Genomic DNA, 144,179 nt, shown 5'->3' with positions numbered 1-144,179 from the left:
CTGTTGGCTGTACTCTCCTGAGGGCAGACTGTTTCCTTTTGTTGGCTGTACTATCCCGAGGGCAGACTGTTTCCTTCTGTTGGCTGTACTATCCTGAGGGCAGACTGTTTCCTTCTGTTGGCTGTACTCTCCTGAGGGCAGACTGTTTCCTTTTGTTGGCTGTACTATCCTTAGGGCAGACTGTTTCCTTCTGTTGCTGTACTCTCCCGCTCTCCTTCTGACTATCCTGGGGCAGACTGTTTCCTTCTGTTGGCTGTACAGACTGTTTCCTCCTGAGAGGCAGACTGTTTCCTTTTGTTGGCTGTGCTCTCCTGAGGGCAGACTGTTTCCTTCTGTTGGCTGTACTCTCCTGAGGGCAGACTGTTTCCTTCTGTTGGCTGTACTCTCCTGAGGGCAGACTCCTTCTGTTGGCTGTACTATCCTGAGGGCAGACTGTTTCCTTCTGTTGGCTGTACAGACTGTTTCTCTGTTGGCTGTACTCTCCTGAGGGCAGACTGTTTCCTTCTGTTGGCTGTACTATCCTGAGGGCAGACTGTTTCCTTCTGTTGGCTGTGCTCTCCTGAGGGCAGACTGTTTCCTTCTGTTGGCTGTACTCTCCCGAGGGCAGACTGTTTCCTTCTGTTGGCTGTACTATCCTGAGGGCAGACTGTTTCCTTCTGTTGGCTGTACTCTCCTGAGGGCAGAATGTTTCCTTCTGTTGGCTGTACTCTCCTGAGGGCAGACTGTTCAGTGTGGAGCAGCCTCCAGCGCTGGTGTTTGTTATGGATCACTACTGCTCGCCTCTGTGCCCACTTCATTATCCAGACCCGCGCCAACACCCCCGAGCAGTCTGGCACCTTCTTGCTGGGGCCCTTCTATGACCCAGGTGAGGGGAGAGGGCACGACCGGGCCAGGGGGTTAGGGGTCAGGGTTAGGGTCAGGGCCAAACCCCTGTGCCGAAAGTGTGTTACAGGCAAAACTCCTTTCTTCAGTTTATTTAATGTACACATACTAATCACCTTGCCCATCCCTCTATATGTCATCATTTCCTGTGTAGTATCCCTGGTATCACATCCTGCCCCCTTCTCCCCCAGGATCCTGAAATGTCCACCCCATCTTGCTCCACCATGTGAGTAGAGCACACCTGTCCAGGCCAGATGGACTGTCTCTCTGGCTGTCTCTCGGGCCTGGCTTCCCTCCAGCTCTCCCTGGGTCAGGGCGTTCTTACCCTGCTCCACGGCCCCACAGACCCCCCCAGGGGACAGAGAGGAGACTACCAGGGCACAGACCTAGAGGAGAACCAGCCCACCCCCAACCACAACCAGAGAGACAGGGAGCAGACAAGCCTAGCACAGGGGAGAATGGCCATGCTGAACTGAGACCCAGGCTGGTTCTAGGTAACCCTCCTCTGAACGTGGCCCAGTGGACAGGTGGATTTGCCCTGTAGGTGAGGTACGCCTCCCCCTGCTGCGAGACGGGACTGGCAATGTGCGGCGCTGCCATCTGACCTCCAGCCAGCAGAGGGGTATGTGGGAGAGGAGTGGAGTGTTAAACAGGGCTGTAGAGAAGCCACTCTATGTCAAATAAGCTTTAAGATGTTCTGTAACCAAAAGGCTTCTGTTTTTATGGGCCACTTGAAGAATACTTTAGACTTCAATTCCTCACTTCAAAACACACTGTATCTGGAAATCCTACACTGGAAAACAGACAATGATTAGTTAAGTTGTGTTTTTTAAATTGTATTTAAATAAATTATGTGTTTTTTTTTACTTGAATTTTCCATGAATGTAGTTCCTTCAGTCCGAACCATGTTAAAATCAAATCACAACGTATTTCAAGTACATTTAACAGTCAAAACACACTTCACAGAAGGAAAAACAAGACAGTTGAAATATATCTCCTTCTCCATTGAGTTACTTCCTGATGTTAGCCACTCCTTCAATGATATACTCAAATGTTTATTTGTTGTTTAGATTACATCTTTCAGCTCGTAAAATAAGAACAGGACAAAAAAAAAATGTAACATCAACCACAACAAAAGCAGCAATTTTAACATTTATAAATGACTTTAGGGTTGTATAGAGCATCAACCACAAGAAAAAAAGCAGCAACTTTAACATTTATAAATGACTTTAAGGTTGTATAGAGCATCAACCACAACAACAAAAGCAGCAATTCTAACATTATGTAAATGACTTTCAGGTTGTATAGAGAGCATCAACAACAAAAGCAGCAAGTCTAACATTTTGTAAATTACTTTAGGGTTGCATAGAGCATCAAATGCATACAGACTTTTCTCATTCATCGTTGGTCATCCTCTTACTCTGGGTTTTGTGCTGAATAAACAGGAAAGGGAAAAATCTTTACAATGTGTGTTAGGGGTCATTAAGCTCTTGTTTACTTTACTCTGATCAGAAATAACAATTAAGATTGACTCTTACCTACTGCTCTCCTCCATACTAAATACTTGAATAGGACAGTGAGTATCAAGACTACAGATACAATGATGACTATAGCCATGAGCACATTGGCCAGGTTCTTCTTTGGCGCTAGAAAAAGACGTACATATGAACATATTACATGCTGTAGTATATCTTCAGCTGATTCAATTGTAAATTATATTGGGAAATGTACCTTACCCCAGGTTACTGTGATGTTCCCAGCTATACTGCTGTGGAGCACCAGGCAGCTGTAGCTCTGGGTGTCCTGGGCTTCCTGTGGGACAGTCAGGCTCTTCCTCAGCTGGTATGACCCGTCTCCGTTGGACAGCACCTCCCCACTGTTCACCCCGTCTACCATGGGAAGCCCCTCTGCCCCCAGCCACTCCACCTGCACCGCCCGAGGGTAGAACCCTGTCACATGACATGTGACCTCCACCTCGGAGTTGCCATGAGGCGGTCTTTCAAACAGACTCACCGCAGGGACTTAAGAGGAACATTTTTGATGAACACATTTGGTCTGCCTTTCCAATGCAAGTGACATCTTGACATTACAGACATGTGTTGTTTGTTAACTACAAAATGTCACATCTCGAAGAACATATACAGTGCCTTCGGAAAGTATTCAGACCCCTTGACTTTTTGCACATTTTGTTATGTTACAACCTTATTCTAAAATGTATTAAATTGTTTTTTCCCCTCATCAAACCTACGCACAATACCCCACAATGACAAAGCAAAAACAGATTTTCAGAAGTTTTTGCTAATAATAAAAGAAACTGAATCACATTTACATAAGTATTCAGACCCTTTACTCAGTAATTTGTTGAAGCACCTTTGGCAGCGATTACAGCCTTGAGTCTTCTTGGCTATGACGCCACAAGCTTGGCACACCTGTATATGGGGAGTTTCTCTTATTATTCTCTCCAGATCCGCTCAAGCTTTGTCAGGTTGGATGGGGACTGTTGCTGCACAGCTATTTTCAGGTCTCTCCAGAGATGTTCGATCTGGGCTCTGGCTGGGCCACTCAAGAACATTGAAAGACATGTCCCGAAGCCACTCCTGCATTGTCTTGGCTGTGTGCTTAGGGTCGTTGTCCTGTTGAAAGATGAACCGTTGCCCCAGTCTGAGAACCTGCTACAGAGCGCTCAATTTTGAGTCTCATAGCAAAGGGTCTGAATACTTATGTAAATAAGTTATTTCTGTTTTAGGTTTTTTTAACACATTTGCAGCAATTTCTAAAAACCTGTTTTCGCATTGTCATTGTGGGGTATTGTGTGTAGATTGCTGAGGATTTATTTTTTATTCATCCATTTTAGTATAAGGCTGTAACGTAAACAAAGTGTGGAAAAAGTCAAGGGGTATGAATACTTTCCGAAGGCACTGTATAGCTTGTGCTCTGGGGCAATGATTTTGTTTAATGGAAAGGAGAACATAGGTATGGTAAGTGCAATACCTCGTCGAGGTTTTACAAAATGTACCGGTTAATAAAGGTGTGTTGTTACCTTTGGGTTCTCGAACTGTAACGCTAAACTCTAACAGTTTCTTCAGCCAACGGATGCATCCAGATTCGTAATGAATGACCAGCCTAACAAGATCTTCTAAATCTGTTTCCCTTTTTCTTTTGTAAAAAACAGCATGGGAAACTGCAGCTGTCCATGTTCTGGTCGATACATCGAAGCTGACAAAGTCCTTGCCGTCATATGCATGGCTCATAAAGGCCTCTGTGGTTCCGTCTGACTTCCATCCACAGCGTCCGTGAGCTTGGTAAAAGTGATCTGTATGACACATAAAATGACCATAATAAATCAGCACCATTTACTTCAAATATAGACTGCTGGTTAAAAGTATCAGCTCACAAAGGTAGGCTAATGGCTGCAACTAAGAAAATATGTTTTTGGGTTATTGAACCTCTGTATAGCCATGCAATTCTCCTTAAGGCCTTCAGCTCTGTTGCACTGTCTCGGCACACATATTTTGTCTTACCATGTGAATGATTGTAATGTTCACTTGTTACTCTCACAGCAGTATCCATTACATATCGATTAAATTTCAGATTTCGATGAACCTCCTGCCAAAATTCAATTCCCTCAGGGTGGTTCAACCATTCTGGCACTACGGCCTCTTGTTCAGCACTGCTGTTGTAGTAATAGACAATGACATCATCTATCATTACCAACTGGATATTTTTCGGATACAAGGTCCCTTGGGTTGCGATGCAATGGCGATGAAGAGAATGAGGGGCTGGAAGACAACACTTCAAGTTATCGTTTCTGTAGCCTATTTCAATAGACAACGTCAAGACAATATTGTGTAGGGGTTGTGTTTGCTGGGTTTAGCCTATTGAAGCCTTTAAAAAATGTATACAAAGTAAAACTGCATTCAGTTTGTTATACTATGACACAACTTGGTGAGACAAGAATGCCAAAAACACAATTCAAATAATGAACTCACCTACGATGGAAAACTGCATGAATAAAATTAAAATTGTGGTTATCATATTTGCAATAACATGTTCTCGTTGGTGTATTCATGAACACAGAAGTGAAAGTGAAAGTGAAATAACATGTGTTCTTCTTCTTCTTCTGTGGATTTTAGGTGTATTACCGCCACCAACTGGACTGGAGTGTGGACCAGAGGGGAAGGTCTAAGTCCTACCCAATAATCTCGTCTCCCTAAGGAAACTCGTCTCCCTAAGGAAACGATATACATCATTAAATACTCCTGGCTCTTCAACCCCATTACCCCTCAGATCTAATAACAAATCGCTTCATTTCTCTCCCATATTTCTGGCACTGAAATGGAACATGTTCCACTGTCTCCATCTCCTCCTGACAATGATCACACCCCCCAGTCGGATGTTTCCCCACTACTTTCAATGTACTATTGAGCCTTATGTGTCCCTGTCTCAGCCTTGTGACTACACTTTCCTCCCTTCTCTCTCGGCCCGAGGACCTCCCTGACCCCACCTTTTCCTGGATCTTATACGTCTTCCCTTACTCTCCCTGTTCCACAACTCTTATACATCTTCCCTTACTCTCCCTGTTCCACAACTCTTATATGTCTTCCCTTACTCTCCCTGTTCCACAACTCTTATACTCTCCCTGTTCTTCCCCCTTACTCTCCCTGTTCCACAACTCTTATACACTTCTTTTCCTGTTCCACAACTCTTATACATCTTCCCTCTCTCCCTGTTCCACATCTTATACATCTTCCCTTACTCTCCCTGTTCCTTACAACTCTTATACGTCTTCCCTTTACTCTCCCTGTTCCACAACTCTTATAGATAACAACTCTTATACATCTTCCCTTACTCTCCCTGTTCCACAACTCTTATACGTCTTCCCTTACTCTCCCTGTTCCACAACTCTTATACGTCTTCCCTTACTCTCCCTGTTCCACAACTCTTATACATCTTCCCTTACTCTCCCTGTTCCACAACTCTTATACGTCTTCCCTGACCCCACCTTTTCCTGGATCTTATACGTCTTCCCTTACTCTCCCTGTTCCACAACTCTTATAGATCTTCCCTTACTCTCCCTGTTCCACAACTCGTCTTCCCTACTCTCCCTGTCTTCCCTTACTCTCCCTGTTCCACAACTCTTATACATCTTCCCTTTACTCTCCCTGTTCCCTGACAACTCTTATACACAACTCTTCCCTTACTCTCCCTGTTCCACAACTCTTATACACTCTCCCTGTTCCACAACTCTTATACTCTTCCCTTACTCTCCCTGTTCCACAACTCTTACATCTTCCCTTACTCTCTTTCCACAACTTTATACTCTCCCTGTTCCACAACTCTTTCCTTATCTCCCTGTTCCACAACTCTTCCCCCTTACTCTCCCTGTTCCACAACTCTCCCTTCCCTTACTCTCCCTGTTCCACAACTCTTATACATCTTCCCTTACTCTCCCTGTTCCACAACTCTTATACATCTTCCCTTACTCTCCCTGTTCCACAACTCTTATACGTCTTCCCTTACTCTCCCTGTTCCACAACTCTTATACGGCTTTCCTTTCTCTCCCTGTTCCACAACTCTTGTACGTCTTCCCTTACTCTCCCTGTTCCACAACTCTTATACATCTTCCCTTACTCTCCCTGTTCCACAACTCTTATACGTCTTCCCTTACTCTCCCTGTTCCACAACTCTTATACGTCTTCCCTTACTCTCCCTGTTCCACAACTCTTGTACGTCTTCCCTTACTCTCCCTGTTCCACAACTCTTATACGTCTTCCCTTACTCTAAGGATGTGGAGATGAACACACACAGCTAAATTAATATAGCTGCAAGCAGCAATGCCGGGGTTCAGCCGTTGACCCACTGTGCCACTATCATGACAAATTAGACACATCGCCCCATGCAATGAGAAACTACTCAAATTAAAACATGTCATTTAATTGTCACATGCTTTGTAAACAACAGGTGTAGACTTACAGTGAAATGTTTACTTACTGTACTGTTTAACACGCAGCGAAATATCACTGGTTATATCCATAATGAGCGCTCTAACTAACTCTATGGTTTGGAGAGACTAGGCTGCCAAGCCACATCCGGTTTTTTTGAACCTCGCTCTGTGCAACAGGGTTCTGGACTTCCTGACGGCCGCACCCAGGTGGTGAAGGTAGGAAACAACACCTCCACTTCACTGATTCACAACACAGGGGCCCCACAAAAATGCGTGCTCAGCCCCCTCCTGTACTCCCTGTTGACCCATGACCACGTGGTCCTGCATGCCTCTAACTCAATCATCAAGTTTGCAAACTACACAACAGTAGTAGGCCTGATTACCAACAATGACGAGACAGCCTACAGAGAAGAGGTGAGGGCCCTGGCAGAGTGGTGCCAGGAAAATAACATCTTCAACGTCAACAAAACGAAGGAGCTGGTCATGGACGCCCCTATCCACATCGACAGGACCAGTGGAGAGGGTGAAAAGCTTTATGTTCCACTGCGTACACATCACTGGCAATCTGAAATGGTCAACCCACACAGACAGTGTGGTGAGGAAGGCGCAACAGAGCCTCTTCAACCCCAGGAGGCAGAAGAAATTTGGCTAAGACCCTCACAAACTTTTACAGATGCACAATTGAGAGCATCCTGTCGGGCTGTATCACTGCCTGCGACTGCAAGGCTATCCAGAGGGTGGTGAGGTCTGCCCAATGCATCAAAGACATCAACCACCCAAGCCACAGCCTGTTCACCCAGCAACCATCCAGAAGGCGAGGTCAGTACAGGTACAAGCTGGGACAGAGAAACTGAAAACCAGCTTCTATCTCAAGGCCATCAGACTTAAATAGCCATCACTACCCGGCTACCACCTGGTTACTTAACCCTGCACCTTAGAGGCTGCAGCCCTATATACATAGACATGGAATCACTGGTCACTTTAATAATGGAACACTAGTCACTTTAATAATGGAACACTATTCACTACACATTTCATGTGTATATACTGTATTTTAGTCAAAAGTTATTTCTGATTTCAGGTAGGCCCTGAATGTGCCTGCATGGGTAGGGCTCGGGCTTAAAATTCATGCCCATGCATGGCATTAGGCCTTGCTCGCAGTTGGCATTCCAATGTCTCCCAAAGGTATTTGATGGGGTTGAGGTCAGGGCTCTGCAGTTCTTCCACACCGTTCTCGACAAACCATTTCTGTATGGACCTCGCTTTGTGCATGGGGGCATTGTCATGCTGAAGCAGGAAAGGGCCTTGTCCAAAGTGTTGCGACAAATTTGGAAACACAGAATCATATAGAATGTCAGTGTTTTCTGTAGCATTCCAGTGAAGATAAATCTTAAACTTATCCTCTGCTGGAGAGGATAAGTTAAGACTCATCTTCACTGGAACTAAGGAGCCAGCCCCACACCATTATATAGCCTTCATTTCTCAGAACAAGAATAGACTGACGAGTTTCAGAAGGAAGTTTTTTGTTTCTGGCCATTTTGAGCCTGTAATCAAACCCACAAATGCTGATGCTCGAGATACTCAACTCGTTGAAAGAAGGCCAGTTGTTTTGCTTCTTAAAATCAGCACAACAGTTTTCAGCTGCGCTAACATAATTGCCAAAGGGTTTTCTAGTGATCAATTAGCCTTTTAAAATGATACATTTTGATTATCTAACTGTGGCAGACCAGGGGGTTTGGTCACTACGTTTACCCAGATCAGACACGGACAGAGAAGGACTTGTTCAGTTTCAAGGGTGTTTATTTAAATAGTTCAAAAAAGAAAAGGAGAGGTATCCCCCATGAGACCCTCTCCGGGATACCATCTTCTGGGCTCCGGGTCTTGTTCTATCCTGTTTGGCACACAAACTCAAATTCCCTCGTTTTCACTCATGCGCCAACTACATGGAAGTCACCTGACTTCCCCCCCCCCAGTTCCCCCTGTGTGCTGCCCTTCTGGCAGCTTTATGGGCCTTGCACAGCTGGTGAGCAATCCACCCTTAATTACTCACCAGCTCCCAATCAGCCCCAATTAGTCATGGCTGGGGATCCCGTCGAGACCTGGCACGTCCAGCAGATGGAGCCATCGCCTCGTGATGAACACTCCATCTGCTACCAGGTCTCAACGAGTCTCCCCCTGGTGACCTGCTGTAAGCCACATAACACAATGTGCCATTGGAACACAGGAGTGATGGTTGCTGATAATGGGCCTCTGTGTGCCTTTGTTCTGTAGATATTCCATTAAAAATCAACTATTTTCAGCAACAATATTCATTTACAACATTAACAATGTCTACACTGTATTTCTGATCAATTTGATGTTATGGACAAAAAATGTGCTTTGACCCCAAACCTTTGAACGGTAGTGTAAACTCAACAAAAAATAAACTTCCTTTTTTCAGGACCATGTCTTTCAAAGGTAATTCATAAAAATCCAAATAACTTTACAGATCTTCATTGTAAAGGTTTTAAACACTGCTTCCCATGCTTGTTCAATTCATGAACATGCACCTGTGGAACGGTCGTTAAGACACTAACAGTTTACAGACGGTAGGCAATTAAGGTCACAGTTATGAAAACTTAGGAAACGAAAGAGGCTTTTCTACCGACTCTGAAAAACACTAAAAGAAAGATGCCCAGGGTCCCTGCTCATCTGCGTGAATGTGCCTTAGGCATGCTGCAAAGAGGGATGAGGACTGCAGGCTTGTAGTCCTGTAGGCAGGTCCTCACCATACATCACCGGCAACTAGGTCGTCTATGGGCACAAACCCACTGTCACTGGACCAGACAGGACTGGCAAAAAGTGCTCTTCACTGACAAGTCGCGGTTTTGTCTCACCAGGGGTGATGGTCGGATTCGCGTTTATCGTCGAAGGAATGAGTGTTACACTGATGCCTGTACTCTGGAGCGTGATCGATTTGGAGGTGGAGGATCCGTCATGGTCTGGGGCGGTGTGTCACAGCGTCATTGGACTGAGTTTACTGTCATTGCAGGCAATTTCAATGCTTTGCAGGGAAGACATCCTCCTCCCTCATGTGGTACCCTTCCTGCAGGTTCATCCTGACATGACCCTCCAACATGACAATGCCAACAGCCATACTGCTCATTCTGTGCATGATTTCCTGCAAGACAGGAATGACAGTGTTCTGCCATGGTGAGCGAGGAGCCCGGATCTCAATCCCATTGAGCATGTCTGGAATCTGTTGGATCGGAGGGTGAGGGCTAGGGCCATTCCCCCCCAGAAATGTCCGGGAAATTGCAGGTGACTTGGTGGAAAAGTGGGGTAACATCTCACAGCAAGAACTGGCAAATCTGGTGCAGTCCATGAGGAGGAGATGCACTGCAGTACTTAATGCAGCTGGTGGCCACACCAGATACTGACTTTTGATTTTTACCCTCCTTTGTTCAGGGACACGTTATTCCATTTCTGTTAGTCACATGTCTGTGGAACTTGTTCAGTTTATGTCTCAGTTGTTGAATCTTGTTACGTTCACACAAATATTTACACATGTTAAGTTTGCTGAAAATAAACGCAGTTGACAGTGAGAGGACGTTTATTTTTTGCTGAGTTTATACACATAAATATACATTTATTTATATATATACAGTGGCAAGAAAAATTGTGAACCCTTTGTAATTACCTGCTTTTCTGCATAAATTGGTCATAAAATTTGATCTGAACTTCATCTAAGTCACAACAATAGACAAACACAGTCTGCTTAAACTAATGACACACAAACAATTATATATTTTCATGTCTTTATTTAACACACCTTGTAAACATTCACAGTGTAGGGTAGTAAAAATATGTGATCCCTTGGATTTAATAACTGGTTGACCCTCCTTTGGCATCAATAATCTCAACCAAATGTTTTCTGTAGTGGCGGATCAGACCTTCATAATGGCCAGGGGGCATTTTGAACCATTCATCTTTACAAAACTGTTTCAGTTCAACAATATTCTTAGGATGTCTGGTATGAACCGCTCTCTAGGTCATTCCACAGCATTTTAAATCGGGTTGAGGTCAGGACTCTGACTGGGCCACTCCAGAAGGTGTAATTTCTTCTGTTGAAGCCATTCTGTTGATGTACTTCTGTGTTTTGGGTCGTTGTCCTGTTGCATCACCCAACTTCTGTTGAGCTTCAATTGGCAGACAGCCTTACATTCTCCTGCAAAATGTCTTGATAAACATGGGGGAATTCATTTTTCCGTCGATGATTGCAAGCTGAGGCAGCAAAGCAGCCCCAAACCATGATGCTCCCTCCACCATATTTTACAATTGGGATGAGGTTTTGATGTTGGTGTGCTGTGCCTTTTTTCCACACATAGTGTTGTGTTCCTTCCAAACAACTCAACTTTAGTTTCATCTGTCCACAGAATATTTTGACAGAAGCGCTTTGGAACATCCAGGTGCTCTTTTGCGAACTTCTGACGTGCAGAAATGTTTTTTTTGGACAGCAGTGGCTTCTTCCATGGTGTCCTCCCATGAACACCATTCTGGTTTCGTATTTTACATATCGTAGACTCGTCAACAAAGATGTCAGCATGTTCCAGAGATTTCTGTCTAGCTGACACTCTAGGATTATTCTTAATGGGCTAGGTGTCCCGCTTGCAGGACAATTTCCAGTGAAACTGGAGGGCGCATAATTCAAATAAATAATCATAGAAATTATGGATATTAAACATTTATGTATATACAAGTGTCTTATGTCGGTTAAAAGCTTAAATTCTTGTTAATCTAACTGTCCGATTTACAGTATGCTTTACAGCATGCCATGCGATCGTTTGAGGACGGCGCCCCACATCTGTAACGCTTGTCATCTGGGGAAGGAGAGGAGGACCAAGGTGCAGCGTGGTAAGTGTTCATATTTTAAATATTTTAATGAACACTGAAAACAAAACAGTAAACAACCAATGAACAGTCCTGTAAGGTGCAACACAACACTAAACAGAAAATAACCACCCACAAAACACAAAGGAAAACAGGCTACCTAAATATGGTTCTCAATCAGGGACAACGACAGACTCTCTGATTGAGAACCATATCAGGCCAAACACAGAAAAAGAAAATATAGAAAAACTAACATAGACTGCCCACCCCAACTCACGCCCTGACCATACTAAATAAAGACAAAACAAAGGAATAAAGGTCAGAACGTGACAAAATCAAAATATGTTTCTACCGGCACAGGTTTCAAAAATTCACAAATGGCGATTAAATATTCACAACTTTTTGAAAATCTTCCTCTGATTTGTCATCCAAAGGGTCCCATCTACAACATGTAGTGTCGTTTTGTAAGTGTCGTTCTTTATATCCCCAAAAGTCTGTTTAGTTGGCGCCATCGATTTGAGTAATCCACTCGTTCAACAGCAGAGAAAGAAATCCAAAAAGCTACCACTAAACTTTTTTTAAACAAGTCAAAATAGATTTCTGTTGAACGCCTCTGGGATATGTGGGACGCCTGGCCAAAAGCCAGTGAAAATGCAGAGCGCCAAATTCAAATAAGTTACTATAAAAATCAAACTTTCATGAAATCACACATGTAAGATGTGTGATTTCAAAAAGGCTTTTCGGCGAAAGCAAACAATGCTACTATCTGAGGGTAGCACCTCCGTAAACAAAGAGAGAAAGCATATTTCAACCCTGCAGGCGCGACACAAAACGCAGTAATAAAAATATAAATCATGCCTTACCTTTGACAAGCTTCTTTTGTTGGCACTCCAATATGTCCCATAAACATCACAAATGGTCCTTTTGTTCGATTAATTCTGTCGATATATATCCAAAATGTCAATTTATTTGGTGCGTTTGATCCAGAAAAACACTTGCAACGTGACTACAAAATATCTCAAAAGTTACCTGTAAACTTTGCCAAAACATTTCAAACTACTTGTAATCCAACTTTAGGTATTTTATATGTAAATAATAGATCAAATTGAAGACGGGATGATCTGTGTTCAAAACAGGAGAAAAACAAACTGCAGCTAGCTTTCTGGTTACGCGCCTCTATCTAACAGTACACTTGAAGTGACCCTCGTTTTGAACAGTGCTACTTATTCATTACACAAAGGAAAAACCTCAACCAATTTCTAAAGACTGGTGACATCCAGTGGAAGCGGTAGGAACTGCAAGAAGGTCCCTTAGATATCTGGATTCCCAATGAAAAGTGAGTGACCTAAAAAAAACAAAAATCTGAATGGAATGTTTGTCCTAAATAAAAGTTCTGTTATACTCACAGACATGAGTCAAACAGTTTTAGAAACTTCAGAGTGTTTTCTATCCAAAACCACTAAAAATATGCATATATTATCTTCGGGGAATGAGTAGCAGGCAGTTGAATTTGGGCATGCATTTCATCCGGATGTGAAAATACTGCCCCCTGTCACCAAGAAGTTAACCCTCAGATTCCCTGATATGTAATTAAACAATAATATTTCATATGAAAGAATTATGTTCAATAGGGAAACGATATTGGCAGGTGTGTGTGTCTATGTCCTCCTCATGCGCTCTCATACACGATATTCCAAGTCTGTGTCCCTGTGGTAAAACGTATTATTCTTCCTCATTTTGGAAGAAACAGGCCTGAAAACTTGAACAAAGAGTACTGACACCCAGTGGAAGCCAGAGGAATTGCATACTGGGAGCTAGATTACATTTTTTCACTATAAGTTCCATTGGAAGAGCATGGGCTCTCAAAATAAATTAATTCTGGTTGGTTTTTCTTTGGATTTTCTCCTACCATATCTGTTGTTACAGTCTCCTATATTATTCTAACATTTCTACAAACTTCAGAGTGTTTTCTATCCAATTTTCTTTCCAATGCTACCAATTATATGCATATCCTGGCTTCAAGGCCTGAGTAACAGGCAGTTTACTTTGGGCACATCAGTCATCTCTTTTGATCAAGGCATGGTTCACATCAGGGAATGCTTCTTGTGACTCAAATGTTTTTTATAGGGCAAGGCAGCTCGAACCAACATCTCCCATCTTATCTCATTGATTGGACTCCAAGTTAGCTGACTCCTGACTGCAATTAGCTTTTGGAAAAGTCCTTAGCCTAGGGGTTCAAATACTTTTTCCAACCTACACTGTGAATGTTTAAAATATGTATTCAATATAGACAAGAAAAATACAATAATTTGTGTGTTATTCAAATGAAATGAAATCAAATATTATTAGTCACATGGGCCGAATACAGTGAATTGCTTAATTATGAGCCCCTAACCAACAATGCAGTTTAAAAAAAAATAAGTATAAGAGATGAAAGTAACAAGTAATTAAAGAGCAGCAGTGAAATAACAACAGTGAGATAATGTACAGCGGGGTACCGATACAGAGTCAATGTGCAGGGGCACCGGTTATTTGAGGTAGTAGGTTCATTTTGGTAGAGTTATTAGATTAACTATGCATAGATGACAACCAAGAGTAGCAGTGGTGCAAAGAAGGGGTGAGAGGGGGCACTGAAAATTGCCTGGGTAGCCATTAGACTAGATGTTCAGGAGTCTTATGGCTTGGGGGTAGAAGCTGTTTAGAAGCCTCTTGGAACTAGACTTGGCACTACGGTACAGCTTGCCATGTGGTAGCAGAGAGAACAGTCTATAACTAAGGTGGCTGGAGTCTTTAACAGTTTTTAGGGCCTTCCTCTGACACCGCCTGATATAGAGATCCTGGGTGGCAGGAAGCTTGGCCCCAGTGATGTACTGGGCTGTTTGCATGACCCTCTGTAGTGCCTTACAGTCGGAGGCCCGAGCAGTTGCCATACCAGGCAGTGATGCAGCCAGTCAGGATGCTCTCGATGGTGCAGCTGTAGAACCTTTTGTGAATCTGAGGACCCATGCCAAATCTTTTCAGTCTCCTGGGGAATAGGTTTTGTTGTGCCTTCTTCACAACTGTCTTGGTGTGCTTGGACCATATTAGTTTGTTGGGGATGTGGACACCAAGGAACTTGAAGCTTTCAACCTGCTCTACTGCAGCCCCATCGATGAGAATGGGGGCGTGCTCGGTACTCTTTTTCCTGTAGTCCACAATCATCTCCTTTGTCTTGATCACATTGAGGGAGATGTTTTTGTCCTGGCACCACATAGCCAGGTCTCTGTCCTCTTCCCTATAGGCTGTCTCGTTGTTGTCGGTGATCAGGCCTACCACTGTTGTCATCGGTAAACTTAATGATGGTGTTGGAGTCGTGTCTGGCCATGCAGTCATGAGTGAACAGGGAGTACAAGAGGGAACTGAGCACGCACCCCCGAGGGGCCCCTGTGTTGAGGATCAGCGTGGCGGATGTGTTGTTACATATCCTTACCACCTGGGGGTCGGCCCGTCAGGAAGTCCAGGATCCAGTTGCACAGGGAAGTGTTTAGTCCCAGGGACCTTAGCTTTTTGATGAGATTTGAGGGCACTATGGTGTTGAACGCTGAGTTTTAGTCAGTGAATCGTATTCTCACATAGGTGGTCCTGTTGTCCAGGTGTGAAAGGGCAGTGTGGAGTGCAATAGCGATTGCATCATCTGTGGATCTGTTGGGGCAGTATGCAAATTGGAGTGGGTCTAGGGTTTCTGGGATGATGGTGTTGATGTGAGCCATGACCAGCCTTTCGAAGCACTTCATGACTACAGACGTGAATGCTACTGGTCAGTCATCATTTAGGCAGGTTACCTTAGTGTTTTTGGGCACAGGGACTATGGTGGTCTGCTTAAAACATGTTGGTATTACAGACTCGGACAGGGAGAGATTGAAAATGTCAGTGAAGACATTGATGAAGCCATTGACTGATGTGGTGTACTCCTCAATACCATCGGAGGAATCCCGGAACATATTCCAGTCTGTGCAAAACAGTCCTGTAGCTTAGCGTCTGCTTCCTTTGACCACTTTTTTATTGATCTAGTCACGGGTGCTTCCTGCTTTATTAGTTATTAGTTTAAGCATACTGTGTTCGTCTATTGTTGTGACTAAGATGAAGATCAGATCAAATATTATGACAAATTTATGCAGAAATCTAGGTAATTCCAAAGAGTTCACATACTTTTGCCACTGTATATATACAGTCCGGTTCTGTGAGCTTGTGTGGCCTATCAAATCAAATCAAATGTATTTATAAAGCCCTTCTTACATCAGCTGACATTTCAAAGTGCTGTACAGAAACCCAGCCTAAAACCCCAAACAGAAAGCAATGCAGGTGTAGAAGCACGGTACCACTTGGTTGCTGAGCTGTTGATTGCATGGCTGTGGGCTTGATATACACTTATACACTTGTCAGCAATGGGTGTGGCTGAAATAGCCAAATCCACTCATTTGAAGGCATGTCCACATACTTTTGTAAATATACAGTGTATCTTAAGATGAATGCACCTACTCTAAGTCTGGATAAGAGCACCTGCTAAATGACTAAATTGTAAAAGTTTTACATACAGATCTCATATTATGGTATTGAATTATTTATTTAAAAAAATACATATTGATGTCACAAATATAGAATTTGTGTTAAACATTTAATTATGTATTACATTTGACTGTGTAGAACCTACTAGTGCTACTTCTTTCTCTGAGAGTGAGGTGGATGTATGTAGCCTATAGCATTTTGCACAAAAAAAACATGATTACTTGTCTCTGAAATGAAACCATCAAATTATAGATTTGAAACAAATACATTTCTGTCATAGAGGCCCACAGTGGAGGTGTCTTAATACCCATAAAACTTAGAGGTCAAACAGGGAAATGGTTCCAATGTTTTTGCTACCATTCATTTTTAGAAACACTAAAAATAAGGGGTGTGTTTCGTGTAGACTTACCCTGGCGTGACATTGCCAAATCTCTCTCGGACAAGGTGACTTTAATCAATATATTCGGCTCTATTTTATTTTTATTTTTTATGTGTATATTTTTTTACCTTTATTTAACTAGGCAAGTCAGTTAAGAACAAATTCTTATTTTCAATGATGCCCTAGGAACAGTGGGTTAGCTGCCTGTTCAGGGGCAGAACGACAGATTTGTACCTTGTCAGCTCTTAGATTCGAAAATGCCAATTAGCATCGAAGTAGATATCATGCACTACAAATCCTTCCTAGCTCCTGCACGTCATCTCTAGCTGACACCTTTACTAACAGGTATTGTGTCAATTTAAAAGGTGTACAAGACAGTACACAGAACTGTCAATTTAAAGAAATGTTGCCAATTTATTAATTGCTACATTTAGCTAACATTAGATAAATTTTCCCTGATTCGGCAGTCACGTCATCATGGCATTTGTAGTTCTTCACAATAGCCACATTAACAGCTAGTTAGCATTTTTTTTGGGGGGGGGGGGTAAATAGAAGGTGAATATATTGATAAAAGTCACTTTGTCTTAGAGAGATTTACATGGTTATAAAAACATCACGCCAGGGTGAGTCTACACGAAACACTGCCCTTATTTTAAGGGTTTCTAAAATCCCCATGGGAAAAATGAATGGTAGAAAAATTATTGGAACTATTTCCCTGTTTAACCATTAAGTTTTCTGGGTATTATGACTCATACTGTGGTACTTTATTGAACAACCCCATGCCATGATTAGATACTGAAAAAAACATCCGAATCTCTTTCATCATTTCTTTAAAAAATTAAAGTTATTTTACCAACAGTTCTGAAAATGGATACATAGCATTTTGGAATTAAAATCTTTAACCTATTCTTTGCATATGTAAGGCTAATGTTTAAAATCATCTTCTCCTCATGAACCATATTTCAGAATCACTCCAGACTTTGTACATAACGGAAGATAGAGCGCTTGCTTTGTTATCCAACTGATGTTGTGTCCTTTCTGTCATCCTGTGAACCCCGTTCATTTAGATCCTGTTTTGTTTTCAGCTATTTATTTAATAGATTCTGTGGTGTGTGTGTGTGTGTGTGTGTGTTCACACACCCCACAGCCTGAATTGCTCCTGTGTGTGTTGGCCATGCTCAGTGTCTCCAGAGTGATGCTGAGGACCCCCTGCTCGGTGATAAACTGGTGTGTGTAGGAGTCCAAGGACAGGGTTAAGATATGGGTCCAGATGTTGGGGAGGAAATCTCTGCAGCCTGGTAGAGCCAGTACCACACACAGCAGAACATACAACCCCCTCATCTGAAACTCCTGACCCACTGGGTGGGGAGAAAAAGCCATTACACCTGAAAAATACAATTATTTCCAGTAGACTTTGGTCTTAGGTACCGGTAGACTTTCAAGGTTTGAAATCGTTTAATCTTTACACGAAAGGAAAACCAGTTTGCTACGTGTGTTACGTGCCCGTGTGTGTTGTGTTAGTTGTGAGAACAGGAGGATGTGTTTTTTGAACCTTGTGGCCACATAAATGTTTGTTTGTGGTGACAAAGATTTTCCATGTAGAGTAAAATAGGCCATTACCTTTTTGTATTTTTCTACCATGTTTATGGAGCATTGATCAGTGAAGTCCCTTAAATTCCACACACCAAAGGTCAAACCTCTCACTGAACTGTGTTCCGGAATCTCCGAAGCCTTCTAGCACGTTCTCTGTTGAGCATACTCACCACAGTTCGACTATCAGTTTCATGTCTCTAACCTCAACCACATATGCTGCTTGTCCTATCACAAGCCTTGTTTCAATAAAACGTTATTTTTTTTCTCTCTCTCTCTCCGCTTATCTAGCTAGTGTATGCTGGATGAATTTGATGGAATGTTTAGTACAGTGGAGCCTAATCGAACTTTGAAGAAAATTACATGGTGAAGAGTCACATTTGTACTGAAATAAGGATGCTTACCTGACATAGGCATGTCTTGATGACTAGATGAACTGGATTGTGGGTGCTACCCATCATAGGAGCTAATCTGATTTTTTTCTCACCTTTATTTAACCAGGTAGGCCAGGTGAAAACAAGTTCTCATTTACAACTGCAACCTGGCCAAGATAAAGCAAAGCAGTGCGACACAAACAACAACACAGAGTTACACATGGAATAGACAAACTCACAGTCAATAACAAAATAGAAAAAAAACATATACAGTGTGTGCAAATCAGGTAAGATTAGGGAAGTAAGGCAATGAAATAGGCCGTAGTGGCAAAGTACACTGGAGTGATAGATGTGCAGAAGATGAATGTATAAGTACAGATACTGGGGTGCAAAGGAGCAACACTTTTTTTAAAATAAATATATAAATAACAACATGGGAATGAGGTAGTTGGATGGGCTATTTACAGATGGGCTATGTACAGATGCAGTGATCTTTGAGCTGCTCTGACAGCTGATGCTTAAAGTTAGTGAGGGAGATATGAGTCTCCAGCTTCAGTGATTTTTGCAATTCGTTCCGGTCATTGGCAGCAGAGAACTGGAAGGAAAGGAGGCCAAAGGAGGAATAGGCCTTGGGGGTGACCAGTGAAATATACCTGCTGGAGCGCATGCTATGGGTGGGTGCTGCTATGGTGACCAGTCAGCTGATATAAGACAGGGCTTATAGATGACCTGGAGCCAGTGGGTTTGGCAATGAATATGAAGTGAGGGCCAGCCAACGAGAGCATACAGGTCATACAGTGGTGGGTAGTATATGGGTAGTGGTGGGTATGGGTATGGGGCTTTGGTGACTAAACGGATGGCACTGTGATAGACTGCATCTTTGCTGAGTAGAGTGTTGGAGACTATTTTGTAAATGCCATCGCCGAAGTCAAGGTTCAGTAGGATAGTCAGTTTTACGAGGGTATATTTGGCAGCATGAGTGAAGGATGCTTTGTTTTGCGAAATAGGAAGCTGATTCTAGATTACATTTTGGATTGGATGCTTAATGTGAACCTGGAAGGAGAGTTTACAGTCTAACCAGACACCTAGTTATTTGTAATTGTCAGAGGTGGGACCACGTCATTGTTTTACAAGTAAGTCTCAAGTCTTAGCACTCGATTCCCAATTCAAGTCTCAAGTCAAGACCGTGAAGTATCAAGTCAAGTCTCAACTTTGAGTTTTGAATCCTGAACAAGTCATAACGTGGTCTTCGCCAAATGTTATACCATTTCATATTTTTAACAAGAGCAATAGTTAGTATATAACATTTATGCAAATCATGAATGCTTTTAAAAATATATATTTATTACTTTCCAAATAAACGTTAAAAATCAAATCAAATCAAATTATTTATATAGCCCTTCGTACATCAGCTGATATCTCAAAGTGCTGTACAGAAACCCAGCCTAAAACCCCAAACAGCAAGCAATGCAGGTGTAGAAGCACGGTGGTTAGGAAAAACTCCCCAAAAAAGGCCAAAACCTAGGAAGAAACCTAGAGAGGAACCAGGCTATGTGGGGTGGCCAGTCCTCTTCTGGCTGTGCCGGGTAGAGATTATAACAGAACATGGACAAGATGTTCAAATGTTCATAAATGACCAGCATGGTCGAATAATAAGGCAGAACAGTTGAAACTGGAGCAGCAGCACGGCCAGGTGGACTGAGGACAGCAAGGAGTCATCATGTCAGGTAGTCCTGGGGCATGGTCCTAGGGCTCAGGTCTTCCGAGAGAGAGAAAGAAAGAGAATTAGAGAGAGCATATGTGGGGTGGACAGTCCTCTTCCGGCTGTGCCGGGTGGAGATTATAACAGAACATGGCCAAGATGTTCAAATGTTCATAAATGACCAGCATGGTCGAATAATAATAAGGCAGAACAGTTGAAACTGGAGCAGCAGCATGACCAGGTGGACTGGAGACAGCAAGGAGTCATCATGTCAGGTAGTCCTGGGGCATGGTCCTAGGGCTCAGGTCCTCCGAGAGAGAGAAAGAGAGAGAGGAGATAATTAGAGAACGCACACTTAGATTCACACAGGACACCAAATTGGACAGGAGAAGTACTCCAGATATAACAAACTGATCCCAGCCCCCCGACACATAAACTACTGCAGCATAAATACTGGAGGCTGAGACAGGAGGGGTCAGGAGACACTGTGGCCCCATCCGAGGACACCCCCGGGCAGGGCCAAACAGGAAGGATATAACCCCACCCACTTTGCCAAAGCACAGCCCCCACACCACTAGAGGGATATCTTCAACCACCAACTTACCATCCTGAGACAAAGCTGAGTATAGCCCACAAAGATCTCCGCCATGGCACAACACAAGGGGGGCGCCAACCCAGACAGGATGACCACATCAGTGAATCAACCCACTCAGGTGACGCACCCCTTCCAGGGACGGCATGAGAGAGCCCCAGTAAGCCAGTGACTCAGCCCCTGTAATAGGGTTAGAGGCAGAGAATCCCAGTGGAAAGAGGGGAACCGGCCAGGCAGAGACAGCAAGGGCGGTTCGTTGCTACAGAGCCTTTCCGTTCACCTTCCCACTCCTGGGCCAGACTACACTCAATCATATGACCCACTGAAGAGATGAGTCTTCAGTAAAGACTTAAAGGGTGAGACCGAGTTTGCGTCTCTGACATGGGTAGGCAGACCGTTCCATAAAAATGGAGCTCTATAGGAGAAAGCCCTGCCTCCAGCTGTTTGCTTAGAAATTCTAGGGACAATTAGGAGGCCTGCGTCTTATGACCGTAGCGTACGTGTAGGTATGTACGGCAGGACCAAATCAGAGAGATAGGTAGGAGCAAGCCCATGTAATGCTTTTTAGGTTAGCAGTAAAACCTTGAAATCAGCCCTTGCTATGACAGGAAGCCAGTGTAGGGAGGCTAGCACTGGAGTAATATGATCAAATTTTTTGGTTCAAGTCAGGATTCTAGCAGCCGTATTTAGCACTAACTGAAGTTTATTTAGTGCTTTATCCGGGTAGCCGGAAAGTAGAGCATTGCAGTAGTCTAACCTAGAAGTGACAAAAGCATGGATGAATTTTTCTGCATCATTTTTGGACATGAAGTTTCTGATTTTTTCAATGTTACGCAGATGGAAAAAAGCTGTCCTTGAAATGGTCTTGATATGTTCTTCAAAAGAGAGATCAGGGTCCAGAGTAATGCCGAGGTCATTCACAGTTTTATTTGAGACGACTGTACAACCATTAAGATTAATTGTCAGATTCAACAGAAGATCTCTTTGTTTCTTGGGACCTAGAACAAGCATCTTTGTTTTGTCCGAGTTTAAAAGTAGAAAGTTTGCAGCCATCCACTTCCTTATGTCTGAAACACATGCTTCTAGCAAGGGCAATTTTGGGGCTTCACCATGTTTCATTGAAATGTACAGCTGTGTGTCATCCGCATAGCAGTGAAAGTTAACATTATGTTTTCGAATAACATCCCCAAGAGGTAAAATATATAGTGAAAACAATAGTGGTCCTAAAACGGAACCTTGAGGAACACCGAAATTTACAGTTGATTTGTCAGAGGACAAACCATTCACAGAGACAAACTGATATCTTTCCGACAGATAAGATCTAAACCAGGCCAGAACTTGTCCGTGTAGACCAATTTGGGTTTCCAATCTCTCCAAAAGAGTGTGGTGATCGATGGTATCAAAAGCAGCACTAAGGTCTAGGAGCACGAGGACAGATGCAGAGCCTCGGTCCGATGCCATTAAAATGTCATTTACCACCTTCACAAGTGCCGTCTCAGTGCTATGATGGGGTCTAAAACCAGACTGAAGCATTTTGTATACATTGTTTGTCTTCAGGAAGGCAGTGAGTTGCTGCGCAACAGCCTTTTCTAAAGTTTTTGAGAGGAATGGAAGATTCGATATAGGCCGATAGTTTTTTATATTTTCTGGGTCAAGGTTTGGCTTTTTCAAGAGAGGCTTTATTACTGCCCCTTTTAGTGAGTTTGGTACACATCCTGTGGATAGAGAGCCGTTTATTATGTTCAACATAGGAGGGCCAAGCACAGGAAGCAGCTCTTTCAGTAGTTTAGTTGGAATAGGGTCCAGTATGCAGCTTGAAGGTTTAGAGGCCATGATTATTTTCATCATTGTGTCAAGAGATATAGTACTAAAACACTTGAGCGTCTCTCTTGATCCTAGGTCCTGGCAGAGTTGTGCAGACTCATGACAACTGAGCTTTGAAGGAATACGCAGATTTAAAGAGGAGTCTGTAATTTGCTTTCTAATAATCATATTTTTTTCCTCAAAAAAGTTCATGAATTTATCACTGCTAAAGTGAAAGTCATCCTCTCTTGGGGAATGCTGCTTTTTAGTTAGTTTTGCGACAGTATCAAAAAGGAATTTCGGATTGTTCTTATTTTCCTCAATTGAGTTAGAAAAATAGGATGATCGAGCAGCAGTAAGGGCTCTTCGGTACTGCACGGTACTGTCTTTCCAAACTAGTCGGAAGACTTCCAGTTTGGTGTGGCGCCATTTCCGTTCCAATTTTCTGGAAGCTTGCTTCAGAGCTCGGGTATTTTCTGTGTACCAGGGAGCTAGTTTCTTATGAGAAATGTTTTTAGTTTTTAGGGGTGCAACTGCATCTAGGGTATTGCGCAAGGTTAAATTGAGTTCCTCAGTTAGGTGGTTAACTGATTTTTGTCCTCTGGCATCATTGGGTAGACAGAGGGAATCTGGAAGGACATCAAGGAATCTTTGTGTTGTCTGTGAATTTATAGCACGACTTTTGATGTTCCTTGGTTGGGTTCTGAGCAGATTATTTGTTGCAATTGCAAACATAATAAAATGGTGGTCCGATAGTCCAGGATTATGAGGAAAAACATCCACAACATTTATTCCATGGGACAAAACTAGGTCCAGCGTATGACTGTGACAGTGAGTGGGTCCAGAGACATATTGGACAAAACCCACTGAGTCGATGATGGCTCCGAAAGCCTTTTGGAGTGGGTCTGTGGACTTTTCCATGTGAATATTAAAGTCACCAAAGATTAGAATATTATCTGCTATGACTACAAGGTCCGATAGGAATTCAGGGAACTCAGTGAGGAACGCTGTATATGGCCCAGGAGGCCTGTAAACAGTAGCTATAAAAAGTGATTGAGTAGGCTGCATAGATTTCATGACTAGAAGCTCAAAAGACGAAAACGTCATTTTTTTTTGTAAATTGAAATTTGCTATCGTAAATGTTAGCAACACCTCCACCTTTGCGGAATGCATGGGGGATATGGTCACTAGTGTATCCAGGAGGTGAGGCCTCATTTAACACAGTAAATTCATCAGGCTTAAGCCATGTTTCAGTCAGGCCAATCACATCAAGATTATGATCAGTGATTAGTTCATTGACTATAATTGCCTTTGAAGTAAGGGATCTAACATTAAGTAGCACAATTTTGAGATGTGAGGTATCATGATCTCTTTCAATAATGACAGGAATGGAGGTGGTCTTTATCCTAGTGAGATTGCTCACCCAAACACCGCCATGTTTAATTTTGCTCAACCTCGGTCGAGGCACAGACACGGTCTCAATGGTGATAGCTGAGCTGACTACACTGACTGTGCTAGTGGCAGACTCACTATGCTGGCAGGCTGGCTAACAGCCTGCTGCCTGGCCTGCACCCTATTTCATTGTGGAGCTAGAGGAGTTAGAGCCCTTTCTATGTTGGTAGATAAGATGAGAGCACCCCTCCAGCTTGGATGGAGTCCGTCACTCCTCAGCAGGTCAGGCTTGGTCCTGTTTGTGGGTGAGTCCCAGAAAGAGGGCCAATTATCTACAAATTCTAACTTTTGGGAGGGGCAGAAAACAGTTTTCAACCAGCGATTGAGTTGTGAGACTCTGCTGTAGAGCTCATCACTCCCCCTAACTGGGAGGGGGCCAGAGGCAATTACTCGATGCCGACACATCTTTCTAGCTGATTTACACGCAGAAGCTATGTTGCGCTTGATGATCTCTGACTGTTTCATCCTATTGGATAACAATATCTCTATACTCTCTACACTCGCCAGTTTTAGCTTTAGCCAGCACCATCTTCAGATTAGCCTTAACGTCGGTAGCCCTGCCCCCCGGTAAACAGTGTATGATCGCTGGATGATTCGTTTTAAGTCTAATACTGCGGGTAATGGAGTCGCCAATGACTAGAGTTTTCAATTTGTCAGAGCTAATGGTGGGAAGCTTCGGCGTCTCAGACCCCGTAACGGAAATATCCATGGAAATACATGGGTAGCCATGAGAAAGACCCCCCCCTCTCCCCTCTCTGTGACAGCGGGAGAGGCCTGGTAGGCTGGGTCGGGTCATGTGGGTGTGGATGAATTAAGCAGGAGAGTATCTGCTGGCCATCCAACATGGCAATTCACATAAAAATACATAACCTACAACAGCCTTTGCCATGTAGAATAGAGAATCGAGTACAGATCTATACATCTATGCATTTCTATCTGGAAAACTGTATCTGTATGCGGTGCCTCAGATGAAATAAGCCGCCGTTCTTCATTCATTATCAATGGAGAAAGCAGAGAGGGGTATGGTGGGATTTGAGTGAAGCATAAACACAATCAGGGGTTCAAGCACTCACCGTAATCAGCAGGATATGAAGAGTACACAACCATTCTAGGAGGCACTCTGCCACAAATGTGCTCATTTGATCTTTTCCATCTCCGAACAGCGTGGTGACGAGTCAATCTGCAAATCTGATCGAGGTAAGCAGTGAGGAGCGCACATAACAATACATGCTACAGACATCACAAGCCAAGGAAAAAATAAACCCATTGTCACGAACCTCGCCGAAGATGGTGCCTCTTCCTGTTTGGGCGGTGCTCGGCGGTCGCGTCGCCGGCCTATTTGCTGCCATCGATTCCCTTTCCGTTTGTTTTGGTTATTGGGTAATTGGGTACACCTGTTTTGTGTTAGTGTTTGTTTGTAGGCTATTTAAGGGCACTAGGCCCGCTGGGTATTTGTGCGGGCTTGTTTCTTGTTACTCTGTTGGATGGTGTTTTTTTCCCGTGTTTTTATTCTCCGGACTATTTTGGTCCTGTTGTTTCGGCTGGGAACTTATATGCGCCCTGTGTGTTGGCGTGACCGTTATTGTTGCGCCGGTGAATAAATTTGACAAACTACTGAACCCTGCTCTCTGCGCCTGATTCCACCCACCACTCCTAGTTTATCGTAACACCCATGAAACAAGCAAGTTACACAAACTTTGTGCAGCTTCAAATGTCGAACAAAGTTGGAAATTGTTGCGCCACCGTCTGTAATTTTCTTCCCGCATGTTTTGCAAGTTGCAATCAGTTTTTTGTTGATACAGCGTCGTCTTTATATCCGAAAATAATAATTTTGGGTATCATCTTTCCAAGGGCTCCATCTAAATTCACACGCTAACGTTCCTCTACACTGCCAGGCACAATTGTAATTGAACTGTAATCCGTTAAATGAAGAGTTGATGCGCTTCACACTTTTTTAATAGCATCATATTTAATATTTGGGCTTGGGGAGGCTTGGGGAGGCTTGGGGAGACTTGGGGAGGGTTGGGGAGGCTTGCGGAGGCTTGGGGAGGGTTGGGGAGGGTTGGGGAGGGTTGGGGAGGCTAGGGGAGGCTTGGGGAGGGTTGGGGAGGCTTGAGGAGGGTTGGGGAGGCTTGGGGAGGGTTGGAGAGGGTATCAAGTCAGGTTGAGTCATAAGGCTCACGTCCAAGTTAAGTCACGAGTTATTGGTGTTAAAGTCAAAGTCGAGTTGCAAGTCATCATATTTGTGACTCGAGTCTCGAGTCTGACTCGAGTCCAAGTCATGTGACTCGAGTCCACACCTCTGGTAATTGTCCACATTTTCTAAGTCAAAACCGTCCAGGGTACTGATGCTGGATGGGCGGGCAGGTGCGGGCAGCGATCGGTTGAAGAGCATGCATTTAGTTTTATTTGCATTTAAGGGCAGCTGGAGGCCACGGAAGGAGAGTTGTATGGCATTGAAGCTTGTCTGGAGGTTAGTTAACACAGTGTCCAAGGAGGGGCCAGAAGTATACAGAATGGTGTCGTCTGCGTAGAGGTGGATCAGAGAATCACCAGCAGCAAGAGCAACATAATTGATGTATACAGAAAAGAGAGTCGGCCCGAGAATTGAACCTTGTGTCACTCCCATAGAGACTGCCAGAGGTCTGGACAACAGGCCCTCCGATTTGACACACTGAACTCTGAGAAGTAGTTGGTGAACCAGGCGAGGCAGTCATTTGAGAAACCAAGGCTTTTGAGTCTGCTGATAAGAATATGGTGATTGACAGAGTCTTGGCCAGGTTGATGAATATGTCTGCACAGTACTGTATCGATGGCAGTTATGATATCGTTTAGGACCTTGAGCGTGGCTGAGGTGCACCCATGACCAGCTCGGAAACCAGATTGCATAGATGTAGAACCCTAATTAAAGTGAACTAATAATGTGTATAATCATCGCCATAGTCATAAAGTTATCAACGTTGTATATACAGTATATGTACTTCAGTAATCTTATAACTTGTGCGGTGATTCCTTATTTAAATTGTGTTAGATAAACAATTTTAGTGCCATGTGTTGGATTGCAACCATGGATTTCAGGAATATATATATGAACCTACAATGTTTTATATGAATACCATTAAATGTCATAAACAGTTGTTACTTATAATTTCTATAGTTACTATAATGTCTTGGTGTATATCAGATGAGGAAAGCCCTCATCTTCAACTTGATTATATAAGTTTTCCAAATAAATGTGCTTTGAACGTATTGCTGTACGTAGGTACAAGTCGACACAGTTATTTTTTCACCTTAGTTCATGACCTGTCTTGGTTCCTGTTCCTTCTACTTCCTGCTTGATGAGTCAGACACTATTGTCGTAAGTGTCAGACATGCTGTGTGCTAGGTGTCTGTAGAGGAAATCTACATGTGAGTTCTGCTGAGTCTGTAACCAGAGAAAAGTTCTTGAGGATATCACACCATTATTGAGTCTACATAAATATGTCATGGATGGGATGAGCACCACTGTCGCAGCTTGCATGAGATTCTGGTTGAAACGGAGTCTTTCTTAAGGGGTAAATGGAAGGCTGAAGGCATCCTCCTGTCCCCCTCCATTAATACACGGTGCATTGACTCTCCACAATAAGGCTGCATATACTACCAGCCATAGTGTTCAACTGAAGGCCTCCTCCCTCTTCACTCAATCCCCAACTCCCTCTCTTTTCTCCTAGGAATGAAAATGGTGGAGCGGCCTCTACGATGAAAAACAACCTCTCCACACCCTCTCCCACCTAGCAGATCCTTTCTTATGAGGGTTGGGGGTCAGTTGCTAACCAACGATAGACTCAGCATTGCACTTTAGCTCAGCATTGCACTTCAGGGCCTGACCCCCAGAGGAAGCAGAGCTCGACTCTATAACTTAAACCCGTATGTTTCCACAAGAGAAGGGAATTGGGACTGTGACTGAGAAGTGTGTGAGCTTGAGAGGGGGATGTCAGAGAAAAAAGGGGAAATTATTTACTATTGTTTATTTGCATGCATCAATATAAATATGAAAATGAGAGACATGGGTGTAGATGAGGTTAGAGAATTGGAGAGTTTAGGTGAATGACTCAACAGATGATTAATAATGATTCAGAAAAATGGAACCGGAGGAGATGGCTGCCGTTTTACGGTCTCCTAACCATTTGTGCTATTGTGTGTATTTTTTGCGTCATTTGTCACTTATTTTGTACATAATGTTTCTCCCACTGTCTCTTATGAGTCGGACGTTAAGGATTTAATTCAGACACCCATCAAGGCCCAAATCCCTGTAATTCACATGAGAAAGAGACAGAGATATCAGGGATGCAAGTTGGGGTGCCTTATAAGGATCCGACGGCGAGTGGTTAATCTGCCTCTACCATCAGCCCTTCTAGTCAACGTAAAATTATTGGATAACAAAATAGAATAGCTACAATCACGAATATCCTACCAATGGAACATAACAAAATGTAATATCTTGATGATTTACCGAGTCGTGGCTGAACGACGACATGAATTACATACAGCTGGCATGGTTTATGCTACATCGGCAAGATAGAACAGCCGCCTCCGGTATGACAAGGGGTGGCGATCTGTTTATATTTGTAAATAACAGCTGGTGCACCAAATCTAATATAAAGGAAGTCTTGAGGTTTTGCTCGCCTGAAGTAGATTATCTCATGATAAACTGTAGGCCACACTATTTACCAAGAGAATTTTCATCTATATTTTTCGTAGCTATCTATTTACCACCACAAATCGATGCTGGCACTAAGACCGCCCTCAAGGAGCTGTATAAGGCCATAAGCAAACAGGAAAATGCTCATCCAGAGGCGGAGCTTCCTAGTGGCCGGGTGTCACACCCTGATCTGTTTTACTTGTCTTTGTGCTTGTCTCCACTTCCAGGTGTTGCCCATTTTCCCATTATCCCCTGTGTATTTATACCTGTGTTCTTTGTTTGTCTGTTGTCAGTTCGTCTTGTCTTGTCAGGTCTTACCAGAGTTCTTTCCCGCTTTCCTGTTTCTCTCGTTCTGTTTCCTTGTTTTTCCCGGTTCTGTACCTGCCTGACTCTGACCTGATTACGAACCTCTGCCTGCCCTCGACCTGCCCTTTGCCTGCCCAGTGTTTCTAATAAATCTTCTGAGAACTGTACTATCCACCTCCCGTGTCTACATCTGGGTCATATCCTGAGTCGTAATACTGATGACTTTAATGCAGGGAAACTTAAACTTAAATGCCTAATTTCTAACAGCATGTTAAATGTGCAACCAGAGGAAAAAAACTCTAGACCACCTTTACTCAACACACACAGAGGTGTACAAAGCTCCCTCCCTCACCATCCATTTGGCAAATTTGACCATAATTATATCTTCCTGATTCCTGCTTACAAGCTAAATTAAAGCAGGAAGTACCAGAGTCTCAGTCAATTAAAAGGTGGTCAGATGAAGCAGATGCTAAACTACAGGACTGTTTTTCTAGCACAGACTGGAATATGTTCCGGGATTCTTGTGATGGCATTGAGGAGTACACCACATCAGTCACTGGCTTCATCAATAAGTGCATCAATGACGTCGTCACACAGTGACTGTACGCACATACCCCAACCAGAAGCCATGGATTACAGGTAACATCTGCACTTTCTAAAGGGTAGAGCTGCCGCTTTCAAGGAGCGGGATTTTAACTTATAAGAAATACCGCTATGCATTCCAACGAACCATCAAATAGTCAAAGCGTCAATATAGGACTAAGATCGAATCGTACCCACACCGGCTCCGATGCTTGTCAGATGTGGAAGGGCTTGCAAACTATTACAAACGACAAAGGGAAGCACAGCCGAGAGCTGCCCAGTGACACGAGCCTACCAGATGACTTAAATAACTTTTATTTATATTTATTATGAATACCCATTAGCTGCTGACAAGGCAGGAGCTACTCTTTGTTAAGTGTTGCAGTCATTTCAGTCGCTGTAGTAGCTGACATGTATAGTGTTGAGTTGTCCGCATAGATAGACACTCTGGCTTTCCTCAAAGCCAGTGGCATTTCATTAGTAAAGATTGAAAAAAGTAATGGGCCTAGCCAGCTGCCTTGGGAAATTTTTGATTCTACCTGGATTATGTTGGAGAGGCTTCCAATAAAGAACAACCTCTGTGTTTTATTAGAAAGGTAACTCTTTATCAACAATATAGCAGGGGGTGCTCGCTTCGAGGCAAGTAACACTGAAACACGCATGAGAGCATCAGCTGTTCCGGACGACTGTGTGATCACGCTATCCGCAGCCGATGTGAGTAAGATCTTTAAACAGGTATGGTGGAAAAATTACAAGATTATGTTATAATACTGTCATTGCATCAAATAGTTGTTTTATGCAACAGAATAGAGGGTTCTTATAACTCTATTGTGTCTGTGTGACCTGAAATATTAAAGTTGACTTGTTTTGAAGAAATGTAAAAGTCTCTCCTTTTGGTTACAATAATTCCACAACACAGGTCAACATTCACAAGGCCGCATTGCCAGATGGATTACCAGGACGTGTACTCCGAGCATGCGTTGACCAACTGGCAAGTGTCTTCACTGACATTTTCAACCTCTCCCTGTCTGAGTCTGTAATACCAACACGTTTCATGCAGACCACCATAGTCCCTGTGCCCAAGAATACTAAGGTAACCTGCCTGAATGACTACTGACCCGTAGCACTCACGTCTGTAGCCATGAAATGCCTTGAAAGGATGGTCATGACTCACGTCAACACCATTATCCCAGAAAACTCTAGACCCAGTCCAATTTGTGTACCGCCCCAACAGATCCACAGATGATGCCATTTCTATTGCACTCCACACTGCCCTTTCACACCTGGAGAAAAGGAACACCTATGTGAGAATGCTGTTCATTGACCACTGCTCAGCGTTCAACACCATAGTACCCACAAAGCTCATCACTAAGCTTAGGACCCTGGGACTAAACACCTCCCTCTGCATCTGGATCATGGACTTCCTAACTGGGCACCCCCAGGTGGTAAGGGTGTGTAACAACACATCCACTGATCCTCAACACTGGGGCCCCTCAGGGGTGCGTGCTCAGTCCCCTCCTGTATTCCCTGTTCAATCATGACTGCACAACCAGGCACGACTTCAGCACCATCATTAAGTTTGCAGATGACACAACAATTGTAGGCCTGATCACCGACAACAACGAGACAGCCTATGGGGAGGAGGTCATAGACCTGGCTGTGTGGTTCCAGGGACAACAACCTCTCCCTCAACATGATCAAGACAAAATAGATGATTGTGGATTACAGGAAAGGAGTACATAGCACGCCCCAATTCTCATCGACGGGGCTATAGTTCCTTGGCATCCACATCACCAACAAACTAACATGGTTCATACACCCCAAGACAGTCGTGAAGAGGGAACAACAAAGCCTCTTCCCCCTCAGGAGACTGAAAGGATTTGGTATGGGTCCTCAGATCTTCAAAAGGTTTTACAGCTGCACCATCGAGAGTATCCTGACTGGTTGCATCACTGCCTGGTATGGCAACTGCTCTGCCACCAACCGCAAGGCACTACAGAGGGTAGTGCCTACGGCCCAGTACATCACTGGGGCCAATCTTCTTGCCATCCAGAACCTCTATACCAGGCGATGTCAAAGGAAGGCCCTGAAAATTATCAAAGACTCCAGTCCCCCAAGTCATAGACTGTTCCCTCTGCTACCGCGCGGCAAGCGGTACTGGAGCACCAAGTCTAGGTCCAAAAGGCTTCTTATCAGCTTCTACCCCCAATCAATAAAACTCTTGAACAGCTAATCAAATGGCTACCCAGACTTTTTGCACTGTCCCCCCCTATTTTTACGCTGCTGCTACTCTCTTTTTATTATCTATGCATAGTCATTTTAACTCTAGCCTCGCTACTTTTATTTTACTGCTGCTTTTTAATTTGTTATTTTTATTTTTCACAAAAACATTTTTTGAGGTGACTCACGGATGAAGTAAGGTGAGGAGAGAGAGAGAGAGAGAGAGAGAGAGAGAGAGAGAGAGAGAGAGAGAGAGAGAGAGAGAGAGAGAGAGAGAGAGAGAGAGAGAGAGAGAGAGAGAGAGAGAGAGAGAATATTGTGAAACTCTTAACCATGCACAGTCCACCCTAGCTGCACCATATCCAATGTGCCTTTACAACCCAGGGAGAAGTAGTGTACTCTGATGCATATTCATTCTAAACTAAAGTAAAAACTTGGTATTGTTTTTTATCACCTGGACCAGTAAAGCAGTTTTTGAAAACCATCACAGATTTTAAGGTATGTTACAGACATATTACTTTGTTAACGCATTCAGGTTTTTTACATTTTGAATTACATTTACTATGTTTATTATTGTTGGCCCAAAATTGTTAGAAATAGACTTTGAACCATCCAATTCGATAGGATCCACATATCACAACATCCTATTTTATGGCGGTTTGCTTTAGCTTGCTAGAATAGATGCACAACAAGTAACATGTGACAACTTCTCAGGGTCTGTTCAACACTGCTCAACATTACAGAACGTTCAGAATGTATCATGTTTATTACTATGCTTATTATTATAGACTTCTGTTCAACACTGTTCAACGTTACAGAATGTTCAGAATGTATCATGTTTATTACTATGCTTATTATTATAGACTTCTGTTCAACACTGCTCAATGTTACAGAATGTTCAGAATGTATCATGTTTATTACTATGCTTATTATTATAGATTTCTGTTCAACACTGCTCAATGTTACAGAATGTTCAGAATGTATCATGTTTATTACTATGCTTATTATTATAGACTTCTGTTCAACACTGTTCAATGTTACAGAACGTTCAGAATGTATCATGTTTATTACTATGCTTATTATTATAGACTTCTGTTCAACACTGCTCAATGTTACAGAATGTTCAGAATGTATCATGTTTATTACTATGCTTATTATTATAGACTTCTGTTCAACACTGTTCAACATTACAGAATGTTCAGAATGTATCATGTTTATTACTATGCTTATTATTATAGACTTCTGTTCAACACTGCTCAATGTTACAGAATGTTCAGAATGTATCATGTTTATTACTATGCTTATTATTATAGACTTCTGTTCAACACTGCTCAACGTTACAGAATGTTCAGAATGTATCATGTTTATTACTATGCTTATTATTATAGACTTCTGTTCAACACTGCTCAATGTTACAGAATGTTCAGAATGTATCATGTTTATTACTATGCTTATTATTATAGACTTCTGTTCAACACTGCTCAATGTTACAGAATGTTCAGAATGTATCATGTTTATTACTATGCTTATTATTATAGACTTCTACATTTACTTCTGTTCAACAATGCTCAACATTACAGAACGTTCAGAATGTATCATGTTTATTGAACAGACATTCATCACAGGCTCTACAATTCTTTCTGGTAAAGCTTAAATTTAAGGGGTCCTTATTATAGTGTAATTACATGTGTAGTTACACTAACAATTATTATAGTTAACTGTAACAACTAATAGTTAGTGTAATAACAACATGTAACTGGAAGTAATTGCGGTCTGTAATTACAGAGGTGTAACAATGAATGCTTGTTACCACGCTTGTTACAAATGGGCAGGTTTCCACTAAATTCACCAACTTAGTGTTTCACTTCTTCTCAGCTGCATACAGTAACAACTGTCACAAAGGTTGTGATCTCTCATGGATGTGCTGGGTGTCTGAGAGATTATAGCCTATGGTCAATAGGCTGTAATTATTTAGCTTTGATGTTAACTGTTCAAACTATATCTCCACTCAGTGTTGTTGCTAGCACTTGTCCCCAAAATAGTGTTCCATCTGGGTTAACTTGGTTGAGCTGGTAAAAACAGATCAGTAAGTCAACCTCACTGACTGGGATCTAATATGGGTGGCATCCCAGATGTGGAAAAATACATTATTTCAAAGCATAGTACATGAGCAACTACAACAATGAGCTAATGAGGAGCGATTTCGCCTGGCATTCAAAATGTGCACACTCATCAGGACACTGTTGTACAGAGGCGCTAGCCAACAACACAGCTAGCTTACACCATCCCTTCAAACTGAAGCTGGAAAGACTGCAAACTAGCTGACATTTCTTTGTACATATCCATAAAATTTTGCCAGCTGATTCATGATTTCAACTGGCTGAGAAATGCTGCCTCCCTGCCTGTCTGTCTCATCCCAACACAGTTATTACTATGGGACAGCTGGAGACCGAATTTGAATATTGAAATAATGTCAGAGAGACAGACAGCAAGGTTTATACAAATCTCCACTGTTGCAAACTAAACGTTAGTATAAAATAAATGTGAGATAATGTCTTGATGCTTTTTATAGTGGAGATCAAGTTTAAAAATTGCTTGGCTGGGCTGATGAGACAGTGGATTGCGCAGTCAGATGGAGCAGAGTAAATATGCATGTTAATGTCATAGATTTAGCCGGTGGTTACTTGTGGAATGTACACCGGCTGGAATGTGGTTTTAACCAATCAGCATTCAGGATTAGACCCACCTGTTGTATAATTATAATGAATGTGTACTTATACAGTAAATTACCCATCCTGACAACCTGGCCCTCATTTTAAAGGTGCCATATGCAGAAATCGCTCCTCCATTTCCTGGTTGCTGAAATTTCAGTTTATGTGACAAAACAGGCAATGTATAAAGTAGAGAATAATCGTACCATCTAAACTGCTGTGAGATATCTCTGCAAATAACATTTACATTTACATTTAAGTCATTTAGCAGACGCTCTTATCCAGAGCGACTTACAAATTGGTGAATTCACCTTCTGACATCCAGTGGAACAGCCACTTTACAATAGTGCATCTAAATCATTAAGGGGGGGGGGGGGTGAGAAGCATTACTTATCCTATCCTAGGCATTCCTTGAAGAGGTGGGGTAACCAAAAATATTGTATTTTCTGTTTGAATCTTGTGTACAAAACCGAAAGTAAAAGACTAAAAAATATAACTTAAGAACGGGAAGTAAAGAAATAGGGAACATAGGACATATTTTCTGCTTCTGAGACTAGAATGACAGATTAATAACTCACATTAACTCAAACGTGAATTTGGTAGGGTCGCCCAAAAAGTTACATATTGTAGCTTTAAAGCTTCTGGAAGTTTCACTTTATTTCACAATAAGGTACAGAAATTAAGTAAAACTTACAGAAGCTTTAAAATGAGGGGCCAGGTTGTCAGGATGGGTAATGTACTGTATAAGTACACATTCATTACAAGTAAGTACCCCTCAAGATACACATGCTTTTAACTAGCTATGCAGATATTAAATGTACTCTGTGGTGTTTATCCTCTCACTTGGATTGAGTATCCAGAACCTTTAAAATGAGGACCAGGTTGTCAGGATGAGTTGTGTACTGTATACATATACGTATACATTAATTATAACTAAGTGTAACAACTAGTAATTACATTGTACTTAGGAACACATTTAATGTACTATGCTTTGAAATAGTGTGTATTTTCCTAATCTGGGATGACCAAATTAACTCAGATGGTACACTTTATTTTGGTTGCAAGTGCTAACAATAACGTTGAGTGGAAATATATTTGAAACAGTGCACATTCATGGGTAAGTAATTAGAGTCTATTGAGCATAATCGTGCAGATAGCCAGTGCAATCACGAGGTGTCTCTGTAACGGCTTTCGTCTGGTGGAAGAGAATCGGACCAAAATGCATCGTGGTATCTTTGAGACATGTTTAATGATGAATGAAAAAACAAACTATACAAAACAACAAATGGAACGTGAAAACCTATACAGCCTATCTGGTGACAACAAACACAGAGACAGGAACAATCACCCACGCAAATACTCAAAGAATATGGCTGCCTAAATATGGTTCCCAATCAGAGACAACGATAATCACCTGACTCTGATTGAGAACCGCCTCAGGCAGCCGTAGACTACACCCCCAAGACAAAACACACCACAAAAAACCCATGTCACACCCTGGCCTGACCAAATAAATGCAGACAAACACAATATACTTCAACCAGGGCGTGACAGTCTCAGACGTCGTGACTGTTGTTACTAAATCGGATGCAGCTGAGAAGAGACAAAAGACTAAGTTGATGAATTTAGTGGAAACCTGCCCATTTGTAACAAGCCTTTGTAATTACAGACAGCAATGACTACCAGTTACATCTTGTTATTACAGTGTAACTATTGGTTGCTACAGTTAACTGCAATACTTGTTACAGTGTAATTACACATGTAATCAGACTTTAATATGGACCCCTTAAAATGAAGCGTTACCTTATTTAAAAAAAATCTGCTGTGGTTGTTGAATATTCTACCACAGGCCAGGATGTGTCACAGCTGGCCCCGATCTGGAGACCCATGAGGTGGCACACAATTGGCCCAGCGTCGTCCGGGTTCGGGAAGGGTTTGATCGGGAGGTTCTTGTCCCATCATGCTCTAGCAACTCCTTGTGGTGGGCCGGGCGCATGCTGACTCATGTCGCCAGTTGTATGGTTTTTCCTCCAACACATTGGTGCTGCTGGCATCCGGGTTAAGCGGGCCGGTGTTAAGGAGCGCGGTTTGGCGGGTCATGTTTCAGAGGACGCATGACTCAACCTTCGCCTCTCCCGAGCCCGTTGGGGAGTTGCAGAGATGAGACAAGATCATATTTGGATTGCAATTGGATAACATGAAATTGGGTAGAAAAAGGGTGTGAAAAAAAACAAACATTTGAATATTCTACAGCTGGTATGATGGGCTAAAGTAACCTAAATCCATGTGTGTGTGTTTGTCCTGAGAAGATTTTTGCTAAACGTTATTCGAACCCAGGTTGTCAGACAAGTCTGAAATGTTTACCTGCATCTATAAATCAATTTGTGTCATCCTAAAACTCAGAAATTATGAAATAGCCTACCTGACTAACACCCTCCAGGTGACAGGTAGAGCTACCTCCTGACTTGCAAAATCACCCACTATTGACTATTGCATTCCATCCAATTTCACTAGTCTCATAGAAGTAAGAATTAGAACAATTGAATAGGATCTCTATGACTAGTTCAACCAGATGTTACACAGGATGGACACTGGACAGAGATTGACATTATTGCGTCAAGCTGCTGTGGTGATTTCATTGTTTATTGTTCACAAGAACTCCAAGCTCGGTAAATTCCCTTTTTTCTCAAAGGCCCTTTCGTTTCTCTATTTTCTTTCTCTCTGTATTGTTGTGAAGGGCCCATATTGTTGTGAAGGGCCCATATTGTTGTGAAGGGCCCATTTGTAAGCATTTCACTGATAGTCTACACCTGTTGTTTCAACGTGGTCTCAGAACATTTCATATTATTCTGTAAGTAAATCTGAGACATTCCATTTAGTGTGATATGTTACTTTTCTTATGGTATTTTAATTTGTGGATGTCCATCATCCATTTCTTAGAATATGTTACGATTTACAATTTATATGTTATGTTACAAATGACAATTTATACAATATTTTACGAATTAGTAATTAGCGCAATATGTTACGAATTTAAAAAATGTATGATTTGTTACTAATTTTAATTTGTTGTGGCTAACGTCAGCTTTGTGGCTAGGTGGCTAACACTAGCTAGGCTCGGGGTTAGGGGTTAAGGCTAGGGTTAGGAGTTAGGTTAAATGGTTAAATGGTTACGGTTAGGGCTATGTGGAAGGGTTAGCTAACACGCTAAGCAATCGCAAAGTAGCTAAAAAGTAGTAAGTAGTTGAAAAGCTGCTAATTAGCTAAAATCCTAAAGTTGTCTGTGATGAGATTTGAACATGCAACCTTTGGATTGCTTGATGTTCATGTTACACGCCTTCAAATCCACTCCAACCAACAACCCTACTATAATTTTTACCTATCTTATGCAACCATACCAAACATAACTTATCATACTAATTTGAGTGTCCCGGATTTACATGTAGTATATTACGTATAGTCTTTGGGACCACTCTGGCTGTTTATTTAGCATGTGACGAATACATTTGATTTGATTTGTATGAGGAAATGAGTATGTATGTTCCCTCTCCTAAGAAGACCAATGTTGTATTATTGCCAGGTTTTATCAATATTGATACAGTACAAATCAATATTCCAACAGTGCCTGTTTCCCAGTAGGAGAACAATAATATGACACCTGACTTCCCCATTCAGGTGCCAAAATGGTGAACTGCTGTGGATTGGTAACTGTCAAGAATAAACCAGGTACTGTTTGAAAGCAGAAATGATTGTTTACTTCCATGTCTGTGTGGATTTTCATTCTCCCAGGCATGAGCTCTCATCAGTATCTTGTTTATCCTCTCTCCATCCATCGCTCCCTCTCGCAGTGCCTCTGAAGAGTATTGCTGTGGAGGTTAGTGTCCAGGGGCATGTAGCCACTGTGAGCTCCACTCTGCAGTATGAGAACCAGGAGGAGAGCCCTCTGGAGGCCATCTTTGTTTTCCCTCTGCCAGGAGAGGCTGCTGTCTGCAGGTTCAGCGCCAAGATAGGACAGACTGAGGTGGTGGCTGAGGTTCAGGAGAAACAGAAGGTGAGGGGAGATGACAAGTCAACTATGAGACAAAAGCAACAATGCAGATCCACAAAAGTATAATTTGTTGCAGGATTCATAGCTACATAGTTACTACACAGGTTTAAGAAAACTTGGTGTAAAGTCTTACTGTGGGCAACTATACCCAATTGGTTAACCAAGCAGTCTATGATTTGCGGAGCTTCAAGAATCAGTATTATCCTTTTGACAGCTCTCATATCACTATTGTCTCTGGCTGATGATGCGTCCTTGTGTTCCTCTGTCCCCCTCTCAGGCGCGGGAGCAGTATGATGATTTGTTGAGCTCGGGCCAGCAGGCCTTCCTATTGGAGGAGAGTGATGAGAGCCCGGATGTGTTCAAGCTGAGTGTAGGTAGTCTGCCTCCAGGGGAGAAGGCCTCTGTCAGCCTGGACTATGTGACAGAGCTGGCTGTACAGGCTGACGATGGCCTAAGGCTCTGCCTTCCAGCTGTGCTCAACCCCCGCTATCAACCCCAGGGTAAGAACATGGACCCCTGTATGGAGAGACATAAACCACTAATACATCATAGTGCAGAATAAAACCTTGTGGGCAGCAGTGTGACTAGGAACCAGCAGCTGGCCCCATAGGGTGCTGGTCTTAAGTCCTGCTCTTGGAGACCCACAGGGAGTGGTGCAGGCTTTAGTTCAAACCAGCTTAAAAACATCTGATTGACGTGTTGTTGAGTTGAAAGGTGGAAGTGCTGGGCTAGAACAAAAACATGCTAATTTGTGGGTCGCTCTCTCCTCTCTATCCTTCTTTCTTCTCTCTCTCTCCCTCCCTGACCCCATCTCTCTCTAAGGGTCAGACAGGGGCAGTGGTGGCAGTGCCCTGGTGTCCTCGGTGCCTGCTGGTTCTGTGCCCTACAGTCTGTCCCTCAGTGCCCGTGTGTCGTCCCCTCATCCCGTCTGTAGAGTAGAGTCCAACTGTCCTCTGGACCAACTCAACTACCTCAACACAGAGAGAACACAAGCCACGGTACCTTGTGTTTGTGTGTGTGGGTGTGTGTGTTCATCTGCATGTTTAAGTGTGTTTATTTTATATACAGTCAAATCAAATTGTATTGGTCACATACACATGGTTAGCAGCTATTAATGCGAGTATAGCGAAATGCTTATGCTTTTAGTTCCGGCAGTGAAGTAATGATTTAACAAGTAATCTAACAATTACCCAACAATTACCTAATACACACAATCAAAAGGGGTGAATGAGAATATGTACAGTTGAAGTTGGAAGTTTACATACACCTTAGCCAAATACATTTAAACTCCGTTTTTCACAATTCCTGACATTTAATCCTAGTAAAAATTCTCTGTCTTAGGTCAGTTAAGGTCACCACTTTATTTTAAGAATGTGAAATTTCAGAATAATAGTAGAGTGATTTTGTCACGATCATCGTAGACCAAAGCGCAGCGTGATGGGAATACATCTTTTTAATGAAAGATGAAAAAACACGAAGTACACAAAAACAAACAGAATAACAAGAGAACGTGACCGCTATCAAAACTGAGTGCAAACATGCAACATCACATAGACAATAACCCACAAAATACCCAAAGAAGATGGCTGCCAAAATATGGTTCCAAATCAGAGACAACGATAAACAGATGCCTCTAATTGAGAACCAATCTTGGCAACCATAGACATACATAAACACCTGGTGAACAACCCCAGAAACCTATAAAACCCATAGACAGTACAAAAACACATATATCACCCATGTCACACCCTGACCTAACCAAAATATATAAAGAAAACACAGAATACTCAGGTCAGACATACATAAACACCTGGTGAACAACCCCAGAAACCTATAAAACCCATAGACAGTACAAAAACACATATATCACCCATGTCACACCCTGACCTAACCAAAATATGTAAAGAAAACACAGAATACTCAGGTCAGGGCATGACAGATTTATTTCAGCTTTTATTTCTTTCATCACATTCCAAGTGAGTCAGAAGTTTACATACACTCAATTATTATTTGGTAGCATTGCCTTTAAATTGTTTCACTTGGGTCAAACGTTTCGGGTAGCCTTCCACCAGCTTCCCACAATAAATTGGGGTGAATTTTGGCCCATTCCTCCTGACAGAGCTGGTGGAACTGAGTCAGGTTTGTTGGCCTTCTTGCTCGCACACGCTTTTTCAGTTCTGCCCACAAATTTTCTTCAGGATTGAGGTCGGGGCTTTGTGATGGCCACTCCAATACCTTAAGCCATTTTGCCACAACTTTGGAAGTATGCTTGGGGTCATTGTCCATTTGGAATACCCAGTTGCGATCAAGCTTTTCCTTCTTGACTGATGTCTTGATGTTGCTTCAATATATCCACATATTTTTCCTCCTCATGAAGCCATCTATTATGTGAAGTGCACCAGTCCCTCCTGCAGCAACGCACCCTCACAACATGATGCTGCCACCGCCGTGCTTCACGGTTGGGATGGTGTTCTTTGTCTTGCAAGCCTCCCCCTTTTACCTCCAAACATTATGACGAAACAGTTCTATTTTTGTTTGATCAGACTCTAGGACATTTCTCCAAAAAGTACGATCTTTGTCCCCATGTACAGTTGCAAACTGTAGTCTGGCTTTTTTATGTTGGTTTTGGAGCAGTGTCTTCTTCCTTGCTCAGCGGCCTTTCAGGTTATGTTTATATAGGTGTAACGAGTTTCTTCTAACTCCTCCTCTGACGAAGAGGTGGAACAAGGATCGGACCAAAATGCAGTTAGTTAGATACATCTTTAATGAAGATGAAACACGAACAATACAAAACAACAAACGTGGAAAACCGAAACAGCCCTATCTGGTGCAACAAACACAGAGACAGGAACAATCACCCATAAACACACAGTGAAACCCAGGCTACCTAAATATGGTTCCCAATCAGAGACTATGACTAACACCTGCCTCTGATTGAGAACCATATCAGGCCAGACATAGAAATAGACAAACAAGACATCCAACATAGAATGCCCACTCAGATCACACCCTGACCAACCAAAACATAGAAACATACAAATAAAGTATGGTCAGGGTGTGACAATAGGACTCGTTTTACTGTGGTGTCGTGTCTTTGGCTGTACCGGATTAACTGATATGACATGCTGTTCTATAAAATCCTTTCTCTGTAATTAACATTACCTGATTGAGCTAATCATGTAAATGTAATTAACTAGAAAGTCGGGGCACCACGAAAGAGTGTTTATAAAGCTGTCATCTTCAGAATAAACTCTTAAAACCTAGTAATATTTTACATCAAGAGCAGTCAATTTTAATCGTCACCTTATTTCTGCCTCATCTGAAAGTTGTAAATTCTTGGTTATCTTCACGAACCCTGGCTAACAAGTTGAATCAGCAATACAAAATTGGGTTTAATTATTTATTTACTAAATACCTAACTAATCACACAGAATTATATATACACAGAATGCAAATGATGTCATACAGAAAACGTCACTGGTGGACATAGCCGACATGACGGCTGGTTACACAAAGGAAAGGGGGTTGGGTTTGAGTGAAAGAGCGGGAAGACTGAGGAACAAAGGGAGAAGCTATACTACCGTAAATACAGTATCTTATGCATTCTAAATTGTCACCCATTTGGAAAAGGGAAATGCAATAAATATTTACTCTGAGCTGCGTAGGTTGTTTGTAGATGCCTACCGTGTTGCCCAACAGAGATCTTGCAGTCCTCAGAAGAATGTCTCTGGTGGTAAATGTGATCATTTGTAGTATCGTCGTTATGTGTTACACTGGATACGTCGTCCGTCCTTTCCTAGTCCACGTTTACAGCGGCCGCTGCTTACTCAACGGCTAGGAGGTATCACTTCTGTAGTGAATAAGAGTTCAAAGTTCTTACCATTCGCCACCAAAGCTCACGCTGAGGTTGGCTTAGTTCTGCAGTTATTATCTAAATCCTTCTGACATCGGACTAAATCCTAATGTACCGGACTGAATCCTAATGTACCCGGAACAGGAGGTTACATTTTCGTAAAGGGCTTATATAGTGGAGGGAGAGAAGGTTGTGTTTCAAAGTTTATAACCAATGTCTCTTCACAGGTGCGGGCCACTGATTGTGCAGAGCTCTAACCTTATGAAAACCCAAATCTCTCATTTGGCAACTAAAATTACATTAATCTTTTCACAAATAGTTTCATATTTAAACATTTAAATTGCACAACAATTCCATGTGAATCTGATAACTAGAATGTGTAGACTTTCCCAGATACAGTTTATGTCGTCCTGTCATCAGTCATAATGTCTCAGATGACAACCGAACTGACACCATATTCATTAAGGACCAACGCATATTTTCAACTGGTTCTATTACCAAAATATGGTTTCTCTCCCCTCACTTGTTGGATGTTCCCAGACTCTCAATGTTTAACAAAGGCTATTCAAGAGTCCTTCAGTAGAGTCAGAGAGAGAGGGAAGGGAGAAAGGTATTTATGGGGGGTCATAAACCTTACACACAGGCCAACGTCATGACAGTGGATATAGATACTTTTGTACCTGTTTCCTCCAGCATCTTCACAAGGTCCTTTGCTGCTGTTCTGGGATTGATTTGCACTTTTCGCACCAAAGTACGTTAATCTCTAGGAGACAGAATGCGTCTCCTTCCTAAGTGGTATGACGGCTGCATGGTCCCATGGTGTTTATACTTGCATATTATTGTTTGTACAGATACCTTACTGGTACCTTCAGGCGTTTTGGAAATTGCTCCCAAGGATGAATGAGACTTGTGGAGGTCTACAATTTTTCTGATTTCTTCTGATTTTCCCCTGATGCCAAGCAAAGAGACACTGAGTTTGAAGGGTGGCCTTGGAATGCATTGATGCATGTATGTAAACTTCTGACCCACTGGAATTGTGATACAGTGAAATAATCTGTCTGTAAACAATTGTTGGAAAAATTACTTGTGTCATGCACAGAGTAGATGTCCTAACGGACTTGCCAAAACTATAGTTTGTAAACAAGACATTTGTGAAGTTGTTGAAAAACAAGACTCCAACCTAAGTGTATGTAAACGTCCCACTTCAACTGTACATATAAATATTTGGATGAGCGATGGCCGAACAGGCATAGACAAGGTGCAGTAGATGGTATAAAATACAGTATATACATACATATGATATAAGTAATGTAAGATATGTACCAGTCCCAATCTACTTGGGACACACCTACTCATTCCAGCGTTGTTCTTTCTTTTTACTGTTTTCTTTCTTTTTACTAGAATAATAGTGAAGACATCAAAACTATGAAATAACACATGGAATCATGTAGTATCCAATTTTTTATTCAAACAAATCAAAATATATTTGAGAATCTTCAAAGTAGCCACCCTTTGCCTTGATGACAGCTTTGCACACTCTTGGCATTCTCTCAACCAGCTTCATGAGGTAGTCACCTGGAATGCATTTCAATTATCAAATGTGCCTTGTTAAAAGTTCATTTTTGGAAGTTCTTTCCTGCGTTTGAGCCAATCAGTGGTGTTGTGACAAGGTAGGGCTGGTATATAGAAGAAATCCATAGTAAAATACTAAGTTCATATTATGTCAAGAACAGCTCAAATAAGCAAAGAGAAACAATAGTCCATTACTTTAAGACATGAAGGTCAGTCAATCTGGAACATTTCAAGAACGTTGAAAGTGCAGTCGCAAAAACCATCAAGCGCTTTGATGAAACTGGCTCTCATGAGGACAGCCACAGGAAAGGAAGACCCAGAGTTACCTCTGCTGCAGACAATGAGTTCATTGGAGTTACCAGCCTCAGAAATTGCAGCCCAAATAAATAAAAGTAACAGACACATCTCAACATCACCTGTTCAGAAGAGACTGCGTGAATCAGGCCTTCATGGTCGAATTGCTGCAAATGAACCACTACTAAGGACACCAACAAGAAGAACAGACTTGCTTTGGCCAAGAAACACGAGCAATGGACATTAGACTGGTGGAAATCTGTCCTTTGGTCCGATGAGTCCAAATTTGAGATTTTTGGTTCCAACCGCTGTGTCTTTATGAGATTCAAAATAGGTGAACGGATGATCTCTACATGTCCGGTTCCCACTGTGAAGCATGGAAGAGATGTGATGGTGTGGGGATGCTTTGCTGGTGACATTGTCAGTGATTTATTTAGAATTTAAGGCACAATTAACTAGCAGGTCTACCACAGAATTCTGCAGCGATACGCCATCCCATCTGGTTTGCACTTAGTGGAACTATTATTTGTTTATCAAAAGGACAACACCTTCAGGCTGTGTAAGGGCAATTTGACCAAGAAAGAGAGTGATTGAGTGTTGCATCAGATGACCTGGCCTCCACAATCACCCGACCTCAACCCATTTTAGATGGTTTGGAATTAGTTGGACCGCAGAGTGAAGGAAAAGCAGCCAACAAGCGCTCAGCATCTGTGGGATCTCCTTCAAGACTGTTGGAAAAGCATTCCAGGTGAAGCTGGTTGAGAGAATGCCAAGAGTGTGCAAAGCTGTCATTAAAGCAAAGGGTGACAACTTTGAAGAAGGTATAATATAAAATATATTTTGAATTGTTTAACACTTTTTTGGGGTTAATACATGATTCCATATGTGTTATTTCATAGTTTTGATGTCTTCACTATTATTCTTGAATGTATAAATTAAGAAAAACCCCTTGAATGAGTAGGTGTGTCCAAACTTTTGACTGGAACTGTACGTACGTATGAATGTCTGTGTGTGCAGTATGTCTGTGTGTGTGCACTCTCACTAGCACCATGAACCATCAGAATCCTTCATAGTTGTTCAATTCCCCCTGACTGCTCTGTCTTCATGTGATTGTTGTTCTAACTGCAGGTCAGTCTGGCTGCAGGTCATCAGTTTGACCGGGACGTTGAGCTGTTGTTGTATTACCAAGACACCCATCAGCCTACTGCTATAGTAGAGGCAGCACAGACTTCTGCCAAGCCAGGTGGGGGTGGGTGGGTGTACTCTGTACTCTGTACACCCACCCATTTGTTGATGAGATATGAGATCAATGAGTAGTCTAGTCTACTACCTTAATCCATGTTTACATAGTGGGACATGGTGAGACAGAAGATACAGTAGATGCAGAGATGGAGAAAGAGGAGCTGTTGAACACTTCTCTCTCTCTGTCTGTCTCTCTTTATTGCTCCCAGGCTCTCTGATGGGCGACCCAGTGGTCATGCTGAGCCTGTACCCAGAGTTCCCCAACGATGTGATGTCATCGATGACCTCACTCGGGGAATTCCTTTTTGTTGTGGATCGCTCTGGCAGCATGTCATTCTCCATGCACAATGGGTCTGGGGTTCAGGACCGCATTGGCAGTGCCAGGATGTATACACACACACACACACACACACACACACACACACACACACACACACACACACACACACACACACACACACACACACACACACACACACACACACACACACACACACACACACACACACACACACACACCCCTGCACTAGTAAATTAACATCTCCATCTGCACAGGAGTCACCAAGAGGTAGTTTAGAGTGAAATCCAGTGCACAGTGGTTACGCTGTATTCTTCTGGTCTTTACGATTGTCCTATATGGTTTATTGAAGAGTAAAGAAACTTGTTGAATTTCTCTCTTGCAGGATACTCTGCTACTCTTGCTAAAAAGCCTGCCAATGGGCTGCTACTTCAACATCATCGGTTTTGGGTCCAGATATGAGTCCTTCTTTCCGTAAGTGTTTTCTCCTTCCAAACCCTCGTCTCAATCAGTTCAAGTCAGTGTCTGAGGAGTTCAGTTTTTTACACATTTAGCTGTGTCATTCTAGGGTTTTATCATGTATGTTGTACCATGTAGTCCAAATCCAAAGATAATCAGTGACAGTGTTTGACAGTTAATGTTTACATCTTTTATTTTATTTCAAATCAAATTTATTTATATAGCCCTTTGTACATCAGCTGATATCTCAAAGTGCTGTACAGAAACCCAGCCTAAAACCCCAAACAGCAAGCAATGCAGGTGTAGAAGCACGGTGGCTTGGAAAAACTCCCTAGAATGGCCAAAACCTAGGAAGAAACCTCGAGAGGAACCAGGCTATGCCGGGTAGAGATTATAACAGAACATGGCCAAGATGTTCAAATGTTCATAAATGACCAGCATGGTCAAATAATAATAATCACAGTAGTTGTCGAGGGTGCAGCAAGTAAGCACCTCAGGAGTAAATGTCAGTTGGCTTTTCATAGCCGATCATTAAGAGTATCTCTACCACTCCTGCTGTCTCTAGAGAGTTGAAAACAGTAGGACTGGGACAGGTAGCACGTCCGGTGAAAAGGTCAGGATTCCATAGCTGCAGGCAGAACAGTTTAAACTGGAGCAGTAAGTAGCACAGCCAGGTGGACTGTGGACAGCATGAAGTCATCAGGCCAGGTAGTCCTGAGGCATGGTCCTTGGGCTCAGGTCCTCCGAGAGAGAGAAAGAAAGAGACAATTAGAGAGAGCATACTGAAATTCACACAGGACACCGGATAAGACAGTAGAAGTACTCCAGATATAACAAACTGACCCTAGCCCCCCGGCACATAAACTACTGCAGCATAAATACTGGAGGCTGAGACCTCCAGTATTTGACCTTTATTTAACTAGGCAAGTCAGTTTAGAACATATTCTTATTTTCAATGACTGCCAAGGAACAGTGGGTTAAATGCCTTGTTCAGGGGCAGAACGATGAGCGAATCATTTGCAGCAGGTAGGGGTAGAGCCTTCACGGTGACTGTATTACCGCCACACCACCTGTCACAAGTCATGAAGGCAGTCAAATTCCACATGACCGTTTAGTCACGGTAGTTAGGCTTCTCCAAGCTCTGATGCTCATTAATAATCTAGCAAATGTTCTAACTGCCTGGTACTCAGCACTCTATTGTCCCTCTAATCACTCTGACATCAATGCAAATGTCATCAAACACTTCATGAGAGCCCATGAGCTCATGTTGTGCAACATTTCTGTAGGCTATGCAATTGCGTGAGAAAACAGAGTTTTGATGGCCTCTATAGGCTAGGCCTGCTATATTTATTCATCAACTTTCCTGATATTAAGCACATTGCTCATGAAAATGAACCATGGCAAAAGTGTCCTACATTCGCTGTTAATGTGCAGTCCTCCATTTGCTATTGAAGTACTATTTTCTCATGCCCCTGTTCTGAGACATGTGCATGATAATGGTCCATTCTAAGTCAAAATAAATATCACAAATGTATTAAATGTAAAGACAACATTCAATTAAGAACAGTCTGATGGGTGACAATGTTAGAATATCACATGATTATTATTATTTTTTCACCTTAATTTAACCAGGTAGTTCAACAAGTTCTCTTTTACAACTGCGACCTGGCCAAGATAAAGCAAAGCAGTGCGACAAATTACAACGCAGAGTTACACATGGAATAAACAAACGTACAGTCAATAACACAATAGAAAAATCTGTATACAGTGTGTGCAAATGAAGTAAGGAGGTAAGGCAATAAATAGGCCATAGTGGTGAAGTAATTACAATTTAGCATTAACACTGGTGTGATAGATGTGCAGATGATGATGTGCAAGTAGATTGATGTATTATCAGTGGTGATTTTATCATGTAAATCTTGGTGGGTCAAACAACAGCAACAAAAAATGTTGATTCATGCCAGCAAAGCCACAACACTAAACAATACATGTATTGACCTATAACGGTGACAAATGGTGCCCACAAAATGTTAGGGCCAACATAAAGCTGCCCCAAAAGCAGAGCTTTCTTTTCAGAACCAAATCAAATCAAATCAAATGTTATTTGTCACATACACATGGTTAGCAGATGTTAATGCGAGTGTAGCCTTGTGCTTCCAGTTCTGACAATGAAGTAATAACCAACAAGTAATCAACTAACAATTCCAAAACTAATTTCTTATACAAATAAAAATAAAAAAGATATGAATGAGTGATGGCTGACTTGCTTAAACAGTAGATGGTATCGGTTATATACATGTGAGATGAGTATGTAAACAAAGATGTTAAAAAGTGATGGAATAAGGATGCAGTATGATGATAGAGTATAGTATATACAATACATATGAGATGAATAATGTAGGGTATGTAAACATTATATTAGGTAGCATTGTTTAAAGTGGCTAGTGATATATTTACATCCTTTCCCATCAATTCCCATTATTAAAGTGGCTGGAGTTGAGTCAGTATTCTCCCAGTAGCCACTCAATGTCAGTGGTTGCTGTTTAACAGTCTGATGGCCTTGAGATAAAGCTGTTTTTCAGTCTCTCGGTCCCAGCTTTGATAAACAGACATGATGAACAGGCAGTGGCTCCAATGGGTGTTGTCCTTGATGATCATTGTGGCCTTCTGTAACATCGGGTGGTGTAGGTGTCCTGGAGGGCAGGTAGTTTGCCCCGGTGATAGGTGCAGACCTCACTACCCTCTGGAGAGCCTTACTGTTGTGGGCGGAGCAGTTGCCGTACCAGGCGGTGACCAGCCCGCCAATGCTTATTGTGCATCTGTAGAAGTTTGTGAGTGCTTTTGGTGACAAGCCTAAACTTTCTTCAGCCTCCAGGTATACATATCTCCCTGGCATATTCACATCATTTATGTAGCAGTGGACAATACATTTGTCTGTGATGTGTATGCCTTAACTTGTGCTCTGCTCCACTTGTTCCATCGATGGATAGGTTGTTCCCGCTGTTTCCTGAAGTCCACAATCATCTCCTTAGTTTTGGATGTTCTGTGAGGTTATTGTCCTGACACCACACTCCGTTGGCCCTCACCTTCCCTGTACCGTCTGGAATAACCATTCACTGTTTTTTCCACAAACTTGATGATTGATTTGGAGGCTCTTGAAGTCGTGGCAGGGAGTACATGAGAGGGCTCAGAACGCACCCTTGTGGGGCCCCAGTGTTGAGGATCAGCGGGGTGGAGATGTTGTTGCCTACCCTCACCACCTGGGGGCGGCCCGTCAGGAAGTCCAGTACCCAGTTGCACAGACCGCGGGCCAATGTCAACCCAGGGTCTCGAGCTTGTGTCAGTGGAAACACTGTTGAATGCCAAGCTGAAGTCGATGAACAGCATTCTCACATAGGTATTCCTCTTGTCCAGATGGGTTAGGAGTGTGCAGTGTGGTTGAGAGCACACCTATTTTGGCGGTAAGCAAATTGGAGTGGGTCTAGGGTGTCAGGTAGGGTGGAGGTGATATGGTCCTTGACTAGTCTCTCAAAGCACTTCCGGAAGTGAGTGACGACATGGGGCTCAGTTACCTTAGTTTCTTGGGAACAGGAACAATGGTGGCCATCTTGAAGCATGGGGAACAGCAGACTGGTATAGGGATTGATTGAATATGTCCGTAAACACACCAGGAACAGCTGGTCTGCGCATGCTCTGAGGGCGCTGCTGGGGATGCCGTCTGGGCCCGCAGCCTTGCGAGGGTTAACACGTTTAACGCCTGTTTTCCACCTCGGTGTGAAGGTGAGTCCGCATGTTTCCGCAGGCCGTGTATGTTTTGTCTATAATTTCTCATATGACAAAGTCCTGTCGTGATGATGGATATCATAGTAATATTGATGACATGCTATTTGTCTGAGCCGTAATTAACTGTAATTATTACTTGATTTTAAATTAATAAAGTAACAATTACCTCATTAGTAACCTTGGGCACCACAGGAAAAGTTTCTTTAACGAGTTACCGTTTTCCAAATTAAATCAAGAAAATCAGAATGTCGTTCTTCATATCCTGTCCCATTGTTGTCATTCATCAAAAAAAATCATTTTATATCTTTATAATCCTTAAATCTGCAGGAATACTAGTCTACATGATGACTCAGCAATACAGAGATTTGCTTAATTATTTATTTACTAACTAAATAATCACACAGAATTACATAAACTCACACACAGGATAGATTATACATTGATTACCAACTAAATGTAATAAAAGGTCCCTCGTGGACTAACCCGATATTTTGACAGTCTGAGTTTTTTCCCCAGTTACACAATGAAAGGGGGGAAATGCTGAAAGAGCCAATTGGATATCACAAAAATTGGAGAATAGGGGTATTTAATTTAAGGATAAACATTCTCACGTAATGCCATTGGCCATAAGTTACGATTTTGTCTCATTGCTGCAACTCCCCTATGGACTTGGCGAAATATGGACATTTTGCACCCTAACAAGCCAACTGCACCAATGTGTAGGGGAAATGCAATGTACATATTTACGCTTGTATGTCCCGGTAGTCGCTCACAATGAGAAAAAAGAAATCCCGCCGGCCATCAGCCTGTGGAAACTGGGCCAATTGTTCATCAGAAAGTCTCTGGATGTGTAAGTCTCAGTTGTTGTCCACCATTGTTGAATTTGGATCCAACTTGTTGTGTAATGTCCGTCCAATGAGCACCGTCTTTTTATCTTTTTTCTGGAAAAGTGTCCGATGTTGCAAAATATGATGGCATCATTTACCACATAAGGTGGAGGGAAATGTTCTTCCCTTCTCATCCTTGTTAGACTGGAACCTTCAAAAGGTACACACGCAGTGGTCCTCGGTCGAGTTTACTAGACTAAAGTACTTAAACAGCTGCAGACTGAATGTTCCGATGTAGTCTTTGTCTTAACTGAAAGTGACTCTTACCATCTTCTGGTCTGGTATAGTCTTACCATTCCTGACGTCTGGCTCAACACCGTCCGTATACTGGTCTCAATGTTTGATTATTCAGGGTACAGTTAGAACCATTTTACACACCAGTAGCAACCTGGCAGTGTACTGGCATCTTGAGATTTTGTTCTTCTCTGTTGAACGTTTCAGAGTTTCTAACCATCTCGTGTCGATCACGCTGGTCTAGTAATTCTTTAGGGGAAAAAGGGGAGTTCCCTCCTTTGGCATAATGTTTGTGCTCACGTGGGCGTGGTTACTGACTTGGCCAAAGTCTCTATGAAAAAACGTTCTCATTTAGAAGCCTAAAATCACATTTTTAGTTATATCGTCCTTAATGATATCCTTAATGATATCACATAACAACATCTGATTTTATATGATTATTGTTTAAGTCCCACCAACCATTTTGAACATTATTTACATTAGAAATATTGTTTCAAGAAATAGACTACATTTACTTCATACCGTGTTTCTTTAGACCTGTCAAAAATAAGTAATGGATATATTGTGATGGTGTAGACTATATTAAATGTATTTATTATACTTTTTCAAACGTAGATGCTCCAAAGGTCTGCATCAGTGGCTTGTTTAGGCAATGCTTGGAAGGCTATGCTTGGAAGGCTATGCTTGGAAGCCAGGAGATGCTACACATGCTTATACTAATAGCGGTCAATTGCTATGAGACCAGCAGTTATTTGGTGACAATTACTTGGCTGACAAAATGTCATGACTGCCACAGCTCTAGGTAGGGTAATATTAAAATGTCCATGTCCTATAATATGTTGTGGTGATGACCCTTTGACCTTGTGTGTGTATGTCTATCTGGACATCAGTAAGAGTGTGGAGTACAGCCAGAAGACCATGGATGAGGCTCTGCTGAAGGTGAAGGCAATGAGGGCTGACCTTGGAGGTACAGAGATCCTCCAGCCTTTAAAACATATCTACAGCCAGCCCTGCCTCCCTGACCAGCCCAGACAGGTAACTTACACACCTTACATAAACAAACACCCCATAGATAAATGTGTCTGCACTTTCTGTAACGATGGATCCATTGAGAAGCTCATGCATTACTTTACTGTGGGTTATACAGTGATATTAGGGCTGCTCTTTACTGTGGGTTATACAGTGATATTATGGCTGATCTTTACTGTGGGTTATACAGTGATATTAGGGCTGATCTTTACTGTGGGTTATACACTGACAGTTGGGATGATCTTCACTGTGGGTTATACACTGACAGTAAGGATGATCTTTACAGTGGGTTATACACTGACAGTTGGGATGATCTTTACTGTGGGTTATACACTGACAGTAAGGATGAACTTTACTGTGGGTTATACACTGACAGTTGGGCTGATCTTCACTGTGGGTTATACACTGACCGTTGGGATGATGTTCACTGTGGGTTATACACTGACAGTTGGGGTGATCTTTACTGTGGGTTATACACTGACAGTTGGGATGATCATCACTGTGGGTTATACACTGACAGTTGGGATGATCTTCACTGTGGGTTATACACTGACAGTTGGGATGATCTTTACTGAGGGTTGTACACTGACAGTTGGGATGATCTTTACTGTGGGTTATACACTGACAGTTGGGATGATCATCACTGTGGGTTATACACTGACAGTTGGGATGATCTTCACTGTGGGTTATACACTGACAGTTGGGATGATCTTTACTGAGGGTTGTACACTGACAGTTGGGATGATCTTTACTGTGGGTTATACACTGACAGTTGGGATGATCTTCACTGTGGGTTATACACTGACAGTTGGGATGATATTTACTGTGGGTTATACACTGACAGTTGGGATGATATTTACTGTGGGTTATACACTGACAGTTGGGATGATCTTTACTGTGGGTTATACACTGACATTAGCGATTATCCTTTTTCATCAGCTCTCCCGCTACAGTGAAAATCATTTCTACTGAACAAAAATATTGTAACGGCTTTCTTTATGTGAATGAGAGTCGGACCAAAATGCGGCGTGGCTATTGAGATTCATGTTTAATAAAACAAAGGAAACACAAATCAATACAAAAACAATAAACGTAACGTGAAAACCGAAACAGCCTAAACTGGTGCAAACCAACACAGGAACAATCACCCACAAAAACCCAACACCAAACAGGCTACCTAAATATGGTTCCCAATCAGAGACAATGACTCACACCTGCCTCTGATTGAGAACCATATCAGGCCAAACATAGAACTAGACAAACTAGACATGAAACATAGAATGCCCACTCATATCACACCCTGACCAAACAAATCATAGAAACATACAAAGCAAACTATGGTCAGGGTGTGACAAATATAAATGCTACATATAACAATTTCAAAGGTTTACAGTTCACAGTGGTGTAAAATACTTTAGTAAAAATACTTTCAAGTACTACTTAATTCGTTTTTTGGGGTAACTTTACTATTTATATTTTTGACTACTTTTACTTCACTATATTCCAAACACACACATTGTAATTTTTACTCCATACATTTTCACTGACAAACCAAAGTACTCATTACATGTTGAATGCTTAGCAGGACAGGAAAATTGTGAAATTCACGCAATTATCAACACACATGGACCTTTTGTAAATAATTTTGGTGTGTGTGCCCCTGTCTATCCATACATTTTAAAAACAAGAAAATGGGGGCCTCCCGGGTGGCGCAGTGGTTAAGGTTAAGGGTGGCTGTACTGCAGCACCAGCTGTGCCATCAGAGACTCTGGGTTCGCACCCAGGCTCTGTCGTGACCGGGAGGTCCGTGGGGCGACACACAATTGGCGTAGCGTCATCCGGGTTAGGGAGGGCTTGGTCTGTAGAGATTGTCCTTGTCTCATCGCACACCAGTGACTCCTGTGGCGAGACGGGCACAGTGCGCGCTAACCAAGGTTACCAGGAACACAGTGTTTCCTCCGGCACATTGGTGCGGCTGGCTTCTGGGTTGCATGTGCGCTGTGTTAAGAAGCAGTGCGGCTGGTTGGGTTGTGTATTGGAGGACGCATGACTTTCAACATTCGTCTCTCCCGAGCGATGAGACAAGATTGTAGCTACTACAACAATTGGATACCATGAAAAAGGGGTAAAAACTTTAAAAGAAAATATATGTAAAAAAAACAAGAAAATGGTAAATAAGTTATTTTAAATCTACTTTTAATACTTAAGTTTCTTTGAGCAATTACATGTACTTTTCATACTAAAGTATATTTAAAACCGAATACTTTTACTCAAGTAGTATTTTACAGGTTGACATTCACTTTTACTTTAATAGAAAGTTACTCATGTATCTATACTTTTACTCATGTATGACAATTGGGTACCTTTTCCACCACTGACAGTTCATAAAAGGAAATCAGTCAATTGAAATACATTGATAAGGCCCTACTCTTAGGTTTCACATGACTGGGTAGGGGCGCAGCCATTGGCCCGTCCATTTTGAGGCCAAGCCCAACCACTGGGGGATCCAGGCCCAGCCAATCAAATTGAGTTTCACCCCACTAAAGGGCATTATTACAGACAGAAATACCCCTCAGTTTCATCAGCTCTCCAGGTGGCTGGTCTCAGATGATCCTGACGAGGAAGAAGGCGGATGTGGAGGTCCTGGGCTTACGTGGTTACACTTGGTCTGCGGTTGTGAGGCCGGTTGGACGTTCTTCCAAATTCTCTAAAACAACATTGGAGGTGGTGTTTGGTAGAGATATTCAATTCTCTGACAACAGCTCTGGTGGACATTCCTGCAGTCAGCACGCCAATTGCGCGCTCCCTCAAGGACATTTATGGAATTGTGGTGTTTGTCCAAAGTGCATTTTAATGTGGTCTTTTGTTGACCCCAGCACCTGTATAGTGATCATGCTGTTTATTCAGCTTCTTGGTATGCCACACCTGTCAGGTGGATGGATTATCTTGGCAAAGGAGAAATGCTCACTAACCGGGGAAGTCAAGAAATGTGGCCACAATTTGAGACCAATAAGCTTTTTGTGCATATGGAACATTTCGGGGATCTTTTATTTCAGCTCATGAAACATGGGACCAACATGTTATATTTTTGTTCAGTATAAATGCCTCTGCCAAAGCCTGCCACCTTTTCCTCCAACGGAGACGTTTCTTTATAAATGCCTGCATGTAATTTTTATTGACTGTATTTAGTTTGGTTTATGCATACATGTGTTGATGACGTAATGTATATTATAAACTGGATGGTTCGAGAACCTGAATGATTGGCTGACAGCAGTGGTATCAGACTGTATATCACTGGTATGATAACATGTATTTGTAATAGCAATAAGGCACCCTTGTGATATATGGCCAATATACCACGGCTAAGGACTGTGTCCACACACTCCATGTGCGTCGTTAGTTGTGGTATATTTGCCATGAACCACACCACCTCGGGCCTTATTGTTTAAATAACTGTTACCAATAATGTAGTTGATGTCATGTATTATAGATGACACCAAAGGGACCATTGTACCACGTTTGACTAAGTTGTTTCCTAGTATCTAAACTCTGAGTGGTCCACAATGGAGTTTTTAAAAATATGTCCAAAATATATTGTGGTGAGACTGTCTTTTCTTTCCAATCACCTCACTCTTCGGTCTTTTAAATGCCTTAATGTGATTCATACAGTTTCCTCCTGAAACACCTTTAACTCCTCCCACCTTTCCATATGTAACACCTGGCATATGAACCCGGGTCTCCCAACCAATGTTTTCGACCATGAAGAAATTCCCTCTTGGGCCGAGGGTTTTGAAGTTCGCAGGTGGGGGTACATAATCACGTGACCATAACCTAATGTCCGCTACATTCACCCCCTCCCCCACAAGAGACCTTACCAGGAAGCTGCATCCCAATATGGTGACCAGAGTATGGGCAAGTGGGTGTGTCTAAAGGAAAGTAGTGGGTGTGTCTAAAGGAAAGTAGTGGGCGTGTGGAAAGGAACGGGTGTGTCAAACTCTACTAGAGGTTGGACGGTTTTTATTGAGCTGTGTTTTGTCTTTTGTTTCTTAACATACAAATATTGTACTTTGACCTACAATACCATGAGAGTTAGGACTTCTGTTTTGAATCCAGAGGATGAGTCTGAGTCCTATTTCCATGTTAGTTTTACACAAATAACTGTACATTCCCAGTTATAAAACTGAGGGTAGGTATATACTATACTTGAGTATAGCTGTGGGGCTTACACAAGTCCGAATTTCTGACAGCCTAATTTTCTAGACCTCAACAACATTTTTAGACAACACTGCAGAACAACTCCCATATGCACACATACGCCGCTGTGGGCTTACCAGACACACATTTTACATCATTTTCAAGACAATGCAGCAGAACAAATATCACAATAAAATAAATCAATGTAGGCTTCCCAAGTGGTGCAACGGTCTAAAGGCACTGCAGACACCCTGGTTCGAATCCAGGCTGTATCACAACCGGCCGTGATTGGGAGTCCCATAGGGCGGCTCACAATTGGCCCAGCGTGGTCCGGGTTTGGCCGGTGTAGGCCGTCATTGTAAATAATAATTTGTTCTTAACTGACTTGCCTAGTTAAGTAACTAAAAATACTGCAGAACACACACATGAGAATATATAGGCCTCCTGCCTGTGGTAATATGAAGCACATATTCACATTACAAACTTGTTCTATGCTGTGAAGGTAAAGGGAAAACAATGTCCTACCTTGAGTTTTTAAAACCTCTCACAATGACTCTCCCCATGTCAAGTCCATTCAACTCCTGAGAGTCAACTTCTTGCTCGAATCCATGAGTGTGTATGTGACTGTGATATTTAACCTTCTAAGGCTGTTCTGAAGACTCTGGCTGTAGTGTCTATTTGTTTTTTTATTTTGAGTGTTAACATAGGTGTCCTCTTTAGCCTTGTCTTCAAGGCTTTCTGCCACCAAATGTGCCTTGGTTCAGGCATGTTCAAAAACCTTCTTTCTGAGGGCTCTTGTTTTTATATGTCTGAAGCATAGGATGTTAATTTACTGTACCTGCCACACACTCTTTTTGTAGTTTAATCTCTTCAGTCATTTCTAGACCGATGCTCCTTACCTTTTTGCATGTTGTACAGCCCAACTTTGAATTCTGCATGACAAGCTGTGGTTATACGTTTAGTTGTTGTTGAACTGCAAATTGCACCTGCTCCGAGCACTTCGTCAGTTGATGCACTGCCCCCCTCCCCCCCAGCTCCCCGTCTCCCTCTCCCGCTGAGTCTGACTCTCTAGTAGGCCTACTGGCAAGTGGAGGTGCCGGTGGTAATGCCCCTCAATCCTCTCCTCCGGCTCTGACAGTTCTCTGGCACGTTCTGGGTTGAATTCACCATGTTTCTCTGTTTTTTTGGACTTAAGAAAAGGCAATTGAATTTCACCTTTTTTTTTTGGGTTTTCCCACGATTCAAATTTATTAGGGAGACGACTAGGTTACGTGATGTGATTTACATAGGGACCTGTTCACTAGCTGACCACCACTACCAAGACCTGTGTCAAGATCAGTTACTTACCCCACTGGTCCTCCCCATAACCTCTATGTACAATGAAAGAGAGCCGGTCTGGAATCAGTGTGGCAGGATAGGATGATTACATAGAAAGATCACTGCGCTTTTACATGATGGTCTTTCTGGGGGGCGGGAGGAATAACAAGGAGACAACTTGATTTAATGCTGACTGCTTTTATTAGAATGTCTACAGTGTGAACAGTGAAATAATTAATGAATCATGCTGTGAGAGGTACCGGATCTGGGCAAATAGGTGCCGGAACAAACAAAGTAAAATCTTCAAAGTAGCCACCCTTTGCCTTGATGACTGCTTTGCACCCTCTTGGCATTTTCTCAACCAGCATCATGAGGTAGTCACATGGAATGCATTTCAAGTAACAGATATGCCTTGTTAAAAGTTCATTTGTGGAATTTCTGTCCTTAATGTGTTTGAGACAATCAGTTGTTGTGACATGGTAGGGGTGGTATACAGAAGAAAGCCCTATTTGGTAAAAGACAAAGTTCATATTATGGCAATAACAGCTCAAATAAACAAAAGACAAACGACAGTCAATCATTACTTTAAGACACGAAGGTCAGTCAATCCAGAAAATTTCAAAAACTTTGAAAGTTTCTTCAAGTGCAGTCGCAAAAAAAAAAATGCAAAAACCCCATTGGGCCAAGAAACACGAGCAATGGACATTAGACCGGTGGAAATCAAACAATTGTATTAGTCACATGCGCTGAATACAACAGGTATTGCAGTGAAATACTTACTTTCAAGCCCCTAACCAACAATGCAGTTAAAAAAATATGAATAAGAAATAAATGGAACAAGTAATTAAAGAGCAGCAGTAAAATAACAATAGCAAGACTATATACAGGGGTCCCGATACAGAGTCAATGTGAGGGGGCACCGGTTAGTCGAGATAATTGAGGTAACATGTACATGTAGCTAGAGTTATTAAAGAGACTATGCATAGATAATAACAGAGAGTAGGAGCGGCGTATAAGAGGGGGTGGGCAATGCAAATAATCTTGGAGGTAGAAGGCTTGGAGGTAGAAGCTGTTTAGAAGCCTCTTGGACCTAGACTTGGCGCCCCGGTACCGCTTGCCATGCAGTAGCAGAGAGAACAGTCTATGACTAGGGTGGCTGGAGTCTTTAACAATTTTTAGTGTCTTCCTCTGACACCGCCTGGTATAGAGATCCTGGATGCCAGTGATATACAGGGCCATACGCACTACCCTCTGTAGTGCCTTGCGGTCGCAGGCAGTGATGCAACCAGTCAGGATGCTCTCGATGGTGCAGCTGTAGAACATTTTGAGGATCTGAGAACCCATGCCAAATCTTTTCAGTCTCCTGGGGAATAGGCTTTGTCATGCCCTCTTCACAACTGTCTTGGTGTGCTTGGACCATGTTAGTTTGTTGATGTGGACACCAATGAACTTGAAGCTCTCAACCTGCTCCACTGCAGCCCCATTGATGAGAATGAGGGCGTGTTCGGTCCTCCTTTTCCTGTAGTCCACAATCATCTCCTTAGACTTCATCACATTGAGGGAGAGGTTGTAGTCCTGGCACCAAACGGGTAGGTCTCTGATCTCCTCCCTATAGGCTGTCTCGTCATTGTCAGTGATCACTGTTGTGTTGGAGTCGTACCTGGCCGTGCAGTCATGAGTTTACAGGGAGTACAGGAGGGGACTGAGTACGCACCCCTGAGGGACCCTTGTGTTGAGGATCAGAGTGGCGGATGTGTTGTTACCTACTTTTACTACCTGTGGGCGGCCTGTCAGGAAGTCCAGGATCCAGTTGCAGAGGGAGGTGTTTAGTCCCAGGATCTTTAGCTTATTGATGAGCTTTGAGTGTTGAACGCTGATTTGTAGTCAATTAATAGCATTCTCACATAGGTGTTCCTTTTGCCTAGGTGGGGAATTGTGGAGTGCAATAGAGATTGCATCATCTGTGGATCTGATAGGGCGGTTTCCAAGTTGGAGTGGGTCTATGGTTTCTGGGATAATGGTGTTGATGTGAGCCATGACCAGCTTTCAAAACACTTCATGGCTACAGAGGTGAGTGCTACGGGTTGGTAGTCAGTTAGGCAGGTTACCTTAGTGTTCTTGGGCACAGGGACTATGGTGGCCTGGACAGGGAGAGGTTGAAAATGTCAGTGAAGACGTATGGTCACTGTTGGGGGAGCATCATTGATGCACTTATTGATGAAGCCATTGACTGATGTGGTATACTCCTCGATGCCATCGGAAGAATCCCGGAATATATTCCAGTCTGTGCTAGTAAAACAGTCCTGTAGCTTAGTATTTGCTTCATCTGACCTCTTTTTAATTGACCGAGTCACTGGTGCTTCCTGCTTAAATTTTAGCTTTTAAGCAAGAATCAGGAGGATAGAATAATAGTCAGATTTGCCAAATGGAGGGCGAGGGAGAGCTTGGTTACACTTCTGTGTGTGGAGGAAAGGTGGTTGGTTGCACATTTAACATGCTGATAGAAATTTGTTAGAATGGATTTCAGTTTCCCTGCAATAAAGTCCTCGGCCACAAGGAGTGCCGCCTCTGGATTAGTGTTTTCCTATTTTCTTATGGCTAAATACAGCTCATTGAGGGCAGTCTTAGTGCCATTATCGGTCTGTGGTGTTATGTAGACAGCTACGAAAAATACAGATAACCCTCTCGGTTGATAGTGTGGTCTACTGCTTATCATTATATACTCCACCTCATGCGAGCAAAACCTGTCCAAATTTGAGATTTGGGGTTCCAACTGCCGTGTCTTTGTGAGATGCAGAGTAGGTGAACGGATGATCTCTGCATGTGTAGTTCCCACCGTGAAGCATGCAGGAGGTGTGATGGTGTGGGGGTGATTTGCTGGTGACACTGTCAGTGATTTTATTTAGAGTTCAAGGCACACTTAACCAGGACAATGACCCAACACACCTCTAAGCTCTGTAAGGGCTATTATATAAGAAGGAGAGTGATGGGGTACTGCATCAGATGACCTGGCCTCCACAATCACCCAACCTCAACCCAATTGAGATGGTTTGGGATGAGTCGGCCTGCAGAGGGAAGGAAAAGCAGCCAACAAGTGCTCAGCTGTCACGTTCTGATCTTAGTTCCTTTGTGATGTCTTTGTTTTAGTATGGTCAGGGCATGAGTTGGGTGGGCAGTCTATGTTATTTTTTCTATGATTTGGTATTTCTGTGTTTGGCCTGATATTGTTCTCAATCAGAGGCAGCTGTCAATCATTGTCCCTGATTGAGAACCATACTTGGGAAGCCTGTTTTCACCCTTGAGTTGTGCGTGATTATACTTTCTGTTTAGTGTGTGTTGCACCTGATGGAGCTGTTTCGGTTGTGCTTTTTAACATGAACAAGTACCACGCTGTGCTTTGGTCCTCACCTTCTTCCACCGACGACCGTTCCATCAGCATTCCAGGTGAAGCTGGTTGAGGGAATGCCAAGAGTGTGCAAAGCTGTTAATTAGGCAAAGGGTGGCTACTTTGAAGAATCTAAAATATAAAACACTACAGGATTCCATGTGTTTTTTCATAGTTTTGATGTATTCACTATTATTCTACGATGTAGAAAATAGTAAAAACAAAGTAAAACCCTTGAATGAGTAAGTGTTCTAAAACTTTTGACCGGAAGTGTAAATGGTTATCAATATTAGTTTATTGTTTATGCTGCTTTTCTTACTTGAAATAAAATAATGTAAGCAAAACTAAATGGCCACGTAGCTACTGCCGGCCACATGATCGTGATACACATCAGGAATCACTTCCAAGTCGGCAGGCACAACACAGGAGCCCTTACTGCAGGCTTACTATCGACTCATATCCCAATCAGCCATGCAAAACTATCTCAAGTGGAAGCAAATCTGCCCAATTAGCTGATTCGGTTTCCATACATCCTCTCTCGAAACACCCACTCGCCCATACCCTGGTTGTCATATTGGGCTGCAGCTGCCCATACCTGCCCCACGTTGGGCACCAATGTAACACGTGTCTCCCACGGGGGCAACCAAGGTCTTAGACCAAGAGTGAGCACACACACAGGTTTCTTTTTTAAGTTCGCAGGCAGGGCGACCTCATCACATGACAATGACTGACTCATGTCCGCTACTCATGCACTCCACCACAATGGCATGTTTAGTTAAATCCAAATAAACAGTATCTTTTGAGTGTGTGGTATTTATATCACCATGCCTTTCTTACTGGGACATAAAATAGACCTGTGTTTTTGGTTACTGAGGAAACGTTGTCTGTATACTTCAGGGCTGCATGTTTAAAAAGTTATTGTTAACCTTCTATTTAACTAGGCAGGTCAGTTAAGAACACCATCTAATTTACAATGACAGCGTACCAGGGAACTGTGGGTTAACTGCCTTGTTCAAGGGCAGAACAACAGATTTTTACCTTGTCATGTCAGGGATTTGATCCAGCAACCTTTTGGTTACTGGCCCAATGCTCTGACCACTAGGCTACCTGCTGCCACAGGGGCTGTGCATACCTTGTTTAACATTAACACATGATGAACATACCCTCTCTGTCATCCTCAGCTCTTCTTGTTCACTGACGGTGAGGTGGGGAACACCAAGGAAGTGCTGGATCTGGTGAAGGCAAATGCCGGCTCTCACAGGTGGGCCCACAATCACAGTTTCCCCTATCAATACCTAGCTATGGGAGCCCTGCTTTAAATAACTCTGTTACCACCCACCTGAAAGGTAAGGGACAGTTCAAAAATTACTGTTATGAGGGAGTTGTGCACAATAGGGGAGGATAGTGGTGTTTTTATTGGGCGTAGGGGAGGGTAGTAGTGTTTTTATTGGGCGTAGGGGAGGGTTGTGGTGTTTTTATTGGGCGTCGGGGAGGTAGTGGTGTTTTTATTGGGTGCAGGAGAGGTAGTGGTGTTTTTATTGGGTGCAGGGGAGGTAGTGGTGTTTTTATTGGGCGTAGGGGAGGGTTGTGGTGTTTTTATTGGGCGTCGGGGGAGGGTGTAGTGGTGTTTTTATTGGGCGTGGGGGAGGGTTGTGGTGTTTTTATTGGGCGTAGGGGAGGGTAGTGGTGTTTTTATTGGGTGCAGGAGAGGGTAGTGGTGTTTTTATTGGGTGCAGGGGAGGTAGTGGTGTTTTTATTGGGCGTAGGGGAGGGTTGTGGTGTTTTTATTGGGCGTCGGGGAGGTAGTGGTGTTTTTATTGGGCGTGGGGAGGGTTGTGGTGTTTTTATTGGGCGTCGGGGGAGGTAGTGGTGTTTTTATTGGGTGCAGGGGGGTGTTTTTATTGGGTGCAGAGGGAGGGTGTGGTGTTTTTATTGGGCGTAGGGGAGGGTTGTGGTGTTTTTATTGGGCGTGGTGTTTTTAGGGGGGAGGGTAGTGGTGTTTTTATTGGGCGTAGGGGAGGGTTGTGGTGTTTTTATTGGGCGTAGTGGGAGGGTAGTGGTGTTTTTATTGGGCGTAGGGGAGGGTTGTGGTGTTTTTATTGGGCGTAGGGGAGGGTTGTGGTGTTTTTATTGGGTGGAGGGGAGGGTAGTGGTGTTTTTATTGGGTTTAGGTGTTTTTAGGGTAGGGGAGGGTGTGGTGTTTTTATTGGGCGTTTAGGGAGGGTAGTGTGTGTTTTTATTCCGTAGGGGAGGGTTTGGTGTTTTTATTGGTGTGGTGTTTTTATTGGGTTTGTGGTGTTTTTAGGGGAGGGAGGGTAGTGGTGTTTTTATTGGGGTATTGGAGGTAGTGTGTGTTTTTATTGGGTAGGGGAGGGTTGTGTGTTTTATTGGGTGTAGGGGAGGGTTGTGGTGTTTTTATTGGGTGTAGGGAGGGTTGTGGTGTTTTTATTGGGCGTAGGGGAGGGTTGTGGTGTTTTTATTGGGCGTAGGGGAGGGGTGGTGTTTTTATTGGGTGCAGGGGAGGGTTGTGTGTTTTTATTGGGTGTAGGGAGGGTAGTGGTGTTTTTATTGGGCGTAGGGGAGGGTTGTGGTGTTTTTATTGGGCGTAGGGGTTGTGGTGTTTTTATTGGGCGTAGGGGAGGTTGTGGTGTTTTTATTGGGGTAGGGGAGGGTTGTGGTGTTTTTATTGGGTGGGGGAGGGTTGTGGTGTTTTTATTGGGCGTAGGGGAGGGTTTGGTGTTTTTATTGGGCGCAGGGGAGGGTTGTGGTGTTTTTATTGGGTGCAGGGGAGGGTTGTGGTTTTTTAATTGGGCGTAGGGGAGGGTTGTGGTGTTTTTATTGGATGCAGGGGAGGGTTGTGGTGTTTTTATTGGGCGTAGGGGAGGGTAGTGGTGTTTTTATTGGGCGTAGAGGAGGGTTGTCGTGTTTTTATTGGGCACAGGGGAGGGTTGTGGTGTTTTTAGTGGTGTTTTTTTATTGGGTGCAGGGGAGGGTAGTGGTGTTTTTATTGGGCGTAGGGGTAGGGTGTTTTTATTGGGTACAGGGGAGGGTGGTGTTTTTATTGGGTGCAGGGGAGGTAGTGGTGTTTTTATTGGGCGTAGGTTGTGGTGTTTTTATTGGGTGCAGGGGAGGTAGTGGTGTTTTTATTGGGCACAGGGTAGTGGTGTTTTTATTGGGCGTAGTGGAGGAGTGGTGTTTTTATTGTGGGGAGGGGTGTTTTTATTGGGCATAGTGGAGGATAGTGGTGTGTTTTTATTGGGTGCAGGGGAGGTTGTGGGGAGGGTTGTTTTATTGGGCGTGGGGGAGGGGTGGAGGGTTGTGGTGTTTTTTTATTGGGCGTAGGGGAGGGTTGTGGTGGGGCGTGGGGAGGGTTGTGGTGTTTTTATTGGGTGCAGGGGCGTAGGGAGGGTTGTGTTTTTAGTGGTGTTTTTATAGGGTGCAGGGTGGAGGGTTGTGGTGTTTTTATTGGGTGTAGGGGAGTGTTGTGGTGTTTTTATTGGGCATAGGGGAGAGGGTTGTGGTGTTTTTATTGGGCAGGAGGGTCAGGTGTTTTTAGTGGGGAGGAGTGGGTTTAGGGAGGGTTGTGGTGTTTTTATTGGGCGTAGGGGAGGGTTGTGGTGTTTTTATTGGGCGTAGGGGAGGGTGTGGTGTTTTTATTGGGCGTGGGGAGGGTGTTTTTTATTGGGTGGTGGAGGGTTGTGGTGTTTTTATTGGGCGTAGGGGAGGTAGTGGTGTTTTTATTGGGCGTAGGGGAGGGTAGTGGTGTTTTTATTGGGCGTAGGGGAGGGTTTTTATGCTTTGGGAGGTGTGTTTTTATTGGGCGTAGGGAGGGGGGTGTTTTATTGGGTTGTATGGTGTTTTTATTGGGTGGTTGTAGTGTTTTAGGGAGGTAGTGGTGTTTTTATTGGGTGTAGGGGAGGATTGTGGTGTTTTTTGGGCGTGCAGGGAGGGTTGTGGTGTTTATTGGGAGCGGTGTTTTTATTGGAGGGGAGGGTTGTGGTGTTTTTATTGGGCGTAGTTTAGTGGTGTTTTTATTGGGCGTAGGGGAGGGTAGTGGTGTTTTTATTGGGCGTAGGGGAGGTTGTGGTGTGTTTTTTGGGCGTGGGAGGGTGTTTTTATTGGGTGCAGGAGGCAGGTAGTGGTGTTTTTATTTGGCGTAGGGAGGGTTGTGGTGTTTTTATTGGGTGCAGGGGAGGGTTGTGGTGTTTTATTTGGGCGTAGGGGAGGGTTGTGGTGTTTTTATTGGGTGCAGGGGAGGATGTGTTTTTTATTGGGGATTGGGGAGGCAGGGGAGGGGAGTTGTGGTGTTTTTATTGGGTGCAGGGGAGGGTAGTGGTGTTTTTATAGGGGGAGGTTGTGGGGTTTTAGGGCGTAGGGTTGTTTTTTATTGGGCGCAGGGGGAGGGTTGTGGTGTTTTTATTGGGAATAGTGGAGGATAGTGGTGTTTTTATTGGGTGCAGGGGGGTTGTGGTGTTTTTATTGGGCACAGGGGAGGGTTGTGGTGTTTTTATTGGGTGCAGGGGAGGGTTGTGGTGTTTTATTGGGCGTAGGGGAGGGTTGTGGTGTTTTTATTGGGTGCAGGAGAGGTTGTGGTGTTTTTATTGGGTGCAGGGGAGGGTTGTGGTGTTTTTATTGGGCGTAGTGGTGTTTTTAGGGAGGGTAGTGGTGTTTTTATTGGGCGCAGGGGAGGGTTGTGGTGTTTTTATTGGGTGTAGTGGTGTTTTTATTGGGCGTAGGGGAGGGTTGTGGTGTTTTTATTGGGCGTAGGGGAGGTTGTGGTGTTTTTATTGGGTGCAGAGAGGTAGTGGTGTTTTTATTGGGCACAGGGGAGGGTTGTGGTGTTTTTATTGGGCGTGGTGGTTTTATTGGGCGTAGGGGAGGGTTGTGGTGTTTTTATTGAGGGGAGTGGTGTTTTTATTGGGCCGGGGAGGGTTATGGTTTTTATTGGGCGAGGGTTGTGGTGTTTTTATTGGGTGGGGGAGGGTTGTGGTGTTTTTATTGGGTGCAGGGGAGGGGTTGTGTGGTGTTTTGTTTTTATTGGGTGGGGAGGTTGTGGTGTTTTTATTGGGTGCAGGGGAGGGTAGGGAGGAGGGTTGTGGTGTTTTTATTGGGTGCAGGGGAGGGTTGGGTGTTTTATTGGAGCGTAGGGGGAGGGTTGGGTGTTTTTATTGGGCGCAGGGGAGGGTTGTGGTGTTTTTATTGGGCGGAGGGTTGTGTTGTTTTTATTGGGGGGGAGGGTTGTGGTGTTTTTATTGGGTGCAGGGGGAGGGTTGTGGTGTTTTTATTGGGTGCAGGGGAGGGTTGTGGTGTTTTATTGGGCGTGGGGGAGGGTTGTGGTGTTTTTATTGGGTGTTTTTATTGGGCGTAGGGGAGGTAGTGGTGTTTTTATTGGGTGCACGGGGAGGGGAGGAGGTCAGTGCTAGTGGTGTTTTTATTGGGGCGTATTGGGCGTAGGGTGTTTTTATTGGGCATAGGGGAGGGTTGTGTGTTTTTATTGGGTGCAGGGTTGTAGTGTTTTTATTGGAGGATATTGGTGTTTTTATTGGGTGTGGTGTTTTTATTGGGCAGGGGAGGGTAGTGGTGTTTTTATTGGGCGCAGGGGAGGATTGTGGTGTTTTTTGGGGGGAGGGTTGTGGTGTTTTTATTGGGCATTGTGGTGTTTTTATTGGGCGTCGGGGAGGTAGTGGTGTTTTTATTGGGTGGGGAGGGTTGTGGTGTTTTTATTGGGCGTCGGGGAGGTAGTGGTGTTTTTATTGGGCGTCGGGAGTGTTGTGGTGTGTTTATTGGGTGCAGGGTAGTGGTGTTTTTATTGGGTGCAGGGGAGGGTAGTGGTGTTTTTATTGGGTGCACGGAGGGTAGTGGTGTTTTTATTGGGTTGTGGTGTTTTTATTGGGCGTAGTTGTGGTGTTTTTATTGGCCAGTTGTGGGATTGGGCGTAGGGAGGGAGTGGTGTGGTGTTTTATTGGGCGTAGGAGGATATTGGTTGTGGAGGAGAGGAGGGGAGGATAGTGGTGTTTTTATTGGGGATAGTGGTGTTTTTTAGGGGTGTGGGGAGGGTTGTGGTGTTTTTATTGGGCAGTTAGGAGGATTGTGGTGTTTTTATTGGGCGAGGTAGTGGTGTTTTTATTGGGTGCAGGGAGGGTAGTGGTGTTTTTATTGGGAGGGGAGGGTAGTGGTGTTTTTATTGGGCGTCGGGGAGGGTTGTGGTGTTTTTATTGGGCGTGGGAGGATAGTGGTGTTTTTATTGGGTGTCGGGGAGGTAGTGGTGTTTTTATTGGGTGCAGGAGGGGAGGTAGTGGTGTTTTTATTGGGTGGGGAGGGTAGTGGTGTTTTTATTAGCCGTTAGGGAGGATAGGGGTGTTTTTATTGGGCATAGGGGAGGTAGTGGTGTTTTTATTGGGCGTAGGGGAGGGTTGTGGTGTTTTTATTGGGTGTAGGGGAGGTAGTGGTGTTTTTATTGGGCGCAGGGGAGGTAGTGGTGTTTTTATTGGGTGCAGGAGAGGTAGTGGTGTTTTTATTGGGTGCAGGGGAGGTAGTGGTGTTTTTATTGGGCGTAGGGGAGGGTTGTGGTGTTTTTATTGGGCGTCGGGGAGGTAGTGGTGTTTTTATTGGGCGTGGGGGAGGGTTGTGGTGTTTTTATTGGGCGTCGGGGAGGTAGTGGTGTTTTTATTGGGTGCAGGAGAGGTAGTGGTGTTTTTATTGGGTGCAGGGAGGTAGTGGTGTTTTTATTGGGCGTGGGGGAGGGTTGTGGTGTTTTTATTGGGCGTCGGGGAGGTAGTGGTGTTTTTATTGGGCGTGGGGGAGGGTTGTGGTGTTTTTATTGGGCGTCGGGGAGGTAGTGGTGTTTTTATTGGGTGCAGGAGAGGTAGTGGTGTTTTTATTGGCCGTGGGGGAGGGTTGTGGTGTTTTTATTGGGCGTTAGGGAGGATAGTGGTGTTTTTATTGGGCGTAGGGGAGGGTTGTGGTGTTTTTATTGGGCGTTAGGGAGGATAGTGGTGTTTTTATTGGGCATAGGGGAGGTATGTGGTGTTTTTATTGGGCGTAGGGGAGGGTTGTGGTGTTTTTATTGGGTGCAGGGGAGGGTTGTGGTGTTTTTATTGGGTTTAGGGGAGGGTAGTGTTTTTTTTTATTGGGCGTATTGGAGGTAGTGGTGTTTTTATTGGGTTTAGGGGAGGGTAGTGTTTTTTTTTTGGGGCGTATTGGAGGTAGTGGTGTTTTTATTGGGCGTAGGGGAGGGTTGTAGTGTTGTTATTGGGTGTAGGGGAGGGTTGTGGTGTTTTTATTGGGTGTAGGGGAGGGTAGGGTGTTTTTATTGGGCGTAGGGGAGGGTTGTGGTGTTTTTATTGGGCGTAGGGGAGGGTTGTAGTGTTTTTATTGGGTGTAGGGGAGGGTTGTGGTGTTTTTATTGGGTGTAGGGGAGGGTAGTGGTGTTTTTATTGGGCGTAGGGGAGGGTTGTGGTGTTTTTATTGGGCGTAGGGGAGGGTTGTGGTGTTTTTATTGGGGTTAGGGGAGGGTTGTGGTGTTTTTATTGGGTGCAGGGGAGGGTTGTGGTGTTTTTATTGGGCGTAGGGGAGGGTTTTGGTGTTTTTATTGGGTGCAGGGGAGGGTTGTGGTGTTTTTATTGGGTGTAGGGGAGGGTTGTGGTGTTTTTATTGGGCGTAGGGGAGGGTTGTAGTGTTTTTATTGGGCGTTAGGGGAGGATAGTGGTGTTTTTTTGGGGTGCACGGGAGGGTAGTGGTGTTTTTATTGGGCGTAGGGGAGGGTAGTGGTGTTTTTATTGGGTGCAGGGGAGGGTTGTGGTGTTTTTATTGGGTGCAGGGGAGGTAGTGGTGTTTTTATTGGGTGTTAGGGGAGGGTTGTGGTGTTTTTATTGGGTACAGGGGAGGTAGTGGTGTTTTTATTGGGTGCAGGGGAGGTAGTGGTGTTTTTATTGGGCGTAGTGGAGGATAGTGGTGTTTTTATTGGGTGCACGGCAGGGTAGTGAGCAATGTCCCTTCCAAGCTGCACGCGAAAATCAGATTTCCTCTTGCTGATCATTGTCTGCAACCGGCTCTGATCGTAGTGTAATGAGACGGGCAGGGAGAGGGAGCACAGCTCACCTTTCTGGCCCGTAGCCCTGCGTGGCATCCACTGTGCCACAAAACATGCTGCAGTGGTAAAGATGATATCCACATTTATAAACACAGGGTCGCTACTGGTATTTGTGGTGGAAATCATTATTTTTGCATTAATACTGAATATGTGTACATGTAGAAAAATATAAAAGGGGATGGTCATGTGAAAATATTTTCAAACATTGGGAACTCTAAAGGGTTTCAATAGAGTTTGTTACAGAGGCCATTGCACCTGTCTGGAAAGTAAAGCCATCTTTGTCTACAAGGTTCTAACCACTGGTCTTTTTGACTCAAAAGATTCATTGTTAAACTTAATCTAATGTAAACCTATCCAACCTGGTTGTGGGCAGCAGAGTGGGAGATTATATAAATTAGGGGTTTTTCACCCCTGTGAGAAAACAAAAGCTTCTGTATTGATGATTCTTCCTGAACAGTTATGTTTTAATTCAGTCATCCCACAAGCACAAGAGAACGATACGAGTGATTTGTTTGATAGCCTTATTTTGGTATTTGACAACAACAATAATACTGTTTTCCTGGGTGTGTCCCTGCCAGGTGCTTCTCCTTTGGGATTGGAGAGGGGGCCAGTTCTGCTCTCATCTTTGGGGTGGCCAAGCAGGGTGGAGGGCACGCACAGTTTATCACAGGACAGGACAGGATGCAGCCCAAAGTAAGAGAGTAAGAGGGTGGGAAAGTGTGTGTGTGCATATGTAAAGAGGGCTGTATTGGTTAGAAATGTGTTTTCATCACCTGCCTTCTTCTCTACCGCTTCTTCTCTCTCCCTCTTCCCTCCCTCCCTTAGGTGATGCAGTCCCTGCGGTTTGCCCTGCAGCCGGCTGTGGTGAACATCTCAGTCAAGTGGAATGTCCCAAAGGGGGTGTCTGTCACACCTCTGTCTCCACCAATCAGAGTGCTCTTCCAGGGTCAAAGGGCACTGCTGTATGCCCAGCTCACTGGGAAGGTTAGGGCTCTGCCTTCTCCTGTTATGAGTGTTGATATTGTTTACGTCAATGTTCAAAGGGCACTGGAAAGGTCATAACTATTTGTTTGGTCAAGGTCCACGTGTTTCACTCAACCCCATATTTCCTTGTTTTCTCTCTATATCGTTCTGTCTCTCTGTCTTTCTCTTTCCCTATCTCCTTATCTCAGAGCTCAGGGGACACAGAGGGCTCAGTGACAGTGGCGTACAGCCTGGCTGAGCAGCCTGTTGAGAACCAGCTGAGCTTCAGTCTCAAGCCTGCAGAAGACACCGGGTAAAAACAGCACTGTTTTTACTGTTTACGGTGTACAGGCCTTGGTCAGATACATTAAGGGAATGTGCCACCACTTACAGACAAGACTGCCATGACGCTCCATTAACAGAAACAGTGCCAGCACTACTAATGCATTTCATCTATGTTGTATGATTTACACATTTAGTAGGTACCCCCATCCCATCATCAATCCTCCTCTCTTAATCTCTCTATCTCTCCCCTACTCCACCATCTTAATCTCCCTATCCCTTCTCTCCCCCACTCCACCATCTTAATCTCTCTATCTCTCCTCTCCCCCACTCCACCATCTTAATCTCTCTATCCCTCTTCTCCCCCACTCCGCCATCTTATTCTCTCTATCCCTCCTCTCCCCCACTCTGCCATCTTAATCTCTCTATCCCTCCTCTCCCCCACTCCACCATCTTAATCTCTCTATCCCTCCTCTCCCCCACTCCGCCATCTTAATCTCTCTATCCCTCCTCTCCCCCACTCCACCATCTTTAATCTCTCTATCCCTCCTCTCCCCCACTCCGCCATCTTAATCTCTCTATCCCTCCTCTCCCCCACTCCACCATCTTAATCTCTCTTTCCCTCCTCTTCCACACTCCACCATCTTAATCTCTCTTTCCCACCTCTTCCACACTCCACCATCTTAATCTCTCTTTCCCACCTCTTCCACACTCCACCATCTTAATCTCTCTTTCCCTCCTCTCCCCCACTCCGCCATCTTAATCTCTATATCCCTCCTCTCCCCCACTCCACCATCTTAATCTCTCTATCCCTCCTCTCCCCCACTCCGCCATCTTAATCTCTCTATCCCTCCTCTCCCCCACTCCACCATCTTAATCTCTCTTTCCCTCCTCTTCCACACTCCACCATCTTAATCTCTCTTTCCCACCTCTTCCACACTCCACCATCTTAATCTCTCTTTCCCTCCTCTCCCCCACTCCGCCATATTAATCTCTCTATCCCTCCTCTCCCCCACTCCACCATCTTAATCTCTCTATCCCTCCTCTCCCCCACTCCGCCATCTTAATCTCTCTATCCCTCCTCTCCCCCACTCCGCCATCTTATTCTCTCTATCCCTCCTCTCCCCCACTCCACCATCTTAATCTCTCTATCTGTCCTCTCCCCCTCTCCACCATCTTAATCTCTCTATCCCTCCTCTCCAGACTGACTGTCCACAGGCTGGGGGTTCGAACCCTGATCCGCTCCCTGGAGATGGAAGAGAGACAGGGGTATGGGAAGAAAAAGGGAGTGAAAGAGAAGGTGGTAGAGCTCAGCGTCCAATCAGGAGTGAGCAGTGTCTTTTCCTTGTTCAGTGGAAGAACAACAGATTTTTACCTTGTCAGCTCCGGGATTCGATCTAGCAACCTTTCGTTTAACCTCTTGAAACTCCCCATCCCGGATCCGGGATCGTGACTAAAGCCTCAGGCTCATTAGCATAACGCAACGTTAACGATTTCTGAAAATCGCAAATAAAATTAAAATAATGCGTTTGCTCTCAAGCTTAGCCTTTTCTTAACAACACTGTCATCTCAGATTTTCAAAATATGCTTTTGAACCATAGAAATTGACTAATTTGTGTAAGAGTATGCAAAGCTAGCATAGCATTTTGTGTAGCATGTAGCACGCAACATTTTCACAAAAGCCAGATAACCAAATAAATAAAATCATTAACTTTGAAGAGCTTCGGATGTTTTCAATGAGGAGACTCTCAGTTACATAGCAAATGTGCAGTTTTTCAAAAAAATATTATTTGTGTAGGACAAATCGCTCCGTTTTGTTCACGTTTGGCTATGAAAAAACCCTGTATATAGTTATAGCCTGAAGCTCATTAGCATAATGTAACGTTAACGATTTCTGAAAATCGCAAATAAAATGAAAATAATGCATCTGCTCTCAAGCTTAGCCTTTTCTTAACAACACTGTCATCTCAGATTTTCAAAATATGCTTTTGAACCATAGAAATTGACTAATTTGTGTAAGAGTATGCAAAGCTAGCAATGCATTTTGAATAACATGTAGCACGCAACATTTTCACAAAAACCAGATAACAAAATAAATAAAATCATTTACCTTTGAAGAGCTTCTGATGTTTTCAATGAGGAGACTCTCAGTTACACACCAAATGCGCAGTGTTTCCTGAAAGCGTCTGTGTGTAGGAGAAATCGTTCCGTTTTCTACATTGCGCCTGGCTACTGAAACGAAAATGCAGTCACCTACAACGTAAAACTTTTTCCGGATTAACTACATAATATCGACCGAAACATGGCAAACGTTGTTTGGAATCAGTCCTCAAGGTGTTTTTTCACATATCTCTTCATTGACATGCAGTTCGTGGAAGCTTGCTTTACTCTCTGTATTGTTTGGAAAAATACTGGCAGGTGACTTTTGCGCACCAATGTCGGCGCAGGACACCGGGCGGACACGTGGTAAATGTGGTCTCTTATGGTCAATCTTCCAATGATCTGCCTACAAACACGTCACAATGCTGCAGACACCTTGGGGAAACGACAGAAAGGGCAGACTCATTCCTCTTGCGTTCACAGCCATATAAGGAGATCATGACAAACAGAGCCTCAAAAATCCTTGTCATTTCCTGGATGCCATCTCATCTTGGTTTTGCCTGAAGCTCACGTTAAAGGGCACGCACAGAGAAGATCTTTGTATTTCTGGACACGTCAGAGTGTTTTCTTTCGAACAGTAGCAATTATATGCATAGTCGAGAATCTTTTTGTGACAAAATATCTTGTTTAAAACGGGAACGTTTTTCATCCAAAAATGAAATTGCGCCCCTAGAGTTCCAAGAGGTTAAGCTCTAACCACTATGCTTCCTGCTGCCCCAAATAAATAAGTGGTAACCCCAGCTGCAGTGTCACAAACGGTGCCCTCTGCACATGTAAGCCTCAGTTTTTAGTTATAAATGTGTTCTGTGTGTTTTCCTTTGTTTGTAACCCAGTGACCTGTGTGTTTCTTTCTCAGCATTGTTAAAAAGCGCAATGTCCAGTAGGATGGTGTGTGGTGCGGCTATGAACAGGTCTATGCTCACAAAGATGAGTTTCGATGTCCAAGCTGATCAAGGTCAAGGTCAAAGATTCTTACAAGGATCAAGGCCAATGTATGGCAAAATGAGAAGGCGTCCAAGATCTGAGCCTCGAAGCACTGGTCAGCACTCAGTCTATTTGGTTAAGAAACCAATTGCATGACTCCTGCTCCTGCCTCTATTTCAATATGCTTCCTACCACTATTATGAGTTAATAATATTTTGACTGAACCCTGTTAATACGATCCCTGTTCATATATATTTAGATTGTGATCTGATGGGTTCATGTTTAAAGGCTGCATGTTTTGATGAAACTACATGTCTTTATTCATTTCAGGTCCAATTCAAATGATAATTACATTTGACAATCCAGAATCCAGAATTGACAATACACATTTTATGTATTTTTTTCCTTTTCACATCATGGCTTTTACAGAAATGTTGGAAAGAACATTGTAAATGTTGAATTATTTTGGGTATTGAATTGTAATATTGAATGGTGATCTGCTATTGATAGACTTTTTTTGTGGATGGGAATGTACAAAACAAACATTACCCATTTACATTAGTATTCTGGTTTGGAGACCTGAATTATTAGACTGTGACCAAGACTCTTGCAAAGGGTTAATATCTGTGTTATCCTCATTTCAAGTACAATTCCCATGTGAATAACAGTTTGATACTCCCCAAAGTGTATCTATTTATTGTTATTGTATTACTCAAGCCCAGTACAAGGACTTTACCACTGTTTTTAGGGTTTGGGTTTGGGTGACCCAGTTAGCCACTGGTGCTATAATGTTTAGGTATTAGGTAAAAACCGTTTTGGTCAGTTGTTGTTGTCCTGTCCCATCAGACTTAGACTGTCCAGCCACAGCCTCTAATCCTGTGAAGGACCCTCTCCTCCAGCTGATCTCCCTCCAGAAGGCCTCTGGTTTCTGGGTCCTGGAGGCAGCGTTGGCTGAGGTACTGGGGAAGACTGAGGAGGAAGTGGCCAAGCCAAAGCCTGCACCGGTAGGTCCACAGAAATAAACTGAGACTCAGCAATGAGCGTGCTGCAAGACTCTGCACTCACACAGACTATCTGCACATATATTCTGTAGAATGACCATCAGCTCTGGACAACGGCATGATGACCATTGAACTGAATCTCACCATGATTCCCATGTCTCAGTATCCTTATCTTCTGCCTGTTTCCTCGTTTTCTCATCATCTCTCTCTTTCTCTTTCCCTTACTCTCTTTTTCTGTGTGTCTGTCTGTCTGTCTGTCTGTCTGTCTGTCTGTCTGTCTGTCTGTCTGTCTGTCTGTCTGTCTCTCTGCCTGTCTGTCGCTCTCTCTCTGTCTGTCTGTCTGTCTGTCTGTCTGTCTGTCTGTCTGTCTGTCTGTGTGTCTGTCTGTCTGTCTGTCTGTCTCACTCTCTCTCTCTGTCTGTCTGTCTGTCTGTCTGTCTGTCTGTCTGTCTGTCTGTCTCACTCTCTGTCTGTCTGTCTGTCTGTCTGTCTGTCTGTCTGTCTGTCTGTCTGTCTGTCTGTCTCACTCTGTCTGTCTGTCTGTCTGTCTGTCTGTCTGTCTGTCTGTCTGTCTGTCTGTCTGTCTGTCTGTCGCTCTCTGTCTGTCTGTCTGTCTGTCTGTCTCTCTCTCCCCATCTATCTTTCTGTCCCTTTCTCTCTCTCAGGTGGACCAGGAGTTGTGGGCCACGGTTCTAGCCCTGGTATGGCTCTATGGGTTCAAGATGGAGGCTCAGGAGCAGTGGCAGTTTCTGGCCATGAAGGCAGTATCATGGATCCAGGCTCAGAAAGGTAGCTATAGCTCACTCTCATAGTGATGGCATCTAAGATTTTGGCCTTCATCTAAAGCTGATTGGAAATAAATAGTTTTGGTGAAAGCAATTTCCTGGTTGGGATCCACTGTATTACTTAAATGACAAATATTTGTATTTTGAGTATAATCATTCACAATACAATGTTGGTGGTATTTTGTCTTCTAACAAGTGTTTGAAGATACATTTTGCCCACCCTTGTCCCCATGATTCCACAATATAGTGATACCTGTCCTGGTGATGTGTGTTTCAGCGGCCAGTGTGTCCGAGTGTGTCCAGGCTGGAAACATCCTTCTGGGTTGCCAGGTGCTGAAAGACACATTGGGGCTCTGAGAGGTTCACACTGCCTGTCCTCTCTCTGTCCCCCACGCTCCTGCTACTCTGTCTGGGGTCAGATATACACACAACCCAACCTGCTCCTGGTCCCCTCAAAGCAACATGGTGGAACTAGCTACTGTCCCGGTCTGAACAAGCCTAATTATCAACCTCTCACCTATATTAGCCTACTGTCATTTAATGTAGGGGCACTTGTGTATCTCAATGTATTGGTTGTTATTAACATATCAACATGAATCTATGTATTACATATACAGCTATACTTGTTAGACTTTGCTTTGGTTATCAATTCAATAGGCTACTGGAAACAATGTGTTAACTGTACTTGTCAACACTATCCAAAATGCTTGGTAAAATGGAAAGCTAGATGAGTGCCTTTCCGAGTGCCTTTACTGTGTGATCATGTAACACTGTCTATATTCATGCATTTCCTCATATTTTACCACTGTACTTTAAAATCATATGATAAAATCAATGATATTCTACATGTTAATTGGTCATTTCATCTGTTTTATTAATGACACCAACCTCTGTTCCTTCTTCATGGAACCTAGATCAGGAGTGTCCAACCCCTCCTGGAGAGACACTGGGTGTACAGGCTTTTGTTCCAGCCTTGCTATAACACACCCGGTTAATAAGTCCTACACATCATCCTCTCATCAGGACCTTGATTAAATGAGTTTGTTTTGTTTGATCGTAGCTAGCTAGCTACATAGCCGTCTTTGTATCTAAGACAATTGTGTAGCCTAGAGCGATTTTCTAGGTTAGCCAGCCAGCTATTGTCGTTCTTTTAAAGTAACGGAACGCAATCAACCTTGCTAGCTAGCCAGCTAGCCCCCGAATAGCAGCACTGTAGAAACTATTACACTCGACGGAACGACTTGATTAGTGTAGTGTCAACATCGCAGCCACTACCAGCTAGCCTACTCCAGCAGTACTGTATCATTTCAATCATTTTAGTCAATAAGATTCTTGCTACGTAAGCTTAACTTTCTGAACATTCGAGACGTGTAGTCCACTTGTCATTCCAATCTCCTTTGCATTAGCGTAGCCTCTTCTGTACCCTGTTAACTATGTGTCTATCTATCCCTGTTCTCTCCTCTCTGCACAGACCATACAAACGCTCCACACCGCGTGGCCGCGGCACCCTATTCTGGTGGTCCCAGCGCGCACGACCCACGTGGAGTTCCTGGTCTCCGGTAGCCTCTGGAACTGCCGATCTGCGGCCAACAAGGCAGAGTTCATCTCAGCCTATGCCTCCCTCCAGTCCCTCGACTTCCTGGCACTGACGGAAACATGGATCACCACAGATAACACTGCTACTCCTACTGCTCTCTCTTCGTCCGCCCACGTGTTCTCGCACACCCCGAGAGCTTCTGGTCAGCGGGGTGGTGGCACCGGGATCCTCATCTCTCCCAAGTGGTCATTCTCTCTCTCTCCCCTTACCCATCTATCTATCGCCTCCTTTGAATTCCATGCTGTCACAGTTACCAGCCCTTTCAAGCTTAACATTCTTATCATTTATCGCCCTCCAGGTTCCCTCGGAGAGTTCATCAATGAGCTTGATGCCTTGATAAGCTCCTTTCCTGAGGACGGCTCACCTCTCACAGTCCTGGGCGACTTTAACCTCCCCACGTCTACCTTTGACTCATTCCTCTCTGCCTCCTTCTTTCCACTCCTCTCCTCTTTTGACCTCACTCTCTCACCTTCCCCCCCTACTCACAAGGCAGGCAATACGCTCGACCTCATCTTTACTAGATGCTGTTCTTCCACTAACCTCACTGCAACTCCCCTCCAAGTCTCCGACCACTACCTTGTATCCTTTTCCCTCTCGCTCTCATCCAACACTTCCCACACTGCCCCTACTCGGATGGTATCGCGCCGTCCCAACCTTCGCTCTCTCTCCCCCGCTACTCTTTCCTCTTCCATCCTATCATCTCTTCCCTCTGCTCATACCTTCTCCAACCTTTCTCCTGACTCTGCCTCCTCAACCCTCCTCTCTTCCCTTTCTGCATCCTTTGACTCTCTATGTCCCCTATCCTCCAGGCCGGCTCGGTCCTCCCCTCCCGCTCCGTGGCTCGATGACTCATTGCGAGCTCACAGAACAGAGCTCCGGGCAGCCGAGCGGAAATGGAGGAAAACTCGCCTCCCTGCGGACCTGGCATCCTTTCACTCCCTCCTCTCTACATTTTCCTCCTCTGTCTCTGCTGCTAAAGCCACTTTCTACCACTCTAAATTCCAAGCATCTGCCTCTAACCCTAGGAAGCTCTTTGCCACCTTCTCCTCCCTCCTGAATCCTCCTCCCCCTCCCCCCTCCTCCCTCTCTGCAGATGACTTCGTCAACCATTTTGAAAAGAAGGTCGACGACATCCGATCCTCGTTTGCTAAGTCAAACGACACCGCTGGTTCTGCTCACACTGCCCTACCCTGTGCTCTGACCTCTTTCTCCCCTCTCTCTCCAGATGAAATCTCGCTTCTTGTGACGGCCGGCCGCCCAACAACCTGCCCGCTCGACCCTATCCCCTCCTCTCTCCTCCAGACCATTTCCGGGGACCTTCTCCCTTACCTCACCTCGCTCATCAACTCATCCCTGACCGCTGGCTACGTCCCTTCCGTCTTCAAGAGAGCGAGAGTTGCACCCCTTCTGAAAAAACCTACACTCGATCCCTCCGATGTCAACAACTACAGACCAGTATCCCTTCTTTCTTTTCTCTCCAAAACTCTTGAACGTGCCGTCCTTGGCCAGCTCTCCCGCTATCTCTCTCAGAATGACCTTCTTGATCCAAATCAGTCAGGTTTCAAGACTAGTCATTCAACTGAGACTGCTCTTCTCTGCATCACGGAGGCGCTCCGCACTGCTAAAGCTAACTCTCTCTCCTCTGCTCTCATCCTTCTAGACCTATCGGCTGCCTTCGATACTGTGAACCATCAGATCCTCCTCTCCACCCTCTCCGAGTTGGGCATCTCCGGCGCGGCCCACGCTTGGATTGCGTCCTACCTGACAGGTCGCTCCTACCAGGTGGCGTGGCGAGAATCTGTCTCCTCGCCACGCGCTCTCACCACTGGTGTCCCCCAGGGCTCTGTTCTAGGCCCTCTCCTATTCTCGCTATACACCAAGTCACTTGGCTCTGTCATAACCTCACATGGTCTCTCCTATCATTGCTATGCAGACGACACACAATTAATCTTCTCCTTTCCCCCTTCTGATGACCAGGTGGCGAATCGCATCTCTGCATGTCTGGCAGACATATCAGTGTGGATGACGGATCACCACCTCAAGCTGAACCTCGGCAAGACGGAGCTGCTCTTCCTCCCGGGGAAGGACTGCCCGTTCCATGATCTCGCCATCACGGTTGACAACTCCATTGTGTCCTCCTCCCAGAGCGCTAAGAACCTTGGCGTGATCCTGGACAACACCCTGTCGTTCTCAACCAACATCATGGCGGTGGCCCGTTCCTGTAGGTTCATGCTCTACAACATCCGCAGAGTACGACCCTGCCTCACACAGGAAGCGGCGCAGGTCCTAATCCAGGCACTTGTCATCTCCCGTCTGGATTACTGCAACTCGCTGTTGGCTGGGCTCCCTGCCTGTGCCATTAAACCCCTACAACTCATCCAGAACGCCGCAGCCCGTCTGGTGTTCAACCTTCCCAAGTTCTCTCACGTCACCCCGCTCCTCCGCTCTCTCCACTGGCTTCCAGTTGAAGCTCGCATCCGCTACAAGACCATGGTGCTTGCCTACGGAGCTGTGAGGGGAACGGCACCGCAGTACCTCCAGGCTCTGATCAGGCCCTACACCCAAGCAAGGGCACTGCGTTCATCCACCTCTGGCCTGCTCGCCTCCCTACCACTGAGGAAGTACAGTTCCCGCTCAGCCCAGTCAAAACTGTTCGCTGCTCTGGCCCCCCAATGGTGGAACAAACTCCCTCACGACGCCAGGACAGCGGAGTCAATCACCACCTTCCGGAGACACCTGAAACCCCACCTCTTCAAGGAATACCTAGGATAGGATAAGTAATCCTTCTCACCCCCCCCCCTTAATGATTTAGATGCACTATTGTAAAGTGGCTGTTCCACTGGATGTCAGAAGGTGAATTCACCAATTTGTAAGTCGCTCTGGATAAGAGCGTCTGCTAAATGACTTAAATGTAAATGTAAATGTAGTACGGGGTGTTAGCTGGGCTGGAACAGAAACCTGCACCTCCAATAGCTCTCCAGTAGTGTTCAGTAACTCCTGATGAAGAAGAGTAGAGAGGCTAGAAGACCACGTTGAATATAGGTCAGTGTGTTATGATACTTGAAGGCAGAATTATTTACAGAGACGTACTATGTTGGCTACCCAGGGGACAGAATGGATACCCTCAGACCACCCGTCTATGTGTCCGTCTGGGTCATGCTTGCGTTCCCAACTCACAGAATATTTAATTGATCACACACAGCATCTTCTTGTGTAGTTTATTTACTGCTACTTCAGGACTTTAATTGGCTCTGTGTTGTAGACTCTAAACATAGCCTGCTGACAGTCATCCCTGCAGTGGTTAAGTCAGTCTGCACCTGCCACCCAGGCAACAGCCCCTGTCAACACACACACGATGACACTCTGGATGTTTTATTTAGGCCCCTGCACCCCCCTGGAGATGCTGGGAAACTTCCCCGATGTTACAGTTTCTCAGTCGCTTTGGTGCATTTTTCACATCATCCCTAACATGTGCAAAATAATAAGTGCATTTCTCAGAACAATTTGTACAAACTGCAATATACAATAGACATGTTTCTAAAGCTAGTCAGTCACTAAAAATCCTTAGTACATCTCTCAAAAGTAAATATTCATGCCAATGATCATGTCAGTGTCATCAGAATGATAAGTCATTGAGTCATTGTTCACGAACAAGGTCGTCAAAATGTTTAGGCATGTTGTCAATGTAACTGTGTACTTTGACAGTATTACCTGATGTAAACTTAAGCTACAGTTTGGATGACAGTTACTGTATTGAAAATGCACAAGGCTGCACTTCTATGGCATATATCAATTTCAACAGTACTATTTACCCGCAGCACTGTTGTGCTGTCTCTACACATCCAGACGTTCCTGTCTGTCAGCCCACATATTCTCATCCACATCACACCGGATATTTTCCCTTCCAATGCAACGTGGAAAGAATCTTTTTGGAATGGCTTATCCATCCTCTGCAGGCGTCTACTGTGATGTCCTCACATGCTGCATCCATTGCAGCCAGCAGGGTCATCTGTGTGTGTGGCTGCCGATCGTACACCTTCCACCTCCATGCTGAAAATAACTCCTCAATTGGGTTAAGGAATGGTGAATAAGGTGGGAGGAATTCTATGAGCATCCTCGGGTGGGTCACAAACCATTGCCTTATGATGTTTGATTGATGGAAACTCACATTATCACAAATGACCACATACTTTGGCAAATCCTCTCTAAACAGACCCCTCTCATCATCAGGGATGAGAGCCCTGTAGAGAGTCTCTAAATAGTTGAGTAGATGCTGGGTGTTGTATGGCCCTATAAGGGGGATATGGGTTAGGACACCATGCTCCGAAATAGCAGCACACATGGTGATTTTTCCTCCCCGTTGGCCTGGCAAATCCACAGTAGCTCGATGATGTTCCGACCCCGCCATCTGCATTTGGTCAGGTTGAAGCCAGCCTCATCCACGTATAGAAAGTTGTGAGAGGGTTCACTTGATTCCAACTCCATTATACGCTATATCCCAGAACACACAGTTGAATTTGTTTTGGTAAGGAAGAGTGACATAAAATGTACATATATTGCATGTTCCTTCCACAGCAATGGAAATGTGTGCAGTTTATGCTTACTGTACTATGTATCACTATATGTTTTACCTGTACATACTGGTTCCCGTAGCTCCTTAACTCTGTCCTCATTCCTTTGGAATGGCACACGGTACAGCTGTTTCATACTCATCTGGTTTCTATGCAGCACCCTGTCGATGGTTGAGATGCTAACCGTATGGATGTTTTCAAAGACATCGTTGTCTTCTATAGTGGTCCTTTATATTTCCCTGAATCTCATGGCATTGTTTGCTCGGACCATAGTGCAAATAGCCTCCTCCTGTTGAGGTGTGAAAAGGTGTCCTCTGCCACTGGTTTGAGGTAATCTTGCAGTCCTATGTGGGGAAAAATGCAGTGATGCATCGCACACTTTCACATAGACAAAAACTATGCGAACACACATTTTACTGTAAAATATACAGGTGGGTGCATGTAAGGTGCAGTATGTATCTGTATAAAGTATATTTCTGTATGCTGTGAAATACAAGTGGACTACTGTAATATGAAGCATTGTAGGAAGTATACTGTTTACTGCTTATATACAGTAACAGTGCACTGTACATTGGTGGACATACCTGTTCTCTCTTCGAAACGTTTGAACTATTGAGGACACGGTTGATCTCCCAATATTCGGCTGCACCCTTCGACCCGCCTCAGCCATTGTAAGGCCATGATTGACAACATGGTCTACAATAGTGGCCCTTGTCATCAGATATGCGCCTATGTCCTCTTCTGCCTCTTCCTCTGTTTTGCCTTCCACCACGCATCCTTGCTCCCCTTCTTCCTCCTCTTGGCTGTTGACCCTGTTCGTTTCCTGGTCGATCCATTATTGGAAAATTGCAACTCTGTGTTGTGGTCTGTCTATATATGCTTGCCAATTGATTCTTCATGAGATGCACCTTTGAGCAATTTAGACAACTGGTTGATTGTTGGTTGAACTTTACATTCCTTCATGAGTGAGGGTCAATTTCACCTGCACGATTCATCAATTCACGTTTTTGTACAAAAGGTCTAATAGAAATGTGTAAAACTATGCTTGACAGTTTATGACAAATAGTTCAACAATTTTGCATGTAATGGCTTATGCAAGGAACTAATGCCTAGATGTTTTGAGGGGTAAGACTATTCAACAGAGAACCATCTACTATATTTTGATCAACATGACATGAGCAATTGATAATGTGGAAAAAAGCTGACACTTGTACATTATCAATTGCAATTTGTTCAAAGGAATAAGAAATTACTTTTGTACAAGTAGTATCAAGAATTGCACTTTTGATTTAAGAAATGCACCAAAGCGACTGAGAAAAACTGTAATATCGTTCACACTGTCAGATCACCAATAGCAAATAAGATAGTAGGCGTGACAATGAACACTGGCCAATGGGTTGAATGCACAACGATTTATATTGGTGTTTGCCTTTATAAACCAGGACGTAGCCAGGAAGTAGTCTCTTCATATATTATTTCTAAACGAAAGTAGAAACGGAGGGATTTTATCACGAGGACCAGTAAAACGCAATCATTGAAAACCAGCCTATCACACATTTCAAGGTAATATGTTACAGAGCAGCTTCGTTTCGGGATGACTAGCGTATTATGTGACAGCGTTGAGTTGTAAAAAAAAAAGAAAAAGTTATCAGACATCACTGAAATGGCCCTTAGCCTACTTTGCTTATTATTGTTGGTGGCCAATATACGTTATAAATAGCCATTCAATTCGATATCAACATACAGTATCGCATTGTCCTTATTTTATGGAGGTTTAGCTTGCAAGAATAGGCGCAGTCAGGGTGTGACAAGACCTTGATCATGAAGTTCCATTACATTACACGTAAATCATTGGAAGGGGGTGTCTTCTGGATGGGGCGTTTTGTTAAAGAGTCCGGAGTCCGGACGAGGTGGGCGGAGCCAAGCACGAACTCGTGGGATTACCACAATCTAGCATTTTTTTTTTAGATTAAAAAGAATATTTAAATAGGCAAGTAGGTTAAGAACAAATTCTTATTTGGGACTCCCAATCACAGCCTGTTGTGATACAGCCTGGCCAGTTATGATTCAGTCTGGACTCGAACTAGGGTCTGTAGTGACACCTCTAGCACTGAGATGCAGTGCCTTAAACTGTGCGCCACTCTGGATCCCCTTGCATATCTGTAGCCTGATTGTGTCAAGACTGAGGAGACATCCGCACACTATTTTGCGTTTTAAAAATAGTTTTCATGTGGTAAAGAAATCAAAGGACATTATGTTTCTAGAACCGTATCGCAATTGAGAAACAATTCATTTTTAGATGGAGTATTTGGCTGTTTTGGCTGCCAGAGCCAGTCTACATGTGAAAATAACATGTAAGGTCCTTGGACCTTGAGGAGTAACGTTAAGGTTCTTTTGGCGTATGTATTGGCTGGGCTAGATATGACTGCCAGAGCAGCAAGCAAAGTGACTGCAGCTCAGGGTCTGTTCAAGAGTGTGCATCGTTACAGAACGTTCAGAAATGTATAATGTTGGGGAGACCGGAGATAATAGTGATTTTTGTTTAGTCTTCTATTCTATTGTTCAGAGACCACTTGAACTAGACCAGTAATTTTATGATATAGGACACTGACATCTGTCTACTAATTATTCATGCTATTTATGTGTGTATATAAGACTCTCACAACTAGAAGTTGCATAAATAACTCTACATTTAGCATACAGAAGGACCTGTTAACAATATTACTTTTAATCCAAATAGTGAGAACATTACACATGATTGAAATAGTAGCTGGGGTCAAATATAACACCTACAAAATAAACCAAGTAAACTGCTGAATCATTCGTGTTTATGAATGAGCATATTATCTAGCCTAGGTGGTGCAGATATAGCACCCACTCTAGGCTACATGTTAAATAGGTTATGATAATGGTTTTGTGAGAAATATACAGTACCAGTCAAAAGTTTGGACACGTACTCATTCAATGGTTTTTCTTCTAGATTGTAGAATAATAGTGAAGACATCAAAATCTTGAAATTATACATTGACTCATGTAGTAACCAAAAAAAGTGTTAAACAAATCAAAATATATTTTATATTCTTCACAGTTGCCACACTTTGCCCTGATGAGAGCTTTGAACACACTTGGCATTCTCTCAACCAGCTTCACCTGGAATGATTGAAGGAGTTCCCACATATGCTGAGCACTTGTTGGCTGCCTTTCCTTCACTCTGCGGTCCAACTCAATTGGGTTGAGGTCAGGTGATTGTGGAGGGCAGGTCATCTGATACAGGACTCAATCACTCTCCTTCTTGGTCAAGTAGACCTTAAACAGCCTGGAGGTGTGCAAGATCAGTGTCCTCTTAAGTGTATTTTTATTTAACCTTTATTTAACTAGGCAAGTCAGTTTCCGCCACCCTATGGTACTCCCAATCACAGCCAGATGTTATGCAGCCTGGATACGAACCAGGTAATGCAGTGATGCCTCTTGCACTGGGATGTAGTGTCTTAGACCACTGCGCCACTTGGCAGCCCACTTGGGAGTCCTGTTGAAAAACAAATGATAGTCCCACTAAGAACAAACCAGATGGGATGGCATATCGCTGAAGAATGCTTTGGTAGCCATTCTGGTTGTGTGCCTTGAATTCTAAATAAAAGTGTCACCAGCAAAGCACCATCACACCTCTTCCTCCATGCTTCACGTTGGGAACCACACATGTGGAGATCATCTGTTCACCTACTCTGTCTCACAAAGGTGGTAAGAACCAACAATCTCAAATTTAGACTCAGTAGACCAATGGACAGATTTCCACTGGTCTTGTGTCCATTGCTTGTGTTTCTTGGCCCAAGCAAGTCTCTTCTTATTGTTAGTGTCCTTTAGTAGTGGTTTCTTTGCAGCAATTCAACTATGAAGGCCTGATTCAGGCAGTCTTTGAACAGTTGATGTTGATGTGTCTGTTACTTGAACTCCGTGTAGCATTTTTTGGGGGTTGGTAACTTTAATGAACTTATCCTCTGCAGCAGAGGTAACTCTGGCTCTTTCATTCCTGTGGCAGTCCTCATGAGAGCCAGTTTCATCATAGCACTTGATGGTTTTTGCGACTGCACTTGAAGAAACTCTCAAAGTTCTTGAAATGTTCCAGATTGACTGACCTTCATGTCTTAAAGTGATGGACTGTCATTTCTCTTTGCTTATTGAAGCTGTTCCTGCCATAATGTGGACATAGCCCTATTTGGTAAAAGACCATCTTCTGTACACCACCCCTACCTTGTCATAAGACAACTGATTGTCTCAAATGCATTAAGAAGGAAAGAAATTCCACAAATGAACTTTTTTCAGGGCACACCTGTTAATTGAAATGCATTCCATGTGACTACCTCATGAAGCTGGTTGAGAGAATGCCAAGAGTGTGCAAAGCTGTCATTAAGGCAAAGGGTGGCTACTATGAAGAATCTAAAGTATATTTTGATTTGTTTCACACTTTTTTTGGTTACTACTTGATTCCATATGTGTTATTTCATAGTTTTGATGTCTTCACTCTTATTCTAAAATGTAGAAAATAGTAAAAATAAAGAAACCCTTGAATGAGTAGGTGTGTCTAATCTTTTGACTGGTACTGTATTTTAGAACAAGAATATCAACACAACTTTTTTATCAATTTTGCTGAGTTACAAGTCAGACGGAAATCAGTGAAATTAAAAACATTCAATAGGCCCTAATTTATGGGCTGGGGTGCAGCCACGGGTTAATATTTTTTTTCCACCACAAAGGCTTTATTACAGACAGAAATACCCCACACTTCTTGATATGCTACAGCTGTCATGTGAATTCATTATATTGGCGAAGGAGATATGCTCACGAACCGGGAAGTAAAGAAATTTGTGCGTAACATTTAAGAGAAATCGGCTTTTGGTGCGTATGGAACATTTCTGGGATCTTTTATTTCAGCTCAGTATCACTAAACATTTTGCATTTATATTGTAGTTATTTTAATTTGAATTTATTAAATTATTTAAAATTACTTTTAGCCCTTCATTCCCCAATTTCTTTTAGATCTTGGCTCATCGCTGCAACTCCCCAACGGGCTCGGGAGAGGAAGGTGAAGTCATGCGTCCTCCAAAACATGATCCACCTAACTGTACTCCTTAACACCCACCAGCTTAACCCAGAAACCAGCCGCACCAATGTGTCAGAGGAAACACTGTTCAACTGGCATCCAGTGTGCAGGCACCCGGCCCACCACAAGGAGTCGCTAGAGCGCGATGAGTCAAGTAAAGCCCCACCGGCCAAACCCTCCCCTAACCCAGGCAACGCTGTGCCGTCCCATGGGGCTCCCAACCACAGCAGGTTGTGGAACAGCCCGGGATATGAACCTGCGACCGTAGTAATGCCTCTAGTGCCTTAGACAGCTGTGCCACTCGGGAGCCTGCGTTTATATTTTTGTTCAGTTAACCTCTCTGAGCACGGAACCCGGTAGCGGGCTGAAATTCCACAACATACGGTGATCGCTACATAAATAGTCATATTAAACATTCATGAAAATACAAGTGTCTCACATGTATCGAAAGCCAAGAATCTAATCCAACTGCGTTGTCAGATTTTAAAAGGATTTACTGCAAAAGAATACGATGTGATTATCTGAGGATAGAGCCCCATAACAAAAAAAAGAATTCAACCAGCACAGGCATAACAAATTCACATGCTGCATTAAAATAAATTGTTTACCTTTGACGATCTTCATCTGTTTGCAATCCCAATGCTCATTGTTACACAATTAATGATCTTTTGTTTGATAAAATCCGCTTTTATAGCCTAACATGAAACATTTTGTGAACCGCTTGTGTCGTGAATTCCGTCTCATTCCATTTTCGACGACACATTCCAGGTGAATAACCCACACAGAACGTGACTTTCCAGTCATGTTTGGTTTCATTGCAATCAACTGGTATGTTTGTAACACAACCAAACATGATGGGCCATTTCGCGGGATGTATTGACTGAAAGAAACCGATTTGAAGACAACAAGTACTGACATCACTGTGCACCAATGATATGACCACTGTTTCGTTGATTGACTGTATTTGAACCCAATGACGATTGATCGTCTTGATATCTAGCTGGGTAAATGGCCAATGAGCTGAGGTAAGCGGCAATATCCAATGGTTGTGTGTTGGAAGACCAACTATTACATTTACATTTACATTTAAGTCATTTAGCAGACGCTCTTATCCAGAGCGACTTACAAATTGGTGAATTCACCTTCTGACATCCAGTGGAACAGCCACTTTACAATAGTGCATCTAAATCATTAAGGGGGGGGGGGTGGTGAGAAGGATTACTTATCCTATCCTAGGTATTCCTTGAAGAGGTGGGGTTTCAGGTGTCTCCGGAAGGTGGTGATTGACTCCGCTGTCCTGGCGTCGTGAGGGAGTTTGTTCCACCATTGGGGGGCCAGAGCAGCGAACAGTTTTGACTGGGCTGAGCGGGAACTGTACTTCCTCAATGGTAGGGAGGCGAGCAGGCCAGAGGTGGATGAATGCAGTGCCCTTGCTTGGGTGTAGGGCCTGATCAGAGCCTGGAGTTACTGCGGTGCCGTTCCCCTCACAGCTCCGTAGGCAAGCACCATGGTCTTGTAGCGGATGCGAGCTTCAACTGGAAGCCAGTGGAGAGAGCGGAGGAGCGGGGTCGTAAACTCCAGCGTAAAGAGAGTCATTCGCTATTGAAGTTTTATTCCGGAAGGAGCTACGCATTTTACGCACAGCGTTCTTTTGGTAAACGCACAGATTCAGCTGTTTATATATCAATCAGTATGGCGACTAAGTCAGGGAAAGCTAAATCTAAGTCTAGATATACAGATGTACACACAATTTTAGAAGAAATTGATCAGAAAAGTGAAACAGATTGTTGTAGGACGATTCCTTTAGCGATTCCCAAGTGGAGGAGAGGACACCGTTGTAGCCGCTGTGTATAATCTGTAACGTGCCTGCAGAAGAGGAACAATGTCACCGTTTTGGTCTGGTAAGTTCTTCTCATGCTAATGCCGTTGTTAAAAATTAATAATATAAAATATTATTTGTGACATGAAATAGCCTATTTGAGGCTGTTGAGGGGAGGACAGGCCCACAACAATGGCCAAAGTGAAATGGAGACAGTAGATACAGCTGGTCTGTTGTAATATAATAGAGACAGTATATCTAGCTGAAATGTCATAATATAAAAGAGACAGTATATGCAGCATGTCTATAATAATATATTCAACCTTATGTTCCCTGTACTCATATCTATCTGTTTATTATACCTCAGCAGCACAATATTGTGTAGAGCTTTGGCAAAGTGGGTGATGTTATATCCTTCCTGTTTGGCCCTGTCCGGGGGTCTCATCGGATGGGGCCACAGTGTCTCCTGACCCCTTGTGTCTCAGCCTCCAGTATGTATACTGCAGTAGTTTGTCGGGGGGGCTAGGGTCAGTTTGTTATATCTGGAATAGTTCTGTTTTATCCGGTGTCCTGTGTGAATTTAAGTATGCTCTCTCTAATTCTCTCTCAGAGGACCTGACCCCTAGGACCATGCGTCAGGACTACCTGGCATGATGAATCCTTGCTGTCCCCAGTCCACATGGCCTTGCTGCTGTTCCAGTTTCAACTGTTCTGCCTGTGGCTATGGAACCCTAAACTGTTCATATTTACTCTTGAGGTGCTGTCCTGTTGCATCCTCTACAACTACTGTAATTATTATTATTTGACTGGTCATCTATGAACGTTTGAAAATCTCGGCCATGTTCTGTTATAATCTCTACCCGGCACAGCCAGAAGAGGACTGGCCACCCCTCATAGCCTGGTTCCTCTCTAGGTTTCTTCCTAGGTTTTGGCCTTTCTATGGAGTTTTTCCTAGCCACTGTGCTTCTACACCTGCATTGATTGCTGTCTGGGGTTTTAGGCTGTGTTTCTGTACAGCACTTTGAGATATTAGCTGATGTACAAAGGGCTATATAAATACATTTGATTTGATAGAGGACTGAGGGTCTTCCAAATATTGAAAGTGTGTAAATAGTTACCCATGTTATTTTGTAGATGTATTTACACTGCTCAAAAAATAAAGGGAACACTTAAACAACACAATGTAACTCCAAGTCAATCACACTTCTGTGAAATCAAACTGTCCACTTAGGAAGCAAAACTGATTGACAATAAATGTCACATGCTGTTGTGCAAATGGAATAGACAACAGGTGGAAATTATAGGCAATTAGCAAGACACCCCCAATAAAGGAGTGGTTCTGCAGGTGGTAACCACAGACCACTTCTCAGTTCCTATGCTTCCTGGCTGATGTTTCGGTCACTTTTGAATGCTGGCGGTGCTTTCACTCTAGTGGTAGCATGAGACGGAGTCTACAACCCACACAAGTGGCTCAGGGAGTGCAGCTCATCCAGGATGGTACATCAATGCAAGCTGTGGCAAGAAGGTTGGCTGTGTCTGTCAGTGTAGTGTCCAGAGCATGGCGGCGCAACCAGGAGACAGGCCAGTACATCAGGAGACATGGAGGAGGCCGTAGGAGGGCAACAACCCAGCAGCAGGACCGCTACCTCTACGTTTGCGCAAGGAGGAGCAGGAGGAGCACTGCTAGAGCCCTGCAAAATGATCTCAAGCAGACCACAAATGTGCATGTGTCTGCTCAAATGGTCAGAAACAGACCCCATGAGGGTGGTATGAGGGCCCGACGTCCACAAGTGGGGGTCGTGCTTACAGCCCAAAACCGTGCAGGACATTTGGCATTTGCCAGAGAACACCAAGATCGGCAAATTCGCCACAGGCGCCCTGTGCTCTTCACAGATGAAAGCAGGTTCACACTGAGCACATGTGAGTCTGGAGACGCTGTGGAGAACGTTCTGCTGCCTGCAACATCCTCCAGCATGACCAGTTTGGAGGTGGGTCAGTCATGGTGTGGGGTGGCATTTCTTTGGGGGGCCGCACAGCCCTCCATGTGCTCGCCAGAGGTAGCCTGACTGCCATTAGGTACCGAGATGAGCTCCTCAGACCCCTTGTGAGACCATATGCTGGTGCGGTTGGCCCTGGGTTCCTCCTAATGCAAGACGATGCTAGACCTCATGTGGCTGGAGTGTGTCAGCAGTTCCTGCAAGAGGAAGGCATTGATGCTATGGACTGGCCCGCCCGTTCCCCAGACCTGAATCCAATTGAGCACATCTGGGACATCATGTCTCGCTCCATCCACCAATGCCATGTTGCACCACAGACTGTCCAAGAGTTGGCGGATGCTTTAGTCCAGGTCTGGGAGGAGATCCCTCAGTAGACCATCTGCCACCTCATCAGGAGCATGCCCAGGCGTTGTAGGGAGGTCATACAGGCACGTGGAGGCCACACACACTACTGAGCCTCATTTTGACTTGTTTTAAGGACATTACATCAAAGTTGGATCAGCCTGTAGTGTGGTTTTCCACTTTAATTTTGAGTGTGACTCCAAATCCAGACCTCCATGGGTTGATACATTTGATTTCCATTGATAATTTTTGTGTGATTTTGTTGTCAGCACATTCAACTATGTAAAGAAAAAAGTATTTAATAAGAATATTTCATTCATTCAGATCTAGGATGTGTTATTTTAGTGTTCCCTTTATTTTTTTGAGCAGTGTATTTTTTTCGTCATATTTTTTTCCCCCATGTTTTTTTCTCCATTTTTTGGGGGGCTTGTGTGTTAGAATACCATTTTGGCATTTCGTATATAGTTATTTGTTTCATTTGGGCTACTTGTATGGGACACCTGGATGACTTGATAAATGTCATGTAGCACACTCATTTTGGAAGTTATCATTCTGAAACTTTGCACAAGTACTGTTGCACTCTTATGTTTTTCACTGAAATTGTCCCCCTCATCCTATCTGAATGTTTGTTTTACCTTGTTCATTTTAAAGATGATACAACAATAAAAAGAACTTGTGTTTTTATTCATTGTATTATCTAAACCAGATCTGTTCTGTTAAATTCTCCTACATTCAATTCACATATACACAAACTTCAAGAGTGTTTTCTTTCAAATGGTACCAAGAATATGCATATCCTTGCTTCTGGGCCAGAGCTACAGGCAGTTAGATTTGGGTATGTCTTCAGGCGGAAATTGAAAAAAGTAGGGGGGTAGTAGCTCTAAGAGGTTTTAAGAGATAGTTATGTTCGTAACCAATATTTACAGTTACACCCCCTGTTTCTGCATGGCTGTTTTGTTCCTCTCAAAACATTTTGAGTCATCTGATGCTTCCCAGATTATATCTGTTTGCAATTTATTTGGCAGTCTACAGTAGTGTTTCCCAACCTGGGGTACTAGGACCCCTGAGGGTATTTGGCTTATCCATACGGGGTACTTGAGAAGACTCATGAGACCATAGGCTAACTGGTTACATGCACATGAGCGAGTACTTCAGGGGTACTCTGGACAGAGCAACATGTACTTGGTGGTACAGTAACCTACTCCACAGGACCCCAAGGCTATTTAAAGTTATTATTTGTATAATTCAAACCATCTTAAAGTTTAAATCACTTACTGTTTTCATAATGTGGCTGCTTGGCTCGGGATCATTTGAATACTGTGCTACAGTTGGCCCCAACCCGAGCAGCCATGACAAAACCAAATGTGCTTACAGCAAGAGACAACAATTGTGACATGTCTATCATGCCAATGTTTTGCCAACCAATGGTAGTTTAAATTCTTAGACTTTAATGCTCTGGGCAAAACAAGAAAAATACAGCCCGTAGAAGAACTACATTCACCCCTTGCCCATAAACGTGTAATTAGTATGAAACTTTTGAAACAGGGAGAGAACCTAAATGGAACAATTGAATCTCTATAACTACTTCAACCAGAGGTTACACAGGATGGACACTGGACAGAAATTAACATTATTGTGTCAAGCTGCTGTGATCATTTCATTGTTTATTGTTCACAAGAAATTCAGGCATGGTTATGTCCTTTTGTATGAGGAAATGTGTTCTGGGAAGACCAATACTGGATTACCTGACAAAGCAATATTCTTTATCAGCAACCAGCAGTTATGGAGCATGACCATCATGGTTAGATACACCTCTCCAATGGCCCTTATCTTACTGTCAGTAGTTGCATTCTGTGGCTGCCTTTTATAAAACAATTTATCATAGACGCTTGGCATATTACGATTTATTGTTACACGACAATTAACTTAATTGAAGTGATGTGAACAGTGCCTAATTCGAGTTAAGAGGACAATAATATCACACCTGACTTCCCCATTCAGGTGTCAAAATGGTGAACTGCTGTGGATTGATAACTGTCAAGAATGAACCAGGTATTGTTTGAAAGCAGAAATTATTGTTTACTTCCATGTCTGTGTGGATTTTCATTCTCCCAGGCATGAGCTCTCATCAGTATCTTGTTTATCTTCTCTCCATCCATCGCTTCCTCTCGCAGTGCCTCTGAAGAGTATTGCTGTGGAGGTTAGTGTCCAGGGGCATGTAGCCACTGTGAGCTCCACTCTGCAGTATGAGAACCAGGAGGAGAGCCCTCTGGAGGCCATATTTGTTTTCCCTCTGCCAGGAGAGGCTGCTGTCTGCAGGTTCAGCGCCAAGATAGGACAGACTGAGGTGGTGGCTGAGGTTCAGGAGAAACAGAAGGTGAGGGGAGATGACAAGTCAACTATGAGACAAAAGCAACAATGCAGATCCACAAAAGTATAATTTGTTGCAGGATTCATAGCTACATAGTTACTACACAGGTTTAAGAAAACTTGGTGTAAAGTCTTACTGTGGGCAACTATACCCAATTGGTTAACCAAGCAGTCTATGATTTGCGGAGCTTCAAGAATCAGTATTATCCTTTTGACAGCTCTCATATCACTATTGTCTCTGGCTGATGATGCGTCCTTGTGTTCCTCTGTCCCCCTCTCAGGCGCGGGAGCAGTATGATGATTTGTTGAGCTCGGGCCAGCAGGCCTTCCTATTGGAGGAGAGTGATGAGAGCTCGGATGTGTTCAAGCTGAGTGTAGGTAGTCTGCCGCCAGGGGAGAAGGCCTCTGTCAGCCTGGACTATGTGACAGAGCTGGCTGTACAGGCTGACGATGGCCTAAGGCTCTGCCTTCCAGCTGTGCTCAACCCCCGCTATCAACCCCAGGGTAAGAACATGGACCCCTGTATGGAGAGACACAAACCACTAATACATCATAGTGCAGAATAAAACCTTGTGGGCAGCAGTGTGACTAGGAACCGGCAGCTGGTCCCATAGGGTGGTGGTCTTCAGTCCTGCTCTTGGAGACCCACAGGGGGTGGTGCAGGCTTTAGATCAAATCCAGCTTAAAAACATCGGATTGACGTGTTGTTGACTTGAAAGGTGGAAGTGCTGGGCTAGAACAAAAACATGCTAATTTGTGGGTGTCTCTCCCTCCTCCTCCCTCCCTGACCCTCTCTCTCTCTAAGGGTCAGACAATGGCAGTGGTAGCAGTGCCCTGGTGTCCTCAGTGCCTGCTGGTTCTGTGCCTTACAGTCTGTCCCTCAGTGCCCATGTGTCGTCCCCTCATCCCATCTGTAGAATAGAGTCCAACTGTCCCCTGGACCCACTCAACTACCTCAACACAGAGAAAACCCAAGCCACGGTACCTTGTGTGTGTGTGTTCATATGCATGCATGTGTGTGTGTGTGTGTGTGTATTTGATATACAGTCAAATCAAATCATATTGGTCACATACACATGGTTAGCAGCTGTTAATGCGAGTATAGCGAAATGCTTATGCTTCTAGTTCCGGCAGTGAAGTAATTATACAACAAGTAATCTAACGATTACCCAACAACTACCTAATACACACAATCAAAAGGGGTGAATGAGAATATGTACAGTTGAAGTTGGAAGTTTACATACACCTTAGCCAAATACATTTAAACTCCGTTTTTCACAATTCCTGACATTTAATCCTAGTAAAAATTCCCCGTTTTAGGTCAGTTAGGATCACCACTTTATTTTAAGAATGTGAAATATCAGAATAATAGTAGAGTGATTTATTTCAGCTTTTATTTCTTTCATCACATTCCAAGTGGGTCAGAAGTTTACATACACTCAATTAGTATTTGGTAGCATTGCCTTTCAATTGTTTAACTTGGGTAGCCTTCCACAAGCTTCCCACAATATGTTGGGTGAATTTTGGCCCATTCCTCCTTACAGAGCTGGTGTAACTGAGTCAGGTTTGTAGGCCTCCTTGCTCGCACACGCTTTTTCAGTTCTGCCTTCAAATGTTCTATAGGATTGAGGTCAGGGCTTTGTGATGGCCACTCCAATACCTTGACTTTGTTGTCCTTAAGCCATTTTGCCACAACTTTGGAAGTATGCTTGGGGTCATTGTCCATTTGGAAGACCCATTTGCGACCAAGATTTAACTTCCTGACTGATGTCTTGAGATGTTGCGTCAATATATCCACATATTTTCCCACCTCATGATGCCATCTATTTTGTGAAGTGCACCAGTCCCTCCTGCATGAATGCACCCTCACAACATGATGCTGCCACCCCTGTGCTTCACGGTTGGGATGGTGTTCTTTGGCTTGCAAGCCTCCCCCTTTTTCCTCCAAACATAAGGATAGTCATTATGGCTAATCTGTTGTATTTTTGTTTCATCAGCCCAGAGGACATTTCTCCAAAAAGTACGATCTTCGTCCCCATGTGCAGTTGCAAACCGTAGTCTGGCATTTTTATGTCGGTTTTGGAGCAGTGGCTTCTTCCTTGCTCAGTGGCCTTTTAGGTTATGTCGATATAGGACTCGTTTTACTGTGGATATAGATACTTTTGTACCTGTTTCCTCCAGCATCTTCACAAGGTCCTTTGCTGTTGTTCTGGGATTGATTAGCACTTTTCGCATCAAAGCACGTTCATCTCTAGGAGACAGAACGTGTCTCCTTCCTGAGCGGTATGACGGCTGCGTGGTCCCATGGTTTTATACATGCGTACTATTGTTTGTACAGATGAATGTGGTACCTTCAGGCGTTTTGGAAATTGCTCCCAAGAATGAACCAGACTTGTGGAGGTCTACAATTTTTCTTTGCTGATTTCTTTTGATTTTCCCATGATGTCAATGTCACGTTCTGACCTTAGTTCCTTTGTTTTGTCTTTTGTTCTAGTATGGTCAGGGCATGAGTTGGGTGGGTTGTTGTTAGTTGTTCTATGATTTTCTATTTCTGTGTTTGGCCTGGTATGGTTCTCAATCAGAGGCAGCTGTCAATCATTGTCCCTGATTGAGAACCATATTTAGGTGGCCTGTTTTCGATTGTGTTTTGTGGGTGGTTATTTTCAGCCTTTGTGTGTCTGCACGAGACAGAACTGTTTCAGTTGTTTCTTTGTTGTTTGTTGTTCAGTTTTTTCATTAAATAAGATAAACACTTACCACGCTGCGCTTTGGTACTCACCTTCTTCCCACGACAGCCGTTACAGTGAAGCAAAGAGGCACTGAGTTTGAAGGGTGGCCTTGGTATGCATTGACAGGTACACCTCCAATTGACTCAAATATTAGCCTATCAGAAGCTTCTTAAAGCCATGACATCATTTTCTGGAATTTTCCAAGCTGTTTAAAGGCACAGTCAACTTAGTGTATGTAAACTTCTGACCCACTGGAATTGTGATACAGTGAATTATAAGTGAAATAACCTGTCTGTAAACAATTGTTGGAAAAATTACTTGTCATGCACAAAGTAGATGTCCTAACCGACTTGCAAAAACTATAGTTTGTTAACAAGAAATTTGTGGAGTGGTTGAAAAACTAGTTTTAATGACTCCAACCTAAGTGTATGTAAACTTCCGACTTCAACTATATATAGGCAAGCGGCATAGGCAAGGTGCAGTAGATGGTATGGAATCATGTAGTAACCCCCAAAAATGTTAACCAAATTAAAATATATTTGAGATTCTTCAAAGTAGCCACCCTTTGTCTTGATGACAGCTTTGCACACTTGGCGTTCTGTCAACCAGCTTCATGAGGTAGTCACCTGGAATGCATTTCAATTATCAAATGTGCATTGTTAAAAGTTCATTTGTGGATTTTCTTTCCTGCGTTTGAGCCAATCAGTTGTGTTGTGACAAGGTAGGGCTGGTATACAGAAGAAATCCATATTTGGTAAAATACTAAGTTCATATTATGTCAAGAACAGCTCAAATATGCAAAGAGAAACATTAGTCCATTGCTTTAAGACATGAAGGTCAGTCAATCTGGAACATTTCAAGAACTTTGAAAGTTTCTTCAAGTGCAGTCACAAAACCCATCAAGCTCTATAATGAAACTGGCTCTCATGGGGACAGCCACAGGAAAGGAAGACCCAGAGTTACCTCTGCTGCAGACGATGAGTTCATTAGAGTTAACAGCCTCAGATATTGCAGCCCAAATAAAAGCTTCAGAGTTCAAGTAACAGACACATCTCAACATCAACTGTTCAGATGAGACTGTGTGAATCAGGGCTTCATGGTCGAATTGCTGCAAATGAACCACTACTAAGGATACCAACAAGAAAAAGAGACTTGCTTGGGCCAAGAAACACGAGCAATGGACATTAGACCGGTGGAAATCTGTCCTTTGGTCTGATGAGTCCAAATTTGAGATTTTTGGTTCCAACCGCTGTGTCTTTATGAGATTCAAAATAGGTGAACGGATGATCTCTGCATATATGGTTCCCACTGTGAAGCATGGAAGAGATGTGATAGTGTGGCGATGATTTGCTGGTGACACTGTCAGTGATTTTATTTCGAATTTAAGGCACAATTAACTAGCAGGTCTACCACAGAATTCTGCAGCGATACGCCATCCCATCTGGTTTGCACTTAGTGGAATTATTATTTGTTCATCAAAAGGACAACACCTTCAGGCTGTGTAAGGGCAATTTGACCAAGAAAGAGAGTGATTGAGTGTTGCATCAGATGACCTGGCCTCCACAATCACCCGACCTCAACCCATTTTAGATAGTTTGGAATGAGTGAAGGAAAAGCAGCCAACAAGTGCTCAGTATCTGTGGGATCTCCTTCAAGACTGTTGGAAAAGCATTCCTGGTGAAGCTGGTTGAGAGAATGCCAAGAGTGTGCAAAGCTGTCATTAAGGCAAAGGGTGACAACTTTGAAGAAAGTATGTGTTATTTCATAGTTTTGATGTCTTCACTATTATTCTTGAATGTAAAAATTAAGAAAAACCTCTTGAATGAGTTGGTGTGTCCAAACTTTTGACTGGTACTGTACGTACGTATGAATGTCTGTGTGTACAGTATGACTGTGTGTGTGCACTCTCACTAGCATCATGAACCATCAGAATCCTTCATAGTTGGTAAATTCCCTCTGACTGCTCTGTCTTCATGTGAATGTTGTTCTAACTGCAGGTCAATCTGGCTGCAGGTCATCAGTTTGACCGGGACGTTGAGCTGTTGTTGTATTACCAAGACACCCATCAGCCTACTGCTATAGTAGAGGCAGCACAGACTTCTGCCAAGCCAGGTGAGGGGGGGGGGTACTCTGTTGTAGATGTGTGGAGATGAGATCAATGAGTAGTCTAGTCTACTACCTTAATCCATGTTTACATAGACTAACATGGTGAGACAGAAGATACAGTAGATGTAGAGATGGAGAAAGAGGAGCTGTTGAACACTTCTCTCTCTCTGTCTGTCTCTCTTTATTGCTCCCAGGCTCTCTGATGGGCGACCCAGTGGTCATGCTGAGCCTGTACCCAGAGTTCCCCAACGATGTGATGTCATCGATGACCTCACTCGGGGAATTCCTTTTTGTTGTGGATCGCTCTGGCAGCATGTCATTCTCCATGCACAATGGGTCTGGGGTTCAGGACAGTGCCAGCATATACACAGTGCCAGGGTATATACACACACACACACACACACGCACGCACACACACACACACACACACACACACACACACACACACACACACACACACACACACACACACACACACACACACACACACACACACACACACACACACACACACACACACACACACACCTGCACTAGTAAATTAACATCTCCATCTGCACAGGAGTCACCAAGAGGTAGTTTAGAGTGAAATCCAGTGCACAGTGGTTATGCTGTATTCTTCTGGTCTTTACGATTGTCCTATATGGTTTATTGAAGAGTAAAGAAACTTGTTGAATTTCTCTCTTGCAGGATACTCTGCTCCTCTTGCTAAAAAGCCTGCCAATGGGCTGCTACTTCAACATCATCGGTTTTGGGTCCAGATATGAGTCCTTCTTTCCGTAAGTGTTTTCTCCTTCCAAACCCTCGTCTCAATCAGTTCAAGTCAGTGTCTGAGGAGTTCAGTTTTTTACACATTTAGCTGTGTCATTCTAGGGTTTTATCATGTATGTTGTACCATGTAGTCCAAATCCAAAGATAATCAGTGACAGTGTTTGACAGTTAATGTTTACATCTTTTATTTTATTTCAAATCAAATTTATTTATATAGCCCTTTGTACATCAGCTGATATCTCAAAGTGCTATACAGAAACCCAGGCTAAAACCCCAAACAGCAAGCAATGCAGGTGTAGAAGCACGGTGGCTTGGAAAAACTCCCTAGAATGGCCAAAACCTAGGAAGAAACCTAGAGAGGAACCAGGCTATGAGGGATGGCCAGTCCTCTTCTGGCTGTGCCGGGTAGAGATTATAACAGAACATGGCCAAGATGTTCAAATGTTCATAAATGACCAGCATGGTCAAATAATAATAATCACAGTAGTTGTCGAGGGTGCAGCAAGTAAGCACCTCAGGAGTAAATGTTAGTTGGCTTTTCATAGCCGATCATTAAGAGTATCTCTACCACTCCTGCTGTCTCTAGAGAGTTGAAAACAGTAAGTCTGGGACAGGTAGCACGTCCGGTGAAAAGGTCAGGATTCCATAGCTGCAGGCAGAACAGTTGAAACTGGAGCAGTAGCACAGCCAGGTGGACTGTGGACAGCATGAAGTCATCAGGCCAGGTAGTCCTGAGGCATGGTCCTTGGGCTCAGGTCCTCCGAGAGAGAGAAAGAAAGAGAGAATTAGAGAGAGCATACTGAAATTCACACAGGACACCGGATAAGACAGTAGAAGTACTCCAGATATAACAAACTGACCCTAGCCCCCCGACACATAAAATACTGCAGCATAAATACTGGAGGCTGAGGCCTCCAGTATTTTTCAGGGGCAGAACGATGAGCTAATCATTTGCAGCAGGTAGGGGTAGAGCCTTCACGTTGACTGTATTACCGCCACACCACCTGTCACAAGTCCTGAAGGCAGTCAAATTCCACATGACCGTTTAGTCACTGTAGTTAGGCTTCTCCAAGCTCTGATGCTGCTGATGGTCATTAATAATCTAGCAAACGTTCTACCTTCCTGGTACTCAGCACTCTATTGTCCCTCTAATCAATCTGACATCAATGCAAATGTCATCAAACACTTCATGAGAGCCCATGAGCTCATGTTGTGCAACATTTCTGTAGGCTATGCAATTGCGTGAGAAAACAGAGTTTTGATGGCCTCTATAGGCTAGGCCTGCTATATTTATTCATCAACTTTCCTAATATTAAGCACATTGCTCATGAAAATGAACCATGGCAAAAGTGTCCTCCATTCGCTATTTATGTGCAGTCCTCCATTCGCTATTTATGTGCATAGTCCTCTATTTGCTATTGAAGTACTATTTTCTCATGCCCCTGTTCTGAGACATGTGCATGATAATGGTCCATTCTAAGTCAAAATAAATATCACTCATTTATTAAATGTAAAGACAACATTCAATTAAGAACAGTCTGATGGGTGACAATGTTAGAATATCACTTGTGATTTTTTTTCTCTTTTTTTGCACCTTTATTTAACCAGGTAGTTCAGTTCAGAACAAGTTCTCTTTTACAACTGCGACCTGGCCAAGATAAAGCAAAGCAGTGCGACAAATTACAACGCAGAGTTACACATGGAATAAACAATAACACAATAGAAAAATCTGTATACAGTGTGTGCAAATGAAGTAAGGAGGTAAGGCAATAAATAGGCCATAGTGGCGAAGTAATTACAATTTAGCATTAACACTGGTGTGATAGATGTGCAGATGATGATGTGCAAGTAGATTGATGTATTATCAGTGGTGATTTTATCATGTAAATCTTGGTGGGTCAAACAACAGCAACAAAAGATGTTGATTCATGCCAGCAAAGCCACAACACTAAACAATACATGTATTGACCTATAACGGTGACAAATGGTGCCCACAAAATGTTAGGGCCAACATAAAGCTGTCCCAAAAGCAGAGCTTTCTTTTCAGAACCAAATCAAATCAAATCAAATGTTATTTGTCACATACACATGGTTAGCAGATGTTAATGCGAGTGTAGGGAAATGCTTGTGCTTCCAGTTCCGACAATGAAGTAATAACCAACAAGTAATCTAACTAACAATTCCAAAACTAATTTCTTATACACAGTGTTTGGGGATAAAGAATATGTACATAAAGATATGAATGAGTGATGGTGCAGAGCAGCATAGGCAAGATACAGTAGATGGTATCGAGTACAGTATATACATATGAGATGAGTATGTAAACAAAGTGGCATAGTTAAAGTGGCTAGTGATACATGTATTACATAAGGATGCAGTAGATGATAGAGTACAGTATATACGTATGCATATGAGATGAATAATGTAGGGTATGTAAACATTATATTAGGTAGCATTGTTTAAAGTGGCTAGTGATATATTTTACATCCTTTCCCATCAATTCCCATTATTAAAGTGGCTGGAGTTGAGTCAGTGTGTTGGCAGCAGCCACTCAATGTCAGTGGTTGCTGTTTAACAGTCTGATAGCCTTGAGATAGAAGCTGTTTTTCAGTCTCTCGGTCCCAGCTTTGATGCACCTGTACTGACCTTGCCTTCTGGATGATAGCGGGGTGAACAGGCAGTGGCTCCGGTGGGTGTTGTCCTTGATGATCTTTGTGGCCTTCCTGTAACATCGGGTGGTGTAGGTGTCCTGGAGGGCAGGTAGTTTGCCCCCGGTGATACGTTGTGCAGACCTCACTACCCTCTGGAGAGCCTTACTGTTGTGGGCGGAGCAGTTGCCGTACCAGGCGGTGATATAGCCCGCCAGGATGCTCTCGATTGTGCATCTGTAGAAGTTTGTGAGTGCTTTTGGTGACAAGCCGAATTTCTTCAGCCTCCTGAGGTTGAAGAGGCGCTGCTGCGCCTTCTTCACGATGCGGTCTGTGTGAGTGGACCAATTCAGTTTGTCTGTGATGTGTATGCCGAGGAACTTGAAACTTACTACCCTCTCCACTACTGTTCCATCGATGTGGATAGGGGGGTGTTCCCTCTGCTGTTTCCTGAAGTCCACAATCATCTCCTTAGTTTTGTTGATGTTGAGTGTGAGGTTATTGTCCTGACACCACACTCCGTTGGCCCTCACCTCCTCCCTGTAGGCCGTCTCGTCATTGTTGGTAATCAAGCCTACCACTGTTGTGTCGTCCACAAACTTGATGATTGATTTGGAGGCGTGCGTTGCCGCGCAGTCGTGGGTGAACAGGGAGTACATGAGAGGGCTCAAAACGCACCCTTGTGGGGCCCCAGTGTTGAGGATGTTGTTGCCTACCCTCACCACCTGGGGGCGGCCCGTCAGGAAGTCCAGTACCCAGTTGCACAGGGCGGGGTCGAGACCCAGGGTCTCGAGCTTGATGACAAGCTTGGAGGGTACTATGGTGTTGAATGCCAAGCTGAAGTCGATGAACAGCATTCTCACATAGGTATTCCTCTTGTCCAGATGGGTTAGGGCAGTGTGCAGTGTGGTTGAGATTGCGTCGTCTGTGGACCTATTTGGGCGGTAAGCAAATTGGAGTGGGTCTAGGGTGTCAGGTAGGGTGGAGGTGATATGGTCCTTGACTAGTCTCTCAAAGCACTTCATGATGACGGAAGTGAGTGCTACGGGGCGGTAGTCGTTTAGCTCAGTTACCTTAGCTTTCTTGGGAACAGGAACAATGGTGGCCATCTTGAAGCATGTGGGAACAGCAGACTGGTATAGGGATTGATTGAATATGTCCGTAAACACACCAGGAACAGCTGGTCTGCGCATGCTCTGAGGGTGCTGCTGGGGATGCCGTCTGGGCCTGCAGCCTTGCGAGGGTTAACACGTTTAAATGTTTTACTCACCTCGGCTGCAGTGAAGGAGAGACCGCATGTTTCCGTTGCAGGCCGTGTCAGTGGCACTGTATTGTCCTCAAAGCGGGCAAAAAAGTTATTTAGTCTGCCTGGGAGCAAGACATCCTGGTCCGTGACTGAGCTGGATTTATTCTTATAGTCCGTGATTGACTGTAGACCCTGCCACATACCTCTTGTGTCTGAGCCGTTGAATTGAGACCTGAATCCAATGGAGAATCTGTGGAAAGAACTGAAAACTGCTGTTCACAAATGCTCTCCATCCAACCTCACTGAGCTCGAGCTGTTTTGCAAGGAGGAATGGGAAAAAATTTCAGTCTCTCGATGTGCAAAACTGATAGAGACATACCCCAAGCGACTTACAGCTGTAATCGCAGCAAAAGGTGGCGCTACAAAGTATTAACTTAAGGGGGCTGAATAATTTTGCACGCCCAATTTTTCAGTTTTTGATTTGTTAAAAAAGTTTGAAATATCTAATAAATGTCGTTCCACTTCATGATTGTGTCCCACTTGTTGTTGATTCATCACAAAAAAATACAGTTTTATATCTTTATGTTTGAAGCCTGAAATGTGGCAAAAGGTCGCAAAGTTCAAGGGGGCCGAATACTTTCGCAAGGCACTGTATCTCCCTGGCATATTACATAATTTATGTAGCAGCAGCATACAAGACATTTTTGGACTCACCTTATTGTGCTGTGCTCACTTGAACAGGAAGGTGGCGCGGCAGTCCTTCTTGTGGGCTCTAGAAAGATGCCCGAATTCCCGACTTGGAATAACCATTCAGTTATTTTTCCAGTCTGAGTTTTTTCCCCAGAGTTCCCAGTTCTCTTGAACGCGGCAGAAGTCATTCTGGATTTACCGCATGGCCAATGTATTAAAATTTTACCAATTGGATATCACACAAAATTGGAGAATAGGGGGTATTTAATTTAAGGATAAACATTCTCACGCAATGCCATTGGCCATAAGTTACGATTTTGTCTCATTGCTGCAACTCCCCTATGGACTTGGCGAAGGTCGAGAGCCTCACTGCTTCTTGACACACTGCTCGCTTAACCCGGAAGCCAACTGCACCAATGTGTCAGGGGAAACACTGTTGAACTGACGACTGCAGTCAGCTTGCAGGCGCCCGGCACAAGGAGTCGCTAGAACACAATGAGAAAAAGAAATCCCGGCCGGCCAAACCCTCCCCTTATCTGGACGACACTGGGCCAATTGTTCGACCCGTCCCATGGGTCTCCCGGTCACGGCCGGCAGTGACACAGCCTGGGGTCGAACCTGAGGCTGCAGTTGCGCCTCAGCCCTCATTGTTGAATTTGCGATTTCCAACTTGTTGTGTAATGTGTGTCCAATGAGCACCGATATGTTTTATCTATAATTTCTCATATGACAAAGTGTTGTGATGTTGCTATCAGTAATATGATGGCATGCTATTTATCGAATAAGTAGAGGGAAATGTTCTTCCCTTCTCATCCTTGTTTGACTGGGTCCTTCAAAAGGTACACACGTAGTGGTCCTCGGTCGAGTTTACTAGACTAAAGTACTTAAACAGCTGCAGACTGAATGTTCCGATGTAGTCTTTGTCTTCTTAACTCAAAGTGACTCTTACCATTTTCTGGTCTGGTAGAGTCTAACCATTCCTAACGTCCTGCTCAACACCGTCAGTATACTGGTCTCAATGTTTGATTATTCAGGGTACAGTTAGAACCATTTTACACGCCAGTAGCAACCTGGCAGTGTACTGGCCTCTTGAGATTTTGTTCTTCTCTGTTGAACGTTTCAGAGTTTCTAACCATCTCGTGTCGATCACGCTGGTCTAGTAATTCTTTAGGGGAAAAAGGGGAGTTCCCTCCTTTGGCATAATGTTTGTGCTCACGTGGGCGTGGTTACTGACTTGGCAAAAGTCTCCATGAAAAAACGTTATCTCATTTAGAAGGCTAAAATCACATTTAATCTTCTCACAAAGAGTTTAATATTTAATCATATACGTTTTACAATATTTAGATGTAAACCTGACCCCTTGAATGTGTACACTTTCAGAGATACAGCTATTTAGTTATATTGTCCTTAACGATATCACATAACAACAACTGATTTTATATGATTAGTGTTTAAGTCCCACCAACCATTTTGAACATTATTTACATTACAAATATTGTTTCAAGAAATAGACTACATTTTCTTCATATCATGTTTCTTTAGACCTGTCAAAAATAAGTAATGGATATATTGTGATATTGTGACTATATTAAATGGATTTATTATACTTTTTAAAATGTAGATGTTCCAAAGGTCTGCATCAGTGGCTTGTTTAGGCTATGCTTGGAAGGCTATGCTTGGAAGGCTATGCTTGGAAGCCAGGAGATGCTACACATGCTTATACTAATAGCGGTCAATTGCCATGAGACCAGCAGTTATTTGGTGACAATTACTTGGCTGACAAAATGTCATGACTGCCACAGCTCTAGGTAGGGTAATATTAAAATGTCCATGTCCTATAATATGTTGTGGTGATGACCCTTTGACCTTGTGTGTGTATGTCTATCTGGACATCAGTAAGAGTGTGGAGTACAGCCAGAAGACCATGGATGAGGCTCTGCTGAAGGTGAAGGCAATGAGGGCTGACCTTGGAGGTACAGAGATCCTCCAGCCTTTAAAACATATCTACAGCCAGCCCTGCCTCCCTGACCAGCCCAGACAGGTAACTTACACACCTTACATAAACAAACACCCCATAGATAAATGTGTCTGCACTTTCTGTAACGATGGTTCCATTGAGAAGCTCATGCATTACTTTACTGTGGGTTATACACTGACAGTTGGGATGATCTTCACTGTGGGTTATACACTGACAGTAAGGATGATCTTTACAGTGGGTTATACACTGACAGTTGGGATGATCTTTACTGTGGGTTATACACTGACAGTAGGGATGAACTTTACTGTGGGTTATACACTGACAGTAGGGATGACCTTTACTGTGGGTTATACACTGACAGTTGGGATGATCTTTACTGTGGGTTATACAGTGATATTAGGGATGATCTTTACTGTGGGTTATACACTGACAGTTGGGCTGATCTTCACTGTGGGTTATACACTGACAGTTGGGATGATCTTTACTGTGGGTTATACACTGACAGTTGGGATGATCTTTACTGTGGGTTATACACTGACAGTAGGGATGACCTTTACTGTGGGTTATACACTGACAGTTGGGATGATCTTTACTGTGGGTTATACAGTGATATTAGGGATGATCTTTACTGTGGGTTATACACTGACAGTTGGGCTGATCTTCACTGTGGGTTATACACTGACAGTAGGGATGATCTTTACTGTGGGTTATACACTGACAGTTGGGATGATCTTTACTGTGGGTTATACAGTGATATTAGGGATGATCTTTACTGTGGGTTATACACTGACAGTTGGGCTGATCTTCACTGTGGGTTATACACTGACCGTTGGGATGATCTTCACTGTGGGTTATACACTGACAGTTGGGATGATGTTCACTGTGGGTTATACACTGACAGTTGGGGTGATCTTTACTGTGGGTTATACACTGACAGTTGGGATGATCATCACTGTGGGTTATACACTGACAGTTGGGATGATCTTCACTGTGGGTTATACACTGACAGTTGGGATGATCTTTACTGAGGGTTGTACACTGACAGTTGGGATGATCTTTACTGTGGGTTATACACTGACAGTTGGGATGATCTTCACTGTGGGTTATACACTGACAGTTGGGATGATATTTACTGTGGGTTATACACTGACAGTTGGGATGATCTTTACTGTGGGTTATACACTGACATTAGCGATTATCCTTTTTCATCAGCTCTCCCGCTACAGTGAAAATCATTTCTACTGAACAAAAATATTGTAACGGCTTTCTTTATGTGAAGGAGAGTCGGACCAAAATGCGGCGTGGCTATTGAGATTCATGTTTAATAAAACAAAGGAAACACGAATCAATACAAAAACAATAAACGTAACGTGAAAACCGAAACAGCCTAAACTGGTGCAAACCAACACAGGAACAATCACCCACAAAACCCAACAACAAACAGGCTACCTAAATATGGTTCCCAATCAGAGACAATGACTCACACCTGCCTCTGATTGAGAACCATATCAGGCCAAACATAGAACTAGACAAACTAGACATGAAACATAGAATGCCCACTCATATCACACCCTGACCAAACAAATCATAGAAACATACAAAGCAAACTATGGTCAGGGTGTGACAAATATAAATGCTACATATAACAATTTCAAAGGTTTACAGTTCACAGTGGTGTAAAATACTTTAGTAAAAATACCTTCAAGTACTACTTAATTCGTTTTTTGGGGTAACTTTACTATTTATATTTTTGACTACTTTTACTTCACTATATTCCAAACACACACATTGTAATTTTTACTCCATACATTTTCCCTGACAAACCAAAGTACTCATTACATGTTGAATGCTTAGCAGGACAGGAAAATTGTGAAATTCACGCAATTATCAACACACATGGACCTTTTGTAAATAATTTTGGTGTGTGTGCCCCTGTCTATCCATACATTTTAAAAACAAGAAAATGGGGGCCTCCCGGGTGGCGCAGTGGTTAAGGTTAAGGGTGGCTGTACTGCAGCACCAGCTGTGCCATCAGCAGACCCTGGGTTCGCACCCAGGCTCTGTCATGACCGGGAGGCCCGTGGGGCGACACACAATTGGCGTAGCGTCATCCGGGTTAGGGAGGGCTTGGTCTGTAGAGATTGTCCTTGTCTCATCGCACACCAGCGACTCCTGTGGCGGGACGGGCACAGTGCGCGCTAACCAAGGTTACCAGGAACACAGTGTTTCCTCCGGCACATTGGTGCGGCTGGCTTCTGGGTTGCATGTGCGCTGTGTTAAGAAGCAGTGCGTCTGGTTGGGTTGTGTATTGGAGGACGCATGACTTTCAACATTCGTCTCTCCCGAGCGATGAGACAATATTGTAGCTACTACAACAATTGGATACCATGAAATTGGGGAGAAAAAGGGGTAAAAACTTTAAAAGAAAATATATGTAAAAAAAAACAAGAAAATGGTAAATAAGTTATTTTAAATCTACTTTTAATACTTAAGTTTATTTGAGCAATTACATGTACTTTTCATACTAAAGTATATTTAAAACCGAATACTTTTACTCAAGTAGTATTTTACAGGTTGACATTCACTTTTACTTTAATAGAAAGTTACTCATGTATCTATACTTTTACTCATGTATGACAATTGGGTACCTTTTCCACCACTGACAGTTCATAAAAGGAAATCAGTCAATTGAAATACATTGATAAGGCCCTACTCTTAGGTTTCACATGACTGGGTAGGGGCGCAGCCATTGGCCCGTCCATTTTGAGGCCAAGCCCAACCACTGGGGGATCCAGGCCCAGCCAATCAAATTGAGTTTCACCCCACTAAAGGGCATTATTACAGACAGAAATACCCCTCAGTTTCATCAGCTCTCCAGGTGGCTGGTCTCAGATGATCCTGACGAGGAAGAAGGCGGATGTGGAGGTCCTGGGCTTACGTGGTTACACGTGGTCTGCGGTTGTGAGGCCGGTTGGACGTTCTTCCAAATTCTCTAAAACAACATTGGAGGTGGTGTTTGGTAGAGATATTCAATTCTCTGACAACAGCTCTGGTGGACATTCCTGCAGTCAGCACGCCAATTGCGCGCTCCCTCAAGGACATTTATGGAATTGTGGTGTTTGTCCAAAGTGCATTTTAATGTGGCCTTTTGTTGACCCCAGCACCTGTATAGTGATCATGCTGTTTATTCAGCTTCTTGGTATGCCACACCTGTCAGGTGGATGGATTATCTTGGCAAAGGAGAAATGCTCACTAACCGGGGAAGTCAAGAAATGTGGCCACAATTTGAGACCAATAAGCTTTTTGTGCATATGGAACATTTCGGGGATCTTTTATTTCAGCTCATGAAACATGGGACCAACATGTTATATTTTTGTTCAGTATAAATGCCTCTGCCAAAGCCTGCCACCTTTTCCTCCAACGGAGACGTTTCTTTATAAATGCCTGCATGTAATTTTTATTGACTGTATTTAGTTTGGTTTATGCATACATGTGTTGATGACGTAATGTATATTATAAACTGGATGGTTCGAGAACCTGAATGATTGGCTGACAGCAGTGGTATCAGACTGTATATCACTGGTATGATAACATGTATTTGTAATAGCAATAAGGCACCCTTGTGATATATGGCCAATATACCACGGCTAAGGACTGTGTCCACACACTCCATGTGCGTCGTTAGTTGTGGTATATTTGCCATGAACCACACCACCTCGGGCCTTATTGTTTAAATAACTGTTACCAATAATGTAGTTGATGTCATGTATTATAGATGACACCAAAGGGACCATTGTACCACGTTTGACTAAGTTGTTTCCTAGTATCTAAACTCTGAGTGGTCCACAATGGAGTTTTTAAAAATATGTCCAAAATATATTGTGGTGAGACTGTCTTTTCTTTCCAATCACCTCACTCTTCGGTCTTTTAAATGCCTTAATGTGATTCATACAGTTTCCTCCTGAAACACCTTTAACTCCTCCCACCTTTCCATATGTAACACCTGGCATATGAACCCGGGTCTCCCAACCAATGTTTTCGACCATGAAGAAATTCCCTCTTGGGCCGAGGGTTTTGAAGTTCGCAGGTGGGGGTACATAATCACGTGACCATAACCTAATGTCCGCTACATTCACCCCCTCCCCCACAAGAGACCTTACCAGGAAGCTGCATCCCAATATGGTGACCAGAGTATGGGCGAGTGGGTGTGTCTAAAGGAAAGTAGTGGGTGTGTCTAAAGGAAAGTAGTGGGCGTGTGGAAAGGAACGGGTGTGTCAAACTCTACTAGAGGTTGGACGGTTTTTATTGAGCTGTGTTTTGTCTTTTGTTTCTTAACATACAAATATTGTACTTTGACCTACAATACCATGAGAGTTAGGACTTCTGTTTTGAATCCAGAGGATGAGTCTGAGTCCTATTTCCATGTTAGTTTTACACAAATAACTGTACATTCCCAGTTATAAAACTGAGGGTAGGTATATACTATACTTGAGTATAGCTGTGGGGCTTACACAAGTCCGAATTTCTGACAGCCTAATTTTCTAGACCTCAACAACATTTTTAGACAACACTGCAGAACACCTCCCATATGCACACATACGCCGCTGTGGGCTTACCAGACACACATTTTACATCATTTTCAAGACAATGCAGCAGAACAAATATCACAATAAAATAAATCAATGTAGGCTTCCCAAGTGGTGCAACGGTCTAAAGGCACTGCAGACACCCTGGTTCGAATCCAGGCTGTATCACAACCGGCCGTGATTGGGAGTCCCATAGGGCGGCTCACAATTGGCCCAGCGTGGTCCGGGTTTGGCCGGTGTAGGCCGTCATTGTAAATAATAATTTGTTCTTAACTGACTTGCCTAGTTAAGTAACTAAAAATACTGCAGAACACACACATGAGAATATATAGGCCTCCTGCCTGTGGTAATATGAAGCACATATTCACATTACAAACTTGTTCTATGCTGTGAAGGTAAAGGGAAAACAATGTCCTACCTTGAGTTTTTAAAACCTCTCACAATGACTCTCCCCATGTCAAGTCCATTCAACTCCTGAGAGTCAACTTCTTGCTCGAATCCATGAGCGTGTATGTGACTGTGATATTTAACCTTCTAAGGCTGTTCTGAAGACTCTGGCTGTAGTGGCTATTTGTTTTTTTATTTTGAGTGTTAACATAGGTGTCCTCTTTAGCCTTGTCTTCAAGGCTTTCTGCCACCAAATGTGCCTTGGTTCAGGCATGTTCAAAAACCTTCTTTCTGAGGGCTCTTGTTTTTATATGTCTGAAGCATAGGATGTTAATTTACTGTACCTGCCACACACTCTTTTTGTAGTTTAATCTCTTCAGTCATTTCTAGACCGATGCTCCTTACCTTTTTGCATGTTGTACAGCCCAACTTTGAATTCTGCATGACAAGCTGTGGTTATACGTTTAGTTGTTGTTGAACTGCAAATTGCACCTGCTCCGAGCACTTCGTCAGTTGATGCACTGCCCCCCTCCCCCCCAGCTCCCCGTCTCCCTCTCCCGCTGAGTCTGACTCTCTAGTAGGCCTACTGGCAAGTGGAGGTGCCGGTGGTAATGCCCCTCAATCCTCTCCTCCGGCTCTGACAGTTCTCTGGCACGTTCTGGGTTGAATTCACCATGTTTCTCTGTTTTTTTGGACTTAAGAAAAGGCAATTGAATTTCACCTTTTTTTTTTTTGGTTTTCCCACGATTCAAATTTATTAGGGAGACGACTAGGTTACGTGATGTGATTTACATAGGGACCTGTTCACTAGCTGACCACCACTACCAAGACCTGTGTCAAGATCAGTTACTTACCCCACTGGTCCTCCCCATAACCTCTATGTACAATGAAAGAGAGCCGGTCTGGAATCAGTGTGGCAGGATAGGATGATTACATAGAAAGATCACTGCGCTTTTACATGATGGTCTTTCTGGGGGGCGGGAGGAATAACAAGGAGACAACTTGATTTAATGCTGACTGCTTTTATTAGAATGTCTACAGTGTGAACAGTGAAATAATTAATGAATCATGCTGTGAGAGGTACCGGATCTGGGCAAATAGGTGCCGGAACAAACAAAGTAAAATCTTCAAAGTAGCCACCCTTTGCCTTGATGACTGCTTTGCACCCTCTTGGCATTTTCTCAACCAGCATCATGAGGTAGTCACATGGAATGCATTTCAAGTAAAACCCCATTGGGCCAAGAAACACGAGCAATGGACATTAGACCGGTGGAAATCAAACAATTGTATTAGTCACATGCGCTGAATACAACAGGTATTGCAGTGAAATACTTACTTTCAAGCCCCTAACCAACAATGCAGTTAAAAAAATATGAATAAGAAATAAATGGAACAAGTAATTAAAGAGCAGCAGTAAAATAACAATAGCAAGACTATATACAGGGGGTCCCGATACAGAGTCAATGTGAGGGGGCACCGGTTAGTCGAGATAATTGAGGTAACATGTACATGTAGCTAGAGTTATTAAAGAGACTATGCATAGATAATAACAGAGAGTAGGAGCGGCGTATAAGAGGGGGTGGGCAATGCAAATAATCTTGGAGGTAGAAGGCTTGGAGGTAGAAGCTGTTTAGAAGCCTCTTGGACCTAGACTTGGCGCCCCGGTACCGCTTGCCATGCAGTAGCAGAGAGAACAGTCTATGACTAGGGTGGCTGGAGTCTTTAACAATTTTTAGTGTCTTCCTCTGACACCGCCTGGTATAGAGATCCTGGATGCCAGTGATATACAGGGCCATACGCACTACCCTCTGTAGTGCCTTGCGGTCGCAGGCAGTGATGCAACCAGTCAGGATGCTCTCGATGGTGCAGCTGTAGAACATTTTGAGGATCTGAGAACCCATGCCAAATCTTTTCAGTCTCCTGGGGAATAGGCTTTGTCATGCCCTCTTCACAACTGTCTTGGTGTGCTTGGACCATGTTAGTTTGTTGATGTGGACACCAATGAACTTGAAGCTCTCAACCTGCTCCACTGCAGCCCCATTGATGAGAATGAGGGCGTGTTCGGTCCTCCTTTTCCTGTAGTCCACAATCATCTCCTTAGACTTCATCACATTGAGGGAGAGGTTGTAGTCCTGGCACCAAACGGGTAGGTCTCTGATCTCCTCCCTATAGGCTGTCTCGTCATTGTCAGTGATCACTGTTGTGTTGGAGTCGTACCTGGCCGTGCAGTCATGAGTTTACAGGGAGTACAGGAGGGGACTGAGTACGCACCCCTGAGGGACCCTTGTGTTGAGGATCAGCGTGGCGGATGTGTTGTTACCTACTTTTACTACCTGTGGGCGGCCTGTCAGGAAGTCCAGGATCCAGTTGCAGAGGGAGGTGTTTAGTCCCAGGATCTTTAGCTTATTGATGAGCTTTGAGTGTTGAACGCTGATTTGTAGTCAATTAATAGCATTCTCACATAGGTGTTCCTTTTGCCTAGGTGGGGAATTGTGGAGTGCAATAGAGATTGCATCATCTGTGGATCTGATAGGGCGGTTTCCAAGTTGGAGTGGGTCTATGGTTTCTGGGATAATGGTGTTGATGTGAGCCATGACCAGCTTTCAAAACACTTCATGGCTACAGAGGTGAGTGCTACGGGTTGGTAGTCAGTTAGGCAGGTTACCTTAGTGTTCTTGGGCACAGGGACTATGGTGGCCTGGACAGGGAGAGGTTGAAAATGTCAGTGAAGACGTATGGTCACTGTTGGGGGGAGCATCATTGATGCACTTATTGATGAAGCCATTGACTGATGTGGTATACTCCTCGATGCCATCGGAAGAATCCCGGAATATATTCCAGTCTGTGCTAGTAAAACAGTCCTGTAGCTTAGTATTTGCTTCATCTGACCTCTTTTTAATTGACCGAGTCACTGGTGCTTCCTGCTTAAATTTTAGCTTTTAAGCAAGAATCAGGAGGATAGAATAATAGTCAGATTTGCCAAATGGAGGGCGAGGGAGAGCTTGGTTACACTTCTGTGTGTGGAGGAAAGGTGGTTGGTTGCACATTTAACATGCTGATAGAAATTTGTTAGAATGGATTTCAGTTTCCCTGCAATAAAGTCCTCGGCCACAAGGAGTGCCGCCTCTGGATTAGTGTTTTCCTATTTTCTTATGGCTAAATACAGCTCATTGAGGGCAGTCTTAGTGCCATTATCGGTCTGTGGTGTTATGTAGACAGCTACGAAAAATACAGATAACCCTCTCGGTTGATAGTGTGGTCTACTGCTTATCATTATATACTCCACCTCATGCGAGCAAAACCTGTCCAAATTTGAGATTTGGGGTTCCAACTGCCGTGTCTTTGTGAGATGCAGAGTAGGTGAACGGATGATCTCTGCATGTGTAGTTCCCACCGTGAAGCATGCAGGAGGTGTGATGGTGTGGGGGTGATTTGCTGGTGACACTGTCAGTGATTTTATTTAGAGTTCAAGGCACACTTAACCAGGACAATGACCCAACACACCTCTAAGCTCTGTAAGGGCTATTATATAAGAAGGAGAGTGATGGGGTACTGCATCAGATGACCTGGCCTCCACAATCACCCAACCTCAACCCAATTGAGATGGTTTGGGATGAGTCGGCCTGCAGAGGGAAGGAAAAGCAGCCAACAAGTGCTCAGCTGTCACGTTCTGATCTTAGTTCCTTTGTGATGTCTTTGTTTTAGTATGGTCAGGGCATGAGTTGGGTGGGCAGTCTATGTTATTTTTTCTATGATTTGGTATTTCTGTGTTTGGCCTGATATTGTTCTCAATCAGAGGCAGCTGTCAATCATTGTCCCTGATTGAGAACCATACTTGGGAAGCCTGTTTTCACCCTTGAGTTGTGCGTGATTATACTTTCTGTTTATATAATAATATATATCCCATTTAGCAGACGCTTTTGTCCAAAGCGACTTACAAGTCGGCTGGGGCCACTACTTTTACATATGGGTGGCCCTAGCGGGAAACGAACCCACGACGCTTGGCGTTGCAAGCGCCATGCTCTACCGACTGAGCCACACAGGACCCAGTGTGTGTTGCACCTGATGGAGCTGTTTCGGTTGTGCTTTTTAACATGAACAAGTACCACGCTGTGCTTTGGTCCTCACCTTCTTCCACCGACGACCGTCCCATCAGCATATGTGGGAACCCCTTCAAGACCGTTGGAAAAGCATTCCAGGTGAAGCTGGTTGAGAGAATGCCAAGAGTGTGCAAAGCTGTTAATTAGGCAAAGGGTGGCTACTTTGAAGAATCTAAAATATAAAACACTACAGGATTCCATGTGTTTTTTCATAGTTTTGATGTATTCACTATTATTCTACGATGTAGAAAATAGTAAAAACAAAGTAAAACCCTTGAATGAGTAAGTGTTCTAAAACTTTTGACCGGAAGTGTAAATGGTTATCAATATTAGTTATTTATTGTTTATGCTGCTTTTCTTACTTGAAATAAAATAATTTAAGCAAAACTAAATGGCCACGTAGCTACTGCCGGCCACATGATCGTGATACACATCAGGAATCACTTCCAAGTCGGCAGGCACAACACAGGAGCCCTTATTGCAGGCTTACTATCGACTCATATCCCAATCAGCCATGCAAAACTATCTCAAGTGGAAGCAAATCTGCCCAATTAGCTGATTCGGTTTCCATACATCCTCTCTCGAAACACCCACTCGCCCATACCCTGGTTGTCATATTGGGCTGCAGCTACCCATACCTGCCCCACGTTGGGCACCAATGTAACACGTGCCTCCCACGGGGGCAACCAAGGTCTTAGACCAAGAGTGAGCACACACACAGGTTTCTTTTTTAAGTTCGCAGGCAGGGCGACCTCATCACATGACAATGACTGACTCATGTCCGCTACTCATGCACTCCACCACAATGCCATGTTTAGTTAAATCCAACCAAACAGTATCTTTTGAGTGTGTGGTATTTATATCACCATGCCTTTCTTACTGGGACATAAAATAGACCTGGGTTTTTGGTTACTGAGGAAACGTTATCTGTATACTTCAGGGCTGCATGTTTAAAAAGTTATTGTTAACCTTCTATTTAACTAGGCAAGTCAGTTAAGAACACCATCTAATTTACAATGACAACCTACCAGGGAACTGTGGGTTAACTGCCTTGTTCAAGGGCAGAACGACAGATTTTTACCTTGTCATGTCAGGGATTCGATCCAGCAACCTTTCGGTTATTGGCCCAATGCTCTGACCACTAGGCTACCTGCTGCCCCAGGGGCTGTGCATACCTTGTTTAACATTAACACATGATGAACATACCCTCTCTGTCGTCCTCAGCTCTTCTTGTTCACTGACGGTGAGGTGAGGAACACCAAGGAAGTGCTGGATCTGGTGAAGGCAAATGCCGGCTCTCACAGGTGGGCCCACAATCACAGTTTCCCCTATCAATACCTAGCTATGGGAGCCCTGCTTTAAATAACTCTGTTACCACCCACCTGAAAGGTAAGGGACAGTTCAAAAATTACTGTTATGAGGGAGTTGTGCACAATAGGGGAGGATAGTGGTGTTTTTATTGGGCGTAGGGGAGGGTAGTAGTGTTTTTATTGGGCGTAGGGGAGGGTTGTGGTGTTTTTATTGGGCGTCGGGGAGGTAGTGGTGTTTTTATTGGGCGTAGGGGAGGGTTGTGGTGTTTTTATTGGGTGCAGGGGAGGATAGTGGTGTTTTTATTGGGCGTAGGGGAGGGTTGTGGTGTTTTTATTGGGCGTAGGGGAGGATAGTGGTGTTTTTATTGGGTGCAGGGGAGGTAGTGGTGTTTTTATTGGGCGTAGGGGAGGGTAGTGGTGTTTTTATTGGGCGTAGGAGAGGGTTGTAGTTTTTTTATTGGGCGTAGGGGAGGATATTGGTGTTTTTATTGGGTGGAGGGGAGGTAGTGGTGTTTTTATAGGGCGCAGGGGAGGGTTGTGGTGTTTTTATTGGGTGCAGGGGAGGTAGTGGTGTTTTTATTGGGCGTAGGGGAGGGTTGTGGTGTTTTTATTGGGCGTAGGGGAGGATTGTGGTGCTTTTTGGGGTGCACGGGAGGGTTGTGGTGTTTTTATTGGGCGTTAGGGGAGGATAGTGGTGTTTTTATTGGGTGCAGGGGAGGGTTGTGGTGTTTATATTGGGTGAAGGGTAGGGTTGTGGTGTTTTTATTGGGTGCAGGGGAGGGTAGTTGTGTTTTTATTGGGCGAAGGGGAGGTTGTGGTGTTTTTATTAGGTGCAGGGGAGGGTTGTGGTGTTTTTATTGGGTGCAGGGGAGGGTTGTGGTGTTTTTATTGGGCGTATGGTAGGGTTGTGGTGTTTTTATTGGGCGTAGGGGAGGGTAGTGGTGTTTTATTGGGCGTAGGGGAGGGTTGTGGTGTTTTTATTGGGCGTAGGGGAGGGTTGTGGTGTTTTTATTGGGCGTAGGGGAGGGTTGTGGTGTTTTTATTTGGCGTAGGGGAGGATTGTGGTGTTTTTATTGGGCGTAGGGGAGGGTTGTGGTGTTTTTATTTGGCGTAGGGGAGGGTTGTGGTGTTTTTATTGGGCGTAGGGGAGGGTTGTGGTGTTTTTATTGGGCATAGGGGAGGGTTGTGGTGTTTTTATTGGGCGTAGGGGAGGGTTGTGGTGTTTTTATTGGGCGTAGGGGAGGGTTGTGGTGTTTTTATTGGGCGTAGGGAGGGTTGTGATGTTTTTATTGGGTGCAGGGGAGGGTTGTGGTGTTTTTATTGGGCGTAGGGGAGGGTTGTGGTGTTTTTATTGGGCGTAGGGGAGGATAGTGGTGTTTTTATTGGGTGCAGGGGAGGGTTGTGGTGTTTTTATTGGGCGTAGGTGAGGGTTGTGGTGTTTTTATTGGGCGTAGGGGAGGGTTGTGGTGTTTTTATTGGGTGCAGGGGAGGTTGTGGTGTTTTTATTGGGCGTAGGGGGAGGTTGTGGTGTTTTTATTGGGTGCAGGGGAGGGTTGTGGTGTTTTTATTGGGCGTAGGGGAGGGTTGTGGTGTTTTTATTGGGCGTAGGGGAGGGTTGTGGTGTTTTTATTGGGCGTATGGGAGGTTGTGGTGTTTTTATTGGGCGTAGGGGAGGTTGTGGTGTTTTTATTGGGTGCAGGGGAGGGTTGTGGTGTTTTTATTGGGAATAGTGGAGGATAGTGGTGTTTTTATTGGGTGCAGGGGAGGGTTGTGGTGTTTTTATTGGGCACAGGGGGAGGGTTGTGGTGTTTTTATTGGGTGCAGGGGAGGGTTGTGGTGTTTTTATTGGGCGTAGGGGAGGGTTGTGGTGTTTTTATTGGGTGCAGGGGAGGGTTGTGGTGTTTTTATTGGGCATAGTGGAGGATAGTGGTGTTTTTATTGGGTGCAGGGGAGGGTTGTGGTGTTTTTATTAGGCACAGGGGAGGGTTGTTGTGTTTTTATTGGGTGCAGGGGAGGGTTGTGGTGTTTTTATTGGGTGTAGGGGAGGGTTGTGGTGTTTTTATTGGGCGTAGGGGATGGTTGTGGTGTTTTTATTGGGCGTAGGGGAGGGTTGTGGTGTTTTTATTGGGTGCAGGGGAGGGTTGTGGTGTTTTTATTGGGCATAGTGGAGGATAGTGGTGTTTTTATTGGGTGCAGGGGAGGGTTGTGGTGTTTTTATTGCGCACAGGGGAGGGTTGTGGTGTTTTTATTGGGTGCAGGGGAGGGTTGTGGTGGTTTTATTGGGCGTAGGGGAGGGTTGTGGTGTTTTTATTGGGCGTAGGGGAGGGTTGTGGTGTTTTTATTGGGCGTAGGGGAGGGTTGTGGTGTTTTTATTGGGCGAAGGGGAGGGTTGTGGTGTTTTTATTGGGTGCAGGGGAGGGTTGTGGTGTTTTTATTGGGTGCAGGGGAGGGTTGTGGTGTTTTTATTGGGTGCATGGGGAGGGTTGTGGTGTTTTTATTGGGCACAGGGAGGGTTGTGGTGTTTTTATTGGGTGCAGGGGAGGGTTGTGGTGTTTTTATTGGGCGTAGGGGAGGGTTGTGGTGTTTTTATTGGGTGCAGGGGAGGGTTGTGGTGTTTTTATTGGGCGTAGGGGAGGGTTGTGGTGTTTTTATTGGGTGCAGGGGAGGGTAGTGGTGTTTTTATTGGGCGTAGGGGAGGGTAGTGGTGTTTTTATTGGGCGTCGGGGAGTGTTGTGGTGTGTTTATTGGGTGCAGGGGAGGTAGTGGTGTTTTTATTGGGTGCAGGAGAGGTAGTGGTGTTTTTATTGGCCGTAGGGGAGGGTAGTGGTGTTTTTATTGGGTGCACGGGAGGGTAGTGGTGTTTTTATTGGGCGTAGGGGAGGGTAGTGGTGTTTTTATTGGGCGTAGGGGAGGGTTGTGGTGTTTTTATTGGGTGCAGGGGAGGGTTGTGGTGTTTTTATTGGGCGTAGGGGAGGGTAGTGGTGTTTTTATTGGGTGGAGGGGAGGTAGTGGTGTTTTTATAGGGCGCAGGGGAGGGTTGTGGTGTTTTTATTGGGTGCAGGGGAGGATTGTGGTGTTTTTTTGGGGTGCACGGGAGGGTTGTGGTGTTTTTATTGGGCATAGGGGAGGATTGTGGTGTTTTTATTGGTCGTAGGGGAGGATAGTGGTGTTTTTATTGGGTACACGGGAGGGTAGTGGTGTTTTTATTGGGCGTAGGGGAGGGTAGTGGTGTTTTTATTGGGCGTCGGGGAGGGTTGTGGTGTTTTTATTGAGCGTTAGGGAGGATAGTGGTGTTTTTATTGGGTGCAGGGGAGGATAGTGGTGTTTTTTGGGGTGCACGGGAGGGTAGTGGTGTTTTTATTGGGTGTAGGGGAGGTAGTGGTGTTTTTATTGGGCGTTAGGGGAGGGTTGTGGTGTTTTTATTGGGCGTAGGGGAGGGTTGTGGTGTTTTTATTGGGTGTAGGGGAGGTAGTGGTGTTTTTATTGGGCGTTAGGGGAGGGTTGTGGTGTTTTTATTGGGCGTAGGGGAGGGTAGTGGTGTTTTTATTGGGTGCAGGGGAGGTAGTGGTGTTTTTATTGGGCGTAGGGGAGGGTAGTGGTGTTTTTATTGGGTGCAGGGGAGGTAGTGGTGTTTTTATTGGGCGTAGGTGAGGATAGTGGTGTTTTTATTGGGTGCAGGGGAGGGTTGTGGTGTTTTTATTAGGCACAGGGGAGGGTTGTGGTGTTTTTATTGGGTGCAGGGGAGGGTTGTGGTGTTTTTATTGGGTGCAGGGGAGGTAGTGGTGTTTTTATTGGGCGTAGGGGAGGGTAGTAGTGTTTTTATTGGGCGTAGGGGAGGGTTGTGGTGTTTTTATTGGGCGTCGGGGAGGTAGTGGTGTTTTTATTGGGCGTAGGGGAGGGTTGTGGTGTTTTTATTGGGTGCAGGGGAGGATAGTGGTGTTTTTATTGGGCGTAGGGGAGGGTTGTGGTGTTTTTATTGGGCGTAGGGGAGGATAGTGGTGTTTTTATTGGGTGCAGGGGAGGTAGTGGTGTTTTTATTGGGCGTAGGGGAGGGTAGTGGTGTTTTTATTGGGCGTAGGAGAGGGTTGTAGTTTTTTTATTGGGCGTAGGGGAGGATATTGGTGTTTTTATTGGGTGGAGGGGAGGTAGTGGTGTTTTTATAGGGCGCAGGGGAGGGTTGTGGTGTTTTTATTGGGTGCAGGGGAGGTAGTGGTGTTTTTATTGGGCGTAGGGGAGGGTTGTGGTGTTTTTTTGGGGTGCACGGGAGGGTTGTGGTGTTTTTATTGGGCGTTAGGGGAGGATAGTGGTGTTTTTATTGGGTGCAGGGGAGGGTTGTGGTGTTTATATTGGGTGAAGGGTAGGGTTGTGGTGTTTTTATTGGGTGCAGGGAGGGTAGTTGTGTTTTTATTGGGCGAAGGGGAGGTTGTGGTGTTTTTATTGGGTGCAGGGGAGGGTTGTGGTGTTTTTATTGGGTGCAGGGGAGGGTTGTGGTGTTTTTATTGGGCGTATGGTAGGGTTGTGGTGTTTTTATTGGGCGTAGGGGAGGGTAGTGGTGTTTTATTGGGCGTAGGGGAGGGTTGTGGTGTTTTTATTGGGCGTAGGGGAGGGTTGTGGTGTTTTTATTGGGCGTAGGGGAGGGTTGTGGTGTTTTTATTTGGCGTAGGGGAGGATTGTGGTGTTTTTATTGGGCGTAGGGGAGGGTTGTGGTGTTTTTATTTGGCGTAGGGGAGGGTTGTGGTGTTTTTATTGGGCGTAGGGGAGGGTTGTGGTGTTTTTATTGGGCATAGGGGAGGGTTGTGGTGTTTTTATTGGGCGTAGGGGAGGGTTGTGGTGTTTTTATTGGGCGTAGGGGAGGGTTGTGGTGTTTTTATTGGGCGTAGGGGAGGGTTGTGATGTTTTTATTGGGTGCAGGGGAGGGTTGTGGTGTTTTTATTGGGCGTAGGGGAGGGTTGTGGTGTTTTTATTGGGCGTAGGGGAGGATAGTGGTGTTTTTATTGGGTGCAGGGGAGGGTTGTGGTGTTTTTATTGGGCGTAGGTGAGGGTTGTGGTGTTTTTATTGGGCGTAGGGGAGGGTTGTGGTGTTTTTATTGGGTGCAGGGAGGGTAGTGTTGTTTTTTTGGGCGTAGGGGAGGTTGTGGTGTTTTTATTGGGTGCAGGGGAGGGTTGTGGTGTTTTTATTGGGCGTAGGGGAGGGTTGTGGTGTTTTTATTGGGCGTAGGGGAGGGTTGTGGTGTTTTTATTGGGCGTATGGGAGGTTGTGGTGTTTTTATTGGGCGTAGGGGAGGTTGTGGTGTTTTTATTGGGTGCAGGGGAGGGTTGTGGTGTTTTTATTGGGAATAGTGGAGGATAGTGGTGTTTTTATTGGGTGCAGGGAGGGTTGAGGATTTTTTATTGGGCGCAGGGGAGGGTTGTGGTGTTTTTATTGGGTGCAGGGAGGGTTGTGGTGTTTTTATTGGGCGCAGGGGAGGGTTGTGGTGTTTTTATTGGGTGCAGGGGAGGGTTGTGGTGTTTTTATTGGGCATAGTGGAGGATAGTGGTGTTTTTATTGGGTGCAGGGGAGGGTTGTGTTTTTTTTATTAGGCACAGGGGAGGGTTGTTGTGTTTTTATTGGGTGCAGGGGAGGGTTGTGGTGTTTTTATTGGGTGTAGGGGAGGGTTGTGGTGTTTTTATTGGGCGTAGGGGATGGTTGTGGTGTTTTTATTGGGCGTAGGGGAGGGTTGTGGTGTTTTTATTGGGTGCAGGGGAGGGTTGTGGTGTTTTTATTGGGCATAGTGGAGGATAGTGGTGTTTTTATTGGGTGCAGGGGAGGGTTGTGGTGTTTTTATTGGGCACAGGGAGGGTTGTGGTGTTTTTATTGGGTGCAGGGGAGGGTTGTGGTGGTTTTATTGGGCGTAGGGGAGGGTTGTGGTGTTTTTATTGGGCGTAGGGGAGGGTTGTGGTGTTTTTATTGGGCGTAGGGGAGGGTTGTGGTGTTTTTATTGGGCGAAGGGGAGGGTTGTGGTGTTTTTATTGGGTGCAGGGGAGGGTTGTGGTGTTTTTATTGGGTGCAGGGGAGGGTTGTGGTGTTTTTATTGGGTGCATGGGGAGGGTTGTGGTGTTTTTATTGGGCACAGGGGAGGGTTGTGGTGTTTTTATTGGGTGCAGGGGAGGGTTGTGGTGTTTTTATTGGGCGTAGGGGAGGGTTGTGGTGTTTTTATTGGGTGCAGGGGAGGGTTGTGGTGTTTTTATTGGGCGTAGGGGAGGGTTGTGGTGTTTTTATTGGGTGCAGGGGAGGGTAGTGGTGTTTTTATTGGGCGTAGGGGAGGGTAGTGGTGTTTTTATTGGGCGTCGGGGAGTGTTGTGGTGTGTTTATTGGGTGCAGGGGAGGTAGTGGTGTTTTTATTGGGTGCAGGAGAGGTAGTGGTGTTTTTATTGGCCGTAGGGGAGGGTAGTGGTGTTTTTATTGGGTGCACGGGAGGGTAGTGGTGTTTTTATTGGGCGTAGGGGAGGGTAGTGGTGTTTTTATTGGGCGTAGGGGAGGGTTGTGGTGTTTTTATTGGGTGCAGGGGAGGGTTGTGGTGTTTTTATTGGGCGTAGGGGAGGGTAGTGGTGTTTTAATTGGGCGTAGGAGAGGGTTGTAGTGTTTTTATTGGGCGTAGGGGAGGATATTGGTGTTTTTATTGGGTGGAGGGGAGGTAGTGGTGTTTTTATAGGGCGCAGGGGAGGGTTGTGGTGTTTTTATTGGGTGCAGGGGAGGATTGTGGTGTTTTTTTGGGGTGCACGGGAGGGTTGTGGTGTTTTTATTGGGCATAGGGGAGGATTGTGGTGTTTTTATTGGTCGTAGGGGAGGATAGTGGTGTTTTTATTGGGTACACGGGAGGGTAGTGGTGTTTTTATTGGGCGTAGGGGAGGGTAGTGGTGTTTTTATTGGGCGTCGGGGAGGGTTGTGGTGTTTTTATTGAGCGTTAGGGAGGATAGTGGTGTTTTTATTGGGTGCAGGGGAGGATAGTGGTGTTTTTTGGGGTGCACGGGAGGGTAGTGGTGTTTTTATTGGGTGTAGGGGAGGTAGTGGTGTTTTTATTGGGCGTTAGGGGAGGGTTGTGGTGTTTTTATTGGGCGTAGGGGAGGGTTGTGGTGTTTTTATTGGGTGTAGGGGAGGTAGTGGTGTTTTTATTGGGCGTTAGGGGAGGGTTGTGGTGTTTTTATTGGGCGTAGGGGAGGGTAGTGGTGTTTTTATTGGGTGCAGGGGAGGTAGTGGTGTTTTTATTGGGCGTAGGTGAGGATAGTGGTGTTTTTATTGGGTGCAGGGGAGGGTTGTGGTGTTTTTATTAGGCACAGGGGAGGGTTGTGGTGTTTTTATTGGGTGCAGGGGAGGGTTGTGGTGTTTTTATTGGGTGTAGGGGAAGGTTGTGGTGTTTTTATTGGGCGTAGGGGATGGTTGTGGTGTTTTTATTGGGCGTAGGGGAGGGTTGTGGTGTTTTTATTGGGTGCAGGGGAGGGTTATGGTGTTTTTATTGGGCATAGTGGAGGATAGTGGTGTTTTTATTGTGTGCAGGGGAGGGTTGTGGTGTTTTTATTGGGCACAGGGGAGGGTTGTGGTGTTTTTATTGGGTGCAGGGGAGGGTTGTGTTGTTTTTATTGGGCGTAGGGGAGGGTTGTGGTGTTTTTATTGGGCGAAGGGGAGGGTTGTGGTGTTTTTATTGGGTGCAGGGGAGGGTTGTGGTGTTTTTATTGGGCGTTGGTGGAGGGTTGTGGTGTTTTTATTGGGCGTAGGGGAGGGTTGTGGTGTTTTTATTGGGTGCAGGGGAGGGTTGTGGTGTTTTTATTGGGCATAGGGGAGGGTTGTGGTGTTTTTATTGGGTGCAGGGGAGGGTTGTGGTGTTTTTATTGGGCGTTGGTGGAGGGTTGTGGTGTTTTTATTGGGCGTAGGGGAGGGTTGTGGTGTTTTTATTGGGCGTAGGGGAGGGTAGTGGTGTTTTTATTGGGTGCACGGGAGGGTAGTGGTGTTTTTATTGGGCGTAGGGGAGGGTAGTGGTGTTTTTATTGGGCGTAGGGGAGGGTTGTGGTGTTTTTATTGGGTGCAGGGGAGGGTTGTGGTGTTTTTATTGGGCGTAGGGGAGGGTAGTGGTGTTTTTATTGGGCGTAGGGGAGGGTTGTGGTGTTTTTATTGGGTGCAGGGAGGGTTGTGGTGTTTTTATTGGGCGTAGGGGAGGGTAGTGGTGTTTTTATTGGGTGGAGGGGAGGTAGTGGTGTTTTTATAGGGCGCAGGGGAGGGTTGTGGTGTTTTTATTGGGTGCAGGGAGGATTGTGGTGTTTTTTTGGGGTGCACGGGAGGGTTGTGGTGTTTTTATTGGGCATAGGGGAGGATTGTGGTGTTTTTATTGGTCGTAGGGGAGGATTGTGGTGTTTTTATTGGGTACACGGGAGGGTAGTGGTGTTTTTATTGGGCGTAGGGGAGGGTAGTGGTGTTTTTATTGGGCGTCGGGGAGGGTTGTGGTGTTTTTATTGAGCGTTAGGGAGGATAGTGGTGTTTTTATTGGGTGCAGGGGAGGATAGTGGTGTTTTTTGGGGTGCACGGGAGGGTAGTGGTGTTTTTATTGGGTGTAGGGGAGGTAGTGGTGTTTTTATTGGGCGTTAGGGGAGGGTTGTGGTGTTTTTATTGGGCGTAGGGGAGGGTTGTGGTGTTTTTATTGGGTGTAGGGGAGGTAGTGGTGTTTTTATTGGGCGTTAGGGGAGGGTTGTGGTGTTTTTATTGGGCGTAGGGAGGGTAGTGGTGTTTTTATTGGGTGCAGGGGAGGTAGTGGTGTTTTTATTGGGCGTAGGGGAGGGTAGTGGTGTTTTTATTGGGTGCAGGGGAGGTAGTGGTGTTTTTATTGGGCGTAGGTGAGGATAGTGGTGTTTTTATTGGGTGCAGGGGAGGGTTGTGGTGTTTTTATTAGGCACAGGGGAGGGTTGTGGTGTTTTTATTGGGTGCAGGGGAGGGTTGTGGTGTTTTTATTGGGTGCAGGGGAGGTAGTGGTGTTTTTATTGGGCGTAGGGGAGGGTAGTAGTGTTTTTATTGGGCGTAGGGGAGGGTTGTGGTGTTTTTATTGGGCGTCGGGGAGGTAGTGGTGTTTTTATTGGGCGTAGGGGAGGGTTGTGGTGTTTTTATTGGGTGCAGGGAGGATAGTGGTGTTTTTATTGGGCGTAGGGGAGGGTTGTGGTGTTTTTATTGGGCGTAGGGGAGGATAGTGGTGTTTTTATTGGGTGCAGGGGAGGTAGTGGTGTTTTTATTGGGCGTAGGGGAGGGTAGTGGTGTTTTTATTGGGCGTAGGAGAGGGTTGTAGTTTTTTTATTGGGCGTAGGGGAGGATATTGGTGTTTTTATTGGGTGGAGGGGAGGTAGTGGTGTTTTTATAGGGCGCAGGGGAGGGTTGTGGTGTTTTTATTGGGTGCAGGGGAGGTAGTGGTGTTTTTATTGGGCGTAGGGGAGGGTTGTGGTGTTTTTATTGGGCGTAGGGGAGGATTGTGGTGTTTTTTTGGGGTGCACGGGAGGGTTGTGGTGTTTTTATTGGGCGTTAGGGGAGGATAGTGGTGTTTTTATTGGGTGCAGGGGAGGGTTGTGGTGTTTATATTGGGTGAAGGGTAGGGTTGTGGTGTTTTTATTGGGTGCAGGGGAGGGTAGTTGTGTTTTTATTGGGCGAAGGGGAGGTTGTGGTGTTTTTATTGGGTGCAGGGGAGGGTTGTGGTGTTTTTATTGGGTGCAGGGGAGGGTTGTGGTGTTTTTATTGGGCGTATGGTAGGGTTGTGGTGTTTTTATTGGGCGTAGGGGAGGGTAGTGGTGTTTTATTGGGCGTAGGGGAGGGTTGTGGTGTTTTTATTGGGCGTAGGGGAGGGTTGTGGTGTTTTTATTGGGCGTAGGGGAGGGTTGTGGTGTTTTTATTTGGCGTAGGGGAGGATTGTGGTGTTTTTATTGGGCGTAGGGGAGGGTTGTGGTGTTTTTATTTGGCGTAGGGGAGGGTTGTGGTGTTTTTATTGGGCGTAGGGGAGGGTTGTGGTGTTTTTATTGGGCATAGGGGAGGGTTGTGGTGTTTTTATTGGGCGTAGGGGAGGGTTGTGGTGTTTTTATTGGGCGTAGGGGAGGGTTGTGGTGTTTTTATTGGGCGTAGGGGAGGGTTGTGATGTTTTTATTGGGTGCAGGGGAGGGTTGTGGTGTTTTTATTGGGCGTAGGGGAGGGTTGTGGTGTTTTTATTGGGCGTAGGGGAGGATAGTGGTGTTTTTATTGGGTGCAGGGGAGGGTTGTGGTGTTTTTATTGGGCGTAGGTGAGGGTTGTGGTGTTTTTATTGGGCGTAGGGGAGGGTTGTGGTGTTTTTATTGGGTGCAGGGGAGGTTGTGGTGTTTTTATTGGGCGTAGGGGAGGTTGTGGTGTTTTTATTGGGTGCAGGGGAGGGTTGTGGTGTTTTTATTGGGCGTAGGGGAGGGTTGTGGTGTTTTTATTGGGCGTAGGGGAGGGTTGTGGTGTTTTTATTGGGCGTATGGGAGGTTGTGGTGTTTTTATTGGGCGTAGGGGAGGTTGTGGTGTTTTTATTGGGTGCAGGGGAGGGTTGTGGTGTTTTTATTGGGAATAGTGGAGGATAGTGGTGTTTTTATTGGGTGCAGGGGAGGGTTGTGGTGTTTTTATTGGGCACAGGGGAGGGTTGTGGTGTTTTTATTGGGTGCAGGGGAGGGTTGTGGTGTTTTTATTGGGCGTAGGGGAGGGTTGTGGTGTTTTTATTGGGTGCAGGGGAGGGTTGTGGTGTTTTTATTGGGCATAGTGGAGGATAGTGGTGTTTTTATTGGGTGCAGGGGAGGGTTGTGGTGTTTTTATTAGGCACAGGGGAGGGTTGTTGTGTTTTTATTGGGTGCAGGGGAGGGTTGTGGTGTTTTTATTGGGTGTAGGGGAGGGTTGTGGTGTTTTTATTGGGCGTAGGGGATGGTTGTGGTGTTTTTATTGGGCGTAGGGGAGGGTTGTGGTGTTTTTATTGGGTGCAGGGAGGGTTGTGGTGTTTTTATTGGGCATAGTGGAGGATAGTGGTGTTTTTATTGGGTGCAGGGGAGGGTTGTGGTGTTTTTATTGGGCACAGGGGAGGGTTGTGGTGTTTTTATTGGGTGCAGGGGAGGGTTGTGGTGGTTTTATTGGGCGTAGGGGAGGGTTGTGGTGTTTTTATTGGGCGTAGGGGAGGGTTGTGGTGTTTTTATTGGGCGTAGGGGAGGGTTGTGGTGTTTTTATTGGGCGAAGGGGAGGGTTGTGGTGTTTTTATTGGGTGCAGGGGAGGGTTGTGGTGTTTTTATTGGGTGCAGGGGAGGGTTGTGGTGTTTTTATTGGGTGCATGGGGAGGGTTGTGGTGTTTTTATTGGGCACAGGGGAGGGTTGTGGTGTTTTTATTGGGTGCAGGGGAGGGTTGTGGTGTTTTTATTGGGCGTAGGGGAGGGTTGTGGTGTTTTTATTGGGTGCAGGGGAGGGTTGTGGTGTTTTTATTGGGCGTAGGGGAGGGTTGTGGTGTTTTTATTGGGTGCAGGGGAGGGTAGTGGTGTTTTTATTGGGCGTAGGGGAGGGTAGTGGTGTTTTTATTGGGCGTCGGGGAGTGTTGTGGTGTGTTTATTGGGTGCAGGGGAGGTAGTGGTGTTTTTATTGGGTGCAGGAGAGGTAGTGGTGTTTTTATTGGCCGTAGGGGAGGGTAGTGGTGTTTTTATTGGGTGCACGGGAGGGTAGTGGTGTTTTTATTGGGCGTAGGGGAGGGTAGTGGTGTTTTTATTGGGCGTAGGGGAGGGTTGTGGTGTTTTTATTGGGTGCAGGGGAGGGTTGTGGTGTTTTTATTGGGCGTAGGGGAGGGTAGTGGTGTTTTAATTGGGCGTAGGAGAGGGTTGTAGTGTTTTTATTGGGCGTAGGGGAGGATATTGGTGTTTTTATTGGGTGGAGGGGAGGTAGTGGTGTTTTTATAGGGCGCAGGGGAGGGTTGGGGTGTTTTTATTGGGTGCAGGGGAGGATTGTGGTGTTTTTTTGGGGTGCACGGGAGGGTTGTGGTGTTTTTATTGGGCATAGGGGAGGATTGTGGTGTTTTTATTGGTCGTAGGGGAGGATAGTGGTGTTTTTATTGGGTACACGGGAGGGTAGTGGTGTTTTTATTGGGCGTAGGGGAGGGTAGTGGTGTTTTTATTGGGCGTCGGGGAGGGTTGTGGTGTTTTTATTGAGCGTTAGGGAGGATAGTGGTGTTTTTATTGGGTGCAGGGGAGGATAGTGGTGTTTTTTGGGGTGCACGGGAGGGTAGTGGTGTTTTTATTGGGTGTAGGGGAGGTAGTGGTGTTTTTATTGGGCGTTAGGGGAGGGTTGTGGTGTTTTTATTGGGTGCAGGGGAGGGTTGTGGTGTTTTTATTGGGCGTAGGGGAGGGTAGTGGTGTTTTTATTGGGTGCAGGGGAGGGTTGTGGTGTTTTTATTGGGCATAGGGGAGGGTTGTGGTGTTTTTATTGGGTGCAGGGGAGGGTTGTGGTGTTTTTATTGGGCATAGGGGAGGGTTGTGGTGTTTTTATTGGGTGCAGGGGAGGGTTGTGGTGTTTTTATTGGGCGTTGGTGGAGGGTTGTGGTGTTTTTATTGGGCGTAGGGGAGGGTTGTGGTGTTTTTATTGGGCGTAGGGGAGGGTAGTGGTGTTTTTATTGGGTGCACGGGAGGGTAGTGGTGTTTTTATTGGGCGTAGGGGAGGGTAGTGGTGTTTTTATTGGGCGTAGGGGGAGGGTTGTGGTGTTTTTATTGGGTGCAGGGGAGGGTTGTGGTGTTTTTATTGGGCGTAGGGGAGGGTAGTGGTGTTTTAATTGGGCGTAGGAGAGGGTTGTAGTGTTTTTATTGGGCGTAGGGGAGGATATTGGTGTTTTTATTGGGTGGAGGGGAGGTAGTGGTGTTTTTATAGGGCGCAGGGGAGGGTTGGGGTGTTTTTATTGGGTGCAGGGGAGGATTGTGGTGTTTTTTTGGGGTGCACGGGAGGGTTGTGGTGTTTTTATTGGGCATAGGGGAGGATTGTGGTGTTTTTATTGGGTACACGGGAGGGTTGTGGTGTTTTTATTGGGCGTTAGGGAGGATAGTGGTGTTTTTATTGGGTGCAGGGGAGGATAGTGGTGTTTTTTGGGGTGCACGGGAGGGTAGTGGTGTTTTTATTGGGTGTAGGGGAGGTAGTGGTGTTTTTAATGGGCGTTAGGGGAGGGTTGTGGTGTTTTTATTGGGCGTTGTGGAGGGTTGTGGTGTTTTTATTGGGTGTAGGGGAGGTAGTGGTGTTTTTATTGGGCTTAGGGGAGGGTAGTGGTGTTTTTATTGGGTGCAGGGGAGTTAGTGGTGTTTTTATTGGGCGTAGGGGAGGATAGTGGTGTTTTTATTGGGTGCACGGCAAGGTAGTGAGCAATGTCCCTTCCAAGCTGCACGCGAAAATCAGATTTCCTCTTGCTGATCATTGTCTGCAACCGGCTCTGATCGTAGTGTAATGAGACGGGCAGGGAGAGGGAGCGCAGCTCACCTTTCTGGCCCGTAGCCCTGCGTGGCATCCACTGTGCCACAAAACATGCTGCAGTGGTAAAGATGATATCCACATTTATAAACACAGGGTCGCTACTGGTATTTGTGGTGGAAATCATTATTTTTGCATTAATACTGAATATGTGTACATGTGGACAAATATAAAAGGGGATGGTCATGTGAAAATATTTTAAAACATTGGGAACTCTAAAGGGTTTCAATAGAGTTTGTTACAGAGGCCATTGCACCTGTCTGGAAAGTAAAGCCATCTTTGTCTACAAGGTTCTAACCACTGGTCTTTTTGACTCAAAAGATTCATTGTTAAACTGAATCTAATGTAAACCTATGGGCAGCAGAGTGGGAGATTATATAAATTAGGGGTTTTTCACCCCTGTGAGAAAACAAAAGCTTCTGTATTGATGATTCTTCCTGAACAGTTATGTTTTAATTCAGTCATCCCACAAGCACAAGAGAACGATACGAGTGATTTGTTTGATCGCCTTATTTTGGTATTTGACAACAACAATAATACTGTTTTCCTGGGTGTGTCCCTGCCAGGTGCTTCTCCTTTGGGATTGGAGAGGGGGCCAGCTCTGCTCTCATCTTTGGGGTGGCCAAGCAGGGTGGAGGGCACGCACAGTTTATCACAGGACAGGACAGGATGCAGCCCAAAGTAAGAGAGTAAGAGGGTGGGAAAGTGTGTGTGTGCATATGTAAAGAGGGCTGTATTGGTTAGAAATGTGTTTTCATCACCTGCCTTCTTCTCTACCGCTTCTTCTCTCTCCCTCTTCCCTCCCTCCCTTAGGTGATGCAGTCCCTGCGGTTTGCCCTGCAGCCGGCTGTGGTGAACATCTCAGTCAAGTGGAATGTCCCAAAGGGGGTGTCTGTCACACCTCTGTCTCCACCAATCAGAGTGCTCTTCCAGGGTCAAAGGGCACTGCTGTATGCCCAGCTCACTGGGAAGGTTAGGGCTCTGCCTTCTCCTGTTATGAGTGTTGATATTGTTTACGTCAATGTTCAAAGGGCACTGGAAAGGTCATAACTATTTGTTTGGTCAAGGTCCACGTGTTTCACTCAACCCCATATTTCCTTGTTTTCTCTCTATATCGTTCTGTCTCTCTGTCTTTCTCTTTCCCTATCTCCTTATCTCAGAGCTCAGGGGACACAGAGGGCTCAGTGACAGTGGCGTACAGCCTGGCTGAGCAGCCTGTTGAGAACCAGCTGAGCTTCAGTCTCAAGCCTGCAGAAGACACCGGGTAAAAACAGCACTGTTTTTACTGTTTACGGTGTACAGGCCTTGGTCAGATACATTAAGGGAATGTGCCACCACTTACAGACAAGACTGCCATGACGCTCCATTAACAGAAACAGTGCCAGCACTACTAATGCATTTCATCTATGTTGTATGATTTACACATTTAGTAGGTACCCCCATCCCATCATCAATCCTCCTCTCTTAATCTCTCTATCTCTCCTCTACCCCACTCCACCATCTTAATCTCCCTATCCCTTCTCTCCCCCACTCCACCATCTTAATCTCTCTATCCCTCCTCTCCCCCACTCCGCCATCTTATTCTCTCTATCCCTCCTCTCCCCCACTCCACCATCTTAATCTCTCTATCCCTCCTCTCCCCCACTCCGCCATCTTAATCTCTCTATCCCTCCTCTCCCCCACTCCGCCATCTTAATCTCTCTATCCCTCCTCTCCCCCACTCCGCCATCTTATTCTCTCTATCCCTCCTCTCCCCCACTCCGCCATCTTAATCTCTCTATCCCTCCTCTCCCCCACTCCACCATCTTAATCTCTCTATCCCTCCTCTCCCCCACTCCACCATTTTAATCTCTCTATCCGTCCTCTCCCCCTCTCCACCATCTTAATCTCTCTATCCCTCCTCTCCAGACTGACTGTCCACAGGCTGGGGGTTCGAACCCTGATCCGCTCCCTGGAGATGGAAGAGAGACAGGGGTATGGGAAGAAAAAGGGAGTGAAAGAGAAGGTGGTAGAGCTCAGCGTCCAATCAGGAGTGAGCAGTGTCTTTACTGCCTTCATTGCTGTCCACAAAGTAGATGGAGAGGCTGTGCAAGGACCAATGCTACGCAGACAAGTCCCCACGCCAAGTGTGTGTGTGTCTGTGAAACAACGGCATCAGTGTAAGGAAATGATTTTATGCAGATATTATGTAAACAGCAAAACATATATGTATAAAATGTTTACATTTTATTTCAATAGGCAAGTCAGTTAAGAACAAATGATAATTTACAATGAAGGCCTAGGAACAGTGGGTTAACTGCCTTGTTCAGTGGAAGAACAACAGATTTTTACCTTGTCAGCTCCGAGATTCGATCTAGCAACCTTTTGTTTAAGCTCTAACCACTATGCTTCCTGCTGCCCCAAATAAATAAGTGGTAACCCCAGCTGCAGTGTCACAAACGGTGCCCTCTGCACATGTAAGCCTCAGTTTTTAGTTATAAATGTGTTCTGTGTGTTTTCCTTTGTTTGTAACCCAGTGACCTGTGTGTTTCTTTCTCAGCATTGTTAAAAAGCGCAATGTCCAGTAGGATGGTGTGTGGTGCGGCTATGAACAGGTCTATGCTCACAAAGATGAGTTTCGATGTCCAAGCTGATCAAGGTCAAGGTCAAAGATTCTTACAAGGATCAAGGCCAATGTATGGCAAAATGAGAAGGCGTCAAAGATCTGAGCCTCGAAGCACTGGTCAGTCTATTTGGTTAAGAAACCAATTGCATGACTCCTGCTCCTGCCTCTATTTCAATATGCTTCCTACCACTATTATGAGTTAATAATATTTTGACTGAACCCTGTTAATACGATCCCTGTTCATATATATTTAGATTGTGATCTGATGGGTTCATGTTTAAAGGCTGCATGTTTTGATGAAACTACATGTCTTTATTCATTTCAGGTCCAATTCAAATGATAATTACATTTGACAATCCAGAATCCAGAATTGACAATACACATTTTATGTATTATTTTCCTTTTCACATCATGGCTTTTACAGAAATGTTGGAAAGAACATTGTAAATGTTGAATTATTTTGGGTATTGAATTGTAATATTGAATGGTGATCTGCTATTGATAGACTTTTTTTGTGGATGGGAATGTACAAAACAAACATTACCCATTTACATTAGTATTCTGGTTTGGAGACCTGAATTATTAGACTGTGACCAAGACTCTTGCAAAGGGTTAATATCTGTGTTATCCTCATTTCAAGTACAATTCCCATGTGAATAACAGTTTGATACTCCCCAAAGTGTATCTATTTATTGTTATTGTATTACTCAAGCCCAGTACAAGGACTTTACCACTGTTTTTAGGGTTTGGGTTTGGGTGACCCAGTTAGCCACTGGTGCTATAATGTTTAGGTATTAGGTAAAAACCGTTTTGGTCAGTTGTTGTTGTCCTGTCCCATCAGACTTAGACTGTCCAGCCACAGCCTCTAATCCTGTGAAGGACCCTCTCCTCCAGCTGATCTCCCTCCAGAAGGCCTCTGGTTTCTGGGTCCTGGAGGCAGCATTGGCTGAGGTACTGGGGAAGACTGAGGAGGAAGTGGCCAAGCCAAAGCCTGCACCGGTAGGTCCACAGAAATAAACTGAGACTCAGCAATATGAGCGTGCTGCAAGACTCTGCACTCACACAGACTATCTGCACATATATTCTGTAGAATGACCATCAGCTCTGGACAACGGCATGATGACCATTGAACTGAATCTCACCATGATTCCCATGTCTCAGTATCCTTATCTTCTGCCTGTTTCCTCGTTTTCTCATCATCTCTCTCTTTCTCTTTCCCTTACTCTCTTTTTCTGTGTGTCTGTCTGTCTGTCTGTCTGTCTGTCTGCCTGTCTGTCGCTCTCTCTCTGTCTGTCTGTCTGTCTGTCTGTCTGTCTGTCTGTCTGTCTGCCTGTCTGCCTGTCTGTCGCTCTCTCTCTGTCTGTCTGTCTGTCTGTCTCTCTGCCTGTCTGTCGCTCTCCCTCTGTCTGTCTGTCTGTCTGTCTGTCTGTCTGTCTGTCTGTCTGTCTCTCTCTCTCTCTGTCTGTCTGTCTGTCTCTCTCTCCCCGTCTGTCTTTCTGTCCCTTTCTCTCTCTCTCTCTCTCTCTCTCTCTCTCTCTCTCTCTCTCTCTCTCTCTCTCTCTCTCTCTCTCTCTCTCTCTCTCTCTCTCAGGTGGACCAGGAGGTGTGGGCCACGGTTCTAGCCCTGGTATGGCTCTATGGGTTCAAGATGGAGGCTCAGGAGGAGTGGCAGTTTCTGGCCATGAAGGCAGTATCATGGATCCAGGCTCAGAAAGGTAGCTATAGCTCACTCTCAAAGTGATGGCATCTAAAATTTTGGCCTTCATCTAACCTGATTGGAAATAAATAGTTTCGGTGAAAGCAATTTCCTGGTTGGGATCCACTGTACTACTTAAATGACAAATATTTGTATTTTGAGTATAATCATTCACAATACAATGTTGGTGGTATTTTGTCTTCTAACAAGTGTTTGAAGATACATTTTGCCCACCCTTGTCCCCATGATTCCACAATATAGTGATACCTGTCCTGGTGATGTGTGTTTCAGCGGCCAGTGTGTCCGAGTGTGTCCAGGCTGGAAACATCCTTCTGGGTTGCCAGGTGCTGAAAGACACATTGGGGCTCTGAGAGGTTCACACTGCCTGTCCTCTTTCTGTCCCCCACGCTCCTGCTACTCTGTCTGGGGTCAGATATACACACAACCCAACCTGCTCCTGGTCCCCTCAAAGCAACATGGTGGAACTAGCTACTGTCCCGGTCTGAACAAGCCTAATTATCAACCTCTCACCTATATTAGCCTACTGTCATTTAATGTAGGGGCACTTATGTATCTCAATGTATTGGTTGTTATTAACATATCAACATGAATCTATGTATTACATATACAGCTATACTTGTTAGACTTTGCTTTGGTTATCAATTCAATAGGCTACTGGAAACAATGTGTTAACTGTACTTGTCATCACTATCCAAAATGCTTGGTAAAATGGAAAGCTAGATGAGTGCCTTTCCGAGTGCCTTTACTGTGTAATCATGTAACACTGTCTATATTCATGCATTTCCTCATATTTTACCACTGTACTTTAAAATCATGTGATAAAATCAATGATATTCTGCATGTTGATTGTTCATTTTATCTGTTTTATTTAATTTAAATTTTTAGCCCTTTTTCTCCCCAATTTCGTGGTATCCAATTGTTTAGTAGCTACTATCTTGTCTCATCGCTACAACTCCCGTACGGGCTCGGAAGAGACGAAGGTTGAAAGTCATGCTTCCTCCGATACACAACCCAACCAAGTCGCACTGCTTCTTAACACAGCGCACATCCAACCCGGAAGCCAGCCACACCAATGTGTCCGAGGAAACACTGTGTACCTGGCAACCTTGGTTTCGCGTGCACTGCGCCCGGCCCGCCACAGGAGTCGCTGTTGTGCGATGAGACAAGGATATCCCTACTAGAGGCTAGAAGACAACATTGAATATATAATACTGCCTTTATAATACTTGAAGGCAGAATTATTCACAGAGACACACTATGTTGACTCCCCAGTTCCTTTACTGTATCCTGAGAAGCTCACCACCTACTTGTTGCTTAGTAATACTGGGCCTTTTCCCCCATCTACAGATACAAGACAGGAAAACATCTCTGTACTACAGCAACGTCTCTGTCGCTCCAGCCATTCCCTCGCTGCATGTCTCAAATCAAATCATATTTTATTGGTCACATACACATATTTAGCAGATGTTACAGTGGGTGTAGCGAAATGCTTGTGTTCCTAGCTCCAACAATACAGTAATATCTAACAATTTACAATACACACATCTAAAAGTAATGGAATTAAGAAATATATAAATATTTGGATGCGCAATGTCAGAGTGGCATTGACTAAGATACAGTAGAATAGAATACAGTATATTTCATATGAAATGAGTAAAGCCGTATGTAAATATAAATAAAGTGACTAGTGTTCCATTATTAAAGTGACCAGTGATTCCATGTCTATGTATATAGTGCAGCAGCCTCTACGGTGCAGGGTTAAGTAACCAGGTGATAGCTGGGTAGTGATGGCTATTTAACAGTCTGATGGCCTTGAGATAGAAGCTGGTTTTCAGTCTCTCGGTCCCAGCTTTGATGCACCTGTACTGACCTCGCCTTCTCGATGATAGCGGTGTGAACAGGCCGTAACTCGGGTGGTTGATGTCTTTGATGATCTTTTTGTCCTTCCTGTGACATCGGGTGCCATAGGTGTCCTGGAAGGCAGGCAGTGTGTCCTTGGTGATGCGTTGGGCAGACCGCACTACCCTCCGGAGAGCCCTGCGGTTGCGGGCAATGCAGTTGCCATACCAGGCGGTGATATAGCCCGACAGGATGCTTTGTTGTGCATCTGTAAATGTTTGTGGGGGTCTTGGGAGACAAGCTGAATTTCTTCAGCCTCCTGAGGTTGAAGAGACACTGTTGCGTATTCTTTACCACACTGTGTGCGTGTGTGCACTATTTCAGATTGTCTGTGATGTATACACTGAGGAACTCGAAGCGTTTCACCTTCTCTGCGGTCCCGTCGATAGGGGCGCGCTCCCTCTGCTTTTGCCTGAAGTCCACGATCAGCTCCTTGGTTTTGTTGACATTGAGGGAGAGGTTATTTCCCTGCCACCACTCCACCAGGGCCCTCATCTCCTCCCTGTAGGCTGTATCATCATTGTTGGTTATCAGGCCTACTACTGTTGTGTAGTCTGCAAACTTGATGATTGAGTTGGAGGCATGCGGGACCACGCAGTCATGGGTGAACAGGGAGTACAGGAGGGGGCTGAGCACGCACCATTGTGGAGCCCCTGTGTTGAGAATCAGTGAAGTGGAGGTGTTGTTTCCCAACTTCACGACCTGGGGGCGGCCCGTTGGAAGTCCTGGACCCTGTTGCACAACGCGGGTTCAGACCCAGGGCCCAGAGCTTAATGATGAGCTTGGAGGGTACTATTGAAGGCTCAGCTATAGTCAATGAACAGCATTCTTACATAGGTATTTCTCTTGTCCAGATGGGATAGGGCAGAGTGCAGTCTGGATCTATTGGGGCAATATGTAAATTCAAGTGGGTCTAGTGTGTCAGGTAAGATAGAAGTGATATAATCTTTAACTAACCTCTCAAAGCACTTCATGATGACAGAAGTGAGTGCTACGGGGCGATAGTCATTTAGTTCAGTTACCTTTGCTCTCTTGGTTACAGGAACAATGGTGGACATCTTGAAGCAAGTGGGGACAGCAGACTGGGATAAGGAGAGATTGAATATGTCCGTAAACTCTCCAGCCAGATGGTCTGCGCATGCTCTGAGGACGAGGCCAGGGAGGCCGTCTGGGCTGGCACTCTTCAGAGGGTTAACACGCTTAAATGTCTTACTCACGTCGGCCACGGAGAACGAGAGCCCCCAGTCCTTGGGAGCGGGCTGCGGCGGTGGCACTGTGTTGTCCTCAAAGCTGGAAATTTAAGTCCCCCTACATCAGCATCCTACACACTGTCAGATCAACCAATGCATTGCACCTTGGCATATATTCTACCAGTGTCTGGAACTATATTGGAGGGATGTGACACCATTCTTCTACAAGAAATTCCATAATTTGGTGTTTTGTCTCAGTCGCCGCTCCAGAATCTCTCAAAAGCGATTAATTGGGTTGAGATCTGGTGACAGATGTATACACACACTTTAAACCCCCTATTCTCCTTTGAGACGTTGTGAACGCAACACTTTATGGTGGCGGTGGGGTTATGGTATAGGCAGGCATAAGCTATGAACAACGAACACAACTCCATTTAATCAAATTGAATGCACATAGATACCGTGACGAGATCCTGAGGCCCATTGTCGTGCCATTCATCTGCCGCCATCACCTCATATTTCAGCATGATAATGTACGGCCTAATGTCACAAGGATCTGTACACTATTCCTGGAAGCTGAACATTTTCCAGTTATTCCATGGCCTGTATACTCAGACATGTCACCCATTGAGCTTGTTTGGGATGCTCTGGATTGACGTGTAAGACAGCGTGTTCCAGTTCCCTCCAATATCCAGAAACTTCGCACAGCCATTGAAGAGGAGTGGGATGACATTCCACAATCAACAGACTGATCAACTCTATGCGAAGGAAGGATATTTTTCACACTGCATGGGCTTTCAAGGCTCAGAAGTCCCAGATGCAGACAGTTTTGACGTAACATAAGTTAATAACAAAAACAGAGGGGCAGGCAAACGACAGAGGGGCAGGCATAGGTCAGTAATCCAGAGCAGAGTCTGAAAGGTAGAGAACGACAGGCAGGCTCAGTGCAGGCAGAGGTCAGCAATCCAGGGTGGTGTGACAAGGTACAGAACGTCAGGCAGGGTCAGGGAAGCCAGAGGTCAGTAATCCAGGGTGGTGTGACAAGGCACAGAACAGTAGGCAGAGTTAGGGCAGGAAGAATGGTCAAACTAGAAAACAGGAACTAGAGAAAGCCAGGAGCACGGGAAAACCGCTGGTAGACTTGACGAAACAAAGCGAACTGGCAACAGGCAAACAGAGAAAACCAGTATAAATACACAGGGGATAATGGGGAAGATGGGTGACACCTGGAGGGGGGTGGAGACAAGCACAAAGACAGGTCAAACAGATCAGGATGTGACAGGGGCAAGTGGTGGTCACACCAGATACTGACAGATTTTCTGATCCACGCCCCTATCTTTTTTTTTATGGTATCTGTGACCAAAAGATGCATATATGTATTCCCAGTCATGTGAAATCCATAGATTAGGGACGAAGAATTGCCATAGCCTATATACATACATGCCTTATAATAAGACTGTCAAAGACATAACGTAGAGTCCTGCATTACAGACTCAAAAACAACCAGTGGTTGAATAGGCCAAATGTGTCTATCCACCACCACCACCAATAGGAAGATAGTAGTTGTGACTATGACAATCGGACAATGAGATGAGTGCACACCGGTGCACCTACACGTGTTTACTATTGACATTTACCTTTCTTTATAAACCAGAAAGAAGGCTGCATTTACACTGGAAGACCAATTCTGAGCGCTTTTTTCACCAATTTGTCAGACCTGCTCTGAAGATTGAAAACCAGCCTATCACAGATTTTAAGGTAGGCTATTATTATACGTAAGTGCAGCGTTTGGTGATGATAAGGCTACTTTGTGAAAGCATTCCGGTTTTCTTTAAAAAATCTCAATTGTATCAGATATTGAAATTACATTTAATATGCTTATTATTATAGACTTCTGTTCAACACTGTTCAACGTTACAGAATGTTCAGAATGTATCATGTTTATTACTATGCTTATTATTATAGACTTCTGTTCAACACTGCTCAATGTTACAGAATGTTCAGAATGTATCATGTTTATTACTATGCTTATTATTATAGACTTCTGTTCAACACTGCTCAATGTTACAGAATGTTCAGAATGTATCATGTTTATTACTATGCTTATTATTATAGACTTCTGTTCAACACTGCTCAACGTTACAGAATGTTCAGAATGTATCATGTTTATTACTATGCTTATTATTATAGACTTCTGTTCAACACTGCTCAATGTTACAGAATGTTCAGAATGTATCATGTTTATTACTATGCTTATTATTATAGACTTCTGTTCAACACTGCTCAATGTTACAGAATGTTCAGAATGTATCATGTTTATTACTATGCTTATTATTATAGACTTCTGTTCAACACTGTTCAACGTTACAGAATGTTCAGAATGTATCATGTTTATTACTATGCTTATTATTATAGACTTCTGTTCAACACTGCTCAATGTTACAGAATGTTCAGAATGTATCATGTTTATTACTATGCTTCTTATTATATACTTCTGTTCAACACTGTTCAATGTTACAGAATGTTCAGAATGTATCATGTTTATTACTATGCTTCTTATTATATACTTCTGTTCAACACTGCTCAACGTTACAGAATGTTCAGAATGTATCATGTTTATTACTATGCTTATTATTATAGACTTCTGTTCAACACTGTTCAATGTTACAGAATGTTCAGAATGTATCGTGTTTATTACTATGCTTCTTATTATATACTTCTGTTCAACACTGCTCAACGTTACAGAACGTTCAGAATGTATCATGTTTATTGAACAGACATTCATCACGGGCTCTACAATTATTGTTATTTTTGGTAAAATAATAATCTGCTACGGTTAATGTTGCATTCTATTGCATATTCTACAGCTGGTATGATAGGACAAATTATAGGATAAAGTAGTCTACATCCATGTTTGTCCTGAGACTGTCACACCCTGACCATAGTTTACTTTGTATGTTTCTATGTTTGGTTGGTCAGGGTGTGATCTGAGTGGGCATTCTATGTTGGATGTCTTGTTTGTCTATTTCTATGTCTGGCCTGATATGGTTCTCAATCAGAAGCAGGTGTTAGTCATTGTCTCTGATTGGGAATCATATTTAGGTAGCCTGGGTTTCACTGTGTGTTTGTGGGTGATTGTTTCTGTCTCTGTGTTTTGCACCAGATAGGGCTGTTTTCGCACATTTGTTATTTTGTTAGTTTATCGTGTATAGTTTCTTTAATTAAATAAAATGAATAACAACCACGCTGCATTTTGGTCCGCTCCTCCTTCCCACAACGAAAGCCGTGACAGAGACACTTCTTTACAAACTTTGATCTAATACAAGTTGTCTGATAATAAATGTTTACTTGCCTCAATGACTACATTTTTTTTAGCCTAAATCTCTGAAATTATTAAATACCTGACCATCACCATCAAGGTGGCAGGTAAACTTACAACTTAAATTTACCTTAAGTCAGGAGACTTAAAATCATCCACTATTGACTATTGCATTTCATCCTTTTGCAGTAGTCTGAAAGAATTAGAATCATTGAATAGGGTCTCTATGACTACTTCAACCAGAGGTTACACAGGATGGACAATGGACAGAGATTGACATTATTGCTCAAGCTGATGATCATTTCATTTTTCATTGTTTACACGAACTACAGGCTTGATAAAGTCCCTTTTTGCACAAAGCAACTGTTGTATGAGGAAATATGTTCTGAAGAGCAATATTATATGACTATTTGTCCGTTCGTTTTTTACTATGTTTATTTAGAACCTAACAGTACAAAGTACAAAGCAACATTCCTTATCTGCAAACAGCAGATGTGGTGCATGACTGTCAACGATTAGATAAACCTCTCAATGGCTCTCATCATACTGTCAGTAGTTGCATTCGGTGGCTGCCTTTATAAAACAATTCATCAGAAAACACTTGGAAAATCAAGATTTGAATGTTTACTGTTTCAAACACAGAAACTTAATCAAACAGTGCTTGTTTTAAGTTAAGGGGACAATAATATGACACCAGACTTCCCCATTCAGGTGCCAAAATGGTGAACTGCTGTGGATTGGTAACTGTCAAGAATAAACCATGTACTGTTTGAAAGCAGAAATGATTGTTTACTTCCATGTCTGCATGGATTTTCATTCTCCCAGGCATGAGCTCTCATCAGTATCTTGTTTATCCTCTCTCCATCCATCGCTCCCTCTCGCAGTGCCTCTGAAGAGTATTGCTGTGGAGGTTAGTGTCCAGGGGCATGTAGCCACTGTGAGCTCCACGCTGCAGTATGAGAACCAGGAGGAGAGCCCTCTGGAGGCCATCTTTGTTTTCCCTCTGCCAGGAGAGGCTGCTGTCTGCAGGTTCAGCGCCAAGATAGGACAGACTGAGGTGGTGGCTGAGGTTTAGGAGAAACAGAAGGTGAGGGGAGATGACAAGTCAACAACGAAACAAATGCCACTGTCAACATTTTTTAAGAAATTTCTGACATCCACAAAAGTATCATTAACAGCAGAATTCGGGTTAATTTCATGTTAATACCAATCAATAACATGTTTGTACAAATGTTCTTGTCAGGGCCGGCATTATGGGCCCACCCGACCATAACTCCCTTCCTGTCCAAAGAAAAAACACGTCAATCTCAAATCACATTTCCATCCACAGTTTTTATGCGAGTAAAGTCATTCATATCTTATTGATAAAAATCACGACAGCTGTGATGGAAAAAGGTAGTTTCGGCACAATTTTATAAATGCCGACAGATCCTTCGTTCATGGTGGGATCTTTTTGCATCTGTAAAAAACATTTGTGGGCAGAACTGAAAAAGCATGTGCGAACAAGGAGGCCTACAAACCTGACTCAGTTACTCCAGCTCTGTTAGGAGGAATGGGCCAATTCACTTATTGTGGGAAGCTTGTGGAAGGCTACCTGAAACGTTTGACCCAAGTTAAACAATATAAAGGCAATGCTACCAAATACTAATTGAGTGTATGTAAACTTCTGACCCACTGGGAATGTGAAGAAAGAAAAAAAAGCTGAAATAAATCATTCTCTCCACTATTATTCTGACATTTCACATTCTAAAAAAAAGCTGTGAACCAAACTGACCTAAATCAGGGGATTTTTACTAGGATTAAATGTCAGGAATTAAATGTATTTGGCTGAGGTGTAAGTCATCTTCCGACTTCAACAGTATCTCTCTATTATATCAGGGAATAGGTTGAAAAAGATTTCCAAAATGTAAATCACTTGGAGTGGATTTTACATTGTTTTTACAGTCTTTTATGTCCAACAATCAAAACAGGAAATGTTTTTGCTCAGAAAACTTGGGGGGAACCCTGACTTACAGGGCTTCAAGAAAGAGTATTATAGCTTTACCAGCACTCTGCTCTCATATCACTATTAGACTTTCACCCTGTAAAACTGGTTCCCCACCCAACGCTTGGTCAAAGGCCACTCTCTGTCAAATCTAAAGCAGGGTTATTGACACCGACCGTACCGATCACTTGTCGCAGGCAATTTGCTGATATTGTTCATTACGATAAGTTGCTTATACTAAAGAAATGTGAAGTTTGAAATGAAATAACTTTTCTGATATGGTAATAGGACAATTGATGGCTACAATCATCAAACTAATAATAGTAGTTTAAAGGATAATTTAATGTTAATGTCATAATCTTACTAATGGTATAAACTTTCTATTTATCGCATCAATTCAGGCAATTTATTGCGATATGTTTTTTTGTCCATATTACCCAGCGCTAGTCAAACCCCATTGACCTGACTAGTGTCAGTCAGACAGCACCCTCCCCTGGATGTATGCTACTGTACTATACTGTGTCTCAGGCTGATGATGCATCCCTGTGTTCCTCTGTCCCCCTCTCAGGCGCGGGAGCAGTATGATGATTTGTTGAGCTCGGGCCAGCAGGCCTTCCTATTGGAGGAGAGTGATGAGAGCCCGGATGTGTTCAAGCTGAGTGTAGGTAGTCTGCCTCCAGGGAAGAAGGCCTCTGTCAGCCTGGACTATGTGACAGAGCTGGCTGTACAGGCTGACGATGGCCTGAGGCTCTGCCTTCCAGCTGTGCTCAACCCCCGCTATCAACCCCAGGGTAAGAACATGGACCCCTGTATGGAGAGACACAAACCACTAATACATCATAGTGCAGAATAAAACCTTGTGGGCAGCAGTGTGACTAGGAACCGGCAGCTGGTCTCATAGGGTGGTGGTCTTCAGTCCTGCTCTTGGAGACCCACAGGGAGTGGTGCAGGCTTTAGTTCCAGTCCAGCTCAAACACATCTGATTGAATTAATCAAGGTCTTGGTGAGTAGTTGAGTTGAAAGGTAGAAGTGCTGGGCCAGAACAAAAACATGCTAATTTGTGGGTCTCTCTCTCCTCTCTATCCTTCTTTCTTCTCTCTCTGTCTCTCTCCCTCCTCCTCCCTCCCTGACCCCATCTCTCTCTAAGGGTCAGACAATGGCAGTGGTGTCAGTGCCCTGGTGTCCTCGGTGCCTGCTGGTTCTGTGCCTTACCGTCTGTCCCTCAGTGCCCATGCGTCGTCCCCTCATCCCATCTGTAGACTAGAGTCCAACTGTCCCTAGGACCCACTCAACTACCTCAACACAGAGAAAACCCAAACCACGGTACTGTGTGTGTGGGTGTGTGTGTGTGTGTGTGTGTGTGTGTGTGTGTGTGTGTGTGTGTGTGTGTGTGTGTGTGTGTGTGTGTGTGTGTGTGTGTGTGTGTGTGTGTGTGTGTGTGTGTGTGTGTGTGTGTGTGTGTGTGTGTGTTTCTTTAAATACAGTGCCTTTGGAAAGTATTCAGACCCCTTCCCGTTCTCCACATATTGTTACGTTATAACCTTATTCTAAAATGTATATAAAAAAGTTTTCTTCTCATCAATTTACACACAATACCCCATAATGACAAATCAAAAATTGGTTTTTAGAATTTTTTGCAAATGTATTTAAAATACAAAACAGAAATACCTGTCTTGCAAATTCTTACACAGGGACACTCAAAGTCAATCTTACGTGAATAATTGTTTATCATCAGCACGGTAAATACTGACCAGCATCAACCAAAGTTAGCAACAGTCTGATGGAGGCGCAGTATCCAACATGGGTAAGTTAACTTTTAGCTCAATGCATGATGTGGGGACTTTGGAATGGGGGAAAATGTCATGGTTTGTCTGTTCTAACTTGCTAATAGCTTGTCAATAATGTAAACTGAAGCGTTCAGTGTTACCTACTGTGGTAAAAACACTACACGTTGTTTTGCAGCTGTATGCGCTGTGTCTGCAGACTCTATTCTCCCATTGCACACGATAACACCTTATGTAGTTTAGTCACCCAACCAACATATTTTGTTCATTCAAAATCTGTCAGACGTCGACTTGGTTGTAAAAGTGTTTCAACAGGAGAAACACTATAGACTCCTATACAAGACTGTATTTATGTCAATTGTTGGGCTCATTGCAATCACTAACACTGTCTTCTTAAGACTGATTTGTATTT

General features: G+C 44.1%; 3 protein-coding genes and 1 long non-coding RNA gene across 5 annotated transcripts in view; 3 read left to right on the top strand and 1 right to left on the bottom strand.

The window, feature by feature from the left end:
- Positions 1-1,916: 1,916 nt before the first annotated feature.
- Positions 1,917-4,983, bottom strand: LOC135546635 (major histocompatibility complex class I-related gene protein-like). 2 transcript variants are annotated; one of them, XM_064975224.1, is made up of 6 exons: positions 4,872-4,983; positions 4,404-4,661; positions 3,923-4,195; positions 2,619-2,903; positions 2,421-2,528; positions 1,917-2,315 (listed from the first exon to the last, which is right to left on the bottom strand). In XM_064975224.1, the coding sequence occupies exons 1-6, from the start codon at positions 4,915-4,917 to the stop codon at positions 2,299-2,301; spliced, it is 987 nt and encodes a 328-aa protein (XP_064831296.1). In that variant the 5' UTR covers positions 4,918-4,983; the 3' UTR covers positions 1,917-2,298. The 2 variants fall into 2 exon arrangements, with proteins under 2 accessions (XP_064831296.1, XP_064831297.1); XM_064975225.1 differs by having other exon boundaries at positions 2,619-2,808.
- Positions 4,984-32,295: 27,312 nt separating this feature from the next.
- LOC135545090 (von Willebrand factor A domain-containing protein 5A-like) lies at positions 32,296-76,279 on the top strand. Its single transcript, XM_064972731.1, has 18 exons — positions 32,296-32,419; positions 38,308-38,358; positions 38,481-38,683; positions 38,958-39,180; positions 39,503-39,678; positions 45,528-45,642; positions 45,851-46,026; positions 46,325-46,413; positions 52,193-52,337; positions 62,409-62,488; positions 69,898-70,012; positions 70,145-70,303; positions 70,492-70,595; positions 71,768-71,900; positions 73,553-73,763; positions 74,495-74,652; positions 75,315-75,438; positions 75,712-76,279. Exons 2-18 carry the CDS (start codon positions 38,316-38,318, stop codon positions 75,789-75,791), a joined length of 2,334 nt encoding a protein of 777 aa, XP_064828803.1. The 5' UTR covers positions 32,296-32,419; positions 38,308-38,315; the 3' UTR covers positions 75,792-76,279.
- A 6,767-nt stretch (positions 76,280-83,046) lies between these two features.
- On the top strand, positions 83,047-134,431 carry LOC135546637 (von Willebrand factor A domain-containing protein 5A-like). The gene is made up of 18 exons (XM_064975227.1): positions 83,047-83,165; positions 92,860-92,910; positions 93,033-93,235; positions 93,510-93,732; positions 94,034-94,209; positions 97,955-98,069; positions 98,258-98,433; positions 98,754-98,842; positions 105,315-105,459; positions 115,694-115,773; positions 129,836-129,950; positions 130,083-130,241; positions 130,430-130,533; positions 131,178-131,428; positions 131,809-131,991; positions 132,716-132,873; positions 133,466-133,589; positions 133,862-134,431. The coding sequence occupies exons 2-18, from the start codon at positions 92,868-92,870 to the stop codon at positions 133,939-133,941; spliced, it is 2,424 nt and encodes an 807-aa protein (XP_064831299.1). The 5' UTR covers positions 83,047-83,165; positions 92,860-92,867; the 3' UTR covers positions 133,942-134,431.
- An 8,124-nt stretch (positions 134,432-142,555) lies between these two features.
- Positions 142,556-144,179, top strand: part of LOC135546638 (uncharacterized) — a 4,943-nt gene continuing 3,319 nt past the window's right edge. Inside the window, exons 1-3 of the long non-coding RNA XR_010456603.1 lie at positions 142,556-142,774; positions 143,131-143,306; positions 143,719-143,787. This is a non-coding gene — a long non-coding RNA (uncharacterized LOC135546638). The remainder of the gene's footprint in view (positions 142,775-143,130; positions 143,307-143,718; positions 143,788-144,179) is intronic.

Source organism: Oncorhynchus masou, chromosome 9, assembly GCF_036934945.1.
Source record: "Oncorhynchus masou masou isolate Uvic2021 chromosome 9, UVic_Omas_1.1, whole genome shotgun sequence".
Classification (NCBI taxonomy): Eukaryota; Metazoa; Chordata; class Actinopteri; order Salmoniformes; family Salmonidae; genus Oncorhynchus; species Oncorhynchus masou.
Note: the sequence above shows the minus strand (reverse complement) of the source record. Positions and strands in the feature narration are given on the sequence as shown.

What these genes read in the sequence shown, in the direction of transcription:
- LOC135546635 (XM_064975224.1), bottom strand. Translation starts at nt 4,917, where the DNA reads ATGATAACCACAATTTTAATTTTATTCATGCAGTTTTCCATCGTAG. An exon ending in TACAGTTCGAGAACCCAAAG is followed by an intron (nt 2,904 to 3,922) that starts GTAACAACACAC and finishes GTTCCTCTTAAG; the next exon opens with TCCCTGCGGTGAGTCTGTTT. An exon ending in GAACATCACAGTAACCTGGG is followed by an intron (nt 2,529 to 2,618) that starts GTAAGGTACATT and finishes GTCTTTTTCTAG; the next exon opens with CGCCAAAGAAGAACCTGGCC.
- LOC135545090 (XM_064972731.1), top strand. Translation starts at nt 38,316, where the DNA reads ATGGTGAACTGCTGTGGATTGGTAACTGTCAAGAATAAACCAG. An exon ending in ACCGCATTGGCAGTGCCAGG is followed by an intron (nt 46,027 to 46,324) that starts ATGTATACACAC and finishes TCTCTCTTGCAG; the next exon opens with GATACTCTGCTACTCTTGCT. An exon ending in TCCAATCAGGAGTGAGCAGT is followed by an intron (nt 71,901 to 73,552) that starts GTCTTTTCCTTG and finishes CTTTGTTTGTAA; the next exon opens with CCCAGTGACCTGTGTGTTTC.
- LOC135546637 (XM_064975227.1), top strand. Translation starts at nt 92,868, where the DNA reads ATGGTGAACTGCTGTGGATTGATAACTGTCAAGAATGAACCAG. An exon ending in TCCCTGACCAGCCCAGACAG is followed by an intron (nt 105,460 to 115,693) that starts GTAACTTACACA and finishes TGTCGTCCTCAG; the next exon opens with CTCTTCTTGTTCACTGACGG. An exon ending in AGGACAGGATGCAGCCCAAA is followed by an intron (nt 129,951 to 130,082) that starts GTAAGAGAGTAA and finishes TCCCTCCCTTAG; the next exon opens with GTGATGCAGTCCCTGCGGTT.